We start from the raw sequence: 144,179 nt of genomic DNA on the forward strand, positions 1-144,179 counted from the left end.
AAACCACATTGCCCGTGACTGTCTGTTCTGGGAAAAGGGAAGGTTGATCAGTCCTTTTTCTCTTCCTATGTTGTTTTACTACAACTTTATGCCTTGGGCTATAGAAGACATCCAAGGGAGGAATCTCTTCTACCTGCAAAATGATTTGATCGGAGGGGTCCTTTGGTATTATTTCTACTTCCATTGAACTGGGTAGGCCGCTAGTTCCACTTGGAACCTGTTGTGAAGTGGTTTCCTGTGTATCTGCTGCTTTCGAAGTTTCGGTGTCCTTTGAACATTCCAGACTCCTGATAATAGAATCAAATTGCTGCCATTCCTGGTGCAGTTTTGGATCAATATGAGTATCCACATTTACTTCTATGTTGCTCTGTTTCTGCTCTTTAGTCTGGGTCTCCTCCTGCACTTTCTCCTGCTCTTTAGTCTGGGTTTCCTCCTGCGCTTTCTCTTGTTCTTTTGTTGTAACCGGAGGTTCCTTTGAATGTTGTTGTTCAGGCTTGCTTGGTTTTGTTGCTGGGGTTGTTGCTAACAGATCTAGAGGCAGAGTTTGCAACCTCTATTCTCTAAGTCTGTTGAATTCAACTAACCCTTCGTCCTGATATTTCATTCTGGCTAGTGATTTAACCTGAAATATTGACTTGGCTGAGGAGAACAGGTCATCGAACATATCTTCTTTATGATCAAACTTTGTCAATTTGGCCTGTTCAAGTGCATTATAGGCGACTTTGTTGGGATCAAATTGCCTATTAGGGAGAGTTGCTAGAGTTAATGATTTTTCTTTGTAGCTTCTTTCTCTGCATGTTTGAAATCATGCAACGCGTAGACACCACATCTCAAAGGAAAAGAGGGCCAGACCTGCTTCTTATTTTTCTTTAGAGTTTGTGTAACTCCTTCGGAGATAATCTGATAGGCTATTTCCCTTGCCAGCAGTTTATCAGGTATGTACAAAGGAAGGACATGAGGTTCGGCTTGGCTGCCGAAAATTCTTATATAAGTAAAATTTTCCTCCACGAACCATCTTCCTATTGATGTTAAATCAATCCCTGCTTGGTAGGAAATCTTGGGAGCAGGTTTATCAAAAATAGAGTAATGAATGGGTAACATAAAGCCATTGCAGACTTGGTATAAATGGTGCTTATAGGAAGTTTTCCACAATTTCTGATGGTATATGTGAATAGGCATGGGGTCTTGTGAAGTCCACCTCCAGCCGAGCAAAGGAAATTCAGAATTAAAACACAGGGTGTCTAGTATATAAGCACTGTAGTAGAATGGGGGAATTAACCTTTCAGTAACGCGGGTCTTGTTTCTAAAATCAAGAACAGCTGTTGCTAGCTTATCTGACAGTATAGTTTCCCAATCCATTATTTCACTGTTACACGCCGCTTCCATCAAAGGAACCATTTCTATAGTGAAATTAGCGGAATCGTGCAACCCCCACAATCTACACATCATTATCCCAGCATAACAATAAGGAGAACATAGGGAATCAACATAGTACTTACCGGAAGATTCATGCTTGTGTTTTGCCGGATTTTGTCTCCAATCCCAGATGGGTTTGGATTCAATTTCGTTCTCTTTTCGGAATTTCTCCAAAAACGGCTTGTTGTACTTTTTCTCTGGCACAGGCAAATGATACATTTGCCTCAAATCATTGGCCTGAAATGAACCGAAGATTCTCCCATCTCTGGTGCAGAAAGTTCTGTCTGTGATTGGGATTTCCTCAATTGCCCACCTCACTACATCCGTATATGGGAGAATTTGTTCCCTAGCTGCTATCTGATGAATGAAGGAGTCGGCTAAGTCCTTTAAAGTACCATCAGATTTCTGAGTCGCATCTGTCGTGGCTTGTACTGTTGTCACCTCAGGTTCTTCGGCCTCAATCAAATTATAGGTACTTTGCCAAGTAGTTTTTCCGAGACCCGAACATGTAGTATTAGATATCAATCCTTTCTTTTTATTTGCTGGATCAGCGACAGCTTGTCCTGTGGCTGGTGCAGTGGAAGCGATTGCAGTTTTCTTGGACTTCTTCCCCATTCTGCTTGAATTTTCTGCTTCGGAAGAATTCTGCACATGAGTGAAAATAAGCGTAACACAGAAAATTGGTAGTGAAAACCAAGTACGAACGAGATATATTGATCAATGCATGATGAAGGATTAACTTTAAGGTGGCCGCGGATACAATCTGTGAAAAGATTTTTTTAAACTTACTATTTCATTAAATGGCCGTTAAAACCTGCCAATCCTTTAAATGCCCATCATATCATTAATCGGCCGAATGATTTGTTTAAGCATGCCTTGAATGTTTTGGCGGTTGAGCGTAGGTAAATCACTGTTTGAAAGATAAGGCCTTTAATACGAATTAATCGTAATAACCCCGCTTTAACAATTCTTGAAGTTTGTGCTTTTGGCTTTATCGCAATCGGGCGTCGGGGGAAAACTTAAATCATTATATTGGTTCCTTTTGGAATCCCCGATCGCCGATAGCGATATCGCATCGCATCGGGGGTATTAACTGGGGCGCTTTAAAAAGCATGCATGGTATATCGCCGATCGCCGATAGCGATATCGCATCGCATCGGAGCGAAAGGAACTTTATCGCATCGCATCGCATCGGGTCGAAAGGCACTTTAATTGTGGGAACTTATGATTGCCGATATCCCATAAGCTATTGCATGTTATCGCGTCGGAGCAAACCGATGGTTTTGTAAGTTATGCCTCCTATGTCATTGCGATATGCGATCTTGCGATCACTTTATCGCAATGATAAAAGATTGATTATTTATATTATAAGACCAAAATTGGTTTGTCAAAAAGGTTTTTTATAATGTTTTCATTTTGTTTTCGGACCTTTTTGAATAATACAATGTTGATACCAATTAAAATAAAAAAGGACCCATTTCATATTATAGTTTTTTGAATAGAAATGATATGAAATGGGGGGTTGTTGTAGAGCACAACAATTGGCGATTCGCTGGAAGAAACAATTATCTCTGAAAAGTATGGAAATACTTAAAATTTTTCAAAATAGAGTTCTCATTAAAGGGGAAAATTCTAATATAACTAGGTATATATGCATTCTAAATAAGATGAATCTATCTTTGCTAATTTCCTCTTTTGTTTAAAATTAGATACATTCTAAGTTTTAAATTGGCCTTTATTGGTTTATAATGATAAAACAGAAAACCTTTCCAAATCAGCTTTTAGAATTGACTCCTTTGTCATAGGTAGAGCCTCTGCTGCCAGCAAACGTTCATAGTTTCGACAGGGATACCCTTTTAACCATGTTATTGTCCATTATCCCATTCATTTCAGAGTATGATTAACAGAATGAATTCAAAACATGCTTTTCACATTTTGCATTTCTTTTCTACTTTTCTATTGTTTTGTAAGATAAAAAGCCATTGTCCTGGTTTGGTGGCCAGCTGAGTGACAATGCCATTCACTGGTAGTAATCTAACTGAACAAGCTGGCTCATGATGAGACCCCTTGTCTTATAATTCTACGCCATTACCCTGTTTTGGTATGCAGTATTGGTAAGGTCGGTTAAACTATTTCCCTATGAACATGGTAAGAAGGCTTGTAATAAGACCTCTTATCTCTAATATCAGATATTTTAGAATTACACTCTGAGTAACCATAAACTTTGGTGAATGGGATGGACAATTTTCTCCTTAAGAGTAAATGGATGACAAGGTAAGAGTTAAAGATGCTGAAGTTGGATTAGTTTCTATTTTGATATTGATAACCTTTTTGTGACCAATCTAAAAACATAAAATGATTTACAATACTTCTAAACTTTGAGAAGGGTTCACAAAAATTGAAGTGTGGTTTTGGAATGCAATTATACCTAGTTTCCTAGAAATTGTCCCTTTTGTGTAAGACTTCTATTATTTTAAAAGTAAATATCATCACTACTTCTGTTGAGCAACTTTTAAGTACAACAAAGGTCAATGGAAGATACCTTACAACTTTATTTTCTAATGGTCCTACAAACTACAAAATTCTATTAAACTAAAAAAGGAGAAGGGGTTACCTCCTCAATTAAAGAATTTCTTTAAGATAAGGCCATTAACAGGGAGAGAATCTCTCATAAATCTTGTAATATGAAGGTCGAATGGCCTATCTTCTCACAGATCTGAAATGGCCCAAGCCACATCTTCTGGAACTTGGTGTGTTTTCCCTTGTCCTCATGGGCTTTGTCCCATTTCAGAACTAAATCACCGACTTGAAATTGTTTTGAACCGGATGAGATTGAATCAAAGGATGACTTGATGATTTGCTGATGTTTTGCATGAAAAACCTTGCCTTTTTCCCTTTCCTCTTCTAATTTTAGAATTTGGTCTTGTCTAAGTTGAATAGAAGAAGAAGGGCTTTCCTCAATAAACTGAACTAGGGCTAGGGAAGGAAGGACAAGATTTGTTGGTAACACTGCTTCTTTTCCATACACAAGGTTGAACGGAGAGGAACCTATGGAAGCTTTCTGTGTTATCCTATCAGCCCATAGTGCAAATATTAAGGATTTGTGCCATTTTTTATGATCCTGTTCGATGGTTCGCTTAATAATTTTAATCATATTTTTATTTGTAGATTCTGCTAAACCATTACCCTGGGGATAGTAATTAGCAGAATATTTTAATTTAAATCCTCTTTTAATAGTGAAATCAAACATAGCATTGCCTGAGAAGTAAGATGCATTATCAAAAACAAGAGCATTTGGGACACCAAACCTGGTAATGATGAATTGATCTATGAATTCAATAATTGCCTCAGAATTTGTTGTCTTCAAAGGAATTGCTTCAACCCACTTAGTAAAATAATCAGTAGCAGTAAGGATATACTTATGCTGTTTGGAAGAATGTGGAGTAATTTCCCCAATGATGCCCAATCCCCATTGCTCAAATGGCTGTTCAATGTTGACTGGTTGCAAAGGAAAAGCTGATTTTCTTTGTCTTCCACTAGAAGTTTGACAATTTCGGCATTTCCTTACATATTCATGAGCATCTCTAAACAGAGTGGGCCAATAATATCCAGCATGACTGATTTTGTGGGCTGTTGTATCAGCTCCAAAATCTCCTTCTGCTGGTCCATCATGTAATTCCTGCAAAACCTTTTGTGCTTCAAGTTTTTCTAGTCATCTTAATAAGATTGAATCATAATTTTGCCTAAAAAGCACATCATCAATAATTGTGAAATTTTTTGCTGTTAATCTAATGGCCCTTTTGTTTTTGTAAGACAGGTTAGGAGGTGCATATCCATTTTTCAAATAAAAGATTAAGTCAGCATATTGTGACTCAGAATCAGTAATACTTATCTGGTTGATTTCTTCGGTTTGATCTGTATCACCTGATTCTAGAATGTTGGATGCTCCTGCCAATAACCTGCAAAAACCTTGGCCTCTAACAATCTTTGCTGGTTTAATTTCTAAGTCATATTCTTGAAGTGCTGTAACCAAATTTGCCCTTTTTTCACCTAGTTCCCTTTGGATTAATAGTTGCCTTACTGCAGGGAAAGGAACTATAACTTTTGTGTGGGTTTTTAAAAGGAAGGGTCTGTAATGCTTGACAGCTTTATATACAGCAAAGGCTTGTTTTTCTACTTCGGAGTAATTCAATTCAGCACCCTAAAGATTTGAACTATAGAATGAAATGGGTGCTTCCAAATTGTGATCATTAAGCTGTGTGAGTACTGCTGCATAAGACAAGTTGGATGCGATAGTATACATTGTGAAATGATTAGAAAAAATAGGAGTATTTAAGGCTGGGGCATTGATTATTGATTGTTTGACTAAATCAAACGCTTCCTTTTCTGCTGATCCCCACTTAAAGACTGATTTTTTTTAATCATAGTTTGAAGTGGCAAAATGATTTGAGAAAAGTCTGGAACAAATCTTTTGACAAAATTGATTTGGCCTAAAAATGACTGCATGGATTTTTTATTATGAGGGAAAGGGATTTCAGAGATTTCTTTGATCCTGTCAGGATCAATATAAATGCCATCTTTAGACAAAATAAAGCCTAAGAGCTTTCCTTGGTCAAGAGTGAAGAAAGATTTTTTAGGGTTAAGAGAAATACCATATCTTTTGCAGCGTTGAAAGATTTGATTTAAATCATGCAAATGATTGGACATCTCCTTAGAAAATACAGTAATATCGTCTAGGTAGACGACTACTATCCTATTAATCAACCCTTTAAAAGCTATATCCATCGCTCTTTGGAACGTCGCTCCTGCATTAAAAGTCCGAAAGGCATTTTCTGATACGCATATGTTCCCCATTTTGTTCTGAATGTGGTTTTGAGTTGGTCATCATGATGGACCAAAACTTGGTTATATCCTGAGAAACCGTCTAGAAAGGACATTAACTCAGAGCCTGCTACTGATTGGAGTATCTGCTCCATAGTAGGTAATGGGAAATTATCTTTTAAGCTCGCCTTGTTCAAATTTCTGAAATCTATACAAATCCTAATGTCACCATTTTTCTTTCTGACTGGCACCATATTGGAGAGCCAGTTTGAGTGCCGAACGGGAAAAATAATCTTAGCTTTCAAGAGTTTATTAAGTTCAGATTTTATTTGACTCTCTAAGTTCGGATGTATTTTTCTCAACTTCTGCTGAATTGGTTTCTGTTCGGGGAGCATTGGAATGGTATGCTGGATGATGGATGTATCATATGTCTTTAAATCATCATATTTCCAAGCAAAAACCTGTTTATTTTTCCTTAACAGTCTAATGAATGCTTCCTTTTCTTCCAAGGAAAGTCCTAATCCTAAATTAATGTTTTGAGGAGCTTGCTCAGTGCCAAGGTTTATCAACTCAAACCTTAGGGTAGAGTTTTGGAGCTTTGCATTATTCACAGGTTTAAACCTGTCTTTAATATCATAAAGATCCTCAAGCTTCACCACAGGCTTAGGGATTGAATTCTCCTCGGGTTTACCTCCCATTTGATGGTCATGCTCGTTTTCCTCGATGATTTGATCATCATAGGACTTTTCGGAAGTTAATAACTGTAAAATATCTTCATCATGGTTGAATACTCTCCAATTAGTGACATTGTCAGGAATTGATGGCCTAAAAAGTTATTCTACTGAAAATCTATCTGGGTTGTAGTCTTCAAAAGGTAGGAGCTTGGAAGCAACATTGGCTAGCAGGTCAGCTGCCGAATTTTGAGACCTGGGAATAGAAGAAATATTGAATGCCAAAAAGTGGGAGGTGAGTTCCTGTATCAGCGATTGATAATGTTTGAGATGAGTGGAAAGACAATGAATTGTATTTTTCACCTGTTTGACAATGATTTCGGAATCTCCAAACACTTTCAAATATTGGACCTTGAGGCCAATAGGTTTATATAGTCCTTGGACTAAGGCTTCATACTCTGCTGTGTTATTTTTGCATTCAAATTCTAACCTACAGGACAACATTGTTTTTTCCCCTTGTGGGCTAATTAAAATACATCCTGCTCCTGAGCCCTCACTAGATTTGGACCCATTGAAATATAACGACCAAAATAAAGAAGTATTAACAATTTTATTTACAGTTTTCTCAGTATCATTGAAACATCTTGACCTATCTGTTTGTGAAAATTTTCAATCTGAGATGTAAAATGGTTTACTGAGAAAGGGGATGGCTGGGCAGCGAAGTTGCCAAAGAATGACTCTGATGAATAATTCCCCAAAATGTTGTTATTAAATGCTATTGGTTGGTTTTCTTGCTCAAATTCAGTAACTGTATGGGTCATATGCTTTTCTCGATCGATCCTTATTTGATTTGGCTTACCCTTATAGGGAAGCCACATATGTGACCAATCAGTAGAAATATACCCATGTAGTTTCTCAGACCAATCCCTACTCAAGATTAAACCATAAAATTCAGGTATATCGGCTATTAGGATACCAATCCTTTGTACTATTCTGGGATTAGCAGATAACCTGATAGTTACGGAATTGATCTCTCCCAAAACCTGTACTTTAGTCCTGTCCAACTGTACAATATGAATAGCAGACTTCTGGGGTTCAATGTTCAGTTTGGAACAAACTGAAGCTGGCATTATGTTAGAAGATGCCCCTGAGTCAATCAAGCAGTTGTGCAGGTTTCTATTGTAGATCTCATAGGTCAAAAGGAAAGGTGGAGTATGAGAATTTGATCTATCTCCTATTAGGACTGCATCAGTAGCTTCGACCATACCAGAAGGTGGTTGACCTGTATCGTTTGCAGCTTTAGCACTGGGAAGAGGTGAAGTAGGAACATCATTTAATTCTTTGAGAAGCAATTTTTGCTGATGTTTCAATTTACTAAGTTCAAACATGGTAATGTTTGCCTTGGTCTTTTTCATGTCATCAACAATATTGTAATCCATTGAATCAGACACTACCAGTGTCTTAGATGTTGATGGGATTGTTGAGGTTGAAGGTTGTTTTTGTGGAACTGTCACAGGTGGCTTCTTCGGGGGTACCTTTTCCTTTGTTATAGTAGCACCTGCACTTCTTTTCTTTGAAGTTGTCTGAACGGGTTCGGAGGTACCTCTACTCCTAGTAGTGACAGGAAATGCTTCTTCTTCATTTTCTGTATCGGAGTTAGGTAATATAAAATCCCACATTCCATGACATTCAACAACTTCCTCTTCTTCATCAGTTGGTGTAGTGTTTCTTCTTCTCCTTCTTCAAGATCTAAATCTGCATTTGATATAACATTTGGTGGTTTTGATTCAGTTTTCTTATAATTTCTAAAGGGTCTTTTGGTCGAGGTTTCGGCTACTTGTTTTTTGATTTCAACCATTTCATTTGACATAGTCTTAAGGACCTTTTCAAGACCTTCCATGTCATATGGATCTTTAGGGGTTTTCTTCTTTGAATCATCTTTAAATGAAACTTTTTTGGCTTTTCTGTCTTCCAGAGCAGCTTTCTTTTCTAGAGCATTAATGTGTTTCTCCATAGCAAGTGCTTCTCTCATGTTTTCAGCTAAATTAGGTTTTCCAGCCCTGTCTACAAAAATAGCTATATTAGCAGGTAGGGCAGTTATATACCATTCGCTTCGGATTTTCTCACTTGGTTTGGAGGCTGTTGGGATTTTATTCAAGAGTTTATTGAATCGGGCGTTAAATTCCTTAATTGGTTCCCTATGCTCTATCCTAAGATTGGAGAGATCATTTATTAGTGTAGCCAAAGACCTATCATCTCCATACTTAGTAAGAAACTGTTCTTGGCAAGTCATCCAACTGGTAATGGAACCAGAAGGTAAAGAAAAATACCAGGATCCTGCTGATCCTTGCAAAGTATAAGGGAAAATCCTAACAACAACATCTTGCTCTGTTACTCCCTTCAAGTTGACTGCCAACATGAAGTTATTAATATGTTCCTCAGCTTGCGTTCCATCATCTAGGTTAAACTTGGGTAGCCATTTTTCATGAGCATCAGGTAATGCATGCAATGGTGCAGGCATGTTGACTGCACCAAGCCTGGTCCATGGATCTGCCATTATAACAGCAGTAGTAGATGATACTACTGTTGAAATTCCAAATGTCTGGGAAGGAAAGGATGTTGCGGAGTGAGCAGGTTGGGATGCTAAAGTTCCTAATCCCTGATGAACAACAATATGTAATGGGGGAGTGGATGGTTGACTTCGCACAGGGGAAGGTGAGATGGAGGATGTGGATGAAAGCTCTTCACTGTCAGATCCCTCAGTGTATTTCTTCGCCTTTTTCCTTTTGGGTAAAGGGAACTCAGTGGGTTCAATACCGAGCTTTCCGCTCTGAAGTCTGGTGAGAGGGTGAGGTAAATTGAACTGCGAAGTCGCACTGCTTTGAGATACCTCAGATTTCTGTGGTGAAATCGAGAAGATCTGAAGTTTGTGGATAAGAGACTGGACTTCAGGGGATTCAAGACTTAATTGTTCTGGATTATGATGGGTTTGGGTAGTGGTAGTTGATTCCTCTTCTTCTTGTTTGGATATTGAAGAACCAACATGCAATTGGGAATTACGAGGTGATGCGGAGGGAGAATTACTCTTAGAATGGCCTGCAGACTTGGGTTTACTTGCCATTCACAGTTGATGCCCTCCTTCTAGCGCCAAAAATGTTGATGCCTCGAAAATCGTTGTATCAACATTGGGGGATAACCACCCGGTCCAGACCTTAATACAACTCCTTTTCTGTTTGGAATGGTGGCTCCGACTGGGGATAATGGGACCAGTTTCCTAGCAATGGATAAACGGAATGAATGAATGATTGATTGACTAATCTAATGATAGGCAAATAACTTAATCTATCGTTGAAATAAAAGAACTACTACAAATCCTGGGAACTATTGTATATTGAAGTGTAGCGCTTGATGATCTATGTTTATAAACAGGCATGTAGATGACTCTATTTAATAAACATGGACTTTTATTCATTCAAGGATTACTTTGCTTAAATCGTTAAACAAAGTGATTAGCGCAATATTGCTACACTTATATATCATCGATACATATATGATCAAAAGAAAAGCATCCCATAAACATCCAATAGTGGAGGGAATAAAGAAATGCTGTTAAAACACATACATATATTCGATAATAGCAAAGGTGATCAAATAACAATTCATATGAAAAGAATGAATTCAGACATAGATAATAGTACCATATGAGCTGCTAGTCACTCCCAATATCAATCGCTATTTGAGATTCTTCTTCCAATGCAGAAATACTTTCAAACAAAGACAGTAGTGCACATTTGCATAAAAGCTTCCTTGTCAAAATTAGAATAACTGGTCCAGTTTTATAAAAGAATATGGCTGAAGTACAGTAGTGCAACTTTAGTCTTTAAGTCAGGTACAAAACTTTACGACCCTTTCCAAAACAATGAAAGGGTCTATAAATACTTAATTAAGCTAACTATCTATGAAACTGAAATCCTACTTAATTGGTATCAAATGATCTTGAACATATTCTTCTCAGCAACCTGGCAGTCGGCGGCATGAATCATTAAGTAGGCTGTTTGCCTTTAAACCTGAGCTGACTTATCGCAAGCATCGGCTCCACTTCGGGCGGTCTGTTGAGACGAGAGTTAAGCTGGGCGGCATAGGTGGCATCCTGAATATCGGGGATAATATACCTGATTGCATCTGTAAGGCATTTGAGGGTGGCTCTTTGACTGTGTGGTTTTACCAAGAAGAACCAATAGGTGTCCCATGTTAAACTGTTAATTCCAGCAATTAATCTCCCCTTTTCCTCTAGATCTGGATAACATGACTGCTCCAATGTTTTCATCGCTGTCAATTTACCTAGAGTACATTGGGAAATCATGTTTGACAAGTAGAGAGTATTATTAACCAATTCAACCAAATTACTTGTAGTTGATTTGCACCTTGAAATTTCCCTCTCTGCTTTCATTAACTGGGACTGCCATTCTGTAAATAATATATCTTTATGCGACTCTAAAATTCTTGGTAAATTCGCCGCTTGTCCTTGATCAGTATCTTGCTAGTCAAGAAATTGAGCTATCGTTTCTTCAGCTTGATCTAATTCTGTTCTAGCCTTTTTTGTTTTTTCACTTATTGATGCCGTCAATTCGCATAGTGGTTCCGCTTGGGCGATTTGTTGACATAAAAGCTTAATCTGTGCTATTAACGCCTTATTTATCTGTAATGCCTCTACTCTGAATTCAGTTATCTGTGGAACGCCCTTTGTCTTCTCAAGCTGTGCTGATAGTTGAGCAATCTGCTCATCTTTTGTTTTCAGCATTTGTTCATTTGTTGCCCTCAGTTGTGCCAAGGCTTCAGACAACTCTTTCTGCTTTTGGCTTACACTGTGATCAATCCTTTGTTCCTCTGCCTGCAATTGTTGAGTTAATTGATTATTTATTTGCTGTTGCGTTAACAATTGCTGTTCTGCCTGCTCCGCTTTTTGCTGTGCTTCTGTTAGCTGTGCCTGCAATAAAAAGATTTCCTGGTCTTTTGTTTTTAATAAAAGACTCACCTCTGATGCTTTGTCTATTGTTGCTGCCGAATAGGCTCCAGCATATTGTGATAGTTTTGTTAGGTCATCAGAGGGGTAAAATTCCTCCTTCCAAACCACATTGCCCGTGACTGTCTGTTATGGGAAAAGGGAAGGTTGATCAGTCCTTTTTCTCTTCCTCTGTTGTTTTACTACAGCTTTATGCCTTGGGCTATAGAAGACATCCAAGGGAGGAATCTCTTCTACCTGCAAAATGATTTGATCGGAGGGGTCCTTTGGTATTATTTCTACTTCCAGTGAACTGGGTAGGCCGCTGGTTCCACTTGAAACCTATTGTGAAGTGGTTTCCTGTGTATCTGTTGCTTTCGAAGTTTCGGTGTCCTTTGAACATTCCAGACTCCTGATAATAGAATCAAATTGCTGCCATTCCTGGAGCAGTTTTGGATCAATATGAGTATCCACATTTACTTCTATGTTGCTCTGTTTCTGCTCTTTAGTCTGTGTCTCCTCCCGCACTTTCTCCTGCTCTTTAGTCTGGGTTTCCTCCTGCGCTTTCTATTGTTCTTTTGTTGTAACCGGAGGTTCCTTTGAATGTTGTTTTTCAGGCTCGCTTGGTTTTGTTGCTGGGGTTGTTGCTAACAGATCTAGAGGCAGAGTTTGCAACCTCTGTTCTCTAAGTCTGTTGAATTCAACTAACCCTTTATCCTGATATTTCATTCTGGCTAGTGATTTAACCTGAAATATTGACTCGGCTGAGGAGAATAGGTCATCGAACATATCTTCTTTATGATCAAACTTTGTCAATTTGGCCTGTTCAAGTGCATTATAGGCGACTTTGTTGGGATCAAATTGCCTATTAGGGAGAGTTGCTAGAGTTAATGATTTTTCTTTGTAGCTTCTTTCTCTGCATGTTTGAAATCATGCAACATGTAGACACCACATCTCAAAGGAAAAGAGGGCCAGACCTGCTTCTTATTTTTCTTTAGAGTTTGTGTAACTCCTTCGGAGATAATCTGATATGCTATTTACCTTGCCAGCAGTTTATCAGGTATGTACAAAGGAAGGACATGAGGTTCGGCTTGGCTGCCGAAAATTCTTATATAAGTAAACTTTTCCTCCATGAACCATCTTCCTATTGATGTTAAATCAATCCCTGCTTGGTAGGAAATCTTGGGAGCAGGTTTATCAAAAATAGAGTAATGAATGGGTAACATAAAGCCATTGCAGACTTGGTATAAATGGTGCTTATAGGAAGTTTTCCACAATTTCTGATGGTATATGTGAATAGGCATGGGGACTTGTGAAGTCCACCTCCAGCCGAGCACGGGAAATTCAGAATTAAAACACAGGGTGTCTAGTATATAAGCACTGTAGTAGAATGGGGGAATTAACCTTTCAGTAACGCGGGTCTTGTTTCTAAAATCAAGAATAGTTGTTGCTAGCTTATTTGACAGTATAGTTGCCCAATCCATTATTTCACTGTTACACCCGCTTCCATCAAAGGAACCATTTCTATAGTGAAATTAGCGGAATCGTGCAACCCCCACAATCTACACATCATTATCCCAGCATAACAATAAGGAGAACATAGGGAATCAACAGAGTACTTACTGGAAGATTCATGCTTGTGTTTTGCTGGATTTTGTCTCCAATCCCAGATGGGTTCGGATTCAATTTCGTTCTCTTTTCGGAATTTCTCCAAAAACGCCTTGTTGTACTTTTTCTCTGGCACAGGCAAATGATACATTTGCCTCAAATCATTGGCTTGAAATGAACCAAAGATTCTCCCATCTCTGGTGCAGAAAGTTCTGTCTGTGATTGGGATTTCCTCAATTGCCCACCTCACTACATCCGTATATGGGAGAATTTGTTCCCTAGCTGCTATCCGATGAAGGAAGGAGTCGGCTAAGTCCTTTAAAGTACCATCAGATTTCCGAGTCGCATCTGCCGTGGCTTGTACTATTGTCACCTCAGGTTCTTCGGCCTCAATCAAATTATAGGTACTTTGCCAAGTAGTTTTTCCGAGACCCGAACATGTAGTATCAGATATCAATCCTTTCTTTTTATTTGCTGGATCAGCGACGGCTTGTCCTGTGGCTGGTGCAGCGGAAGCGATTGCAGTTTTCTTGGACTTCTTCCCCATTCTGCTTGAATTTTCTGCTTCGGAAGAATTCTGCACATGAGTGAAAATAAGCATAACACATAAAATTGGTAGTGAAAACCAAATACGAGCGAGATATATTGATCAATGCATGATGAAGGATTAACTTTAAGGTGGCCGCAGATACAATATGTGAAAAGATTTTTTTAAACTTACTATTTCATTAAATGGCCATTAAAACCTGCCAATCCTTTAAATTCCCATCATATCATTAATCGGCCGAATGATTTTTTTAAGCGTGCCTTGAATGTTTTGGCGGTTGAGCGTAGGAAAATCACTGTTTGAAAGATAAGGCCTTTAATACGAATTAATCGTAATAACCCCGCTTTAACAATTCTTGAAGTTTGTGCTTTTGGCTTTATCGCAATCGGGCGTCGGGGGAAAACTTAAATCATTATATTGGTTCCTTTTGGAATCCCCGATCGCCGATAGCGATATCGCATCGGGGGTATTAACTAGGGCGCTTTAAAAAGCATGCATGGTATATCGCCGATCGCCGATAGCGATATCGCATCGCATCAGAGCGAAAGGAACTTTATTGCATCACATCACATTGGGTCGAAAGGCACTTTAATTGTGGGAACTTATGATTGCCGATATCCGATAAGCTATTGCATGTTATCGCGTCGGAGCAAACCGATGGTTTTTTAAGTTATGCCTCCTATGTCATTGCGATATGTGATCTTGCGATCGCTTTATCGCAATGATAAAAGATTGATTATTTATATTATAAGACCAAAATTGGTTTGTCAAAAAGGTTTTTTATAATGTTTTCATTTTGTTTTCGGACCTTTTTGAATAATACAATGTTGATACCAATTAAAATAAAAGGGGACCCATTTCATATTATAGTTTTTTGAATAGAAATGATATGAAATGGGGGGTTGTTGTAGAGCACAACACCACTGCAACTGCAAGTCTACTAGCTTTGCATACATGGTTCTCTCAGTCATTATAATTCCATACCTCTCCTTAATTATCAATTCGAAATATTTTAGGCTACTAATTCCATCAAGCTATCTCATAACCCTTATAAAGGTGTAGTCGTCGAACTGGATTCTCGAGTTCCGCTCTAGAACTCTCGAATCACGGATCTCCTAGATTCAATTAATGAACAACATCCCAAGTTCTTGAATGACATCACTAGAAGACCTCTCTCACATCTTCAACAAATGAGGGATCCTTCCCTAGATCCACAACTTCCAAACTAACTTGACAATCATTCATGCTGAGCATTTATCTACACTTGATTCCTTCTATAAATAGTTCAGACCATTAAACCAATTTGCTAACCTCTTTCACATTTTGGAAGTTTGTACTCATCAATTTTACAAACAAATTATAATACAAAATTTAAAAATAAATAGTTTCTCCAACCATCATTAATCATTTCAATAATTCACATATTTTAAACTAATCTGCCACATTGTGTTACACTTTTGAATCTACCAGTGAAAAAATTGAATTGGAAATATACTTCCTCGTCATTGGATGCAATTGTTGATCCGAACCCCAATTTATTAGCCATGTATGCCATCTCTTCCATGTTCTTGCACTTCCAGAATTCAAACTAATGAATTTTCCCTTTCCTAGTTCTATCGTGATCTATTAGGTATGTGTTCAAGGTTATTCGAAGCTGATGTAAGGAGACAATGACAAGCATCTGGCGTGTCTAATGGCTCTGCTATCAAAATATGGCCAGGTTTTTGCCTCTAAACTGACGCTGAATTTTGAGATATAAACTTAAATACTCAACGTAAATCACCTCTAAACTGACGCTAAAGTGCGAAAAAGTAACAAATGACCGATCCATCCATTCGGTAATTCAAAAACACAATACTTGTTTGCTTGGATGGATCAACTCGATACTGAACTACAATAAATTGACAGTAATCTGAAATGTTATTATATAGATTTGTCATCTCACCAATTCATTTTCATATGCATGGACTGGATCAACTTGAATTGATAGCGCTTGAACATGTCCAATGAAGATCACTTGCTTGCATTGAATACATCTAGAAAGGAAGATATTCAAATCTCATGATCTTCTCAACACAATCGAAGAATTCACCATTATCATAAGTTTTGATGCTCTGATCTTCCTTGAGCTTCTACAGGGATTCAACATATTCTCCACACAATTCTACGTAGTTCAATACAAGATTTCTTGTGGAGGTAAAGATTCAACAAAACTCATGCCAATGCTTGATCCTTTTTACTTTGTTACTTTGTCGGTTGCTCTTCTAAATTATGCTTATGATAGGTAGTGATTTCTTCAAGCGCTCATCATTGATGATGGATCTTTACATGGGTAGTTTGCTTAATAAACTCATCCACACAAAAAAAACACGAACAAAATTCACAGAAAACACCAACCTATCTACTCTAACTTATTCATACAACATATAGCTTTCACATCTCTCTCACAATATTAGGCCCTCCCTCAAGGGAGTTACCCCAAAGCCAATGGATCTTATACTGAGAAATAGACTACAAACCAAAACTTATATTTACATTAGATTAATTACACATTTAAACACATCAATCATTGGTTAAAAGTAGAAATTCTATCTTAACGACAAAATCACTTACTTGAGTAAATCTCTCAACCAAAAACAGAACTAGGAATCATCTAAACAACTACTAAAGAACATGAACAATCTCCTTTACTTAGAAACAAAGACAAGCAGTAATTATATTTTCCAAGTGTGAGGGTCTCTAGAGAGATGATCAAATATTGTCTTATAACATTTGGGTGTTACAAAAGTGCTAATCTAGATAGCGTTGTTCTACCAGGAATGCTCGATGAGCTATTTCGTCAGGTCAGGTGTTCCCTACGCATATCAAAATTCATTTGCAAGAATTTGTTAAAGCATTAGCTTACATGGCAAGAGCTTCTTTTGATCCAACCAAATGCCCTCGTATAGGCGTTTGCTGTGCCACTGAAAAAACACAAAAAATGCTAAAAAAATAGATTCTACAAATCAAGAATCAAAGAGCGATTAATGATGTGTGTTTTGGTATGTGATAAGACTTGAGAGTGACAATGACATCGCAAATTAAATTCATGAATAAGGTGATTTATGTGGGGACCACAGAGATGTAACGAACCTCCATATTCCATGCTAATTTTTTTTTTTTTCTACTTAATTATCGTCATTATCATACTGTGTTTCTTATTTGAATTGGGTGCCTATATGTGGAATTTCGACATATTTATTGTTCTTTATGATTCTGCACAATTCCTTTTGGACTATGGAACTCCTCACACAAACACATTTTTTTAATATCTACTTACTTGCATTGCATTCATAACACTTGGTCTATTCACTATGCTCAAGGATTCTCTTAATATAATTTCTATAAAGTATGTTAGGTCACTCCTTTCAACCTCCCTAATCCCATAACTTGGTCATGGTAAGGTTATCTTACCCCTACAACCAAAGTATTTTTTTTTTCAACTTATAATAATACACATAAATTGTGGTGTTGGCGACCGTGGTTATGAAATATTTGGCTCTAATTTTTAGGTATTAACACCTCCCTATGGTGGAGTTTGTGTAACTCATTTACCAACGATTACTCCATAGCCAACACACTATAACCCATCCAACCCATAATTCCACTCTCAAAATTTGTATCTGTGACTTATTATCCCGACCAATTTTATCGCATACCACAATTCCATGTACTCTATCGAAGTGGTATTGCATAGTTGATGGTATTAACATGTTATTTGTAGTAGTTTTTTACATAACCACACCCTATGATTTAATATCTAATACCGAAGTTTTTATCATAGAAATAATTTATTTGGACTACATTAGGATGGTATTTATGATCCTTAACTCTCTCCCCATTCCAACTGTACCTCACAACCTTCGTACCATAACCGAGTCAGTCATTACACACCATGTACGTTGTTGCCACATGGGACCATGTGATTTCAATAGCATAGAACTATGTGAGAATAAATGGTTTTGATGAACCAGAAAGCATCAAGGGTGGAGATCATTTCACTTACCCCTAACTACAGTCAACCCTTATCGTTTTTACAAAGCATTTCTTCTGTTATCGCCTCCTCTGTCTGGTGGTAATGCCACAACCCTGATAGTCTCATTTGGAGTTTGGACCTCATAAGTCACTTAGATGCTATGAACACCGACGCAATATGGAACCTACAACACTTATGGATATCATTCGTTCTATAAAACCTTCAACATTTATGAATTTCGGTTGTTCTACAAGTAAAATTTCTGTTTTACTTCATTAATTTAAGTTTTCTTGCTTTTAAATTTTTTTTGAGAAGGATTCCATTTGTGAATATCTAACTATGGTTTGGACTCTTCAGCTTCTTGGCACAATTTTTGGACCTCTTCTCTATGTATAAACCCCGCCCCAAAATCCGTCGGCATTTTTTCAGGGTTTTGTTGCACCAACCAGGAGTTTGAATTTCCCCTGGTTTAACTGGCACAACCCCTCTTCGACTACACGCTTAAAAAATCTGAGGAAGAAGGAATATATATATATATATATATATATATATATATATATATATATATATATATATATGATGTATCAAAGTTTCTATTTTTCCTTGATTTTCCTCAGAATTTGGTAGTTCTATGTCTTGAGGGTTTTAGACATATTTTTGTGTCACTGGGTAACCAACGCCCTGGTTTCATTTCCCTCGTCAGCACAGTTGAGTACTATTTCATTTTATTAGCTATAGTTTGCAATTTACTAACTCTATCATTCCTTTTGGTTTCCCTGTGGTTTGAGATAGATTCACTTTTCCATGACAGACCGAATTCTCAAGTTTTTTTATCAGGTGTGTTATGCTTCAGTCTTGCATAAACATTACCACTATGCCATTTTTCGATGCTTCTGGGTTGGTGGGGATCTTCACAATGTTATGATTTCTAGCTAAATTCATTAAGATTTATCACTTCCTTTAGATTAATTTATTCCATAGATACTTAGAGTTGATCCCCCTCTATCTAACTCTTCTCAATAACTATAGGAATTAATGGTGTGAATGGTTACAAATTCGAATTCAAGATCTCACAGGTATACCATTATACCCTCTGTTGGTCCCCAATTTTGATCATTTTTGTTTATCATAAACCCACTTCTTTACCATCATTTTCCACCTCATTCCACTTATTTATGCCTCTTTTTACCCTTATTTTTCATAATCAGGTACTTGGATTAAGTTTTTCAATTTTTAGAAATTTTAGTAAAAATTGGATTTTTAGTGTATTTTTGGATAGAACTGAAAATTCCCGTAATGGCTCCATTGAAGTCATACTTGCAGGACACCTGGGCACGAGCCGAGCATAGATATGGAAAGCTTGGGAACTAAGGATGGACGTGTACCTATTGGTTTGGTCAAACCGAGCTAAAACAAGCCCGATCAACTCTGGTCAAACATGACCGTTGTTCAAAAAATCCCTAGGAAATAGGCCAAATTTAGTATTTTTTGGGATTTTCGAAATGTTATGTAATTAAATGGATGGATTCAACCAAGATAGATGGGATTAGGATAGATATGACTGGTAGAGACATTTTAGTCAAGTTTGTTTATTATTTCTCTATTTAAGCCAAGACCATTGGAGGCTTGAAGGGAGAATTTATGTAATTTGATTTTGAGACTATTTGAAGACTGAAAGTTAATTGAAGAACCTGTTTCATTTCAATTTTCTATTCATGCTTGGTTGATTTACTGAAGTTGCTGTAGCTAAGATTTATTCAAGTATGCTAGGCAAGGGTGGAGGGCCCCCACACCAAGCTAAGTGCACTTCTTGGTTAAATCTTCATAGTTTTCATAAATTAGTTCTTGTTTCAAATGTATTTAGATGTGTGATGATTCCTAAATGAATATTGGTTTGATTCTAATCTACATATGAAGGGACACACAGGAATTTAAGTTAAATTTCCCTTCTATTTGATCTTGAACTAAAACTGAATTTCATTCTCCTTTTCTTATTTGAAGTTATTTCTACATTTCTGGTTTGGAGCAATGGTGATTATGATAGAGTAGAATTGTGAAGAAGGAAAACTTGGTCCTCCTTAGTTAGGAGCCTCTTCTTTTACATATTCTACATCATAAACCTTGTTAATTATTTTTTTTGGATTTCTCTTCATGGAAATAGTATTGTAGGGAAGGACAACCAGGTTCTCCTAAGTTAAGAGCCTCATCCCACATATTACATAAGTGAATTAGAAATTACTTAATTAGAGTTTATATTTGTAGTACACATTTCTTTTAATCTTTCTATTTTATCTTCTAAAATTGACTACCATTGGAATCCATAGACTTTGGACTTGCTTCTAAGCTTACAATCCCAGATTGATAATTAAATAGCTGTGTTTGTTTACATAGTAAATTGACCCAACATTTTTGGCGTCGTTGCCGGGGAAGCATACTTCAATATAGTCTTTTTTTTTTGCTAAAGCAAGTGTGGATCCTTCTATTTCAAAAGGCCTAAAAATAGTGTACAATTTTTACAAACGTCCACCCGATGCCAAGGAAAGAGAAAAGAAAGAAACACCCTTGACACAAAGGGCTAAACCTCCTAGCCTTACAACAAAAATCTCAAACCCAAGGAACAACCTGCGAACTTACCGCTACCCCAAACTCGGGAAGACCAGAACTATCTGAGCTGTCCAAAAGAAGCAAGAAGATCAACGAATGAGAGGAAATCGCTTAGCTCAAAAAGACCTGAAATTAAGCGGTACTACCCCACCACGAAGCACGAACATTAATGTGCGATAAATGGCGGTTTTAGAACCTACCCCCAGCCATGTGTTGTTGATTGATTAGAATCGCTGCAATATCTCCGAAACCGCTTTCCACATAAAAGCGATGCGAGCAACAGAAAACCGCCTGGGGGGTGGTTTTACAATCTGGCACCTCGAAATAAAAAAAACCAGCTGTCAGATAAAGATGGGTACTTATAGCGCCTATTGATCTCCCTCTCTTGAACTTGGTAAAGCCGGTCGAGATGATCTGGGAGAAGATGAGCCTAAACATGACTCTTTGCCTCACTGGTTTGTCCTGCTGTACTGAGTTAGAACCCCCAGTGTCAACCAATCGTGGAATTCCACCCAACTCGATATCTGAAAACCTCCCTGTCCTCCACAGCTTGGTCTTCACAGATAGCCTTTAGATGACTTGGAGGAATTTCTTGCCACTTTTTAGCCATTCCACCTTTGCACTATTCACCCCTTGATTGGCTAGTAAGTCGGCCAGTTTATTGGCCTTACGTCGAACGTGGTTGAAGCTTATGGTTCGGAAGCCCTTTAGATGCATCTGTATTCTTTGATAGACCTGGATAAGTTTCCAATGATTCGAGACTCTTTCCGGCCTGGAACCACCAATGATTCTTCTTGCTGCACTGATGGTTATCTCAGAGTCTGCTTCCACAATGACATTTGAGCGATGATTCTGTGATAGAAACTCTAGACCCTACTCCATAGCCATCACTTCTGCCATGTTATTAGTAGCTCTACCTAAATGGTAGTGGAAGATAAAAATAATATTGCCCTCATCATCCCTTAGAGCTCCTTCATAACCCGCATTTCTCGGATTGCCTTTAGAGGCACCATCAATGTTGTATTTTAGAAAGCCTTTCGGTGGCAGTTGCCAATAGTCTTTCTCAGTAACCATGGTTATATCCTTTCCGTTTCTACCTTGAGGAGTTATCCCTTGCATTCCCAGAAGCCTAAAAATTCTCTGCTCTTCATTAGTGGGGGGATTCGAGGGGATATTCTTAACCGCAGATCTGACAGTCTCTCTGATCTATTTCAAGATAAGTTAAAGAAGGTGATGTGCTGAAGACTTACCATTCTTGAAAATTATTCTATTTCTTTCTTTCCAAACGTTCCAGATAATAAAGCCGGGTGTGAAGGTCCAGACCAGAGTAAGGGATTTATTCTCCTTGAAATTTTTTCTCCAGTGGTTTAGGGTATTTGTGATACTACCTCTGTCCCTGTCAAACTATTGGACAATTGAAGAGAACGAATCCCACATCTAAGTTGTTATGAAACTAGCTCAAGAAAAGATAGAAAAGATAGATCAACGCCTTAGAATTCAGCCTCTTCGAGGGGGCAACCTCCTTTACATTACGTAAATGAACAATTCTTGGATGATTCAAATGACAAAACCTCCTTTCTATATATAGGAGTCTAAGGAGTCACAATATAACCCAGCCAACCTAACAATAATAATATAAAGCCACAAAAATAACAATAGAGGGATTCTATGGGGCACAGTAATAACAATATGGGGGCAATAGGGGCACAACAATATTAATAATGGGTATAACTACAATAGTAATGGGGTAATCACTAGTATTATAGGGACCCAACATGCCCCTCTCCTTCAAAAAAGTGTTGTCCTCAACGCTTGAGTAGTTCTGGATACTTCTGCATAAAATTCTCATCCTCCCATCTGGAATCTTTAGCGGATAAGTTCTTCCACTTGATAAGATACTCCGAAATTGATCGATTTCGTAGCTGTCGAGTTCTTGTTTCTGTGACTACTTCCAGTTCCAATATAATTTTTCCTTCCTCGTCAAGTTCTGCCAATATTGTTTGAACTGGGAGCTTGTCGCCTATAACATTCTTTAAACATGAAACATGGAAAACTGGGTGCAATCGAGAAGCAGGAAGCTCCAATTTGTATGCCATAGTACCAATCTTTTGCAACACCTTGTACGGACCATAATACTTTGGTGATAATTTATTATCCTTCTTAGCTTGCTTGAGGGACATTTCTTATATGGTTGTAGCCGTAGAAATACCCAATCACCTACATCAAAACTTCTTTCACTGCGATGTTGATCTGCCTGTTGTTTCATTCTATTCTGTGCCAACACAAGGTTATCCTTTAAGAGTTGGAGGACTTGTTGTTGATGTTCGATGTGATGTTCCACTGCCTGAACCTTAGAATTTTCTCTTAAATATGATGTGATGGATGGTGGTTGATACCCATAAAGTGCCATAAATGGGGTCATTTTTGTTGTTGTATGGAAGGAAGTGTTATACCACCATTCAGCCAGAGGCAACCATTTGACCCATTGTGTCTATTTATCAAATACAAAGCAACGAAGATATCCTTCCAAACATTTGTTTACTATCTCAGTTTGCCCATCAGATTGAGGATGATAAGATGAGCTATGAGCTAACTGAGTACCAAGACAAGAAAATAATTATGTCCAAAAATTTCCAATGAAAATGGGATCTCTGTCACTTACAATAATCTTTGGGTTTCCATGTAGCTTTTGAATTGTTTCCATAAATGCAGTAGAAACTGTACTGGCTCTAAATGGATGTGATAATGCACAAAAGTGTGCATACTTGGTAAGTCTGTCAACTACCACCATGATGACACTCTTTCCCCCAGACTTGGGTAAACCTGTGATAAAATCCATTGAAACCTCCTCCCAACGTTGGCTTGGAATGGATAAAGGTTGTAATAGACTTGGTGTCTTAATTGTTTCAACTTTATTTTGTTGGCAAACCAAACATTCCGCCACAAACTTTTGAATATCTGATTTAAGGCCATCCCAAAAAAATTACTTCTTAACCCTGTGGTAAGTTTTTAAAAATCCTGAGTGCCCTCCTAAGGGAGAAGTGTGCAATTCCATAAGAATCTTTTGTTTTAGCTGGGAATTCTTACAGAGGTATAAGCGATCTTTGTACCATAATTAATCATTTTGCCAGCTAAATGTATCAGATGTACTGGAATCTTGTTGTAAGTTTCGAATAAGTGCCCACACTTCTTCGTCATTCTTCCATTCCTCCCTTGCTTCGTTTATCCAATCTGGTTGGATAATAGAAATGGTGCACAACAATGCTTCCACATCCTCATCCTTTCTTGAGAGTGCATCTGCCACCACATTTTGCTTCCCTTTTTTGTAGATGATTTCAAAGTCATAACCCAACATCTTTGTGACCCACTTTTGTTGCTCTTCAAAGGATAATCTTTGTTCTAAAAAGTATTTAAGGCTATCATGATCCGTTTTTACCTTGAAGTGTCTTCCCATTAGGTAGGGTCGCCATTTCTTAAGTGCATGGAGTATTGCCAACATTTCCTTCTCATAAATAGCTTTGCTTAAAAACTTTCCCTTGATTGGACGACTTTCAAAAGCAATGGGTCTTTCATCTTGCATTAGAACAACACCAATTCCATTTCCTGAAGCATCACATTCCACAATAAAGGTTTTTGTGAAGTCCGGTGTAGCTAAGACCAGTGCTTGGCACATTGCCTCTTTAAGATGTTCAAAGGCCTTTGTTGCTTCCGGAGTCCATGAAAATGCATCTTTCTTCAATAATGTTGTTAGAGGTGCTGCTATTCTCCCATAATTCTTAACAAACTTGCGATAATACCCTGTCAACCCGAGAAATCCTCATAGATGCTTTATGGATGTGGGGATTTTCCATTCCTTAATGGCTTTAATTTTGCTAGGGTCTACCTTAACTCCTTCATGAGATACAATATGACCCAGATATTCCACCTCCTGGACTCCAAAGAAACATTTGGATCTTTTTGCATATAATTGTTTCTCCTCCAATAGTTGTAGCACCTTGTCAACATGTTCAACATGATCCTTCCAAGACTTGCTGTAGATTAGTATATCATCAAAAAATACTAACACAAATTTTCTAAGGAATGGTTTGAAAATTGAATTCATCAAACCTTGAAATGTTGAAGGTGCATTGGTAAGGCCAAAAGGCATGACCAAAAATTCATAATGACCCTCATGAGTTCTAAATGCTGTTTTTGGAATGTCTTCAGTCTTCATTCTGATTTGATGATATCTTGAACGAAGATCCAACTTGGTGAAGTAAATTGATCCATGCAATTTATCCAATAATTCATCAATGACAGGAATGGGGAACTTATCTTTAATAGTGAGCTTGTTGAGCTCCCTATAATCCGGACACATGCACCATGATCCATCCTTCTTGTGCACCAATACTACTGGAGCAGAGAAAGAACTTTGACTCGGTTGAATTATACCAGCCTCTAGCATTTCTGCAACCATACGTTCAATTTCACTCTTTTGGACATAGGGATATCTGTACGGCCTGATGTTTGGAGGAACACTTCTTGGAATCAGATGAATAGCATGATCATGATCACGCATAGGTGGGAGACCTTTGGGAGTCTCAAATACCTTGGAATGATTGTCCAGGACTTTTTGGAGATCTGGAGAAATAGATGATTCCGATGTGGAAACATCTAGCGAACATAATTGTGCAATTACACCTCTTTGCTCCTTTTTTAGAAGCTTTTTCATACCATTAGAGCTGATTATCTTTCCTGGTTTCCCTGCAATACCCCTTAATTCAACTTCCTTTCCTTCCATAGAAAATTTGATGAAAAGTTCTTGAAAATTAAAAGCTATTGTACCCAAGGATTGTAGCCATTGGACTCCTAGTACAACATCAGCACCTCCCATTGGAATGGAAAGCATTGGGCTAGTCAATACATATTCTCCCATGGATAGCTTGATATTATGGCACTTTCCAGAGAAATTTATTGTTCCTTCATTTGCAATCATCACTTGACACTTTGGTGCTGGATATAGGAAGCAATTCAATTATTTTGCTACCTTACAATGAATAAAATTGTGGGTGCTTCCTGAATCAATCAACACTATTACCTTTTTCTTCTTGATTTGTCCTTCTATCTTGATGGTTTGAGGAGTGGTAATTCCCGCCAATGCATTACAAGATATGGTCGGATTTATTTTTTCTTCATCTAGGCTTTGTTCCTGGAGTATATCCTCTTCTTTTGACCTTTCTTGCTCCTTTTCTTCTTCCTCTTCACAATCTATGTAGAATAATTTCTTCTCAACACACTTATGACCTTTAGTGTATTTTCTATCACAACTGTAACAAAGCCCTTTTGCTCTTTTTTCTTCCAGTTGTTGTGGTGTCAACCTTATAGGTTGTCGAAGACTAGGGGCAACAACACTTCCGTCTTTATAGTTGTGAGTGGTATGCTTCCTGGTTGCCATAATTTTTCTTTCCATTTTTCTTGCTAACCTGAATGCCTTCTCTAATGAATCAGGTTCCCAAAGGCGAACATCATGTTGGATATTATCCTTTGAAGACCCTATGAACACATCAATCCTATGCTCCTCTGGAATATCTTTTACCCTTATGTTCAATTTTTGGAACTCCTCAATGTGCTCCATTATTGAACCCTTTTGTTTAAGACTTATCAATTGGCTAAAAAAAGTGTTGCTTTTTGTATCCTCATAATGTGCTATCAATTCTTCCGTAAAAATTGCCCAAGTGATAAATTGTTTACGAGAGCAAAGCCATTGATACCATACAAACTGATTTGGTTCCAAATATAAAGTTGCCATACATACCTTTTGGGTGTTTTGAACATTATTCAGATCGAAGAATTGCTCCATCTGTAATATCCATGTGGCGGGATCCTTGCCATCAAACTTCCTCATATCGATTTTTGGAATATGGTGAGTCTTCGATCCAACATTAGAGTCTATGGAATCATGATTAACATTTCTTTTGTTCTCATCATGAGTTTCCTTTAGTACCCTTTCACCATTAGTGACCATTTCTTGTAGCAACTTATTCATATTTATCTTCAATTCTTCCATCTTATCATCCATGCCATCAATTTTAGCGTCCATGCCATTCACCTTAGCTTCCATTCCATCCATCTTAGCTTCTACACCTTTCTTCAAACAATCCATCTTAGCTTCTACACCTTTCTTTAAACCATCCATCTTAGCTTCTACATCTTTCCTTAAACCATCCGTCTTAGATTCTGTTGCTTTTTGTGCAAGTGACACTTGTTGCAGTTGTTCTTGTAATTTTGATATATCATATAGCATTTCTTCTTCTTCTTCATGAGTCATGCTAGAGCTTTTAGGTTCCTTACTAGCTGTTTGCATTTTCTTTCCTCGGGGCATTAGTTATCGATAATAATGCTCTACTAGCCCTTTGAATTCCTTCAAAATAAATTTTCAAACCACTCTTAAGCAAAAATTTAAAAGAATCTACACACCTTTTTTTCACTTTGTAGGAGCTCGATATTGCCTCTGATGTATCTCTGTATTTTCAGATCATCCAGTTCTGAAATTGTAATATGTGGTAGCCCTTTGTGTCCTATTTCCAATGCACCCAGTCTGATCCAATTTGGATTCTCCAAGGAAGAGTTATGCGAAATCTCCCACAGTGACCTGATTATAGACTAGTTCAGTAGAGCGAACTTGTACGACGTGCCATGAGTCACTGTTTCGTCCTTTGGCTCTGAAAAATATATACAAGAAACTACAGTTCGTCCTCTTTCTACACCTTACAAAATTTCAATCCAATTCTCAGGGAAAAAGTTATGATAATTTTCCCTAGGTCACTTGTTTGGAATGTAATTCAGGAGTCTGCAAAAAGACCAACTTCCTCAGATCATATCTCTGTAAATATGGCACAAAAATCTCTGAAATTCAGACCTGAGATTCAGCGCGATGTCTTCTCAAATGGGTTTTTTTTTAGCTTCTGAAACATCGCAGAAAAAAAGTTATAGCAAAAAATCCATGATGACCTGTTTGGAGCAGCGAAACCCTAGAATCCAAAGCTCTGATACCAAATGTTATGAAACCAGCTCAAGAAAAGATAGAAAAGATAGATCAACGCCTTAGAATTTAGCCTCTTCGAGGGGGCAACCTCCTTTACATTACATAAATGAACAATTCTTGGATGATTCAAATGACAAAACCTCCTTTCTATATATAGGAGTCTAAGGAGTCACAATATAACCCAGCCGACGTAATAATAATAATATAAAACCACAAAAATAACAATAGAGGGATTCTATGGGGCACAATAATAACAATATGGGGGCAATAGGGGCACAACAATATTAATAAGGGGTATAACTACAATAGTAATGGGGTAATCACTAGTATTATAGGGACCCAACACAAGTAGTGGCAGAGCATATATTGAGAATATGTTCTATTGTTTCCTCCTGCTCCTCACAGAGCTGGCATCTAGAGGGCCCCATTATTCCCCTTCTTCTAATATTATCCCAAGTCAATATTTTCTTGTGATGGACTAACCACATAAAAATCTTGATCTTCATCCATCCTTGTTGCCTCCAGAGATGCATCCAGGTCTTATGTATTTTGAATATAAGTAGAAAAAATCCACCAATGGGGATGATCAACCCTTGGATGAAGGGTCCTTGGGATCCCCACCCCTAGCCACATGTCATCGATGTGAAAAATTAAAGAAGGTAGGTATTGGGCTCATGGTGTAGAGAAGGAATTATCTAGAGGCAACAGGTATAATTATCACGTTAGTGTGGTGGAGCATGAACGTTTTGCTGTCTTGGGTGATGAGAAGGGATGCCAAGGAGGTTGATCACAGTTACAGTTATTATGCAAGCTTGCGGCAAGACTCAAACAAAAATTGTGGTGCAGAAAATCCTGTAGATTCACAAGCTCATGCAATTTACTAAAGCACATGACACGAATCTACTTCTACTTTCAACCATCGGAAGGCAATAGATCGACGAAAACAATGTAAACAAGAAGAAGATAAATCAATGGCACATAACACAATATGTATCCGGGGAAAGCCACTGCTCAAAAACCCACTATCTGTATTGCATATATCAAAAATATGAGTGAAGATACAAATCTTGTTCTCACTAGAACAATTCTGCACAAGTATGCTCAACTCTCTTAACTCACAAGCTAGCTATTGGCCAACACTTAGCCAATTCTACAGCTCTCCAAACCCCTAATCTCTTGCATAATTCCTAGGATGAATAACCTATATTTAAAGGGAATTCATGCTTCCAAAACTGTGGAATCCAAACATAGGTTCTTCTATGATTTCATGCATGACCTATATAACTTAGTAAATCATACAACTGATAGCACGTTGTCCCTGTACTCTAGTCTCAACCGGGTCTTTCTAAAAACTAACATGCATGAGTTTTTGATGAGGGAATCTTCAGTTAACTAGAGGGACACTTGTGGATGCACTAGTGCACCAACTGATTGTTAACTCTCTATTAGTTCCTCAAACAATTTGGAACTAATTTAACTGAACTTAACTCAGTAAACTGAGTGATATAATTTCCAACTCAATTTAAACTCATATTGCACCCCTAAAATTTAGGGAGAACATATACATGACTACAAAAAGACTTCCAACTCAAAATTCCTAAGCTAAATAAGTTAATTAAATTTAATTAACTCTTTACAAGTTGCTATGAGAATAGAATTCAATTTTAAATCTTAGTTTAATTCAAGGACGAATTAAACTAGAATTTCTTGTTTCCATTTCTCAACACTCCCTCTCAACAAGAAAGGGATTATCAGCTACCCCATTCCTAGCTCTGTGAAACTCAAATTTACATCTTGACAAAGCCTTTGTCAAAATGTCAACATCTTTCTCCTCCATGGGAATGTACTCTAACAACATAATCTGCCTCAATACACAATATCTAAGATGATGATATTGGATATCAATATGTTTGGACCAATTTTTAGAGAGTTTGATACAACTCTGATTATCACAGTAAATCACAGTTGGATCCATCTGCTAACCAAATAACCCAACCAGGATCTTCCTCATCTAGATGGCCTCACATACTACATGACTCACATCCATGTACTTTTCCTCTGTCAAACTGAGTGCAACCGATATCTATTTCCTGTTGTACCAAGAACCTGCCGCTGACCCAATACTGAAGATCCCTCCTAATGTGCTCTTCCGGTCGGATGGACTCCTTGCCTAATATGCATCAGTGAAGCCTTGAAGCTTCACTCCCTCTTTCTGTTTGTACCATAATCCATATTGAGAAGTACCCCTGAGGTATCTCAACACATGCTTTGTCACCTTCCAATATATCTTGATAGGCCTAACCATCACTTGACTAACTTGGTTAACTGCATAGCACATATCCGGTCGTGTGTTCATCAGGTACATGAGTGAACCCACAAGCAGTTTGTAAAGAGTAGCTTCCACTACTTCCCCTAAAGTAGCATCCTCTTCGTCCAGTTATCTGCTAGAGGAGTCTCCACGGGTTTGCTTCTCTCCATGTGGAATCTCCTGAGTATCTCGTTGGTGTACTTTCCCTGAGACCCAAACAACTCCCCATCTCCCTGTCATACCTCCATGCAAAGAAAGTAATGCATGAGCCCCATGTCCTTCATCACAAACTCTCTTGCAAGGTCCCCCTTGCAAGACTTGATCAGTTGATCATCATCTGTTAGTATGAGATCATCAACATAAAGTACAATGATCAATAACTTACCTTCCACCACTATGTGGTACAGGTTCGCATCTGCTTCACTCTTCGTGAAGCCCAACCTAGTGAAGCAACTATCTATCCCAATGTACCAAGCACAAAGTGCTTTCTTCAACCCATACAACGCTCTCTTGAGCCGACACACATGCGACTCATAGTCAAAGGTCTCAAAACCTTCAGGATTCTCTTTGTACACCTCTTCCTCAATCATGCGATTAAGGAAGGTTGTATTCATATCCATCTGATGTATCTTCCAACCCATGTATGCTGATTGTGCCAATATAGAACTCATCAACGAGTACCTTGCAACAGGAGAATAGGTCTCATCATAGTCAATCCCCTCTACCTGTGAAAATCCACGGGCCACAATTCTAGCCTTATGCTTCTCCACACTACCATCTATAGCTTCCTTTACCTTATAAATCCAACAAGAGCTCACCACTGACTTGTCCTTCGGTCTCGAGATGATCTGAACTTAAATAGGAACGCAACAACTTACATATATAATCATAAACACAAAGATGTAGCAGAAAACACTTCATTTCATTAAGAGAAAAATATTGAATGATGCTTACAAATAGAATGGAAATAAGATAGCTCAGGTGATGGCAACTTATCTCTAAGAAGAGATGTGGCGGCTACATGCCTCTGAACTATGTTGCAATGAGGCTTAAGGGCCTATTTATTATTGGAAAACATGAGAAAATCCTAAATAACCAAAACCCTAACCCAGGGGATGTAACACCAAGAGTTTGTGGGCCCCATTGGGGTTAATTGGGTAGCCAACTTCCTGGGGTCGTAACTTGGTCATATTATCTTTGTTTGGCGTGTACGATACCTTGTTAGAAAGGTATCACTGAATACTACAGGTTTTTACACAAGCCCTTACGTATGGTTGTGGGCCTACTGCGGACCCCAAAAAATGTTGTTTAGGGGGTCAAAACTGCTCTAGAAGTTCAGGACCTGAAAAACTGCTAAAAATAGTAAATGCTGAAATGAACAAGGAAACATATGAAACTGACTGGGGTGCCTAGGTGGAATAGGCGAGTGGCCACCAATATCCACTTGGATCATTCCTTCCCCCTTAGGAAGCAATGGTCCCCATTGCATACAAAGCCTCCATGAGGTGAGGAAATTTCTGTTGAACTTGGTCCCTGGTGAACCACTTGCCTTGGTGAAGGAGTTGGCTTGCTTTGACAACTTGATATAATTGTATCCTATATTGGCAAGTGTTCTTGATTTGTGTGTCCATGATCTGATCAGTTTTGGCTTGTTCCATGCAATTTGGGTTGATCTTTGTTGGTGTGAGATGTTCTGCAATATCAGATGTGTCCAATAATCATGGAAAGTATGACCGAAGGTGATCTACATTGAACACTAGGTGTAGACCAAGGAATAGCGGGATGCTGAGCTTGAAGTCATTATCACTAACAGCCCTGGTGATGGTGTATGGCCCATATCAGATTGGGCTAAGCTTGCAGTGGGGTCCAATAAGGCGCTCCTTCTGCAAAAGTAGCCAAACTTTGTCACCCACCTGGAACTTATGCAGCACTTGATGTTGATCATGGCATTGCTTTTATTTAGCATCGGCTCTATCAAATATATCATGAACTTGTTAGTGGATGTGTTGAATGCGCTCAATGAAGTCGTTATCCCTTTCAACTTCAGACTGAACGTGAGCCGAATCTACTTGAGTGGTTGCAAATGTTATGGCCACATAAATGGGGCATAATGGTTGAAATCCCAACCCTACCTGAAAGGGGCTATGGCCTGTTGAGCTGTGGAGAGCTCTGTTGTAGTTGTGTTGGACATAGAGGAGACTTATCACATGTGCGTGGATTCTTTGAGTTGTACATGTGCAAAATGTTTACAATCATCCTGTTGACAACCTTTGTTTGGCCATTAGTTTGGGGATGGAAAGTCGTGGACTTAGTAAGTTTTGCATCCAGTATTGACTAGAGACTTGACCAAAATGCACTCAGGAATATGTTGTCCTGATCTAAGACAATGAACTGTGGGATCCCAAAGTGTACCCACACTCGCTCAAAGAAGAGCTTAGCAATGGCCTCTATTGTGATACTCTTCTTGCAGGCCGTCATGATGGTCATCTTAGAGAATCTATTGATGACCACGAAAATGCAATCATTGTCATGCTTAGTAGAAGGAAGGCCCGACATGTAATCCATGCAGACAGATTCCCAAGGTCAGCTAGGAGTAGGTAGAGGAGTATACAAGCCTTTCTTCTTGATGGTTGGTTTGGCAATGGCGTAGTTGGTGTAGGATCTAATGTACTTCCCAACATCTTGATGAAGTTTCGGCCAATAAAAATACTTCTATAGTACCGCCACTATTTTCTATCCTCTGAAATGTCTAGCGACCCGACTGTTGTGTGACTCACAAATCATCTTGGCACACTCACTTGAAGGAACACATATGTGTCTCAGGTGGCATAACAATTCATCCTAAAGGTGAAAATTTGGAACTTTCTTCCCTTCCGGGAGTGTTTGGTATATGTTGTCGAATTCTAGATCGCTCTTGTAAATATGCGTCCACCTCGATGTCTCGTTCCCACAGGAGTCAAACCCAGTGATCAGGGCCATGACCGGTGGTCGACTGAGGCAATCAGTGATGTTATTGGTGCTTCCCTTCTTATACTTAATGTTCAAATGGAAGTGTTGCTGATAGGTGGACCATTTCCGATGGCGATCATTCTACAACTTCCCTTGTGTTTGTATGACCTGTAGAGGTCGGTGGTCTGTGTGGATGACCGTTTCCTTCCCCAAAATGTAATGCTTCCATTGACGGTAGGCCTACACAATAGAATACATAAGTGGGGTACTTTTAGACTGTGTCTGAAAGTGTCTCACTGTGTTAAGCCATTGGATTCCCATGCTGAGTAAGAACCACAACAATAGCATAGTTAGAGGCATCTATGTCAATCTCAAATGGTTGTTGCATGTTTGGTAATGTGAGCATTGGTGCATAACAGAGGCAATTCTTCAACACGGAGAAAGCTTTTTGTTGGATTTACGACCAAAAAACTTTTCTTTTGCTCTGCTCTTAGTGACTTGACTTAAAGGCCAAGTGATATGAGAGAACCCCAACATGAATCTACGATATAAATTGGCAAGACCTAAGAATATGCAAAGTTTTATTAGAGTGGTTGCGGCTGGCCAATCCCAAATGAATTGTATCATGGATGGGTCCACATGTACACCCTGCACATCAATGTTGTATCCCAAATATTGAACTTGGGTTAGGCCAAAGGTGCATTTCTCTAAGTTAGAACACAACTTGTGTTGTTGCAGGGTTTGAAGGACCTGTCGAATATGGTGGAGGTGCTCTTCCCAACTCTAGTTGAAGATCAAGATTTCATCTAAATACACCACCATGAATGCATTGGTGAAGGGTCACAAGATTTCGTCCATCAGTCTCATGAAGGTTGTAGTGGCCTTCATTAATTCGAACAACATGACCAACCATTCGAAAAATGCCTCCTTGGATTTGAAGGTAGTCTTCCACACATCGAAGGGTTAGTTAGGCACCTGGTGATAACCTGACTTCAATTCAATCTTGCTGAAATATTTGGCCCCTTTGAGCTACTACACAAGGTCATCAATTCATGGGATTGGGTACCTATTCCGGACAGTGATCTTGTTCAGCATTCGATAGTTAATGCAGAGCCTCCAAGTCCCATCCTTCTTTTGTATCAATACAATCAGGCTCCCTCAAGGTGATGAGCTTGGCTTGATGTGCCCTTTCTACAATAGTTCCTGAATCTACCTCTTGATCTCATCGTTCTCTAGAATAGATTTTCGATAGATCAATCCATTGGGTAGCGGCGCGCCTGGGGTCAAATCGATGGAGTGCTTGACCTAACAATGTATAGGTACCCCTGTGGGTGAGGTGAAAATATCCTTGTACTCCTCCATGACCTTGTCCATCTATTATTGTTGTGTAGAAGAGCCCTGCCTAGAAGCCATGGCCACAACATTCTTCTTGTGATGGGGGTGAATCATAAGGAAAACAAATTTCTTGGTCTGGGAAATGATCTTACTGCATTGCTTTGCAGTGATCAAAGAGATGGCGGTAAGTGGGGCTACCTCCTGTATCCTGTAAAACTTATTAGCCAAAGTAATAATCACAAAGCGAGGTCTAGACTCATATAAACCATGTTGTTTCCACAAGTATGGTTGTTCTAACAATACATAACAAACTTCAATAGGAGCAACATCACACAGTACCTCATCTGTGAAGGGCTTGATGCTGTAGGGAAGGCGACACTACTCGCTGACGTGAAGATCGCGTCCTTGGTGAAGCCACCTGATGGTGTACGACTGTGGAAGTGTTGTAGTCTATAAGCCTAATGGCTTCATGATCTCTACTGAAATGAGGTTCTTTTGGCTCCCGTTGTTGACAATGAATTGCGGCAGAGAACCCTTCACCCACATTCGTGAGTGGAAGAGGCGTTCCTCCTCTTATGGATCTTTAGGCTCAATCTTCTGGATCTTAGTGGTGGCCATAGTGGCACTGGGCTCTGCGTCAATGATATGCTTCCCTTTGTCAATTCACTTATCGAGTTATGATTCAGAGTTGGAACTTGCATCTGATTCGGAAGCCTTCAGCTTAACCACCAGTGGCTGCTTAGCTCGACACTGACTTGTATTGTGAGTGGAGCTCTTATGGAACTCACACCATTTTCCCATGTCCTTCTTCATATTCATGGTGTTGTTCTTTTCTTGCGGCTTCAGCAGGTTGCCCTGGGTAGCCCCACCATGGTTTGATCCTTTGTTCTATTGTTTGGGGGCACCTTTTCCTTGCCTTGGATTTTCAAATCCAAAGTCACGCTTCTTTTGTTTAAACTTCTGCCCAATCTTGACAGTGTACTGATACGTTGTGCCGAGAGAGGAAATGCCCAGGAACTCCATCTCATCCTAGATGTACTTGTGTAGACAGTCATGGTACTTAAGCACCAAATGTCGCTTAGTTTCCTTGATACCTAGCTTCGTGCGAAGGGTATGGAAATCATTTGTGAACTCTGACACATCTTGGTCCCTTCCCTGTCGTATCATGGTCCACTTGATGTATTTGTCTTCATAGCTTCCGATAGGGTAATATTGTTCCTTGATGGCATCTCGAAAAGAATTCCAAGTGGGTGCGGTTGATAACAACAAGGGTTCACTCTCGTCCTTTTTTTCACAGTAGGTTTCCCACTAGTCCTTGACGTGTGGGGAGACTTTGAGAAGTGAAAAAGTAATCTTTTCTAGATTGGAAAAGTCATGAACTGAAAAATATCCTTCCAACATATTTAACCATTTATCTACGGTGTCTGCATCTATCAGGCCTTCGAATATGGGAATATCAAAGTTAACTTGTACCTTAAAAGTAGTGGCACCTCCAAAGTGGATGTTGGATGAAGATGCATCGCCTGTGGGTAGTCATCGAAGGATATGGGAAACGTTATCCATCATTTTCTCCCTCTATCACTCGAGGGCTTCCTCGAGAAACATTTTGAAAGGATCTCCTGCCCCCTTGTCTTTCTTTTCTTCCACCATGGGAGGTCGTCGGCTTTTGTGAGGCAGATATTGCAATGGTTCAACTAGATCAAGCCCTAACTCCTTATACTCTGACCTCATTGGAGATATGCAAAGAAAAACAGAGAAAGAGAAGATCGCTTTGATACCACTGATCCGAACTTAAACAGGAATGCAACAACTTACAGATATAATCATAAATAAAGATATGCAGCAGAAAAACACTTCATTTCATTAATAGAAAAATATTGAGCGATGTTTACAAATAGAATGGAAATAAGATATCTTGGGCGATGATCTTTGAGAAGAGATGTGGCAGCTAAATGCCTTTGAAATATGTTACAATGAGGCTCAAGGGTCTATTTATTATTAGAAAACATGTGAAAACCTTAAACAACCAAAACCCTAACCCCAGAAGATGTAACACCAAGAGTTTGTTGGCCTCGTTGGGGTTAGTTGGGCAACCAACTTCCTGGGGTCGTAACTCGGTCATATTATCTCCATTTGGCATGCACGATACCTTGTTGGAAAGGTCTCACCAATTACTACAAGTTTCGGTGCAGGCCCCTCCCTATGTTTTTAGGCCTACCGTGTAGCCCAAAAAAACGTCATTTAGGGGGTCAAAACAACTCGGAAGTTCAGGACCGGAAAAACTGCTAAAAATAGTAAATGTTGAAATGAACAAGGAAACATAGGAAACTGACTGGGGGGGGCTAGGTGGAATAGGTGGGTGGCCACCAATATCCACCTAGATCACGGGACCACATCACAAACATTGTTATGAACTATGGAGTCATACTCCTTGACCATGGCATCAACCCAAACCGGCTGATGCAGTGCTTTCTTAAAGGAAGATGGCTTTGTCACAACACATTCGCCCATAAGAGCCATGTATCTAGTGTACCTCTAAGGTGACCTACTCTTCCTGCACTGAGAAGTGGATGCTCCCACATTCTCTCGTGCATAATCGAACAATCTGTCATCCTCTCTGGTGTGCTTTCTTCCCTCTTTGGAAGACTCTACCTAAGTGGATGTCTCCACTCCTGGATCCTCTGCATGTGGTTGCTCCACATCAATCTGAGGCTCCTCAACCTTAGGAGATAAAATATCCTCATCTTCATGTAGCTCAAGCTCCCTCTCAAGGAAAACTTGCATGGCCTTCTCCTCATCGAATCTGACATCCCTGCGAACCACTGTCATCCTGCTGGTCGCCAACTACACCCAATAGTTGTGAGGTGCATCAATGTACCCCACAAATATCCCCAACTTTGTTGTAGGCTCAAGCTTGTTTTATGCATCTTTGGTCACCTGGCAATATACTGATGACCCAAAAATCCTGAAGTGACCAACATCTGGCCTCTTACCAGAATAAACCTCCTCAGGTGTCTTCATTTAAGTATCCAATGTGGGATACGGTTCTGAACATACACCACTCTTTTGCATGCCTCAACCCACAAGTGTAGTGGTAGGCCCTGATCATGCAACATAGCCCTTGCTACCCCTACTATGCTTATGTTCTTCCTCTCGACGACCCCATTCTACTGAGGGTTATGGGGTGTCGTCAATTCCCGTTTAATCCCTTCCACTGCACAAAAGTTCTTAAACTCATTTGAGACATACTCACCACCATTATCACTCTATAGAGATTTAACCTATTTTCCCAACTCCTTCTCCCCCAATGCTTTAAACTCACAAAACTTTGTGAAAGTTTGATCCTTTTTTCTGCATGAAAAATATCGAGCATTTACGAGAATAGTCATCGTGGATGTTGTCATGAACGGTACACACATTTGAATGGACTCGCTCTAGAATAGCCTCTACTCGACTGTCTCTATCTTGAAAGGAAGACTTGGTGTATTTTCCCAAAGTACACCCCGTTCATGTATCAACTTGCTCAAGTGTACCTTTGGGAAGATTGGTAGAGATCTACTACAATATCTTCAAAGCCCCATGATGCAAGTGGCCCAATCACCTGTGCCACAACTTGCCAACGTCTCAGCTCTATATCCTTTCTGATTTAGTGCTTAAAGCAACACACTCCTCTACCTCCAACTTATAGAGATTCTTCACATGAATCCATATCTTCTTTACTTGACTAGTGGTTATGTGTCGAAGGAACACCTTTCCTTTCAAGAACATCACACCATAGCCTCTATCCTCAAGCATGGCAACGAATACCAAGTTCTTCTTTAGCCCGAGAACATACATAACATTCTTCAAGGTGAGTGGAGCCCCATTCTCCCTCTGAAAAGTAATCATGCCCAATCCAGTAACACGATACTTCCCTTCGTCACCCGTCTCGATATGCATATAGATATCTTTCTCCTCTAGGTCACTGAATAACTCTTTGTCACCAGTCATGTGGAATAAAGCTCCACTATCTAAGTAACATACACTTCCCATCATTGATGACACCATGCATGCAATGAGGGAAAATTCCAATTCGAATTGAGAGGCCAAAGCCTCACCCATCGCTCCTCCTAAGGACTTTTTCTTGGATTTCTTGGGTGGACAATTTGTAGCAAAATGGTCCAGCTCATGACAATGAAACCACCTAACTTTCGTCATGTCTTTCTTCTTACCTCCATGATAAGAATCCGATTTGTAATGGGAAGCTTTCCCTTTCCCCTTCTTCAACTTAATCTCTAAGGTATAGTTCTCTTCATCATTAGTCTTTAATGAAGAGCCATCCCTGGTGTTCCTGTTGATCTCCTCTTGCATCAAATCCGACCATTGTCATTCCCAATCCGACAGCTTCTCCTGACCATTGACAAAGTCCTGATAACTATGCCAACACATTGACATTCCTATGAGATAAAGACTCACCATATCATTCTCAGCAACCGTGATTCCAACACTTTCAAGTTCATCATGACATTGAGTGAATTTGGTTAAGTATTTTAGAATAGTCTCTCCTTTCTCCAATTTTATTTTTTGAAGTTTGTCCTTTAGTGCCAATTTCCATTGGTCACTGTTGTTTTGATACAAGTCTATCAATGTTTTCCACATAGCATACATAGTTTCGTTGCCATGGAGACTCGAGACAATGTGGTCTCAAACTCCCTCAAGGATTATCCACCTCGCCTTGGCCACATACTTCTTCCATTCAGGAAAATTCTGTGCATCCGATGTTGCTGGCTTAGGAATTTCTTGATCAACGAACTCCTTCAAGCCATTATCCTTTAGCACGACCTCCATTCTGTCCCTCCAAGCTATAAATTTTGAGCTTCCTTCCAAGGCATACTCCAGCCGCAAACTGTAGAACGCCATTTGCTGATCCTCAAGTATATATTGCAAATTCGAATTTCATGTGTAATCCCAAACTCAAAACTTCGAAATATCCTCTAGTATACTGTTCTCATATCCGATACCATGCAAAAATCCTGTAGATTCACAAGCTCATGCAATTTACTAAAGAACAGGACAAGAATCCACTTTTACTATCAACCAGCGGAAGTCAATAGATCGATGAAAACAATATGAACAAGAAGAAGATAAATTAATGGCACATAACACAAGATGTATATGGGGAAAGCCACTACTCAAAGCCCTGATATCTGTATTGTGTATATCATAAATACGAGTGAAGATACAAAGCTTCTTCTCACTAGAACAATTCCGCACAAGTATGCTCAAATCTATTAGCTCACAAGCTAGCTCTTGGCCAACACTTAGCCAATTTTGCAGCTCTCCAAGCCCCTAATCTCTTGCTTAATTCCTAACATGAATAGCCCATATTTAAAGGGAATTCATGCTTCCAAAACTGTGCAATCAAAACATAGGTTCTTCTCTGATTGCATGCATGATATATACAACTCAGTAAATCATACAACTGATAGTACATTGTCCCTGAACTCTAGTCTCAACTAGGTCTTTCTTAGAACTGACATGCATGAGTTTCTGATGAGGGAATATTCAATTAACTAGAGTGACACTTGTGGATGCACTAGTGCACCAACTGAATGTTAACTCTCTATTAGTTTGTCAAACAATTTGGAACTAATTTAATTAAACTTAACTCAGTAAACTGAGTGATCTAATTTGCAACTCAATTTAAATTCAAACTGCACCCCTAAAATTTAGGGAGAACATATACATGACTACAAAAAGACTTCCAACTCAAAATTCCTAAGCTAATTAAGTTAATTAAGCTTAATTAACTATTTACAAGTTGCTATGAGAATAGAATTCAAATATTAATTCTCACTTTAATTCAAGGACAAATTAAATTGGAATGTCTTGTTGCCATTTCTCCACATGCAGTGAGGGAATAAGGGAGGGCACTAACCTTTCTGTGTAGTATTTCTCTCAGGTTTTTTCTTGGGACCCTGATGCTCATTTGGTTTTCAAGATTGCCTTTCAAAGTGGAGACTTCCCTTCTTGGAAAGTGAACTTCAAATTCTGGGTATTCTCCTCCCCTTGTTGGTGATCTAGCCACATGCTTCAAGCGCAAGAGATTTGTTATATGTTTTAGTGGTCTTCATGGGCTTCAATAGAGTCTCTCTTTGTTGTCTCTAAAGTAGACAATCTATCAGAGGAAGAGCTTCTTCTCAGTCCCTCTCTAACTTATTATTGTGTTTCTAAGGTTGTGCCTTGGTCTAGAATTTCCAAAGGATCCTTAATGTATGCCACTGTTGTAGTATTGATTTTGGGTTGTAGTATAATTTCGAGCCTCGAGCCAGGTTTAACAATCTAGGATTTTGGTCAATTGTGGCTTCTTTATCTATCTGTGGCTTTAGTCCATCCTACTGAAGTTCTTGGGTTGGTAATCTATCTTGGTTGGGTTTCTGTCAGTGGTTTTTGGGAGCCCCTCTTACCCAAGACCTTCAACTAGTGTTGGGACACGGGGTCGTCTATTCAGTACCAGGTCTACATTCCTCCATGTTGAAAATAGAAACAAGAAATGTTAAAAATAGCATCTAGAAATTCTAATTTAATTTTTCCTTGAATTAAATTAGAAGTAGAATGTAATTTTATTCTCATAGCAACTTGTAACAGTTTACGAAGTTAAGTTGATTTAGTTGGCTCAGTAAATTCAAGTTGGAAGTCTATCTAGAGTCATGCAGAGTGATGCCTAAATTTTAGGGGCTTGCGTTCAGTTCTGATTGAGATGTAATTATTTAATTCAGTTTAATTGAGTTAAATTCAGTTAAACTAGTTCTAACTGTTGGAGGAACTAGTGAGTGGTCAAGTGAATTAAATTGGATTTAATACACATGTAGTGGTAAATCAGATCACTGATAATTTAATCATAAATAACTCACGAATTTGAGTTCTGAAAATGACCCAATTGAGATTGGAGGTTAGGGACAGTGTACTATCAGTTGTATGATTTTGTGAGTTGTACAAATGGTGCATTCAATCAATAGAAAGCTATGATGGATTGCATAGTTATGGTGATGGATTTTCCCAATTAAATATGGGCTAATTCCCTTAGGGATTGCGCAAGGAAGTAGGAGCTTGGAAGGATAGGAATTTGGCTAAGTATTGGCCAAAGGAAGTCCGTTAAGTAGAGGATAGAAAATACTTGTGCAGGTTGAGCTCAAGGTTGAGCAGAGCATTATTGTATTCATCCACGACTTGACTAGGAAGAAGAGAGATAGATTGTACTTGTGCAGGAAGTGTTCAGGTTGAAAAAGAATTATATTTTCTTCTTATATCTTCTGGTTAATGAAATATAGATAGTTGAGGTTTTTAGTAGTTGTTTTCCCTAGAGAAAATTGTGTTATGTGTGATTGATATTCTTCCCTTTCTACTTATTGTTTTCATTGATCAATTTTGGTTTTTGTTGAAGAGCAGAGTAGATTCTTGTCTTATATTTTAGCATATCACATAAGATGTTGAATCTATAAGTAAAAATCTACATGGTATCAAAGATGGAGACATTATAGAAGATGGGAATTCAAGTTTGTTGTGCAGGTGAAATCGAATTTGCAGTTCATATTTCAGAGTCAGCAGAATGTCATTCTACAGTTTGAGACTTGAGTATGCCCTAGAGGGTAGCTCGAATTACATTTATTGGAAGGACAGGATGGAGGAAGTGTTGGAAGACAATGGGCTGAAGGAATTCATAGATAATGATATTCCAAACCCTCCAGTGTTAGATGCTAAAGACGACTAAATGGAGAAAGTGTGTGGCAAAGGCAAGAAGGATTATCCTAGAAGGAGTTCGAGATCATATTGTCTCAAATCTCCATTGCAAGGAAAATCCATATGCAATGTGGAAGGCATTGACATACATGTTTCAAAATAGCAGTGACCACAGGAAGCTAGCATTAAAGGACAAACTCAGAAATATCAAGATGGAGAAGGGCGACTCTATTCCAAAGTACTTGACCAAGTTCACCTAATGTCATGATGAGCTTTGAAGTGTCAGGATTACTATTGACGAAGACGATCTAGTGAGCCTAGCACTTCTATGACTTCCCAAGAGCTAGCATAGTTACCGGGACTCAGTTAATGGGAGGGAGAAGCTACCCCAGTGGGAGCGGTTGTGGTCTAACTTGGTACAAGAAGAATATTAGCGGAACACCGGAGATCAGACCTCTTCCAAAGTGGAAGAGGAATTTTCATTAGTCAGCAAAGGAAATAAATCCAAGGGAAAGAAGTCCTAAGGAGAGGAGGGCGAAAAGAATAAGGACTTGTCGAACATCATGAATACATGAACTATACCATGAATTTCCCATAGAAGAAAGCAAGCAAGAAGGAGATTGCAATAGTAGCAGCATGTGAAGCTCTAGCTTCACAATTCGAACTTGATTTCACTCTCATTGCATGAATGGACATCACTTTAATGGGAAGCATGTGGTATCTTCACAACTATGCCTCATTCCATATGATGGGGAATAGAGATCTGTTTAGTGACTTTGAGGAGAAACACCTCAAGCAGAACATAGATTTTGGAGATTATGGGAGGTATAACGCGACTGATATCGGTAGAGTTACCTTTTAGAGGGAGTCTGGATCACCTCTCAGAATCACATATATGATGTATGTTCCAGGACTAAAGAAGAATCTTGTTTCTATCACGGTATTGGAAGATCGTGGTTACAATGTGATTTTTAGCAAAGGAAAGCTTTTCCTTAGACACATTGCCACAAGACATATGAAACAGATCAGTGTGCGTGTCAGGAACTTGTATGCTCTCAAGGTCGAATATGCATGCAAAGATTTGAGGAGAAAATCAAAGGTTAGAGACTTGGTGGCTGAGAGGGAGCATGCATTACCTCTCAACATATAGCCTCAGATGCAGCCCCAGAAGAAGCCTGAGCAAGTTATGGAGCATCCACAACTGGAGAAGTAGAGAGGAGGCCGAGTGGAGACATCCACTCAAGCAAAGACCTCTAGTATGGGGAAATTTCGATCCAAGTCGGTAGAGGGAGTACATGTAGCCATACCTCTAGGTGAGAGGTGGGGTGATGTGAAGTAATAGTCCCAAGAGTGCAGAAAATTGGGCAGGGTCCATTGAGATGTTTTGTCTCATGGATCATTACCTTGCTACGAGAGCCCATAGTACACAATAGCAGGATGGATCAATGGCAGTTGATGCATTCATATGTTAGAGTGACAAAGGAAAAGACTAGCAATAGTCAGATACTAGGGAGCGCAGAGCAGAGTTGGCAGCAGTGTAGATGGCACAATGCAGAACCAATAGCAGTGTAGAGTGTTTAATAGACAATGTAGTAGGTAGTAGCAATCAGAAAATCTAGTGACAAATGCATCATACTAATTCCATTTGGATGCTTTTTCAGTTTCAAAAGTTGTAGTAGAAACAAAACTAGAGAGAAGTGTTGCATGCATAACATTCCAAAGGTACTGAATTGGGATAGAGTTGAATTCCTTTCTTGTTGAGAGGGAATGTTGAAAATAGAAACAAAAAATGTTAAAAATAGCATCTACAATTTCTAATTTAATTTGTCCTTTAATTAAATTATAAGTAAATTGTAATTCTATTCTCATAGCAACTTGTAACAGTTAACTAAGTTAAGCTGACTTAGTTGGTTCAATAAATTTGAGTTGGAAGTCTATCTAGAGTCATGTAGAGTGATCCCTAAATTTTAGGGGCCCAGGTTAAGTTATGATTGAGTTGTAATTATTTATTTCAGTTTAACTAAGTTAAATTTAGTTAAACTAGTTCTAACTGTTGGAGGAACTAGTGAGTGGTAAAGTGAATTAAATTGGATTTAATTCACATGTAGTGATCAATCAAATAATTGATAATTTACTCATAAATAACTCATGCATGTCAGTTATGAAAAATACCTAGTTTAGATTAGAGTTTAGGGACAATGTACTATTAGTTTTATGATTTTGCAAGTTGTACAAATGGAGCATGCAATCAATAGAATTCCTATGATGGATTGCGTAGTTTTGGTGAGGGATTTTCCCAATTAAATATGGGCGAATTCCCTTAGGGACTACACAAGGAAGTAGGAGCTTGGAAGGCCAGGAATTTGGCTAAGTATTGGCCAAAGGTAGTCAGTCAGGCAGAGGATAGAAAATACTTGTGCAGGTTGAGCTCAAGATTGAATAGAGCATATTGTATTCATCTAAGGCTTGCCTAGGAAGTAGAGAGATAGATTGTACTTGTGCAAGAATTGTTTGGGTTGAATAAACATTGTATTTCATTCTTAGATATTTTGGTTAATGCATTATAGATAGTCAGGGTTTTTAGCAGTTTCTTTCCCCAAAGAAATATTGTGTTATGTGCGATTGATATTCTTCCTTTTCTGCTTATTGTTTTCATCGATCAATTTTGGTTTTCGTTGAAGAGAAGAGTGGAGTAGATTATTGTCTTGTGTTTTAGCATATCACATAAGTTGTTGAATCTACAAGTAAAAATCTACACTCCAGGATCTTGGGGCCCTTCTCTAGTTATTGGGTTGGCTCCTTGTTGTTGTGTCAGTTTGTCATGGGAAGTATGGTATAGGAGTTTTAGTGGTGGTTTCATGGGGGTGTCCACTTATGTCTTCACCCAGTTCTGAGAGTCTTTCTTGTTTGCAGGAATGTCACATGAACATGGGAGACCTCGGAAAGGGGGTGTTCAACATGCACATCTAGGGGAACATGGAGGGAGGGAATCCTCCTCCAGCGACGAGCACTCTAATAGTTTGGATAGGGAGGAGGAGCTTACACAGGTTCCAACTCTCTCTCCTAGTCATCTTGTCCATCCATCATCCTTGAACTTGATTGCTAATCAATTGAGGGGAATCCAAGCCAACCTAGAAACCCTCTGAGACCACATATATCAAGATAGAAATGAATTAATGGCATACATGAATGATATCCAATTTATTTAGTTTGAGATTCAGGAACAATTGGATAATATGCACAGAAGTCAGAGGAAAACTAACAAATGGATGCATGAGATAGAGGCTCGCCTGGAACACATTGACTTCCATATGCATAAGAGGAAGGGTCCTCTAGCAGTCTATACTATGCACCCTCTCCCCTCGCCACCCTGATATGCAGTTGACCGATTGTTTACTTATTTTGCTCATTTTTTGGCATATACGGATTTGCGTCCCTCGGGAAATAAACAACCAATTGCTAAATCTTATTTATTACATTCCAACTCTCCTTGCCAACAAATCCAGTTGGAGTAAGGTAGGAAGAGTTGTTGGAAATCAGTATATACTTTACTTTTTCCTAATAATATAATAATTGTTTGTTGATCAACAAAAAAATATAAGTAGAAAAACCACCTAAATGACTCAACCAAAATTGACATTATAGATCTATTCAAAGAATTTAAAAACCTTTAAATCACATCTTTGAACAAAAAATTACCAATTATGCATATTTTACTTAGCCTTTAATGATGTCTTAATCCATCTCGAACACATATATGGCCATGTTTAAGAGCCCATTCTACCTTGCAAAACCATACTTCCACTTGTGACTCTAATGGTGTTACATATAAATACTACTTTTTCAACTCCATAAGTTCATGTAGTTAGTGAGTATGGAATGGATGGAGTTGGAAAGACATAGTTGCTCAAAATAGCCTACAACACCTACAAATTTTTTGATTGATACCTGATATTGTGATCTAGTTTATAGTTGCCCAAAATTGTTTAGAGAATCAACTTAGATATAGAATGAAAAATTTCTATGTATATAGTTTCATGTATATCTAAATCAATTTTTTCCTCAACAATCTTGAGAAGCTATGACCAAATCAAAACATCAATAACTTTGTAGTTATTGTAGATTATTTTAAGCAACAAGATTTCTCCAACTCGACCACTCCATAGACAATAGTCACCTAATCTCGTTGAGCGTCTATGAGCTAGAGTTGCCACAAGTTGAAAAAGGATTACCGTCTTTTGTTGCTAGCTTGATGAGACAACCTTGTGAAAAATCATTGTGATGGTCTCAAGGGCGGCAATCAAATCTTGTCTATAACGTTTGGGAGCTATAAAAGAGGTAATCCAAATTCCAGTGTTGTACTAGGAACGATCGATGAACCCTGTTTTCGGGTCAAGCATTCTCTATGCATCTCAAAAGCCATAAATATCTATGAAAGTATTTGCTTATATGGTAGGAGATATTTTTGATCCAACCGAACGTCCCCATCATTTTTTTAGGTGGGCGCCAATCACACCACTTACAAAATGCAACAAACACTAACAAAAAATCTACAATAGGTGGGCACCAAATGCACCACTAACAAAAATGCAACAAACGGTAACAAAATATGTGCAATCAAGAATCAACAAGCAATGAATGATGTGTGTTTTGGCGTCTTTTATCGAGCAACAATTTTGTTTGGAAGACCAATTCCCGATGGAATTTGGATTTTTTTTTTTTTAAAGAAAGAATTCTAATTGTGGGAATGTTTGAATCATTTTTTATGGTGAAAATGGATTCAACACCATCAAAAATCCCTGGGCACCCAAAATCCAAAAAATTTGAGAACTCTAACCCAAATTTCCAATTTTTTTTGTCAAAATCATGTTGAAATTTCCATGGTTTTTTGAGCGAAAGCATCACCTCCTCAAACACAACTTTCTATCTTTAACAATGACATCTCAAATTAAAGTCATGAACCATGTAAATTATGTCCACAATGAGGAGTCAGTTCTACTCAATCTCATATTAATTTTAAGTTCTGTGAAATAATAAATCAAACCAACTCATTATAAAAGAGATTATTAAATGGAAATTTTAAAATCTAAAAGTAATACCACATCACTTTATTCAAGAGACTAGATGCCAATTTTTAAATGGTCGATTAATAAGTGGTCACATATCATTTTATTATTATTATTATAAAATTATAAGGAATAAAAATTAAAAGAAACATTTGCTGTAAAGCTGTTAAGATGAGCTTTAGATTATATTCATATGTTATGTAATTTTTCTCATTAAAAAAATTAACTAAGTTAAAAAATAATAATCTTTTAAATATAAAATTAATTCTAAATCATGCCTAAGCATTCCATCCATCGATCTCATTAATAGCTAGGCTATAATACCAATATACATGGATCAAGAAATGAAAGTTTCCCTCTCATCCTTTTTTAGGATCAGAATCCTATTTTGTTCATAAAAGGAGAAGGTAACTATGAATTGATGAAAGCAATAAAAGTACTAATGAAGGTATATCATTAGGGAAGTGATTTTGAGGACCATAATCTTATTTTGTTCATAAAAGAAGTAACTATGAATTGATGAAGGGAATACAAGTATTAATGAGGGTATATCATTAGGAAAAAAATATATTCAGTGATTTTTCAAAATTCCAATGGAGCAAAAAAGATTTAAAATCACAACTTTAAAAAAGTTTTTTTATTTTTATATTGCATTTGATATTCTCAACAAAGTAGACAACTTGTCTAGAGTGAAGTTTTCTAGTTTTGTTGCATTAAAAGAGAATAGTTTTTGTTAAAAATTCAAACTACCAAAATAAATGCAAAATTAACAATTCTGGATTGATGTAAAAAAATTAAAGCAACAAATTAGCAATATAAAGGTTTGTGAACAAAGTTCTAAGTAATTTTTATTTTTTTTAAATGAGTGACAAAAACTGGGATCCAAACATAATGGTACAGAAGAAAAAAAGTGCAGAAGTACCAAGCATAGATAAAAATGGTAATTCTTTTAGATTAAAAATTTTATCCCAAATATAATGGTACAGGAGAAAAAATAGTGCAAAAGTACAAAGCATAGATAAAAATGATAATTCTTTTCGGTTATAAATTTTATCTCCAGCTTAGATTAAAGGATGAATATATTCATTAGAAAACTAATTGGAAAGGACAATATTTATAAAAACTCGAAATATTTATTCGACCTCCACAAAAATATTTCCCAATATAAACTGGAAGCAGGTTCACTGTCGCCGATCTCAATAATGCCTTATCCATTCATTTTCAATCAGCGAACTGTAATCTTCCTCCTCCAATCATCCGGCACTAAATATTTGAAGGGATTGGACGGTTTGGCATTCTGTATTTTCATTGGAAGAAAAAGAGCACTTTGATCGGAGAAACCAATGGCTCCACCTCTGTCATCGAGGACTTCAGGACCAAAAATCTGTCTAGCCTCTTACTTATTCATTTAGACCTCTAATGTTATAATAGGTTGGAACCAGTTCTAGGACCTCCACCTCTACTAATCTAGCTTCTTCTCACTTGTATTTGAAATATGCAGCTTCTTTGTTCAGGTTGGCATTCAATCTGTAGATCTCTGCCTTAGAAATGGGTAAAGTTAAGATAATTGCTTCTGATAACAATCATATTTTTTTTAACAAAATGTTAATAAAAAAAAAGCTGTTGAGAAAACTTATACTTCTTCATAAATATCATAATTGTTTATAAGTTCCCAGCATAGATTTATTTTAAATATGGATTTAAAATAAGCTAAGAGGGATCCAATTTTTTCAAGTGCAATTTTGTTTATGAGCTTACAGTATTTAAATGTTTTGTATAGTTATTTATTTTTTTAATTATTTTGGTCCAAATGAACAAAATTTCAACCTTGATAATGAATGGACGGAGTTACACATCATATTGATGAAACAAGAACAGGGTTACACATCATTCTGGATTATAAAATAAGCAATTGGGCTCAATAACTGAGATGGTTTAGCCAATTCCTTGAAAATGAACTTGATTCCATACGAAAGAAACGGAATTTCTGCTTCCCATTAGAACCCCACCCGAGTTCACAATTACATCCGTAGGCATAGAATCCTAGTTACAAACGAGCTAGCTCTGGAACAATTTTCAACCTACAGGCTACGTCCATGGCTTGTTGTAGCAAAAGAATATTCAGCCTGTGAATTTCTACCAATCTAACCAGCAAAAGCCTTTTGGTGTGACTTCCTATAACCCTCACATTGATAGATAGAATTATCATTTAAGAACATTTTGGGGAATTTCCTTACTCCAATGATCCTCTCTAGGGTTTTTTCTCCCCTTATTTAATCTTTTCCACATCTCGGTGTTGAGCACGTATCAGGAACAATTTTCTCGTTACTGAACCAGGGTCGTTTCTAGAATTGGTTCTTATTCCAAATCCCCTGAACAATTGTTGGCTCCCTTCCCCATTACACTTTTCTTAGATCTTAAAAAATTCCTACCAGTTTCTGTCAGAGAATTCCCATTCCGATCAATGGGACTCGATCTCGTCCCTACACTGTGGGGATGGCTGCCCTAAAAGGAGAAAAAACGCATGTTTTTCCTCCCCAGATTTCTCCGAAGGGCTGAAAATAGAGGTCTAGTTCGCGGAATTTCGAGGAACAAATAAATCCTCCTTTAAAGCAAACCCACGATCGTAAATAAATTTCGAATCATTATTTGCCGACATTGCTTTAAAAGATGAATCCTAACTACCACTCGGCCAAAACAGGGAACACTGGCGCATAACCTATAATAAGGCTCCAACAGGCCTACCTCTTCTAAAATCTTTAAATCAAGTCCAGGCCCATAGAATTTCCGCCGGGTTCCAATCTAATGTCCTTGCCCAAAGTTATCTTGAACTTGAAGCTCTGTCTTTTCACTATTTTCCTCTTCCTTTTTAACGTGTGAATAGGTTCCAGGATTTGATCCAAAAGACTCCAAGTCTAGGCTCTTTGCCACAAATAGAACCCTAAATAGAAGTCTTGTATCTAGCAAACCCTCAAGAACGCTTTATCTGCTTTTCAAGTAGGACAGTATTGCTATCGTTTCTAGGGGTATGGATTAGGGCATATTTTCATCGGAATTTAGCATATAAAAAAATTGTACTCAAAAATTTGTTATACAGATTGTATAGCCTAAATTTTTTTAAGAAGTTTCAGATCATATCTGACCGAATAAGATTGTGATTAGAGATTTTAAAATTCAACCTAAAAATTAAGCTTGAAAAGTAGAAAAACCACCTAAATGATTCAAACCAAAATTGACATTCTAGATCTACTCAGAGAATTAAAAACCTTTAAATCACATCTTTCAACCAAAAATTACCAGATATGCAGCATTTTACTTAGCTTTTAACTACGCCTTAATCCATCTGGAACACATGGCCATGTTTGAGAGCCCATTTTACGCCGTAGGACCAAAGTTCCACTTGTGATTCCGTTGGTGTTACATCTGAATACTTCTTTGTTTACTGAAACTCCACAAGCTCGTGTGATTGGTGTGTGTGGAATGGAAGGAGTCGGGAAAACGTCGTTGCTCAAAACAGTCTACAACACCTACAAAGTTACTTTATACTTGATATTGTGATTTGGGTACAGTTTCTCAAAATTGTTTAGAGAATCAATTTAGAATGAAAATTTTCTATGTATACAGTTCATTTATATCTAAATTGATTTTGACCAAATCACAACGTCAAAAACATCAATAACTTTGTAGTTATTGTAGATTATCTTAAGCAACAACATTTTTCCAACTCGACCACTCCATATACACCAGTCACCCCAACTTGTTGAGTCGAGTTGCCACTGGTTGAAGAAGGATTGCCGCATTCTCTCGCTGGCTTGCTTGATGAAACAATCTGGTGAATTGTGAAGGTCTCCAAAAAGGCGATCAAATATTGTCTTATCACATTTGCGAGTTATAAAAGAGGTAATCCGGATACTTTTGCTCTACCAGGAACGATCGATGAACCGTTCAAAAGCCATTTGCAAGTATTTGTGAAAGCATTAACTTATATCGCAGGAGCTGCTCTTGATCAACCAGAATGCGCCCTCCTTTTTCAGGCGGACAACGGACAAAAATGCGAAATGCTAACAAAATATCTCAAATCAAGAATCATTGTGCGATGCATAGTCTTTTGGAATCTGATAAAAAGACTTTTCTCTCTTTTCACTGACATCTCGAATTAAAGTCATGAATCTGGTGAATTATATGCACGGTCCACAGCTTTATCTAATTTTTTTTGACTCGCCGACAGCGGGGTGGGTGCCACTTGGTTCTACTCAATAGAAGCCACAAACTGTTAATTTTAAATTCTTAGATATAATAAATCAAAGCAATTCATTATTAAAGAAATTAAATGTAAATTTTAAAATCTAAAATAATACGACATCACTTTATTAAGGAGACCACATCGCTTTATTAAAAAGACGATATGCCAATTGTAAAATGGTCGATTAATGAGTGGTCCATATTCTCTTTAAGTTATCATTGTAAAATTTCAAGGAATAAAAATCAATGAGAGCATTAGCTGTAAAGTTCCTAATCTAGGCCTAGATTATGTCCGAGTTTTTTTTTTCCGAAGGTGGTAAAACCTATCAACTCAGGTGTCAAACCAACAGTGAGGACAGCCATCTCTCGCTGCTATCCGCGAATGTTGGGTTTGACTCATCACTGTTAAATAGGAAAACCACGCCACCTGGCATAACCCTGCTGGTGGTCCGTAATCGGGAGCAGGCTCTCACTCCTGCCAGATGCCTCTGGGTCTTGGGCCGTTAACCTGTTTCCTTACGTCCGAGAAAGACGAGCTCTTAGCCAAGCAGAAGCAGTTTTACGGACAAGTGACAAGTGACAATTAATATGATAATGAAATTTAAGAGAAAACAAATATTTTTGGAAAATAGATTTTTCAATATTAACTTATAAGGCTATTTTTGATAAAAGTTTGCTTAATTTATTTTTGAAAAATATTATTTTCTATCGTATTTAATGCGTATTTTTTTTTAAATAGAAGTAATTTTAATTATTATATAAATTAAAAAAATTATAATAACTTTTTATTTTTAAAGTAAAAAATTTATTAATATTAATTTTAATTAAAATAATATAATAGAATTATAATTAATAAAAATTGATCTAAATATATTAGGTTAGATGTTAGACTTTTGTGATGTTATACTTTTGTGATCCATATTGATAATAGTATTGTTTTTCGAATTACTCACATTTTTGAGATTTTGATGGAGGTTGAAATGGTTCGAAAAGTCAACCAAATCTCAAGAATGTAATTAATACTAAAAACAATACTATTAAAAATATATCACTCAAAAGTTACTCCAACATAGATGGTAAGAAATTAAAAAATTTAAATTATGATTGAAAATAAGTACTTCAATACAATGTTATTTTTAATAAATATGTATCAAAATGTTTTTTAATATTATGATTTTTATGAGATAAAATTGCAAAAATTCTTAACAAAATTTATTAATTTATAATTTATTTTATTATAAAATTATTATAGTTAAAATATTAATATTTTAAATTTTAATTTTAACATATATATATAAAGTTTGTTTTATATATATATATATTTATATTTATATTTGATATTGATATTGAAACAAGACAAAAAATAAAGCAATGAGGAGAGGTTTTGACTCGACAATGGGGTGTAATTATGAAATGATAAGGAAAAAGGTTAGTTAGTGAAGGGGTGTCTTTATTTTAAAGTTGGGTTTAATTATTAAATTGGGATCATGTAAGGGGTGAACTAGTGAAGAGAGGCTTTCATTTGAGAATTGAGATTTAAAAATATTTTAATAAGAGATACCGGGAGAAGAAAATATTTGATAATGTATAATTAGGCTTGATTTGGAAATTGGGGAAAAACTTGACATGGTAATCAATTTGATCTAAAAATCAAAGTGAAACTCAAAAGAAAGTTCAAATAGTGAAGGAAGAGGGCCTAACAACGTTGAACTAAAGATTTAATATATGTGTCAACTTGAATTTGAACTTTTGATACTTGTATGTTAAGTTGAAAATTTGGGGCCAATTTTGAGCTTAGTGGGGCACTTAGTAACTAAATGAAGGAAACATGCATGATCTTGAGATTGGGAAATCAATTTAGTAATTAAGGAATTGAAGAGGCCTAAGATTGAAGTTAAGAGCAAACAAGAAATCATGACCTACTCACATCGAGGTTCGAGAAGGAAGGCCTTGATTTGACAATTGGGGTTGATCACAAAATTGGAATATAAGAATAGGTGAGTTAGAGACAGGAGGCCTCAGTTTGGTGATCATGGCTGATGATCAAATTGGGATTTTGAATTGGGGTTAAAAGGGGGGCTTCAACAAGGATTTTTTAAAGTTTGAGAGCAAGGCTAAAGATTCAAATATTAGATTGGTGCTAAGAGGTCATGTTTGAAGATTAGGAAATATCTCATATCATGACCCATCCACACAATTGTTAGAGGAGAAATCTCTTGACTTGGTAGTTGGGGCTAATGACAAAATTGGAAAGGGAAAAAGTTAATTGAGTAAAGAGAGGTCCAATGCAAAAACAAGTTCAAGGAAATTCTAGAATAATTAAAATAAGTTCAAAAATAATGTTTCAAAATTTGAGAGTGAGAGGTTAGAAAGAGGTCTGATTTAGAAATTGGGAAGAACTTCAATTACTAAAATGAATGAATGACTTGAATAGTAAATTGGGGTCGATTTATGACTTGGGAGAACTTTGAAAATAAAGTAGAAAAAGTTAAGTAGGGAGACTAGATTAAAACATTAAGCTTTAACTTTAAAAAGAAAAAATAAAATGAATTTGAACTTTAATAACTACGACCTCAACTAAGAAATAGGGTAATGATCTAAAATCAAAGTGAAGTTCAAAGGCAAGTTATAGAAGTGAAAGGGAAAAAGTCCAGAAGTGTACAAACTGGCTTAAAAAGTTAAAAGCTTGAATGAAAGAGTTTTCATACTACAAATAAAAAGGGGGTCCCAAAGTTTTTCTCAAACCTTCAGAGGGTTGTTGAGGGCTCAACATGTTGAATATGGTTGAACATGATTAACTATGCTACACAATCGTGTTTAACCATGGTTGACTATAGGTATATTGTATTGTAACAAACATCTTGGAAGTGAAGCTAAGAAATACTTAAACAAGAAAAACTTAAAAGATATAACTTATGCATTTTGATAAAATGATTAAGGTCATTAAGAAAAGTAGGGACCAAGGCTTATACAAACAAAAAGAAAGCATATTAATTCAAAACAAGATAAAAGAGGGTTCCTAAATTTAGAGAGTCATAGAGGACTCAACATTGTTAACCACGGTTGTATTAAAACATTGACTTCAACATTATGTTGCATTGCAATATTAGTAGGTTAACAATAATAATAATTTATTACTTTAGATCATCCAATTTAATTTTATGTGAATTTTGAATTATCTACATTCTTGTGTTTGAAATTTGGTTTATATATAAATGTTTAATGAGGCAAATTTTATGTTTTTATTGTCATTGAAACATGGACGCTATTAAATGCTATGGTTAATATTCGTTGAACATGGTTTTCCATGGTTGAATTTGATTATATGTAGTGGCCTAGAGTTGAGCATGGTAGAGTTTTTTGTGCATACTTGATTATAAATAACTTTGGTTAACAATGGTTGACCTCATTTAACTATGGAAAACCATGGTTATTCTCGGTTGATCATAATTAGCTATAGTTAACTATTGTTGACCATGATTGACTATGATTTGTCACATTATGACGTGCATATTGGTTATGGTTGATAAATATGTAACTTCAATTATGGTTCATAATGATTCTATATATTCATGATAGTTGACTTTAATAAACTATGGTTTACATTGATTTTTCTTTTATTGAATATAGTTGAATTTGTTTAAATTTGATTGGCTATGTAAAGTCAAAAATATGCCACAATATGATATGAAAAGATTGACTTGAAGAGAATATCTATTAGTGAAATTTTGAGGTATAAAATGAGTCTCCTAAGGAAAATAATAAAATAATAGTTAAAATAACAAAATAAGGGTTATAATTTTTTAGAGAAAAAGAAAGGGAACTACTTTTTATTGTATTTTCAGCTTATCTCGTTAGAGGTTTACTCAAATGTCAAGTGTAGGCACCCTTTGGATACAAAATTAAATTACACATCCAATGAGTACAGACTATGTATACTTCTAAGTAGACCCACATCGAAAAAAATTGAAAATACATTAAAAAACTTGTAGTAATATATATTTTTCATGTATTTTGAATACAAGTAGAAAATCCACCTAAATGACTCAACCAAAATTGATATTATAGATCTATTCAGAGAATTTAAAAACCTTTAAATCATTGAACCAAAAATTACCAGTTATGCGTCATTTTACTTAGCCTTTAACTACGCTTTAATGCATCTCGAACATATACATGGCCATGTTTGAGAGCCCATTCTACCTTGCAAGACTAGACTTGCACTTGTGTCTCCATTGATGTTACATCTAAACACTACTTTGTCAGTTGCATAAGTTCTTGTAGTTGGTGCGTATGGAGTGGACGAAGTTGGAAAGATATAGGTGCTCAAAATAGTCTACAACACCTACAAAGTTTTTGATTGATACCCGATATTGTGATCTAGTTTAGAATTGCCCAAAATTGTTTAGAGAATCAACTTAGATATAGGATGAAATTTTTTTATGTATATAGTTTCATCTATATCTAAATTGATTTTTCCCTCAAAAATTTTGAGAAGCTATGACCAAATCACAACATCAATAACTTTGTAGTTATTATAGATTATTTTAAGCAATAATAATTTTCCAACTCGACCACTCCATACACAATAGTTACCCAAACTTGTTGAGCGTATATGAGCTAGAGTTTCCACAAGTTGAAAAAGGATTACCATCTCCTATTGCTAGCCTGATAATGCAACCTCGTGAAAAATCGTTGCGATGGTCTCCAGAGAAGTAATCAAATCTTGTCTTAGAACATTTGGGAGTGACAAAAGAGGCAATCCAGATACCATTGTTGTACTAGGAATGATCGATGAACCATTTTATCAGATCAAACATTCTCTATGCATCTCAAAAGCCATAGATATTTGATAAAGTATTAGCTTATATGGAAGGAAATGATTTTGATACAACCGAATGCCCTCATCCTTTTTCAGGTGGGCACCAGTTGCACACTAGAAAAAATGCAGCAAACACTAACAAAATATCTACAACATGAGGGCACCAACCAAACCACTGAAAAAATGAAACAAATGGTAACAAAATATCTGCAATCAAGAATCAACAAGCGATGAATGATGTGTGTTTTGGCATCTTCTATTGAGTAGCAATTTTGTTTGGATGACCAATTCTAGATGGAATTTAGATTTTTTTTTTTTAAGAAAAAAAATGATTGTGGGAGTGTGTGAATCATTTTTTATGGTGGAAATGTATTCAACACCATCAAAAACCCTTGGACACCCAAATTCATAAAACATGAGAAATGTAACCCAGATTTCCAATTTTTTTGTCAAAATCATGTTGAAATTTCCCTAGTTTTCTGAGCGAAAACGTCACCTCCTCAGATTACGCAGTTTATGAATTTGATAAAAACAACTTTCTTTCTTTGAAAATGACATCTCGAATTAAAGTCATGAATCATGTGAATTATGCATATTCCACAATAGAGAGTCGATGCTAGTGGTTCTACTCAATCTCATACTTTTAAAAAATCAAAGTAACCTATTATTGAAGAAACAAACTATTAATTTTAAGTTTTAGAAAATAATAAATAAATCATTATTAAAGGGATTAAATGGATATTTTAGAATCTAGAAGTAATACCACATCACTTTATTCAAGAGACTAGATGCCAATTTTAAATATTCAATTTAACAAAAACTACATAGTAGCTAGTGTTTGCCACTTAGTTTAAATGTATCTAATTCAAAGTAAAAATAATAAATTCAAGTTAGTATTAAGGTTTAGAATTGGGTTAATTTAGATTCTACTTATTGGTAAATTGAGATATTTGGTTATTTGTAATTAAACATTGTCATGGTGGAGAATCAAATCCTACCCAACAACAATAATAACAAATTTCTAATTGGAATTTTTAAATAGTCAATTTAACAAAAGCTACATAGTAGCTAGTGTCTGCCACTTAGTTTAAATGTATATAAATCAAAGTAAAAATATTAAATTCAAGTTAATATTAAGGTTTAGAATCGGGTTAATTTAGATTCTACTTATTGGAAAATTGAGATATTTGGTTATTCGTAATTAAACATTGTCACGATGGAGAATCCAATCCTAACCAACAACAATAATAACAAATTTCTAATTGGTTGATCATACTAGCATGTTGGAAAGTCATATTTGCATATATACAAAACAACTGATATTGTTTTTAAAAAGATATTGGGATATCCCTTAAAAAAAGAGATATTCCACACCCATTTAATAGAAATTAAAGTTTTTTCATACTATGTATATTTCCTTTATTCAATTTCTTTTATTTCAACTTGTCTTTTGGTTAATCTTTGAATTAATGTGTAGATGTTTTTTTTTAATAACACTTTATTTATGAAATTTTTAAAAATTTAATTATAATGTATTTATTGTTTTTTTTCTAACCACTATGATGGTTGAAATTAATGTATTTAGTGTTTTTTTTAACCATGATGGTTTATTGATTGGAGATGGTCACATCTAAGTGTCAAAAATGTTAATATGAGTAATTTTATCCAACATATTAAATTTTTATATTTTTTATACAGGAAAATGACCTCCTCACTAGCTCAGAGGAGAAAAACATGATGACTGAAGCATTGACCAAGTTCACAGGCCCAGTTGTCAAGCTAACGCTGTCCAGGAACTAAGCTTCCTAGCAAGGCTAAGGGTGCGTTAGTTACTAGGGTAACTTTGTCTGTTACCTTGGGAAGAGCGTTAGTGAACTTAAATGAGTTTCTATGGCTCAAGGGAACAAGTTGGCCGAGAAATATCTCGATATTCTCTCCTATGTCAGCTCACAAAAGCTGGGAAACATCAGAACTCGACTTATTTGGAGGAATTAATAATTCCTAATGGAGTATACAAATGGGAAAGAGCACAAAGACATGGAAACATAATTGCTATTTTCCTAATGGAACTCATGAAGGACTTGGCAACCTTATTCTCACATGCTATATATGTAAGGCTAGGGCCATTGTGGAAGAGGTCGAACCAGTTGAAAGGATTTCCTATTTGATTGTTAAGCATAGTCTCTAACTAAGGCAAGAGAAGAGGTTAAGAAGGGAGAGAGAGAGAGGAGGTGGAGGGATAAGGGAAGGCTGATACAACCGATGGTTGTAATCACTCTTTTCTACATCAATATAGAACTGCAATTGTGTTGTCCACTCCATGATGTTGGTAGTATAATTTGTTTATATGTTCATGCAATGTCGTTATTATGAGTGGCTTAGATATATGCAACTAGATATATTTATATATTTATGCATTGTTTATCAAGGTTTTATGCTATGATATTACACTTGTATTATAGCTAGTTCAGGGGTCTTCTGCCTAGCTACATTGCGCTCTCCAACAACACCACACTAAGACTTAAGGTAATAAGTCCTTCTTCCTACTTTGATTCTCATTTTCTTAACATAGATACGCATGCATCTTTGTGATAGCTGCAGCTAATCTAACTATCTACCAAGGATCTCGGGAAGATCCTTGAGGGTTTCTACATCACCAAACACCAGTTCATTAATCCTTATAGCAAAATTGGCGATTTCGCTGGGGATTACACTTAGTTCCTGGTTTTTTCCTAGAAAGTTCCTAGATATCTCTTTCTTCCATGCCTCCTTATACTTATTCATTCCCTTTCTGACCACTCAGGACTATACAACACCCTTCTCTTAGTGCTCAGCCCTAGATCTGATCCCCGCAACCTTTTTTTTTAGCCTTTTTCCTCACTAATGTTGTTTGCTAGTGTAAAAAATGCTTTATAAAGCACTGTGGCCTCACACACAGTGTGTTAGTGCTGCAAGTAACTCTCTCTTCCCTCTATTACAGAGCGTTAGCTAGCCGCTTCTTGATGAACAGACTACTCCGTGACCTCATGGGTTGGGAAATTTGCTTGTAGACTGATCAGGGTCTGCAACTGTGCTTGTTTAATTGAGCTGTCTCCTGAACAATTTTTTTTTTTTTAAGAAAATAGCTTTACTTCTTAAATTTTTTGTTTTCATAATTAAAAAAATACAAAAATTTTACTGTTTTCTGCTTAGTTGGTTAGATCTGCATTATTTGGTTTCACAAGTTGTTAGTGAGCATTGTTAGTTCTATCGATTATGCTAGTGTTTTACTGAGCAAGATGCATGGTGTATATATTGACGTATGAATGACTCTCCCTTTGTCAAAGCAAATCCTTCATCGAAAGTGCAATTTACAAGCATTGTTTTTGCATGATTTAAGTCAAAGTCCCATATAACTTCATACATCAACACCCCTACTGAAGACTCTAATGAAGTACATTTAAAATATACATAATAAAATCAATCAGAAACTCTTTTTATAGTAAACACACATTAGTTTAGGCTAGGATCTTCGGTTAGGTAGTTGTGAATTAACTGCCCAAGATCATACACCAAAAGTAGTGTCATTAACGAGAGAAATCCTTCTACACTCATACTATCTAGGACCACTCCAGTAAAAGCAGAGCTAAATACAAGACAACATTGGATTGTAAATGAAGGTAGCCCATATTTGCTTACATATCCTTTGGGTATTCTGCGTATTTGGGATCCCTTCAGGAATATCGGAGCTGAGTCGGGGACTCAGGTATCCTGCCCACACAATGTACTATTTGCGACTATGTACCTCTCTTGTAGTGTATATGATTTGAGGTATCCTTAGTGGCCATAATTTTAGGGATGAAGACAAGGTGATTGGGGCGGGTTGCCCTGGTACCTAACACAAACGAACCTACTCTATCTTCAGTTTTTGGGAGGGTGCTCGTCTTCACGAGATTACTTGGCCCCTTAATCTGAGGTTCGGGCGAAGCTCAAGAGTAATCGTAGCTGAACATTTGTCCAAATCTCTCTTTTATCCATTGTGATATTAGGTTTCATCTCCAACAAACGGTGGTTATCAGACAGGGTCATACCCTCTTCTTGTTGATTGATTTCTTTAGTGTATTTTTTATTTTTTAAGTGCCAGATTGTTATCACCGAGACTTTAATAAATATCACTATAAAATCTATTGATAAAATTTATCAACCACTGTGGCTACATCTGGCCCTCGTCATCAAGCTAGATGGTTGTTAGGTCTTCCCCCACTCATTGTGGAGGATCCGTCGAGCCCCATTGAACCAGATTACCTATCTTCTGGCAATCAGTCTCCGTGACCTAACAATGAATTAGTTTGGACATCCCACGATTCAAGATTACCAAAATATTTCTTTACTAAAGGTTTCATTCCTCCATAAAATCCTTTGATCACGAATCCGTTGGGACCACTCTTGATTCCAGTTGCATTTGTACCTCCTATGTCTTATGTTGGACCAACACCACCCATCCCATCGACAACTAACGGGTCATGGGTTTTTGTGGACACTTTTGGTCCACAACCACCTCTCCATTCGATAGCCAGTACCACACCTCTGATGGAAGGCCCTACTATCCCACCTATCCTAGGTTCAAACCCCATCATGACACCAAACTCAAGCAAAACCCAATATATACCAGTTTTTCCCCATTTTTGTGAGCTCCCGGCCCTTCGACGAGTGCTACATATAGCACTCCTTATAACATTTCATATAGCACGGTTAGCATGGGTCCCTTCAACAAACCCTTTGGTTGGAATCCATTGTTTATTTCTAACCCCCAGTTTCAGATGCCTGGGGGCAATGTTCCCAATATGCACATACCGGCCAGGAACGTTACAGTTCCCCCTTTGTTTACAGGACAACATGGACAGTCGTTGATTGACATGAACCCTCCTTATGTCAGTCAAGGACATATAGTTAATTACGGGGTGAGTGGGATCCCTCAACAAGTTCCCACTCAATCCATATGGGCACCCCACTCTCAACCTCAAATGACTCAAGGGGGCATTCCTTATCCTAGGGGCACTTACAACCCCCAGTCTAACAATCTGTATGGACAACCACAGTCCACGACTGTACCCCAAGGAAATTACTATCCCACACATCCTGTGTATAATATTGGGAACAACATGATCGGAGGACCGCAAGGATACTCAAGTCATATGTCATCGCCTTGGTCCGATTTGGGGGCATTAAACACCTTTCCTTTCTTGGCAATGCTTGATATCCTGACTTGTACAAACTCACCAATGCTACCATCTATCAAAACTTACTTTGGCCTCCAATCCTGCACAAATTCCGACAGACATCCCGAAGTTTGAAGGGAAACAAGGGGACGATCTAGGTACGCACATCACCACCTATCATTTATGGTGCTTTTCCAACTCCATGGTGGATAATAGTATCCAGCTACGACTCTTTCCCCGCGCCCTTACTATTAATTCAGCCAAGTGGTACATTGAGTTACCACACACGTTACTCAATACCTTTGGCGTTCTAGTGATGGAATTCTAAAATCATTTTCATCTACCTATCCACTATGAAATTGGGACAGAACTCCTTAGTTTAATACATTAGGACACTGCTACCCACATCTCTGATCACATCCATGAATGGAGACATATGCGACGACTAGTAAAATCTCCTCTCCTAGACTATCTATTAGTGGATTGGTTATGCAAGTCTCTACTCCCACAAATCGCTAAAGACATCGCCTTAGGTGGTGTGTTCATGGATGACCAATCCATTCATCATGCCTAGCACTTATATTTGATATATTCGAAGTTTTGCACTTTATACAATGTCATTCCTAATGCCCCTCGCAACTCCAATGCTCCCGCTACTCAGTAACCCGAGGCACACGCTGATGGTAATATCGGTGCTACCTCTGGGGCTACTATGAAACAACCCAGTGGTCACATTGCCCAGTTGTCAGTTGACCCCTATACCAAATTGACTGCTCTTCCTATCTTTGCGATAAACTCTATGCTGTCTACAAAAAAACCCGACGGTAAGAACAAGAAGAATAAGAAAAAGACCGCTCCTTCTGAAGAGTAGTCAATCAAGCAGTACAACCCAAAGCAGAAGGATGTTGCACCCTCTAATGATGGAAAGGAAAAACCCGCCAAATTTACTTCAAAAATCTATGCAAAATACCACATGACATATCATTTTCCGTGTCTCCAGGAATGCACAGATTTCATCGCTAAAAAGGACATTGGCAAGACCCATGTGGTCCTAAACAATCCTTTCCCTCCTCAGTAACAAAAATACCTTATTGCAAACCAACCATTACCCTCGCAAGGGGGAAACGCTGGTTAGCATCATCCTTTAACTGGTGAAGGACCATCTACCTTTTACACCTTTGAAACGGTAGATCTTCAAACCAGAGCTAAAACTTATGGAGCTCCAGTTGCTAATGTTGAGGAAGCCTCCTCAAATAAAAACCCACCGCCACCTAACGATCTTAATATCGAAAGGCCAGTTGTTGATCTTGTGATTTGCCTCCCAAAAGGGGCACTTCGTCACACAACACATAATACATCTGCACGTGCTGCCCAGAACTATAGTATTGTAGAAGATTTGGCGCAAGCACCATCAGCTATGTTGGCGCTCGAAGTATTGTAAACCTGTCCAGCACAAAGGAAAGCTCTGCTTTTGGCAATTGGTGGGGTTGACCCTCAGGATTCCATGCTTGCAATTTTCAACATGGACAAATGTAAACCTCCCCTTTCACACCAGCTTGCATTTCAAGTGAAAATATTTTTGAAAGGGAAAGGAGTACATAGAACTGTCATTGACGAAGGTGCTTTAACCTGTGTCATGTCAGCTTCACATTGGCTCGCCTTAGGTTCTCCAGTGCTCTCTCTGCCATAAGTCCATTCCAAAAGGTTACCTTTCTGAGTACCCCATCACTTTAAGTGGGAAAATGGTAACGGTGGACACTAAAGTCAAAGATCGTAAACTCGACTATAATCTACTTTTGGGCCGTAGTTGGATTTATTCCATGAATTCCATTTTTTCTTCAGTCTTCCACCTCATTCTCTTTCCATTGGATGGGAGAATTGTCACAGAGGACCAGCAGTCCTTCTGCACCCTAGATTAATCCCTATTACCTATCAGCTCCGTACCCTTAGTGGGTGGTGTTCTTGACTCTTACGTCAGTATCGATACCGGTCTATTGAAGGGATCTTCCCCGATGGGTAGTTTTCCACTCCTGCCACTTGTGGTTCCACAAACAGTCTCTATGGTCTCATATATTCCTCATGAACTGACCGATCCTTGGATCCTCCCATCCCCTTCAGACATTGACTCTTATGGAGAACAAATGCTACTGTCACTAGTTGAATTAGCCTACCAAGCCATTCAATCTACATCCAAATCTCGGTCACTTTGGTCATGACCAATGGTACGCCTTCTCTCCCACAAATTCTCCTTCTAACGATATCCTCAATCAAGTCCTACCTTCGGACAAACGTATTCGAGAGATCATGTGTTTAGAAGAGAGACCTTGGGAGGATTCTCACTATCATGCTTCGATATTTAATTTGGACACAATTCCCATTAAAATATTGTCTTATGACTCATCTGAAATCATTCCCTTGCCTTATACGGCTATCCAAACTTTGGATTTGGAAGGGAACATGGGAAATATTTAAAAGAAACTTCCCATCGATATTTCAGTCAAGAAAGGCATTGTGGAAAATATATAGATTGGAACCAATCGCAATCCTAAGCAAATTGCAAGCTTCACCTACCCTTTTAAGGACTTCTGCGATGTTTTCCCTTGGTCTTATGAGGAAATGCATGGTGTAGAACCTTCTATTGTCATGCATGAGATAAAGAAGTACCGAGCATTCTTTTTATGGTATTTTTCTTGCTCGTTAATCCAAAAAAACCTCTAGTCTCCTTCTCCGGGCTTGTTAAACAACCGCGAAGAATTCTGAGCATTCTTTTTATGGTATTTTTCTTTCTTGTTAATCTAAAAAAACTTGAGTCTACTTCTTTGGGTTTGTTAAACTACTACAAAGAAGATATGAACATGTTATTTTTGAGGACTTTTTCTTTCTCTTGAACTAAAAAATCCTTGATTCGCTACTTCAGGCTCGTTAAAACTTCATGAATAAGATCTGAGAAACTCTTTATCTCTATTTTTCTAGCTCATTAAACTGAAAAAGATAGTTTGAGCATTCTTTTTAGGGACTTTTTCTTGCTCATAAAATAAAAAAAACCCCAAGTTACTTCCTCAGGCTCATTAAAAACTTATGAAGAAGCTATGAGCATTATTTTTAGGAACTTTTCTCACTCGTTAAATCCAAAAACCTCAAGTTTTTGTCATCGGTCACGTTAAATTTCTATGACAACGATATGAGCGCTTTCCTTCTTGGACTCTTTCTTGCTCTTAAATTGAAAAAACCCCGAGTTTTTCCCTTATCTAGGCTCATCAAATCTACGAAGAAGGAATGAGTAGTTCTTTTATCTCTTTTTCCTCGCTCATTAAACTAAAAAAGATACCTTGAGTTTTCTTCATTTGACTCATTAAAATTCAATGAAGGTTCATTGAGTTTTTCATCACGTGACTCATTAAAATTTCATGACGAATATGAAGTTTACTCTATCTCCTCGTACTTAGGCAAACATCTATTGAGCATAGGTTTCTCTTTATCTGGACTCAGTAGATTAGGTTATGTAAAAGGAACCTTTTCAGGTATACTATTAAACCTTTTTCACACTCAGTTAACAACTATGACAAAAGGACCACCCTAGAGTCATTCTTTATGATCTTTTCAGAATCTCGAAATATGAAAAGACCACCGAGTTGTCCCATCTTGACTCATTAAATTAAACAAATGAGGAATGGAGTCGCTCTTTACGATCTTTTCAAACTCTTGAAACATGAAAAGCCCAATGAGTTTGCCTGTTTGGACTCATTAAACTAGTCAGATAGGGCATAGAGTCGCTCTTTTACGATCTTTTCAGACTCTTAGAACATGGAAAGACCAATGAGTTTACCCATTTGGACTCATTATACTAATCATATGGGGAAAGTGGACAATACAATTGCTTTGCGGTCAGTATTTTGAAAAGATTTTTTTGGCAGCAGTCGCTCCCTTGAACATGACACTCCCTCAGATAAGCCTTCCTTGTGATGACCTCTCAATATGAACCTTACCATCCTATGAATTTAGCCTATATACCCCAATGTTCTTGCATCTCTGTATCCTAACACTCTTTGATGTTCATGAGTCTAGTGCTGCATAGTTAAAACCGTTGTATCATGCCTTCTATTGTTCAAGGGAAAAACTTTATCTTCTGTTTCCCCCATCAAACCATCAAGCCTATCCTTTTATCATGCCCTTTGTCGCTTTGACCCAATGCTCAAAAGATTCCTCAAAAAACAATTATTCTTGTCCCGTTTCGTGTCCACTGATGTAGGACACATTATTGCCTACCTTTCGACGGGTCTCTTCCTATCGACTTCAACACTCTATCTAGGAAGAAGACCTAGAAACACTTCAATGCCTTGGTACTTGTAGACAATAGTAGTAGGTCACCTTGTGTTTAGTCAAGGGTTTTCATTATTGGCTCCTGGTTAAACAATTCTACGAGTGTTCGACAATAAAAACATTATTCACACTCACTAGATTGTATTGTGCATCTTAGAGACCATCACCATTATCGGTGGTCATCCTCGCCTCTGTTAACTGTCTCCATTATTGACTGGTAATCAGATGATTCCATGCATGTTCGACTTCAATGCCTTTATTCACATGTATCAATCTATGGTTTTACGATGAAGCGGAGATCAAGACCTTGGGTAAAGGATTACATTACTCAGCCTTGTTTCCTCTACCAAGTTGCGTTTATTGTTCTTTGGAGACAGCTCATTAGAATGATCCTATTATGACACAGGTTCCACATTGTGTTTATTGGCGGCCAGCATCGTCATATCTCTTTATTGAGAAAATCACTATGACATAGCTACTGAGCATGGGAATGCCTGACTCAGGACATTATTTTAGTTGTTTTATATATATTTGTTGTATCAGGTTTCTCGTACCACCTGAAGCTCCGGTCCTCTCTCTCTTTTTCCAAATAAAAGGACAGTTATATAAATTATTTCGTCCATCGTTGCAGCCTCTGATATCACACTATACAGTAAAATGAACTCCTCACCATCTCAGAGGAGAAAGACATGATGATTGAAGGACTGACCAAGTTCATAGACCCAATTGTCAAGCTAACGTTGTCTAGGAACTAACAACCTACTTTAGAAAGCTTCCTGGCAAGGCTAAGGGTGTGTTAGTTCCTAGGGTAACTCTATCTGTTACCTCGAGAAGAGCGTTAGTGAACCTAAATGAGTTTCTATGGGTCAAGGGAATAAGTTGACCGATAAATATCCTGAGATTCTCTCCTATGTCAGCTCACAAAAGCAGGGAAACATCAGAACTTGACCTGTTTGGAGGAATTACTAATTCCTAATGGAGTCTACAAATGGGAAAGAGCACAAAGACATGGAAACATCACTGCTTTTTCCTAGTCGATGCAGTCATTTTTAGGCCAAATCAATTTTGTTAAAAGATTTGTTCCTGATTTTTCTCAAATTATTTTACCACTTCAAACAATGATCAAGAAGAATTCAGTCTTCAAGTGGGGATCAGCAGAAAAGCAAGCTTTTGATGTAATCAAACAATCAATAATCAATGCCCCAGCCTTGAATACTCCAAATTTTTCTAATCATTTCACATTGTATACAATTGCATCCGACGTATCTTATGCTGCAGTACTCACGCAACTAAATGAACACAATTTGGAAGCACCCATTTCGTTCTTCAGCTCAAATCTTCAGGGTGCTGAATTAAATTACTCTGATGTAGAAAAAAAAGCCTTTGCTGTGTTTAAAGCAGTCAAACATTATAGACCCTTCCTTTTGAAAACCCATACAAAAGTGATAGTTCCTTTCCCGGCAGTTAGGCAACTATTAATCCAAAAAGAGCTGGGTGAAAAAAGGGCAAATTGGGTCACAGCGCTTCAAGAGTATGACTTAGAAATTAGGCCAGCAAAGATTGTTAGAGGTCAAGGTTTTTGCAGGATATTGGCAGGAGCATCCAACATTCCAGAATCCAGTGATACACAACAAACTCAAGAAATCAATCAGATAAGTGTTACTGATTCTGGATCTCAATATGCAGATTTAACATTTTATTTAAAGAACGGTTATGCACCTCCAAATTTGTCTTACAAAAACAAAAGGGCCATTAGGTTAAAAGCGAAGAATTTTACAATCATTGATGACGTGCTTTTTAGGCAGAATTATGATTCTATCTTGTTAAGATGCCTTGAGAAACCTGAAGCCCAAAAGGTTTTGCAGGAGTTACATGATGGACCAGCAGGAGGACATTTCAGAGCTGACACAACAGCTCACAAAATTATTCATGCTGGTTACTATTGGCCTACTTTGTTTAAAGATGCCCACGAGTATGTAAGGAAATGTCTCAATTGTCAAACTGCTAGTGGAAGACAACGTAAATCAGCTTTCCCTCTGCAACCAATCAACATTGAACAACCATTTGAGCAATGGGGATTGGATATCATAGGGGAAATAACTCCATCGTCTTCAAAACAGCATAAGTATATCCTTACTGCTACCGATTATTTTACGAAGTGGGTTGAGACAATCCCTTTAAAGACAGTGAATTTTGAAGCAATCATTGAATTCATAGATCAATTCATTATTACCAGGTTTGGTGTCCCAAATGCTCTTGTTTTTGATAATGCATCTTACTTTTCAGGCAATGCTATGTTTGATTTCGCTATTAAAAGAGGATTTAAGTTAAAATATTCTGCTAATTACTATCCCCAAGGAAATGGTTTAGCGGAGTCCACTAATAAGAATCTGATTAAAATCATTAAGCGAACTATCGAACAAAATCAGAAAAATTGGCACAAATCCCTAGTGTTTGCATTATGGGCTGATAGGATAACACAGAAAGCTTCTATTGGAACTTCTCCGTTTAATCTTGTGTATGGAAAAGAAGCAGTACTGCCCACAAATCTTGTGCTTCCTTCTTTAGCCCTAGTTCAGTTCATTGAGGAAAATCCTTCCTCTTCTATTCAGCTTAGACATGACCAAATTCTAAAATTAGAAGAGGAAAGAGAAAAAGCCAAGGTTATCCATGCCAAACATCAGCAAGTCATCAAAGCAGCTTTTGATTCAGTCTCATCCGGTTCAAAACAATTCCAAGTCGGTGATTTAGTTCTGAAATGGGACAAAGCCCATGAGGACAAGGGTAAACACTCCAAGTTCCAGAAGTTGTGGCTTGGACCATTTCAGATCTGTGAAAAGATAGGCCATTCAACCTTTATATTGCAAGATTTATCAGGTTTGAGAGATTCTCTCCCTGTTAATGGCCTTATCTTGAAGAAATTCTTTAACTGAGGAGGTAACCCCTTCTCCTTTCATTTCAGTAGGATTTTATAGTTTGTAGGATTTTTAGAAAATAAGGTTGTGAGATATCTTCCATTGACCTTTTGCTGTGTTTGAAAAGTTGTCCCACAGAACTAGTATGAACATTTGCTTTTAAATAATAGATTTTTTAACCAAAAGGGATAATTTCTGGGAAATTAGATATCATTATATTCTGAAATCACAATTCAAGTTTTGTCAACTCCTCTCAAAGCATAGAAATATTGTAAATCATTTTTTGTTTTCAAATTGGTCTCAAAAGGTTATCAATATCAAGATAGAAATCAATCCAATTTCAGCATCTTCAACTCTTACCCTGTCATCCATTTACTCTTAAGGAGAAGATTGTTCATCCCATTCACTAAAGTTTGTGATTTTTCAGAGTGTAATTCTAAAATATAAGATATTAAAGATAAGAGGTCTTATTACAAGCCTGCTTACGATGTTCATAGAGAAATAGTTTATCTGACATTACCAATACTGCAAACCAAAACAGGGTAATGGCGTGAAATTACAAGACAAGGGGTCTCATCACGAGCCAGCTTGTTCAATTAGACTACTATCAGTGAATGGCATTGTCAATACCTGGCCACCAAACCAGGACAATGGCTTTTTATCTTATCAACAACAGAAAAGGAAATGAATTACAAAATATGAAAACATATTTTGAATTCATTCTGTTAATCACACTCTTAATTGGATGGGACAATGGACAATCACATGGTTAAAAGGTATCCCTGTCGAAACTATAGATGTTTGCTGGCAGCAGAGGCTCTACCTATGACAGATGAGTTTACTATAAAAGCTGATTTGGAAAGGTATTCTATTTTATCGTTATAAACCAATAAAGGGCCTATTTTAAACTTAGAATGTATTTATTTTCTTAAAAAAGAGGAAGTCAACAAAAAAGTTTCAGTTTATTCAGAATGCATAAATATCTAGTTATATTAGAATTTTCCCCTTTGATTGAAACTCTATTTAAAAAAAAGCTTAAGTATTTCTATCATTTCCAGAGATAACTGGTTCTTCCAGCGAATCGCCAATTGTTGTGCTCTACAACAACCCCCCATTTCATATCATTTTTATTGATAAATATTAACATATGAAATGGGTCCCTTTAAATATTAATTGGCATCAATACTTTTATTGTTCAAAAAGGTCCGATAATCAAATCAACTCATTTTATAAAACCTTTTAAAAAAAAAAAAAAAAAAGGTCATTTAAAGAAATAAGGCAAATCTTTGTCATTGCGATAAAGCGATCGCAAGATCGCATATCGCAATGACATAAGAAATATAATAAACGGCACATTGATTTCCGCCGATGCGATACGGCAATCGGCGATCGGCAAAACTCCATGCACATATTAAAAGCGCCCCATGCCATTAGCCCCGATGCGATGCGAAATCGGCAGTCGGATATCGACGGTAATCCTCACTTAAGTCTTAATATGTTCAAAGCTTTTCCCCCGATGCGATGCAATCGGCAGTCGGCAACCGGCAATATCCAATGCACATCATTAAGGCACACAAGTCATACCCCGATGCGATCCGATATCGCTATTGGCGATTGGCGATACACTATATGTTCACTTTATAATCCTCATCCCCCGACGCGATGCGATAAAGCGCAGTTTTCAATAAAAATCCGTTAAGTGATGGGATATCACAATTCATTCATATTTAAAGCTGGATCGGTTAAGCAGCCATTTACCTGCACTCAACCGCCAAAACGCCCACTGCACGCTTAAGTGAATCATTCAGCCGAATAACGATATAATGGGCATTTAAGGGATGACAGGTTTTAAACGGCCAATTAATGAGATCATAATTCTTAAAAATCTTTCCATAGATTGTGTCCGCGCCCATTTTCTGAAGCTAAATCCCTTATTACGCACCTATGCTTACGTTCTCATCACTTGCAAGTTTTTATTGCTATCTCTGTATTACGCACATTTGTCTCTCTGTGCAGAATCCATCCCAAAGAGAAAACTCAAACAAGATGGGGAAGAAATCAAAGAAAACCGCAGGCGCCTCCACTACATCAGCAGCAGGTCAAGCTCTGGTGGACAAGAAAAAGGGCTTAATTTCCGATACTACATGAACGGGCCTCACCAGAGTCACTTGGCAATGGACTTACAATTTGATTGAAGCCGAACAACCAGAAAAGACAGTAATAGAAGCTACTGCGGATCCTACTCGCAAGTCTGATTGCACTCTCAAAGATTTAGCCGACTCTTTCCTTCACAGAATAGCGGCTAGGGAGCAAATTCTCCCATACACAGATGTAGTGCGGTGGGCGATTCAAGAGATCCCAATTTTGGACAGAACTTTCAGCACTAGAGATGGGAGAATCTTCGGATCGTTCAGGCCGGATGATCTAAGACAAATGTATCATTTGCCCGAGCCAGAGAATATATATAATAAAGCATTCCTGGAGAAGTTTGCAAATGAAAATGAAGTTGAATCCGAGCCCATCCGGGATTGGAGACAAAATCCAGCCAAACAAAAGCACGAATCTTCGGGTAAGTACTCAGTCGACTCTCTGGCTTCTCCTTATTGCTATGCGGGGATAATGATGTGTAGATTATGGGGATTGCATGACTCTGCTAATTTTACCATAGAGATGGTTCCTCTAATGGAGGCAGCTGTGAACGGTATAATTATGGATTGGGCCACCATCCTTTCTGACAAATTAGCACAAGCTGTCCGTGACTTTAGACATCAGACTATCGTCACAGAAAGGAAAATTCCCCCATTTTATTACAGTGCATATATCTTAGATACACTATGTTTCAATTCTGAATTCCCCGTGCTCGGCTGGAGGTGGATGCCACAAGATCCCACGACCATCCACATATACCATCAGAAACTATGGAAGACCTCTTACAAACACCATCTGTACCAAGTCTGCAACGGCTTTATGGTGCCTATTCACTATTCTATTTTTGACAAACCCATTCCCAAGATTTCCTATCAAGCTTCGTTTGATATAACAGTGGTAGCAAGTTGGTTCGGGGAGGAGAGATTTACCCACATAAGAGTTTTCGGTAGCCAAGCCGACCCACATGTTCTCCCTTTGTATATACCAGATAAGTTGCTAGCTAGAGAAATCGCCTATCAGATTATGGCTGAGAGTGTTACACAAACTCTCAAGAAAGAAAAGAAGAGGGGCTGGCCCTCTTTTCCCTTCAGGTGTGGTGTCTATACTCTGCATGATCTCAAACATGCAGAAAAGGAAGCCACAAAGCTTCAATCTTTAACTCTGGCGACTATCCCAAACAAGCCATATGATCCAAGCAAAGTTGCCTACAATGCGCTAGAGCAGGCCAAATTAACAAAATTCGAGCACAAAGAAGATTGGTTTGACGACCTATTCGTTGCAGCTGAAACAATAGGTCAAGCTAAAGAACTTGCTCGATTGAAATATAATGATGAAGGGCTGACTGAGTTCAATAAGCTTAGAGAACAGAGGTTGCAAACTCTGCCTCTAGATTTACTAGCAACAACCCCAGCGACTTCATCAAGCGGGCCTGTTCGACAACAATCAAAGGAACCTCCGGTGGTAACAAAGGACCATAAAAAGGAACATGAGGAAAGGCAAAGAAAAGAAAAAGAAGAACGGCAAAAGAGAGCACACGAAGAGAAACAGAGGAAAGATAAAGAGGAACAACAGAGGAAATAACAAGAGGAAAAGCAAAAGAAAGAACAAGAGGAACAGCTGAAGAAAGAGCAGGAAAAAGAACGGGAAGAGTCCCAAGCCGAAAAGGAGAAACAAACCACCACCGATGTCAATGTAGACACTACCATAGACCCCAAACTATTCCAGGAATGGCAGCAGTTTCATTCCATCATCAGTGGATTGGAATGTTCAAAAGATGGGGACACTTCCAAGACAAATGACACACAGGACATCACTTCACCTCAGGTTCTAAGTGGAACCAGCGGCCCACCCATTTCTAAGGATGTTGAAGTAATACCAAAGGACCCCTCCGACCAAATTGTTCTTCAGGTAGAAGATATTCCTCCCCTGGATGTTTTCTACAGCCCGAGGCATAGAGCAGTTGTAAAGCGATCAAGGAAAAGACGAAGGACTGATCAACCTTCAATCTTTCCAGAGCAAACAGTCACGGGTAATGTAGTATGGAAGGAGGAATAGGACCCCTCCGATGACCTAACAAAGCTGTCACAGTATGCAGGAGTCTATTCCGCAGCAACAATCGATAAGGCATCGGAGGTAAGTCTTCTACTGAAGACTAAGGACCAAGAAATTTTTGCAATATAGGCAGAATTGACCGAGACAAAGCAGAAGGCAGCGCAAGCAGAGGAGTAGTTGCTGGCACAACAGAAAATGAATGATCAATTAACCCAGCAGTTGCAGGAAGAAAGGAAAAGGATTGACCAAAATGCAATTCAGAAACAAAAGGAATTGTCGGAAGCATTGTCACAATTGAGAGCAGAAAATGAACAAATGATGAAAACGAAAGATGAGAAAATCGCTCAATTGTCATCGCAGCTTGAAATAATCAAAGGCGCTCCACAGGTGGATGAGTTCAGAAAGGAAGCATCACTAATAAACAATGCACTGATATCACAAATTAGGCTCCTTTGTCGACAACTCACCGAGGCAGAGCCATTGTGTGAGTTAACTACATTCATTAATCAACAGGTAGAGAAGGCCAGGAATGAGTTAGACCAGGCTGACGAGATCATAAGTGGATATCTTGACTGGCAAGATTCTGATCAAGGGAGAGAAGCAAATTTGCCCAAGATTTCAGAAACATATAAAGACATACTTTTTACAGAATGGCACACACAGGTGATGAAAGCAGAAAGGGAAGCTTCAAGGTGTAAATCAACCTCCAGCAACCTAGTTGGTCTGGTTAACAACACTCTCTACTTGGCAAATATGATCTCCCAATGTACGCCAGGAAAGATAACGACAACAAACATGTTGGAGCAAACGTGTTATCCTGACTTGGAGGAAAAAGGGAGATTAATCGCTGGGGTTAACAGTTTGACCTTTGATGCATATTGGCTTTTCCTGATTAAGCCCCACACACAGAGAGCCGCCCTTAAGTGTTTGACAGATGCTATCGGGTGTATAATTCCCGACATTCAGGATGCCACCTATGCTGCCCAGCTCAGTTCGCTTCTCAACAAACCACCTGAAGTAGAGCCAATGCTTGCGACAAGTCAGCTCAGGTTTAAAGGCAAGCAGCCTACCTGATAAATTATGTCACCGATTGCCAGATCGCTCCAGGAAATAGGATCAATATTTATTGATGCCAATTATGTAGGATTTCTGTTTATTAGATATTTAGATTAGTTTAGTATTTATAGACCCTTTCATTGTTTTGGAAAGGGTCGTAAAGTTTTGTAACAGACTTAATAGACTGAAGTTTGCACTATTGTGCTTCAGTCAATATTCTTTTATGAAACTGGGCCAATTGTTCTTAATTTAACAAGGAAGCTTCTTTATGCAATTGTGCACTATTGTCGTTGTTGAGGATGTTTTTGCGTTGAAGAAGCACTTGGGCCTCTCACCCTGAAGAAGCACTTGGGCCTTTTTTCTTTTTTAGAAGAAGCACTTGGGCCTCTCACCCTGACATCACACTATTGGTGAAGACACTTGGTTGCCATAACTGAATCCTATGGATAGAAGCTCCCTTGGGAACTACAGGCTCTATTGAAAGCGAGATCAAGAGCTAGTCACTGTTACACCCATTGATGAGGATCCAATATAAAATCCAGACGCTGAAGCATTAGAGACATGATGTTAATCAAAGCATTCTTATAACTGGCAAATAGATATTCCTTGTAAACGAACCTAGTACAACTAGAGACCCAAGCAAATTGATTCAATTACATGGCAGACATGATAGAACGTTCTTACCTTTCTACCTTACTGATAACCTTTGGGGACCCACTAAAAACCCACATTATTTTCATAAAAAATCTCAAGAATGCCCCTAAATGAATAGGAACAATCTGTAAGGGACTGATAAAAAAATAGCCTAATCTTATGAAAAGAAGTCCTGCTTTGGCTTCATTTATTCAAAAATCGTAAGCATTCCCAGGACCAATCTCCTTGAGACATTAAATCAAATGCTAGGCATGAAAGTTGAAATCCTAATCAAGGAGTTAGTAACAATGGGATTGATTCTTCTCGCCAATTTTAACACTCTGTACTTGACCAAATCATAGTTTGTAGAGATAGTCCTTATAAAGGGAGTTATCTTCAAGGTTTGAAATCTGAGTCTTAATAGTGACAAAGAAGCGAAGATCATCTTCAATCTCTGTGTATTTTGTGAACACGTAAAGAGTCTTCTTGACGATAGAAGAACAGACGTAGAAGGCATTATCTCTGTGGTCCTACCCAACCTACAAATTGAATCATACTATCAATTTAAGATGCTCATGTAGGCATGTCCACTTGCTCCCTTTCTTGTTGATCATGATATAGGTTTGACCCATTCTCAAACTTATGTAATTGAGGATATATATCATATAACACAACTGTGAATAATATTGAATGATATGCCACACTACTCTTCTTCACCATTGGCACTATCTAAGCTCCATGGTCTCTAATGATAAAATTTTTATCCTTCTCCAACAAAGGAAATGTTTGCCTTGTCCTCATAAAATCCAAGCCCAAAATCATCACATAATCCTCCAACAGTATAACTCTCAAATATATCCTACCAAACATATGAGCACACTCCCATCAGTGCATCCTTGAGAATACGAAATGTTGACCTTATATTAGAGTTCATTACTTTCTAGGCTGTTAGAGCCTAGATTGACCTCAGGTTGAATTGAAGCAATTCTAGGGTAACGACAAACCACACTTAACCTAGTAGCTAGCCCTACCAGGTCGAGAGAGGGCTCTCTCCTTGTCAATCTCAGTTGAGATGATTGAATCTAATATGGATTTTAGGCTAGGTATAGTAGCTCTATGGATTTTGGTTGATTTTGAAGGTTTTGTTGCTGGATCAAATGGAGCAGGTAGCTTTGGGTTTAGGAAATCAAGTCAGAATTGCAGGGAGTTCTGTGGGTCGAGGTAGGTAAGTGTTTTGGCACTCAGAATTGAGTGAGATGGTAGGTCTAAGACTAGTGAGGAGTTGAGGAGGGCATGCAGAGATCATGAGTCCTCTTCAAACATTTGAAAACATCAAAAACTAAATGTATTCCCAAGGCAGAGAACTGTTACCAATGTATTCTACCTATCTATCTTCATTTCATTTAGTTTAGAATAATGAATTAGATTTTGGCACACATAACACATGAGAAAAACTAATGACAGAAGGATAAAAAATGCACAAACACATTACCACAAGAATCCCACAAAAATAGCTGCAAATTCTGGTTTGTTTCCTTGCCAAACTACTGTAGAGATGTACAATGTAGCTCAAAGCATCCACAAGAGTCCAACCTTTACAAATGACTAAGAAAGTACATAATATAGGCACCAAAAAACTTTTGCTAGCCATCAGGGGTCGAATCCATGAGAAGAGGGGTGGTTTCAACCATATCTAAACTAAGAACAGGAATATAGGCAGTGGAATAACTTGCTTCTAAAACCAAGGAAACTGATTCATTCAACCTCAAACCACCTCAAAATGATGAATCTACCCCCAAGAGTCATTTTGAAATTACATTTACATGCCATAACATCATTTACATTCATAGATTCATCCAAAAGGAGAGAAAAATTTAAATGATAGAAAAACTAGGCGAAATTTTGATTTTTGGGCAAAACTAGCAAAATCCATCCTATGCGCAGCGCCCCTGATCCTATGCGCAACACTTTTTCCAAGCCTGTTTTGGGGGCCTTCCCCTTAACCAAATTAAGTTAAATATGGATTGTTGGAAAGGTATACCTATCTAGTTTATGGAACAACTTTAATTTATGAATTTGGAGGTCATTTGCCCCCTCAAAAATGGAATCTCCCAAGACTGCTTCTTGTGTGTCAAAAAAGTGGCAGAGAGGTCATTTTTTTATGGTTTTTTGGCCTTTAGGTGACCAAGATCTGCTCCAAATTTGATGAAACTTTTTGGGTTTGCTTATTTTTTATGATGAATCCAAAAATGCAAACCATTGTCCCAAAAAGTGCCCCGGTCAAAAGCATGGGATTTCCTATGTTTCAAAATTCAAAATTTGAAAATTACAAAATTCTACCAAAATTTTCCTAAAATTGGCACAAGGCACCCTCATGCACTACTTTGATGAGCTAATGAAGCATCAGCTAGGATTTCCAACTTGTTTTTCTCCTTTTTTCTTCTCAAAGCCTTCCTCAATCTTGCCTTAAGCTCGCTCATCCTTATATTGCATATTTTGTTTCGGGTCATATAGTGATAGGCCATGTGTTGAAGCATCTTCTTTTCTTTATTAGCCTTCTCAAGCAGCTTCTCAAGGTGTATGTTAACCCTTTCTAGCTAATTTTCCCGATCATTCTCAATCTCTTGTTCAATGGAGGTCATCTTGACCTTTCCCTGTTGAAAATGCAACAAGACGATGGAGCTTAGTGAAAAGAAGTCGCCTTCACTAAGTGGGCCCGTAGGCTATTTTTGGCACAAAGTCTATTTTTAGACTATGTCTATTTTTAGACATATGGATCATGGTCTATGAGTTGCAGGATGCTATTTGTGGATGATTGGTCATGTTGGTAAAAATAGATGGACTTCTATTTTTAGACATATGGGCAGAGTCTATTTTTAGACTGCCAGGCTAAAAATAGAACAATCGAATATTATTAGCTCTTAATAATATTTGGACTATAAACATTATCTTATCCTCTTGGAGCACTTCAGTTCGAGCTACAGATGTGGCACATGCAACTGCCAGAAGGGAATACACTTTTCTTATGGGTCAGTTGAGCTATTGCATGATGGACTTCAGTTAGAACTCAAGTGGTTGAGTTTGGTGGAGTTGATTGAGGAGTTGATGGAGTTGTGTTCAGTTTGACTTGGTTGATCTAGTTGTATTTAGTCTAACTGCAAAATACACTAGTGATGAGTGATGTGAATTAATTATTAATTAATTCAATAATTATTAACTCATAAAGAAACTAAAGAATACATCAGTTAACTCAGTGCATGGACAGTTTAGTGGAGACAGGTGTTAGAGGTGGAGACTACTATCAGTTGTGACTATCGTTGTGCATGAGATTTGCATAATCAGTGATTGAGATTGCCAATGAGGATTGCGCAGTACAAGCCAAGGAAAACAAGCCTGGATCATTCTTATTCTCACAATGGATTGCGCAGTAGAGGCAGGCAGATAGCGGAGGAGATTTGAACCTGTGACTTGATTCAAATATGAGCTAGTTTGTGTGTAGCAGGTGGAGATAGTACTGAGTACTTGTGAGGAGTATTGTACTATGTATTGTTACATGTTCTCTATCATTATAATATATAGATAGTTGGGGGTTTTCAGCTGTATGCTTTCCCCAGTACATACTGTGTTGATATGTGCGATTGATGTTTCAATGTGTGCATGCGATTGTTTCTTAATTCTGTAAAATTGATGATCAACGTAGAGGAGGTTATGTATTATGCATTCATTCTGCAAATAGTGTATAATCGGGATAATCTCTGTGAATAAGTGTTATATTATGCAAAATTTCTACATGGTATCAGAGTAGAGTTGATCATCAGATCTATTATTCAGAAAGTGTTTACATTTTATTTCTTCAGGCAGAGTCTGTAATCGGGCCAGGTAGCCTCTGGATTCATCCTTCTTTTGGAAGGTGAGATATCCGGTGAATGCCCATACAGTCAATCTCTGTATGAGAAATACTTTGTTCTCACGAATTTTAGATCAGAAGCGGTTGAGTTTTGAGCTAGTGGAATTCGAATTTGCGCAGTGTTTTCTTGGTGTCAAAGTTGAAATGTCTTTCAACGGTTTGTGATTGGAGTATGCTCTTGAAGGCAGCTCGAATTATATTGCATGGAAAGATAGGATGGAGGTGGTATTAGATGACAATGGGTTGAAGGAGTTCATAGAGGCTGAGGTCCCAAAGCCTACTGCTCACATTGAGGCTTGGCAAAAGAAGACAACAATGTGCTGAAGGATTCTGTTGGAGGGCGTGAAGGATCACATTGTATCTAGCGTGCATGGAAAGGCTTCTCCATACTTGATGTGGAAAGCATTGACAGATTTATTCCAAAGCAAGAGCGACCAGAGGAAGTTGGTGCTCAAGGATAAACTCATAAACATTAAGTGTGAGAAAGGAGACAGTATGCCCAAGTATCTCACGAAGTTCACTCAATGCCGGGATGAGCTGGGAAGTGCAGGGGTGACTGTAGATGATGAGGACATGGTGAGATTGACTCTCCTTGGTCTTTCGAAGAGTTGGCATTCCTATCAGGACTCTATCAATGGTCGGGAGAAACTGCTAGGATGGGAGAGACTTTGGTCAGATCTTGTGCAAGAGGAGATCAGGCAGAATACCAGGGACGGATCTTCATCAAAGGCATATGATGAAGAAAATTAGCTTTGGCTGCCAAAGCAAAGAAGGGGAAGAACAAGAAAGCTTCTCATTCCGGTGTGAAAGGCAAGAAGCAGGACATGTCCAAGGTGAAGTGCTTTCACTGTCACCAGCACGGACATTATGCCACAAATTTTCTGCAGAAGAAGAAAAATAAACAAGCTACTGGATCTGCAGTGGGAGAGGCATTAGCCTTACAGTTTGAGCTAGATTTTTCACTGATCTCATGCTTGGTATCAAGTGTGAAGGGATCGGTATGGTTCTTGGACAGTGGTGCATCTTTTCACATGACAGGAGATTGAGATTTGTTTTCTGATCTGGATGAGAAAGATCTTGGAGTGCACATCGAGATGGGCGATGATGGTAGATACAGTGCGACCGGTATCGGTACCATTTCCTTTGAGAGGGAGTCTGGTAAATGCTTCGTATTGAAGGAAGTGATGCATGTTCTAGGATTGAAGAAGAATCTTATCTCTGTGGCGATGTTAGAAGACAAGGGATATGATATTGTTTTCAGTGAGGGAAAGGCTTTCCTGCGCAACAAGACAACTGGAGAAACACAGAAGATAGGGGTTTGAGTCAGGAACCTTTATCAATTGCATGTAGATGGCTGCGCAACAATGGCATGCAAGGCAGAAGGATTGGTGAGCTGAGATGATGGCGAGCTGTGGCACAGGAGGTTGGGCCACCTTCACCATGGAGCCTTGAAGATACTGTAGCAGATTTCTACTGGGCTTCCTAAAGGCACTCTTGCGCAGTCAGATCAATGCAAGGGGTGTACTTTGGGAAAATTTGTGAAAGCCACCTTTCACGAGAAGGATAGTCACACCACGACGATCCTTGAGCGAATTCACACAGACGTGTGTGGACCTTTCTTAATAGCTTCAACTGTAAATCACAGGTACTATGTGATCTTTGTTGATGATTTCTCTCGAAAGTGCTGGATCTTCTTCATGCAGAAGAAGAGCGAGACATACTCAAAGTTCTGTGAGTTCAAAGCACTAGTCGAGAAGGAATCGAGGAAGAAGGTGAAGGCTCTCAGGAGCGACAATGGTGGTGAATTCATCTCTGGCGAGTTCAAGGACTTATGCAGCGCAGAAGGGATTTGAAGAGAGCTCATAGCTCCCCATAACCGACAGCAGAACGGGGTTGCTAAGTGAAAGAACAGAACGATTGTGGGTGCTACACGGATGATGTTGCATGATCAGAGCCTAACCCTTCACTTGTGGGTGGAGGCATGCAATATTGCAGTATATGTGCAAAACCATTGTCCTCACAAGATACTTGGCATGAGTACAATCGAGGAGGCTTATTCTGGTAAGAGGCTTGATATTTCCCATTTGAGGATTTTTGGTCCTAACGTTTACATGCATGTGACGAAGGATGCCAGAAAGAAGTTGGAGCCAACCATAGAGGATGGGATATTTGTGGGGTACAATGATACGCCCCACAACTATCATGTGTATTTGCCAGACAGTCGCAAGACTGTTGTGCGACGGGATATAAAATTTCAGGAGGAGAAAGCCATGAAGTGTTCGCTTGAGAGGGAGCCACACTTGCATGCAGATGAGGAGCTATTAGTTCCTAAGGATGAGCTTTAGGATGTGGATCAACCACAAGATGAAGTTCATGGAGTGGAAGAGACCACTCATGCAGTGCCAACCATCAGAGGGCAAAAGCACATTACAGAAGCTGAGCGACTGGCTCAAGATGTAGAGAAGGTTGTAGGACCACCTACAGCGCAGCGCAGATAGAGACAGTCACCTGATCAGTACACTGGATACATGGCTTTTGTGAGCAAATGTGTCGTGACTGAGCCATCCTCTTTCAAGGAAGTTGTGGAGGATCCCGCATGGGTAGATGCCATGGTGGAAGAGTATGATTCGATTGTCAGAAAAAGTGCATGGGAGATTGTCCCAAGACCGGAGGGGAAATCAGTGGTGGGTTCGAGATGGATCTACAAAGTGAAGCAGGCAGTTGACGGGAGGTTGGAGAAGTATAAGGGAAGATTTGTTGCCCGAGGCTTTTCACAGATAGAGGGGATCGATTATGAGGAGACCTTTGCACCTGTCGCAAGGTATTCTTCCATACAGACAATTCTTGCTCTCTTAGCGCAGATGGGGTGGCACATTCATCAGATGGATATGAAGACTGCGTTCCTCAATGGAGTCATTGAGGAGGAGGTGTACATAGAGCAACCCGAAGGTTTCGAGATCTTCAGCAGCAAGTCGCATGTGTGTAGGCTCAAGAGAGCGTTGTATGGGTTGAAACAAGCACCACGTGCTTGGTACACACGAATAGAGAGTTATTTCACCGGACTTGGATTTTCCAAGAGTGAGGCGGATCCTAACCTATACCAGATTGTGGTGGAGGGTAAGTTGCTTATCATTGTACTTTATATAGATGATTTGATTTTGAAAAGAGATGAACTGTTGATACTTTCATGCAAGGATGATCTTGCTAGAGAGTTTGAGATGAAGGACTTGGGCCTCCTTCATTATTTCTTGGGATTGGAAATTTGGCAGCGTAGTGATGGACTATTTGTTTCTCAGGGTAAGTATGCACAGGAGATACTGGAAAAGTTCAACATGCATGGCTGCAAGCCTGTTGATACTCCTCTTCCTGGAGGTTGGAGGAAGGAGGATGCTACTTCAGCGGAGGTAGTGGATGCCACTGTTTATCGACAGTTGGTGGGGTCGCTTATGTATCTAGTCAATACACGACCTGATATATACTATGCTGTTAACCAGCTTTCACAAGTTATGATTAAGCCAACCAAGCTCTTCTGGAAGGCAGGAAAGCATGTATTGCGTTATCTCAGAGGCACATTGGGATATGGATTGTGGTACAGACAGGAGGATGATGTGAAGCTATGTGGCTTCACGGATGCAGATTGGGCAGGGAGTCCAACGGACAGAAAGAGCACATATGGAGGGATCTTCAGTATCAGGTCAACAACAGTTTCTTGGTACAGTAGGAAGCAGAGATCCGTGGCACTCAGTTCAGCAGAGGCCGAGTATATGGTAGCAAGTTTGGCTGCATGCGAGGCTATATGGATGAGGAAGATCCTGGTCAGGTTGTATGGGCCACACTTGGAGCCTACAGTGATTTATTGTGATAACCAGAGTTGCATTAAACTCTCGGCTAATCTAGTATTTCATGATAGATCCAAGCACATTGACATCAGGTACCATCATATCAGAGATTGTGTGCAGCGGAGAATCATGTTACTTTCATACATTCCAACTGAGGATCAGGATGTTGATATCTTGACGAAGGCGCTCACCAGGAGAAAATTCGAATACCACAGAGGCAGGATAGGGGTTGCAGATAATCCATATCTTGTTGAGAGGGAGTGTTGAAAATGCAACAAGATGATGGATCTTAGTGAAAAGAAGTCGCCTTCACTAAGTGGGCCTGCAGGCTATTTTTGGCGCAAAGTCTATTTTTACACATATGGATCATGGTCTATGAGTTGTAGGATGCTATTTGTGGATGATTGGTCATGTTGGTAAAAATAGATGGACTTCTATTTTTAGACATATGGGCGGAGTCTATTTTTTGACTGCCAGGCTAAAAATAGAACAGTTGAATATTATTAGCTCTTAACAATATTTGGACGATAAACATTATCTTATCCTCTTGGAGCACTTCAGTTTGAGCTATGAATGTGGCACATGCAACTGCCAGAAGGAAATACGCTTTTCTTATGGGTCAGTTGAGCTATTGCATGATGGACTTCATTTAGAACTCAAGTGGTTGAGTTTGGTGGAGTTGATTGAGGAGTAGATGGAGTTGTGTTTAGTTTGACTTGGTTGAACTAGTTGTATTTAGTCTAACTGCAGAATACACTAGTGATGAGTGATGTGAATTAATTATTAATTAATTCACTAATTATTAACTCATCAAGCAACTAAATAATACATCAGTTAACTCAGTGCATGGACAGTTCAGTGGAGACAGGTGTTATAGGTGGATACTACTATCAGTTGTGAATATAGATGTGCATGAGATTTGCACAATCAATGATTGAGATTTCCAATGAGGATTGCGAAGAACAAGTCAAGGAAACTGAGCTTGGATCATTCCTATTCTCACATTGGATTGTGCAGTAGAGGCAGGCAGACAGCGAAGGAGATTTGAACCTGTGAGTTGATTCAGATCTGAGCTAGTTTGTGTGTAGCAGGTGGAGATAGTACTGAGTACTTGTGAGGAGTATTGTACTATGTATTGTTACATTTTCTCTATCATTATAATATACAAATAGTTGGGGGATTTCAGCTGTATGCTTTCCCTAGTACATACTATGTTGATATGTGTCATTGATGTTTCAATGTGCGTATGCGATTGTTTCTTAATTCTGCAAAATTGATGATCAACGTAGAGGAGGTTATGTATTATGCATGCATTCTAACAATAGTGTATAATCGGGATAATCTCTGTGAATAAGTGTTATATTATTAAAAATTTCTACATCGCCTTCTTTACCTTTTGCCTCTCTTCTCTAATCATTTGCAACTCCATGATAACCTGCTTGTCAATTAATTGCTTGTTTTCCTGCTCAAGGTAATTGATGATCCGTTTTTCCCTTTCGAAATTGATTGAAAAGGCATGAATGTCAGTCTCTTGTTTCCTGTGCTGCCCAACTTGTACCTGTTTTTCTAAAGAAGAAGGAAAAGCCCCTTCCACTCCTTGTGGAGATAGCCTTTGCCTGTGGCCTATAGATGAAGGCCAGATCCCTTCCACTCCTTGTGGAGATAATACTCACCTAGCAGCTGCAAAAATTCTCCTAGTGCCTCTCTCATAAGTGACAAACATTATCACTCCAACAATTTGAGCTTCTTTGACTTGTTCATGTCCTAAAGGTTCCCCTTCCTCCTGATGCACTGATGAGAATATCTGAGGGCCTTTGAACACCTCATGAGAAATGAAGGTTTCCCATGGTATATTCAGTAGATTCAACTAATGTAAAACAATGATCTTGATCATAGAAGTGGTAGATGCTATTCAGTTGTTGGGGATATGGATTTTTCTTAACATAGTTTGCCATCTTCTCAATATTCCGGAACATGAAGTAAGGAATATCCATCATTCTCACTCTAGGAAAATGCATCAATAATCTAATGTGGTAGGCATACAACCTTGAAAACCTACCTTCACAAGTAAAATATTTAATGATTATTTTCATGAGTGGAGCAAACCTGTCCTCTAGCAATTTGAAGGGAAACACTCTTTTTAGTTTGCCAAGACATGTAGCCTTGATATAAGGCTCATAAAACTCCCTGTCAATGTACTATCCTTTGTTCCATTTTTCACCTACATTTGGAATGCCTGTAGCCTTTGAAATGATAGTAGGTGAAAGAGTGAAGGTAAATCTAGCAATTTTTACTTCATTATTGTCCAGGTGTGTCACAAATAGCCTTGCAAATTCATGATGGAATTTGACCCTCTCCACCATTTCACAGAAACCATAACAAGATTGATATTTGAAACATGAGATGGCAAGTGGACAAGAAAGTAACTCTCTCAGACTAATGGGCTCCTCCCTGGTTATCTTTCCCCCTTTGTGAGGTCTCTTCTGCTGCAAATGTATTTCCCTAGAGCTGTCACTGAGAGTCTCCACCTTAGTTTCATAATCACTGTCCATTGGTTTTAGTGATTGTAAATGCTGGTAAGGAATGAAGGAGTAGTGTGGGTGACTGATGAGTATGAAGATATTTCAAAAAGAAGGAAAATGAGTGAGGAGAAATGGGGATATGAATGGGATTAAGGGAGTGAAGGGTTTGGGGATTTAGGGAATAATGGGAGTGAGTAGGGTTTGTATATAGGATATAGGGTTTCATGGATTATGTATGTAAGTAGGGTTTGGGAGTGTTATGAGAGATAGGGTTTAAATGGGGGTAAGGTTTTAGTGTATGGGAATTTGGGTGGTAGTAGCATAAATGAATTAAAGACTTTGGTGAATAGTGCAACCATAGTGAACAACTATGATAAACAGTGAAAACAAGGGTTTGATTTTCATGGATAAAAGACCAACAAGAAGAACACTTTACAGCAAGGAGGAAGAACGCACTTACTTGTAAAGGAGGTGAATTTGGCAATCTGAAGTGATTTGAGGCGATTTGAGGTGATTTAGCAGCAATTCTGAGTGTGCAGTGCCCATCAATAGGTGCGCAACTCCAATCCAATGCACAACGCCAGTGTTATTTAACACTGGAAAAAGCTCCCAGGTGCGCAGCGCTCATCCAATGTGCAACACTTGTTGATAGGTGCGCAATGCCTACAATTTTCTTGAAAAATACCCAGACTTGCTTCCCTTTGCCCAATGACAACTAAAAATCACTTTTTGGGCTCTCTAATGTAATTCTACTTCAAAAATGAGGTGACATAAACATAGATGACCTTTATAGCTTTACAACCCTTTGATTTTTAATTTGTCAAAACCCAATTTATAATGTTTTATGTGCTTTCTTGAAATTCTTTGTTTCACTGATATTTGACCTTTTGGCTTTCGACAGGTGGACTTGATGCTAATTTCTTTGTCTTTTTGCAGTGGCAGGATTTGGCAATGTCACCAGGTGACTAGGAGCAGCATATAAAAATTTATTACATATAGAAACCATAAAATTACATTAAATTACATGGAAATAAAATAATAAAATACAAATGCTCTGATTTAAAGAATTTTATTAAGCTTACAAAAAACGAAATTATGATTCTTTAACTTTGTTAACCCACCTCATGTGTTTGCTGACATTTATTACTCTTTTGAATGACCATGGTGAAAAACCCTAAGACCTAGTGAGACTGAAACCCTAAGACCCAAGACCTATTTAAACTTGAACCACTGACCTGAAAAGTATGAACAGAGGTCAGCAGATATATTTCATGAGGGGAAAAGCTAAATTGATCCCTACCATAGTTGATCCATGACCTAATGGAATGCAACTCATCAGAATGGGACACCTAATATGAAATGTAAAAAGAGTGATTTTGATCACTGATGGCAGTGTGAAGACACTGACACTAACATAGGCAAACATCATTCCCTTCAATATGTTCTTAGGTTGGTTATGGGAACTCAGACCATTGCTGTTGGTAGAGGCTAGAATAAATGAAAACTCCAAAACAAGCCTACAATATTGACACTAGCAATCCTGGATCAAATCTTGTAGGAGAAACTTCTACGACAATGGATTTTTCTTATTACTCAAAAGTTATTTTCAACTTGAAAGCAACATAAGGAAAACCCTACTTGAACTACATGATTGACAATGCAAGTCCAGTTGGTGAGACAATGGGGCCCATGAATGAATTCAATTGCGATAATAAACATGATTCTAAACAAATTAATTCAAACAAGAATAACTACCAGATCTTCTAATAGTACCAGAAGAAGGTGTAAACTGACAATAGTTTTCCAAGTACAAATACAATCATGGTATTTTAAGGGTAAAGACAAGTTATCAAAACAACAATCACTGATAATTTTGAAGACATACAACAAAATGAGTCTGTAATTTTTTATTTTTCAAGGATACTAACATAGTAGAAGTTTCTTATTACTCAAATGTTCTTTTCAACTTGAAAGCAACATAAGGCAAACACTACTTGAACTACAGGATCCTCCAACAATACAACTCTCAAATACATCCTACCAAACACATGAGCCCACTCCCATCGGTGCATCCTTGAGAATAGCAAATGTTGACCTCATCTTAGATTTCATTACTTTGTAGGAAAACAACCGATCCCTTCAATATGTTCTCAAGTTGGTTATGGTAACTCAGACCATTGATGTTGGTAGAGGCTAGAATAAATGAAAACACCAAGACAATCCTGCAATATTGACACTAGAAATCCTGGATCAAATCTTGCAGGAGAAACTTCTACTATAATGGAAGTTTCTTATTACTCGAAAGTTGTTTTAAACTTGAAAGAAACATAACGCAAACCCTACATGAACTACATGATTTAAAATGCAAGTCCACTTGGTGAGACAGTGGGGGCCATGAATGAATACAATTACAATAACAAACAAGAGTCTAAACAAATTAATTCAAACAATAGTAACTTCTAGATCTTCTCATAGTACTAGAAGAAGGTGGAAACCAACAATAGTTTTCCAAGCACAAATATAGTCATGGTATTTTAAGTGTAAAGAAAAGTTATCAAAACAACATCGCTGATAATTTTGAAGACATGCAACAAAATAATTATGTATATTTGATTTTTCAAGGATACTAACATAGTAGAAGTTTCTTATTACTCAAAAGTTCTTTTAAACTTGAAAGCAACATAAGGAAAACCCTACTTGAACTACATGATTGACAATGCAAGTCCACTTAGTGAGACAGTGTGGGGCCATGAATGAATTCAATTACGATAACAAACATGAGTATAAACAAATTACAAACAACAATAACTACCAAATCTTCTCATAGTACTAGAAGAAGGTGGAAACCGACAATAGTTTTACAAGTACAAATACAGTGATGGTATTTTAAGTGTAAAAACAAGTTATCAAAATAAAAATCACTAATAATTTTGAAGACATACAACAAAATGATTCTACAGATTTGATTTTTCAAGGATACTAACATACATGTTGATAATTTCCTGTAATAAAGAAGAATTAATTTTTCCATGTATGAAAGCATAATTTACAAATATTCTTAACTAAATTCATGTAATAATTCTGCAGGTTGTTGAATCTATGGCAAGAGTTAGTTATGTTGCTCGTACAAGGAGAAGTGGTAGGAGAGTGAAAAGGGGTGCCCATCTGTGATGCCCATCATCAGATGAGGATAGGACATTTCATGTCAATGTCAACAATGCTCCAAGGAACGTTGTTGAGGATGACCATGCAACTGAAGTTGATGTTCTCACACCATCACCCACAGAACCACCATCAACAACAGTCCAAGGGGAAGTTCAACAAAAAATATCAGCGCTATAAGAGGACGAAAAAAAGAAGAAATGTTAGTTACAATTGACGACATAGAGTTTAATGGATACTCAGTTCGAGCATTTGCAAAAAAACATGGTATTCCTCCCTCATCAATACATTATTGGATAAATGGAATGACTCATACAAAACATAGACGGCTTCTTATAGTTATGACTGACGAGGAGGAGGCCAAGGTGGTTGAGTGGTGTAAAGAGATGGCCCAATTGGGACATGGGCTAGAGTTGATACAACTCAAATCCAAAGTTGCTAAAATCTGTCAAGGGAGGCCAAACCCATTCAAGGACGGGTTTCCTAGTAAATCATGGTGGTTTGGGTTTAAAAAAGGCATCCAGACCTTGTATTACGTACTGTTGAGGGCCTTGATAGGGACAGAGCATTAAATTTGCACCCTGCAGTTGTGCAGAAGTTCTATGGCACTCTTTCTAGTGCTTACGATAAACATTCTTATGGAGCAGACCATATATGGAACTGTGATCAAACAAGTTTACAGGCAAGGAGGAATTGTGGCATGCGAGTAATTTCCAAGAGAGGGAGCTGAAACGTGCCAAAGGTTTTTCCTAAGAGTAGGGAGTGGATAGCTATTTTATGTTGTGTCGATGCATTTGGTACTTCAATCCCAGGATTTTATCTATTCAAAGGTAAAAATAAACTAAAAAACTATATACAAAACTGTGAACCAGGTGCATGCATGGCTACACATCCCCATGCATGGATGACTAAAGGATTGCTCTTAAGTAGGTTTTTTCACTTTGCTAGTACTAGGTGGCATCTCACCTAATAACAGACACCTATTGATATTAGATGGGCATGGGAGCCACATGGTTGTACAAATAATTTAGGCATCGACTTGTTGACATTGCTCGCTCATACCACTCACAGACTGTAAATCCTTGATGTTAGTGTGTTTGGCCCTTTCAAGAGCTATTTCAGGTTAGAGCGTGTTGCATGGATGGCAAAGAATCTATGGGTTGAGGTGAAAAGGTTCGAGCTAGCAGAGCTTGCAAGTAAAGATTTTAAAAGGGCTTTGACACCATCAAATATCAAGGCTAGCTTTAGGAGGACAGGAATTTGGTCACTAAATTATGATGCTCTTATGCATGATACTGGTTGTAGCCATGCATTTCATGTGGATGGTCGGGAAGAAGGGCATGTCCAAACATGCGTTGAAGTGAAAGAAGTAGATGACCAAGATGATGTGGTTGCAATTGGTAATATGATTTACGTCTCTCAAGGACACTTATATGATGAAGATGATGAAACTGTATGTGAAACACAGTATAATCATGAACAAATTCGCAGTAACATGGAGATCGTTCCACCAAATCAAGAACATGAAAATCCTGTTGTTGATATTGTTAATGACATTGTTGAATATGATGTTGACTATGACCAATGGAAATTTCCAAGCCAAGTAACCCCATCGTCATGGCTAGAAGAAGCCATGATTAATATGAATGAATATAGTGTCTCAACAACCAATGAACAAAGCATGAACATGCCCTCACAACCAGCAGAATTGAATAGTGAAATTGTTCATTTTTTTGTGGAGAACATATCAATGGAAGAAGATAAAGCACATAATGAGGCATCAAATGAATATAATGAAACAATTGTCTCAGATGCTGAAAGGGAAGTACCAAGCAATGACATACAGATGGGATGGGTGGAGAAGATACTTGGTCGGTTCCTAGAGCTACCAGTAGAGAGAGTATCAATGAAAAAAAGCAAGGTACACTAGGTAGTATTCGTTTGGGCCAAAGTTCACAGTTACTCACCCCAGAAGACTATATAAGCCTATTAGTTGAGTCTGAAAAAAGGAATTTTGAAATGCAGGAATTAAAACAGAAAAAGAAGGATCTAGTCAAGGAGAAGAAGGTAGTAAGGATGGTTGCAGCACAACGTCGAGCAGATGAAAGGCTTGAAAGAGATAAAGCAAGGAAATTTAAGGACCAACAAAAACAAATGGCAAGACAGGAAAAAGAATCAAGAAAGACACAACAAATTCTTGAAAAGGAACAAGGGATGATCAATATGGTTGACAATGATGCAATCATAGCTGCTGAAACCAAGATTATTTCAAACTTATTGGACAATATTACAGATAATACACCATTATTCCAATACCTCATAAACATTCAAGTGCCTCACTATCAAACTGAGGTTTCCCCACTTTTCGTATTCCTACTAGAGGAGGTGTCAATTTTATGTATGCTCATTACACACCTCCACTTTATGTAGGGGTTAGTAGTGAAAATGTGAGGTATGGGTACTCAGTTCCTCTATGGTTGGAAGGTGAAAATTAGACTCAATCATATGGCAACAATCAACCATTTCCTAATCAACCCTTTTTAGGTAGGCCAACCTACCTGGCTGAAGAAGGTAACTCGGGGAGTTTTTGCACTCAAGATTCTTAAGGCCATAAAGAATAAGGGTGTCATATGTTTTTTGTTGTAACCACATTATGATGTGGATTTTGGATGGATTGTATCTTTTTCTCGTCACAGGGATATTTTGGCTTACAACCTTGGTTGTTTTATTTCATACTGTTTGCGACATTGTAACCAAAATCCATTTTAGAAGGAACATCTATAGTCTATTATAATGTAGAAATCTTACTTGAGATTGCAAATGGGATTTTCTGTTATGTTTCTACAAACCAAATGCTTTACAAAACATTTATAACTGAGTTGTAAATATGATGACAAAGGAGTGAATAATGAAATATTGAACAAGTCACTTATTTTAATATGAAAATTCCATAAAAAAGTGAACCAAATTTCTATGAGCATTAGTTTACCTTTTTAAATCATTGCACTTCTAATTAAAACACAATAAAAATGGGCGATGCACTTTGGGCATTGAATTTCCCTTATAGACCAACATTCAATACATCAACAAATATGGAGACAGTGCAATAAAGAAGCTCCTCAAGATGGCAATTTACAAAAGGACAACTTAGATCCATTTGATATAAACTCAATAAGACAACAGACTAAATCTGACCAGAACCAAAACCATTTCCAAAATGACATAAAATCCATATTTCTCCACAAACCAGATTCCACAAAGGAATGAAACAACAATACACAAGTGAAACCTCTAAATGTGAAATCTCTGCATATTATCGCAAAATCACACCTTATAACAATGTATTATGCCTAGCGTTACAATTACCTATAACATCATTCCCAACCATAAATACATAATGACAACATTTTTAGTTTACATTTCATCAGATTGTAGCAATACTTCATGATGAAACAACACATAAAATTTAGCCAAAATATTATTGTGAGACAACACATGCTGGAAGACTGGTGACTGTTATGATTGCTGGAAGTTTGTTATAACATTTAATCATGCATAGATTATGGAAATACATTATGATTGCGCAAGATGATAATGCCATTAAAAGATACATGCATGAATTTCTCTTGCTATCTATGTAAGAAAGTTATGTATAGTTAAAACTATTAATTCGATACAAGCTTCCCTAATATACTGCATACATATGTATGGGAAACTAACAATTGCATAGTCCTTAGAGAGGACATATGTAAATAGAATAAAAGTTGAAAACTAAGAAAAACAATAGTAACGATAGAGATTATACAAGGAAAGAACAGAATAATAAGCCACAAAGAATGGCATAAGCCACAATTAGTAGCATAACTCAACAAATCTTATACAAAGGAATACTAGGGTCAGAGTTATAGTAAGCCATAGTCAACATGCTAAGTTTGTTGCATATTATTTAACATCAATGTCCAACATACAACATTCTATTTTTAAATCCACATACATGATTGCAGTATCATATCCATTATTCTACTCCTTTCTACTATGCAAATTAGTAACTATACACATCACTTTCTGAATGTTCATCTACACCTCAATTTGAATCCGAACATGTGAATCTAAACTCTTCATAAAAGAGGAAAGGAAGGAAGGAAAGAGACTATGAACATGGCCACCTCACCGGAAACCTGTGAGTGTGAACTAAAAAGGAGAGACTGTGACCGTGACCTCCATTAATAAGGAGATTGAACCTAAATTTGAAACTGTGAACTCTAAAGAAGGAAGGCTCACCTGTCCAAATCCAAGGAGGAATTTACGAAATTGAGATACTTCCGAGGAATCAAGTGGCATTTTCTTGGACTAAACTTGAATTTGAATCTAAATTGTGAACCCTTAAAAGAAGGTGACTTCCCAAATTGAAGGAGATTGGACCTAGAGAAGAAAAGAAACCAGCCATGTATTCAAACCCGTGAACTCATAAAAGTAGGAACTCTCTTGAAAGAGGAAATAATGACTAGTCTTTAATGAATGACTTGAAGAACAAAAAATCAAAATAAATAAATCTAAACGCCGAAGGGAAAATATTAAAATAGAGGGATTCTACACCTGTGAGACAAACATTACTATCAATCCACACAACCAAAAAAACAAGTAGAAATCTATCCTTACCTATGGGAAAAATGGGGTAAATTAACTGTATAAACCTTGGAGAAAGAACACAAAAAAAATAAAGGGAGGTAGAATAAACATATGGCTAAGCATGGGCACCAACCCGTGAGCTCATCTAGGAAAATAGCTTGAAACCCTAGCAGAGATAGCGTTGGCAGTAGAACCTACAAAATCCTCCAATGTAATAGGAGACTGATCGAACGAGAAACCCAGTGGAGAGCTGTTACCCCGAACCTACGACATAAATCCTAAGTTGTTCAATTAAGTCATGACAATCATAAAAGTAGGAACTCTCTTGAAAGAGGAAACAATGACCAGTCTTTTAGGCGGAATCAACAAAAATCATAAGAATATGAAAAAAATACATACAAAATGCGATAAGAGCTAATTTCCTAGTAGAATCAAGTGTTCAAAAACACAATGTGCAACAAGAGCCAAAAGAACCAAAATACCAACAACAAGTTCAAGTGTTGAAAAGCATAGTGGTTAGTAGGAAAATCCTAACGGATAAATGCGGAAACCATGTCCAAACGTCCTCCAGACCTCGCCAGACCTGCAATCGAAACTTGTAAAACATGAAAAAATTAGCAGATGGAAAAAATATACAAACAAAATTCGAAAAAAACCCATAAAAAGCCATGTATTTATAAATTTACCTTCGACCTCAAATTGGTTAGAATTTTGTACTGGCTCCTTCCCAAACAACATGTTGCGAGAATGAAATAATGACCAAGGTATCTGTAAACCCTTGGTGGTGCAGAATGAACAACAAAAATGACATATGTAAACCCCCGACCCCACAGAGCATTTAACAACAACAACAGAGTTAATCCCCCTCGAAACAAGTAAAGCAACAAAACCCTAAACCCTGAACAGCATTGGTAGGCGCAATCAAAGAACCACAACATAAACCCTAGTCCATTTATGAACCACTGCAAGCAACCTCGTCAGGTGAGCAGGTCAAGAATGGAAGACAAGGCATAATCAAAGAACCACAACATAAACCCTAGTCTGTTTACAAACCACTGCAAGCAACCTTGTCGGGTGAGCAGGTCAAGAATGGCAGACAAGGTGCATAGGTATTGGAGTTGTCCTATGCCATCATCGGTAGAGTGCATCATCCACACACCAGACCCAAACAAAACAACACAAGGCAGAGTAGACATCGGAGAAAATAACCGGAATGAAACCCTAAACGATGAGCAGTGTGGTAAGTTAAATGTGCCCACCCACCACAACACGTGGCAAGCTCCACTAGGCAGGTGTCGTACACCGGGGGTAGGTGTCCACGTGCCAAAAGATGAGGTGGAGGGGAGGGCGCATAGGTAATGGTGTCCCTCCCCTAGTGAGGAAACAAGGCATCGAGAAACACTTCTTTAGTTCATATATGGAAAACTAGTACATCTAGTCCATATTAAGGTGGCATCAAGTCCAACCAATGAAAAAAACATGTAAGATAGATAGCCAGATATGTAAAACATCCAGAGTGTAGCCCCTCATGACCACATATCCACAAATGAACCACAATATTGAGCTCAAAAATCAGAGAACATAAATTAACAACAACAGAAAGTCCATCATAAAGCCAAAAATAGAAAAGGAAGTAGTGCCTAGACACAAAGAAAGTTTACCAAAAAAAACTCTCCAGTGAAGTGACATTAGCATGTGCATATGTGGTGAAGTCGACAGTAGTCCTCGTCAAGGAAAGGGAAGGAATTAAACATCGATGTAACATCGATCCACCTCCAAAGTGATATGCATACCATCATGTGGTGCCATGATACCCGTCTTGGACATGGTATGAGCAATGGAATTGTGTTCCCTATGAATTTTTTGAATGGAGACCTCTAGAAAAGTGCCCATGAGATGATTGATGTTCCGCAGCCATCCCTATAGGTGTGGGTGAGAAATAGCGGAAATTACCAGCACATGGTTGATGATGGATTGAGAGTCCCCAAAGATCTTCAGATTTGGAATATTCAGAAAGTTTGTGAACCATAGTAGCCCCCATAGGGCAATTGCTTCAGCTTTCAAGTTGGTTCCTCTAGCACCTCCCTAATGTATCTTATATTGTTGGTTTTGTTCAATTCAGATCCAAACCTTACATCCACAATTACCCCTCTATTTAGTGCCATCAAAGAATTCCATTGGGTAGGATAAGATCGAGCTTGTTGTTCTGTGTGAGACTTGAAGTGGCCCAAAATTGGATAGCAAGAGTGGTCTAGTCCAAGTTAAAATCTTGTTGATAATCTGGTCCAGTTAAGTGATTTTCCTTCAAATATGATGAAATTTCTTGTTCTCCAGATTTCCCAAAATGTCACAAGTGGAATGGCCCTCCAAAGTTTAGTTTTTATGCTTCACCATATCAAGCAAGATTCAATCAACTCATGATCAATACAAGAGAAAGAGAGTAAAAAATAGATCTTATGCCAAATTTGAAAAACAACTGGGCAGTGTAATGAAATATATGAATTGCTCTCTTCCTCCAGCCTACATAAAACACATATACCTAGTCCATGCATGTTACTCTTCCTTAGAGTGTCTCAGGTGAGTGTCTTGTTCTTCCATGCCAACCAGGTGTATAAAATGATCTTGATTGGAATCTTTACCTTCCAAAATCTTGTGAACCAACATAGATGGTGTGTGTTATGAACGCAACTACAAATGTAAAGATAGGTGTCCGAGACAGAGATAGATACTCTCTTCATTTTCTCGCCCCACCCCAACTGATCTTCGTGCTCAGCCTTGCAGATACTAGAATTCTGCAGCTCATTCAAATTTTTCTCCCAAGCTCCGACCACCTCCCCCAATAGTCCAATTTCCATTGCCCTCTTCCATACAGGAATAATGCCCGACCATGTTCTGATTGCCTGATCAAGGTAGAAGTATCCTCTAGTGTTTAAGCTGCAAGCGAGCTGATATGAGAAATACCTCTCAATCACAGTTCCAGGAATGTGGTCCCTGCCAATGATAATCTCCTTCCCTGTGCCAAAAATCCAGCATGTCCTCTTAAGAAACTAGTATTTGACATTGTTTAAGATGACCTAGATGGTGGATCCAATCGGTTTCCCAACAAGTCCCTCCCTCATCCAATGAATGGCCTTGATTCCCAGGTGATATTTGGATCAAATGATATCTCCCCATATGCATTTACCAAATAATCCCCGCCATAAATATTTAGTCAGAAGGGCCCAACCAAACAATTTAATATTTAGTATACCCCATCCCCCAAGGCCCTTTGGTTTGGTGATCTTATCCATCTTGGTAAGGTTGAATTTATAGGCTTTTCCGGTACCTGCCCAAATAAACTTAGCCTTGATCTTGTTAATTTTTGAAATAATAGAAGCAGGGAAGTAATATAGATGTGCCCAATATACCGCTAATTGTTGCAGGACCCACTGAGTGAGGATGACTCTACCTCCAAGAATTAAACATCTGTGTTTCCATCTATTTATCTCTTTTTGGAATTTGTCAACAATCCATAACCAGTCCTTTACTCTGTATTTATTTGGCTTGATATTGAAACCCAAATGCTTCAGTCCAGCGCTAATCGGTTTAGCCTCCACACCAAAAAGGTTTTTAACGTGCTCGATATCCTCCATTTGTCCCTCCCCATATAGTATCACTGATCTATCCTTATTCATAAGAAGCCCCAAAGCCCTACCGAGCTTGTTGAAAAGTTATGTAAGGTTGCCCACACCATCCTCATTATCATACCAAAAACCAGAATGTCATCAACAAGAAATTGTGTGAGATTCTAACACCTACTAGGAACTCGCCCCTCGTACACACACTTTTAATTTTATGTCTGAGACCATCTAGATCAAGATAAATAGTAGTGGGGAAAGTGAACAGTCTTGCCTCAATCCTCTGCCAGCTCAAAAATATCTTGTGGGAAAACCATTTATAATTACTGCATATCTGACATTAGTAACACAAACCATTACCCATTCAATGTTGCGTACCTGTAAACCAATTTTGTGTAGAACAATGCGAAAGAATGTCCAATCGACACTGTCATATGCTCTTTGGAGGTCCACCTTCATAACAACAACATCCATTTTCTTTGTGTGAATGGTATGCAAACATTCCTGCGTCGTTGCAACTGCATCATGAATCTATTTATCCTGTAGGAATCCATATTTCTCCAGTGTAATGTATGTGGACAATGTGTTCTTAATTCTAAGAGCTATGATATTGGAAATCAATTTTTATATTAGATTACATAAAGAGATGAGCCTCTAGCCGTTGAAAGTCCTTGAATCGCTCCTTTTTGGGATAAGAGCAATGTATGTAGATTTTATTTCAGTGGTGATGTGACCTCCTAGTCTGGACTTTTCTACCATCCTCAACAATTCTAGTCCCATTAAATCAAAGAAATGCAGAAAGAGCTCAATTGTCTAGCCATTTGGGCCTGGGCATTTTTCCTTGGTGAAAGATTTTAGGACGATGTAGACCTCCTCCGAATTTACGGCTTTGTGTAATTCTTCGTTTTTGTCTGAATCAAACATGGTTTGATATGAGTCAGACCCTCAAATCTGGTCCTCGATAGTACATGCATCTCTATTTTTGTAAGCATCCTCAAAGAAAATGGTCATTTCCTGTTGTATCTTGGGTAGTTTTTGTACCATGCAGCCATTTGAATCCTTGATGCCCCAAATGGTATTAACCTATCTTCTATAGTTTTCATATCTATGGAAGAATCTGGTGTTTTTTCACCCCCCTTAATCCATAATGGCCTACTCTTCAATCTCCAAGTGGCTTCCTATACATGTAAGGTCTTTTCTTCTTCACCTCAAGTTCTTTGATGTTATAACTGAAATCTATGGAAGGGTTCCCCTTATCGAGTGCTTGACCCAATCTTCCCAGCTCCTCTTTGATGTCTGCAAGCTCTTTGATCATCTTTTTTTTCCTCGTTCTCATTTATTTACCACCGGTTTTAATGCGAGGAACTTCCCAAAGATCACATGCATAGGGGAATCCTCTGTATCCATGTATTGTGTCCAAAAATCCCTAATCAATATATTAAAATCAGTGTCTTCTAGCCAGATACAATTACATTTGAAAGGCATTCCCATCCTTGTCCCTTCGCCAAGTTAAGGTGATGGGTCAATGATTGGAAATGAAAGTTTTTAAGACCTCCGATTGTAGCATGCCCATCCTCTCCAATAGATCTTCATGTACCTGAAATTTGTCAAATCTCTTTGCAATGTGTTGAGTTCCAGCCCTACCATTGTCCTAGGTGGGAACCAATTTTTGTGGCCAGACATCCACAAGGTTATAATCACAGATAATTAGTCTATTAGCTAGGGAATCCATTCTACAAGTTGAGCCCCAACATTCATCCTGTCCAATGGTGGCATTTAGATTGCCCGCCATAATAAGAGAGCCAATTTTGAGGATATAAGCCTCCTCCAATCTATCCCAAAAGTTAATCCAGTCCCGATATGGGGCATATAGATTGAGAATGTGAATATGTCCCACAAGCCCCCTTATTTTGTTCATAAAAAGAGAAGGTAACTATGAGTTGATGAAGGCAATAAAAGTACTAGTGAGGCTACATTATTAGGGAAAAATCCATTATTTTTAGAGAATATTTAGTGATTTTTTGAAATTTTAATGGAAACAAAATTAAAATCTAAAATCACAATTTAAAAAAAAAATATTTGATATTTGATATCCTCACCAAAGTACACAACTCTTTTAAAATGAAGTTTTTCTAATTTTGTTCTATTAGCTAAAATTCAAACTTCAAAAAAAGAAGAAGAAGAATTAACAATTCTAGATTGATGTAAAAAATTTAGAGCAACAAATTAGCAATATGAAGTTTTATGGACAGGTTCTCAGTAAATTTTTTTTTGATGAGTAACAAAAACTGGGATCCAAACATCATGGTACAAGAGGGAAAAAGTGCAAAAAGTACGGAGCATAGATAAAAATTGTAATTCTTTTAAATTATAAATTTTATCTACAGCTTAGATTAAAGGATGAATATAATCATTAGAAAACTAATTCAAAAAGACAGTATTTATAAAAACTTGCATTGTGAATAACTGATTCTAAGCTTTTTGAAAATTGTAACCTTATTCAACCACCACAAAAATATTCCCCAATATAAACTGGAAGCAGGTTGACTGTCCCCGATTTCAATCATGTCTTATCCATTCATTTTCAATCAGCTTACTGTAATCTTCCTCCTCCAATCAGCCGGCATCAAATTTTTGAAGGGATTGGACGGTTTAAGATTCTATTTGTTCATTGGATTCTAGCCGAGCTCTGATTTGGTCCACCCCTGTCATCGAGGACTTCAGGACCAAAAATCTGTATAGCCTCTTACCTATTCATTTTGACCTCTAATGTTATATTAGGTTGAACTAGTTCTAGGAGCCACACCTCTCCTAATCTAGCTTCTTCTAAATTGAAACATGCAGCTTCCTTGTCCAGGTTGGCATTCAACCCCTAGACCTCTGCCTTAGAAATGGGTAAAGTTAAGATAATTGCATCGATAACAATCATCTCTTCTTTAACAAAATGTTGATAAAAAAAGCCTTCGAGAAAACCTATTCTTCCTCATAAACACCATAACTGAACTGGTTTGGCCTAATTCCTTGAAGATGAAATTGGTCTAGATATGAATCCATAACGAAAGATGTTAGAAACTTAGAAGATAAACGAAATTTCTGCTTCGCTTTAGAACCCCAACAGAGTTCGCAATTACATCAGTAGGCATAGAATTCTAGTTACAGAGGAATGCAGATAATGAATGATGCATCCCAAACCGGCTGAAACGCAACGCTGAAGTTTATCTAGGCATGAATATCTGACTATGTATATGTGTTTCATTATATTCTCTTAATATAATCTATCTGGTTTTTTCTCTCTGAAAAAAAAATAAAATTCTAGTTACAAACGAGCTAGCTCCAGAACATTTTTCAACCTACAGAATACGTCCATGGTTTCTTGTATCAAAAGAATATTCAGCCTCTGAATTTCTAGTAATCTAACGAGCAAAAGCCTTCTGGGGTGACTTCCTCTAACCCTCACATTGATAGTTAGAATTATCATTTAAGAACATTTTGGAGAATTTCTCTGCTCCAAGGATCCCAATCTCTTCCGCATCTCGGTGTTGAGCACGTCTGAGGAACAATTTTCTCGTTAATGAACCCAGGGTCGTTTTTAGAATTCGTTCTTATTCCAAATCTCCTGGACAATTGGTAGCTTCCTTCCTCATTACACTTTTCTTACCTCTTAAAAAAGGCGTGGTCTACCCAACTTTCAAATTTGTTCATATGGCTAAAAATGGTTTGGAATTTTTCAAAATAAAAAATAAAAGAATTTTACAGTAAGAATATTTGAATTAAATTTTTAAGGGTGAAAATAGATTCAGCACCATCAAAAATTTCGGGGTAGCATTATCAAAAACACATAAATTTCGGGGCAGCGCATAGAGCACCCAAAATCTTGATGTTTAACAACTATAACTTGGATTTACACATATTTCTGCCAAATTTTATTAATATCTCACTAGAATTTCCATAATTTTCCGGACAAATTTAAAAGCTTCAATATCTCACCCATATTTCCATAATTTTCCTGGCAAATTTAAAAACAAAATAGACTATTGCCCTAAAAAATAACTACCAATTTCCGTCGGAGAAATTCCATTCCTACTAATGAGACTCGATCTCGTCCCTACACTATGGGAATGACTGCCCGAAAAGGAGAAAAAACGAATGTTTTTCCTCCCTAGATTCCTCAAGTAGGGCTGAAAATAGAGGTCTAGATCATGGTATTTCGAGTAATAATTAAATCCACCTTTAAAGCAAATCACGAACGTAAGGAAATTTCGAATCATTATGCCGACATTGACAGATCCTTCTTGCTTTAAAAGATGAATCCCTAACTACCACTAGGCCAAAATATGGAACACGGCGGCGTAACCTATAATAGGGCTCCAACAGGCCTGAATAAAGTGATTTAGACTCCAACCGGAGGCCTACCTGTTCTAAAATCTTTAAATCTAAGACCAGGCCCTTCCAATCTAACTTTCTTGCCCAAAGTTATTTTGAACTTGGAGCTTTGTCTTTTCACTATTTTCCTCTTCCTTTTTAACTTGTGATTAGGTTCCAGAATTTGATCCTATTTATCCTTTTGGAACACCAGAAAAAGACTCCAAAGTCTAGGCTCTTTGCCACAAATAGAACCATAAATAGAAGTCTGGTATCTAACAAACCCTCAAGAACGCTTTATGTGCTTTTCAAGTAGGACAGTATTGCTATCGCTTCTAGGGGTATGGATTAGGGCATATTTTCATTTGAATTTAGCATATAAAAAATTTGGACTCTGAACAATTTGTTATTCAGATTGTTATCATAGATAGGTTCAAAAGTTTAAAACATTTCAGATCATGTCTGAGCTAATAAGATTGTGATTTGAGATTTTAAATTTCAACCTAAAAATTAAGCTTGAAAATGACTAAACCAAAATTGACATTCTAGATCTATTCAGAGAATTAAAAACCTTTAAATCACATCTCTGAACCAAAAATTACCAAATATGCATCGTTTTACTTAGCCTTTGACTACGCCTTAATCCATCTTGAACACATTCTACGTCGTAGGACCAAAGTTCCACTTGTGACTTCTTTGGTGTTACATCTGAACACCTTTTTGTTCACGGAAACTCCACACGTTCCTTTGATTGGTGTGTGTGGAATGGACGGAGTTGGAAAAACGTAGTTGCTCAAAACAGTGTACAACATCTACAATGTTATGCATGTATGGCAGATATGTATTAAATTTCATCTATATCTAAATTGATTTTGCCCTCAACAATTTTGAGAGACTGTGACCAAATCACAGCATCAAATACATCATTAACTTTGTAGTTATTGTAAAATATATTAAGTAACCGGAATTTTCCAACTCGACCATTCTATATATACCAGTCACCCGAACTTGCTGAGCCTGTGCGAGCTAGAGTTGCCACTGGTTGAAGAAGGATTGCCGTCTCAATTGTGAGAGTCTCCAGAGAGACGATCAAATCTTGTCTAATAACATTTGGGAGTTATAACAGAGGTAATCCGGATACCTTTGCTCTACCAGGAACGATCGATGAACCGTTTATCAGGCGTTCTCTGCACATCTCGAAAGCCATTTGCAGGTATTTGCCAAAGCATCAACTTGTATCGCAAGAGCTGTTCTTGATCAACTTGAATACCCCCTACTTTTTCAAGTGGACAGCACTGACAAATGAGAACAAAATATCTGCAAATGCGAATAAATGAGCGATGCATGAGTGTTTTGGAATCTGATAGACACTTTTCTTTCTTTACAGTGACTTCTCGAATTAAAGTCAAGAATCTGGTGAATTATATGCGCGGTCCACGGCTTAATGTAATTTTTTAACCCACCGACAGAGCGGAGTCGGTGCCACTTTGTTGTACTCAATCCTTAATTAAAAAAAATCAAACCAACGAGTATAAAAATCACAAACTGTTGATTTTAAATTCCAGAGATAATAAATCTATCGAATCACTAGTTTAACTATTACTTTTGCTTATGGAAATTTCAGTTATAGTTTGAGAAAATCTGGCAAAGATCTTTGTAAATCCAAGTTATAGTTGTTAAATTTTAATTTTTCAGGTGTTTTAGACTGAATCTATTTCCACCATCAAAGACACGATTCAAACATTTGTCGACAAGATTTTCTGAATTTTTTTGCCCTGATTCGAGCCACTTTTGGCCATCACGCAATTCTTCCACCTATGTAAATTTTAAAATTTAAAAGTAATACTATATTATTTTATTAAACAAAGGTTATATAGGAGTAGTATATGTTGTTTAGTTTAAATATAGTTTAATAAAACAAAAAATATCAAAGATAGAGATTTTATTACAAAAATAAAATAACTAATAAAACATTATATTGTGGAATGTCATCACTAGAAATTAAGAAATATGATTAACTGATATTGTTTATATTAAAATATATATATCAATATGTCTGTATTTTATTTTTATTAATATATATAAATGTTTATAATTAATTCGATTAAAATATGTTTTTAATATAATAATAAGTTATTTTAAATTGAAAATATTGTAAGAAAATTATAATTCAAGAAAATAGAAATAAAAAAGAAAGAAAAAGAAAAAATAAAAAAGTTAAATAAAAAAGAAATAAAACTAAAAACAAAAAATTAGTAACTAATAGAAATGGAAGTTACTAAATAACTCATAATAAGGTATCAACCAATGAGGTTACAAATAAATAAATTTTAATAATAATAATAAATATTAAAAATTGAATTCCTAATGGTAAACTATCAATAAGGGTAATGATTTTTTGGTCAAAGACAAACTAATACCAGTCAACATAAAACTAATTAATATGAAAATAAAATAAAAAAAAAAACCAAAAAAAATGTAATTTTCCAATATTTACTTATAAAAATATTAGTTAATTTATTTAAAAATTATCTATCCTATTTAATGCATATTTTTAAAATTAAAAATAACTAAGAAGTTAAAAAGTTAATAATTTTTTAAATAAAAAATAATTTTAATCATTATATAAATTTTAAAATAAAAAAATCTTATAATAACTTTCTATTTTTAAATTGAAAAATATATTGATATTACTTTTAATTAAAATAATCTAATTTAATTATTAGCTGTAAATTTCTAGAAAAAAAATCACTCAAAATTTACTCCAATATGGATAGTAGGAAATTAAAATTTGCTCCCACATGGATGGTAGGAAATTTAAGAATCTAGATTATGCTATCATGTATTCCTTGAAAAGGAGTTTTTCAATTCAATGCTATTTTTAATAAATATATATCAAAATGTTTTTGTATTTTAATTCAATGCTATTTTTAATAAATATATATTAAAATGTTTTTATTATTATAATTTTTATAAATATATATTAAAATGTTTTTGTTATTATAATTTTTTTGGGATACCATTGCAAAAATTTTGAACTAAATTTATTAACTCATAAATTATTTTATTATAAAAATATTAGAATACAAAATATATTTATTGTTATTGAGACAAGAAAAAAAATAAAGTAATGATTTAGCAATGGGTGCAATTATGAAACAATAAGGGAAAAATTGGATTATTTGAAGGGGTGCCTTTATTTTAAAGTCTGGCCGAGCCATCAAATTGGGACCAAGTAAGGGTTGAGCTAGTGAAGAGAGGATTCAATTGGATAATTGGGTTTTGAATTGGGATTTAAAAATATTTTAATAAGAGATAAAATAAGTTTGAATATTGGGAGAAGAAAACATTTAATAATAGGTTGTTTGGATGCATAATTAAGCTTGATTTGGAAATTGGGGAAGAATTTGACATATCAATCAATTTGATCTAAAAATCAAAGTGAAACTCAAAAGAAAGGTCAAAAGGAGAGGGAAGAGAGCCTAACAACATTGAACTAAATATTAAAATACACATCAACTTGAATTTAAAATTTTAATACTTCATATGTTAAGTTAAAATTGGGGCCAATTTTGAGCTTAGGAAGGCACTTAGAAACTAAATGAAGGAAAGAGGCATGATCTTGGGATCTTAGTAATCAACGAATTGAAGAGGCTTAATGACTTACTCACACCAAGGTTCAAGAAGGAAGGCCTTGATTTGGCAATTAGGGTTTATCATTAAAATTGGGCTATAAGAATAGGTGAGTTAGAGATAGGGTGCCTTAATTTGGTGATCAAGGTTGATGATCAAAATGGGATTTTGAATTGGGGTTAAAAAGGGGATTTTAGAAAGGTTTTTTTTTTTTTTTAGTTTGAGAGAAAGGCTAAAGATTCAAATATTAGATTGGTGCTAAAATACGTTTGAGGATTAGAACATATCTCATATCATGACCCATCCACACAAATGTTAGAGGAGGAATTTTTTGACTTGGTGGTTGGGGCTAATCACAAAAATTGAAAAGGAAAAAGTTAATCAAGAAAGAGAGGGTCCAATGGAAAAACAAGTTCAAGGTATTTCTAGAATAATTTAAATAAGTTTAAAAATAGTGTTTCAAAATGTTGAAAAATGCAGCAAGAAATTCTCAATTTGATTTTTCCTTGATTAAATTGAGAAAATTTGAATTTCCACATCAGTAGACAACTTGGATGTAGTTAAATTGTGTGACATGGCTTGTGTCACCCAGTTTACTCAGTAAATTTGAGTTGGAGGAGTTAGAGTTCAGTTAAGCATGTTTGATTACTAATTTGTAGCAATCAAAGCCAGTTATCTCAATTTGTTTTCAATTAAACTAGTTCCAACTGTTGGAGGAACTAGTGGAAGGTCAATTGTGCAATGGGACTTTAGTAAAACTTAGTGATCATTTAGTTAACTGATCAATCAGTTAAAAATAGCTAGTGCTTTCAGAGAATTCAAATTCCCAAATTGTGGTGGACATTCCAAGGAAGACTAACATGAGCTATAGACTACTCTTGAGTGTATAGGTGTTGCATTCAATTAGATGCTCAACCTTGGGAATTGCACAATCCAAATTGGAGAAATTCCTAAGTAATAGGGGACTAATTTCTTAAGGAATTGTGCAAGGAAATTGGGGCTCAAGCAGAGGAAAAATTTGACTAAGTCTAGGTTAGATCTTCTCAGTGAGAAGAGATATAGGTTATTCACATGCAGGTTGTGCTCAGTTGAGCAAAAAAATTGTAATGCATATCTATTCATCAGATTAATGCAAGCATGCATTAGGGTTTTTAGCAGATTTCTTTCCCCGGGAAAAATAATATGTGCATATGTGTTATTTCTTATTGCATTTTAAAAAGTTTTGTTCTAAAATGTGAATTGACTTCCACAGAGTAGTAGAGTAGGTTTGTGTCTTGTTATTTTGATTAAAAAATCATGAGAAGTTGCAAATATACACCATAATTACTACATGGTATTAGAGTTGGATTCACACTAGAGTAGAAATTTTGAAGTCACTTCTCAGGAGGTTCAATTTTGGATTTTTGTGCAGAAGGATCTCTTTAGAGTTGAGAAGATGGCCTTCAATGGACTGAGGCTAGAGTATGCCTTGGAAGGAAACTCTAATTTCATCGCATGGAGACGGTATTGGATGACAATGGATTGCTAGAATACATCAAGAAAGATGTTGTAAAACCACCAGAATCTGATGCTCAGAACCTTGCCCAGTGGAATAAAGATGTAGCCAAGGTGAGGAGAATAATATTGGAGGGAGTATGTGATCACACTGTTTCAAATCTCTATGGAAAATAAAATCCATTTCCAATGTGGAAAGAACTAACAAAATTTTTCGAGAATAGTAGTCACCACAGGAAGCTGACAATCAAGGACATATTTCAAAGTATCAAGATGCAAAAAGAATGACACTATTTCACAATATCTGAGGAGGTTCACAAAATGTCGTGATAAACTTGGTGGGGTTGGTATTAATGTTCCAGAAGATGACATGGTAAACCTATCCCTTCTAGGCCTTCCCAAGAGTTGGCATAACTACCACGATTCAGTGAACGAGGGGGAGAAACTACCAAGTTGGGAATGCTTATGGTCTGATTTGGTACATGAGGAAATAAGGTAGAATACTAGAGATGGGACTTCATCTAAGGGTGAAGATGAAGAAAGATTTGCATTAGTTGGAAAGGGAATGAAGGGAAAAGGGAAATCTCAATCCAAACTAGAATCTAGCTGAGGGGGCGAGAAGAAATATTTGTTCAAAATTAAATGCTTCCATTATCATGAATTCAGGCATTATGCCACGAAGTGTCCACACAAAAATTAAAGCAAGAAGACCTCAGGAGGAGTAACAGGTGAAGCCTTGGCTTCATAGTTCGCGCTTGAATTTACCCTTATCACATGCATGGCTAGCACAATGAAGGGGAGCGAGTGGTACTTGAACTCAGGTGCCTCGTTCAACATGATAGGGTGTAGAGAGTTGTTCAGTGACTTGGAATTGAAAGATATGCAGATGCACATTGAGCTAGGAAATGATGAAAGGTACAACATAATTGTGACTGGTACAATCACCTTTCAGAGGCAGTTAGGCTCCCCTCTCAAGCTCAAGGATGTCATGCACATTCCAGGCCTAAAGAGAAAAGTCATCTCTATTGCAGTTTTGGAAGACCGTGGTTATGATGTGATCTTCAGCAAAGGAAAACAATTCTTCAGACACATAGCCATGGGATAGGTGAAGTAGATCGAGATTCGTGTGAAGAACTTATATAAGCTAGATGTGGAATATTATGTTGCATTAAGCACAAAAGGGGGGAAGATGTACAGAAGCGATGTTAGTGAACTTTGGCATATAATACTTGTCCATTTGCATCATGGCGACTTGAAGATTATGAAAAAAATAACCAAAGACCTACACAAAGGAGCACTTGAGCACCATGATGTATGTAAAGGATGTACTTTGGGGAAGTACACAAAATCCACATTCCATGATCGGGACAACAAAGCACATGAAATCCTAGAAAGGATTCACTCTAATGTCTGTGGATCTTTCTCGACAACCTCCACTTCCAGACAAAAATATTTTGTCATTTTTATTGATGAATTCTCATGGAAGTGCTAGATCTTCTTCATGTGGAAGAAAGAAGAGACATTCTCCAAGTGTTGAAAATAGCAACAAGAGATGTTAAAAATAACATCAAGAAAAAAATCCTAATTTAATTTGTCCTTGAATTAAATTGGGAATTGTAATTCCACATCTCATGACAACTTGTAATAGTTAACTAAGTTAATTTGACTTAGTTGGCTCAGTCAATTCGAGTTGAGGGTATAACTAGAGTCATGTAGAGTGTCACCTACAATTAGGAGCACTAGTTGATTTTATTTTGAGTTGTAATTATTTAATTCAGTCTAACTAAGTTAAAGTGAGTTAAACTAGTTCCAACTAATGGAAAAGTTAGTGGGGGGTCCAGTAGTGGGGTGCAACCTGTAGTAGTGGGTTGTAATCTACAGTAGTGGGGTGTAACTTATTGTAGTGGGGTGTGACTTGCAGTAGTGGGGTGTAACCTACAATAATGGGGTGTAACCTGCAGTGATCAATAAACTGAAGATTCACTCATAATTAACTCATGCATGTCAGATCAAAGAAAGACCCAATTGAGATTGGAGTTTAGGGACATTGTACTATCAGTTGTAAAACCATATAAATTAAACAAATGGTGCATGCAATCATAAGAAGGCCTAAAATAAATCATTCCTTAATTAGAAAACTCACTAATTTTAGCCATTCAAATTTCCTTTAAAAGGAGGAATTAAGGCACAACTTTAATCATTGTTTTGGTGAGCACGAGTTGGTGAGACCAAGAAATAGGAAGCACAAGTTTTTGCATGGAGCTTGTGAGTGCAAGTAAGTAGGAGCTTGGAAGGCTAGGAATTTGGCTAAGTATTGGACAAAGACAGTCAGTCAGGCAGAGGATAGAAAATACTTATGCAGGTTGAGCTCAAGGTTGATCAAAGCATTTTGTATTCATATAAGGATTTCCTAGGAAGCAATGAGATAGATAGAGATAGTGCATAAGTTTCTCAGGCTTGAGAAAAGCATTGTAATCTTCTCATATTTTCTTATTAATGTAATATATAGATAACAAAGGTTTTTAGTTGTGGCCTTCCCTAGAAAATTATTGTGTTATGTGTGATTGATTTCTTTCTCTTATATGCTTCGTGATTTCATCGATAATTTATTGTTTCTGATGATGAGTAAAGTAGATTCAAGTCATTTGTTTTAGCATATTACAATCTGCAATTTAAATCTACAAGTAATTTCTACATGGTATCAGAGCTAGTTGAAATTTTCTACATGGTATCAAAGCTAGATTTGTAGAAATTTCTAGATGGTATCGGAGTTGAAATCACAATAAAAGAGAAGAATTCAAATTTGTCCTTGCAAATTGATGGAGATCTAGTTTAGGGCAGATCTAGAAGACCCTATGTGCAGACTTCTTAATGGAGCAAGAATGTTGCTAGTGGGAAAATCAGTGAGCCAATGTTTAGTGACACAAAAAGGAGTTGTGATCATTAAAATTAACAAAATGAGGAGCAGAGAGATTTCCCACAGTGAGATCGACACTCAGAGGGAGTCTAGTTTTAGAGGGAGCAATCTTATAGAAGTTAGTACTTTAGGATCTGGGGAGATCATACTCATTATTGCAGTAGTTATAGCATTAGTACGAAAGAAACAACAATATAAGTAGATCAAATTTGGCTCATGTATGCAAATCCTTAAGAAGAAAGGTAAAGGTTAGAGACTTGGTGGTTGAGAGGGAGCATGAATTACCTCTCAACATGCGGCCTCATAAGAAACCTCAGTAAGTTGTGGAGTAGCCACAATTGGAGAAGCATAGAGGAGACTGATTGGAGCCATCTACTCAAGTAGACACCTCCAGTAGGGGGAAATTTCAAGACAAACGGGCAAAGGGAGCACATACAGCCATACCTCCAGGTGTGAGGTGGGGATGTGAAGTAATAGTCCTAAGAGTGTAGAAATTTGGGTAGGACCCATTGAGATGTTTTTTGTCTCATGGATCATTACCTTGCTACGGGGCCCCACAATATTCAGGAGTAGTAGGATCAATGTCAGATACTGAGGAGTGTTGAGAAGTGTTGAGAACAAAGCAAGAGGCTCAATAGTAGAGTTAATAGTAACACAATTTTCCTAGTAGACAGTTACAAACACAATTAATTAAGCTTATTTTGTTTGGATTCCTTTTTTAGGTTGCAGATGTTGCAGTAGAAATAAGAATAGTGACAAGTGTTGCATGGAGAGCATTCCAAAAGTACTGGATCAGAATAGAGTTGAATTCCTTTCTTGTTGAGAGGGAGTGTTGAAAATAACAACAAGAAATGTTAAAAATAACATCAAGAAAAAAAATCCTAATTTAATTTGTCCTTGAATTAAATTGTAATTCCACATCTCATGACAACTTGTAATAGTTAAATAAGCTAATTTGACTTAGTTGGCTCAGTTAATTTGAGTTTATGGTCTAACTAGAGTCATGTAGATTGTAACCTACAATTAGGAGCACTTGTTGAGTTTATTCTGAGTTGTAATTATTTAATTCAGTCTAACTGAGTTAAAGTCAGTTAAACTAGTTTCAAATAATGGAGGAATTAGTGGGACGTCTAGTAGTGTGGTGTTGCCTGCAGTAGTGCAGTGTAACTTGTAGTAGTGGGGTGTAACTTACTATAGTGAGTAGGGAAAATTTTAAAAACCCCCCCTAAATTTTTAAATATAATAAATGGTTACTCAATTATAAAATCTTGTAAGATCTTGGCGAGTCTTTCACTAAATAATAAAACTTTGTAAAGTCCTAGTGAATCTTAGCATAGGCTACATGCTGGTTTAATTCCCCCATTTAAATAGGCTATATTCCAGGTGAATACCATGGGTCAATACCATGTGCCATTTTGGTGAATACCATGGGTCAATACCATGTGCCATTTTTATTTTTGTTAATTCTAATATTAGGGTTAATAATGGTTTTTTGCATGGTATTAATAACAATCTAGTCCATGGTATTTGTCCCATAGTATTTTGGCCATAGGTTTCACCTAAATATAACCCATTTTTTGAGTGTTCGTAAATATAAGGTGACTTATGGAGTAAATATAAAAAAATGTTTTATTTGTTTACCGTACCTCTAGTTTATTTATATTTTTATTAATTTACCATACCTGTTTTACAAATATGGTATTTGACCCATAGGATTCACTTAAATAAAACCTCTTTCTTGAGCCTTCATAAATAGAACGAGGGTTATGGACTAAATATAAAAAGAGGTTTTATTTATTTACGATACGTCTAGTTTATTTATATTTTTATTTATTTACCATACCTTTTGAGTAAGTATAAAAAGACGTTTTATTTATTTACCATACCTCGACTTTACTTATATTTTTATTTGTTTACACCCTTACATGTATATAAGGTGACTTATGGAGTAAATATGAAAAATGTTTTATTTATTTACCATACCTCTCATTTATTTATATTTTTATTAATTTACCATACCTCTTTTATAAATATGGTATTTGGCCCATAGGATTCACTTAAATAAAACCTATTCTTGAAAATGGGTGAATGGAAGGTTGGGCTAAATTTACCTTTTTTACCCTCTCCCTTAAAATAAGGTGGACTATTTGAGGTGATTTGTAAAAATGTACTATGATACAAAATATTCACCCACTAAAAATTTAAAACCCCTTAATTTCGCCAGAGGGCGAACATTCGCCCCTAAAATTATCCTTGGTAGTGAGGTTTAACTTATTGTAGTGGGATTTGACCTATAGCAGTGGGGTGTACTTACTGTAGTGGGGTTTAACCTGCAACGATCAGTAAACTGAAGATTCACTCATAATTAAGTCATGCATGTCAGATTAGAGAAAGACCTAGTTTAGATTAGAGTTCAAGGTTAGTGTAGTATTAGTTGTAAAATCATCTATATTAAAATATGGTGCATGCAATTAGAAGAAGGCCTAAAATAAATCATTCCTTAATTAGAAAACTCACTAATTTTAGCCATTTGGATCACCTTTAAAAGGAGGAATGAAGGCACAATTTTAATCATTGTTTTGATGAGAACGAGTTGGTGAGACCAAGCAATAGGAAGCACAAGTTTGTGCATGGAGCTTGCGAGTGCAAGGAAGTAGGAGCATAGAAGGCTAGGAATTTGGCTAAGTATTGTCCAAAGGTAGTCAATCATGCAGAAGATAGAAAATACTTGTGCAGGTTGAGCAGAACATTATGTATTCATCCAAGGCTTGCCTAGGAAGCAATGAGATAGATAAAGATAGTGCAAAAGTTACTTGAGCTTGAGCAAAGCATTGTAATCTTCTCATAATTTTTTATTAATGTAATATACATATAGCAGTGGTTGTTAACTGTGGCTTTTCGCTAAAAATTATTGTGTTATGTGTGATTGAGTTCTTTCTCTTATATGCTTTGTGATTTCATCGATCATTTATTATTTCCATTGATGAGTAGAGTAGATTCAATTCAATTGATTTAGCATATTACAATTTGTAGTTTAAATTTACAAGGAATTTATACATGGTATCTAAGCTAGATTTATAGAAATTTCTACATGGTATCAAAGCTAGATTTGTAGATATTTTCTACACCAACTTTGTAGAATTCAAGGCATTGTCTAAGAAAGAAACTGATAAGAAGGTGAAGGCTCTTAGGAGAGATAATGTAGGTGAGTATGTTTCAAATGAATTCAAAAATTTCTATGTGAAAGAAGGCATTGGAAGAGAGCTAAAAGAACCCCACAACCCACAGGAGAATGGGGTGGTTGAGAGAAAGAACCGTAGCATTGTAGGAGCAGTGAGTGCGATGTTGCATGACCAAGGCCTACCTATGCATTTGTGGGCTGAAGCATGCAACACAACAATATTTTTCTAGAACTAGAGTCCTCATTGGATTTTTGGCATGATTATACCGAAGGAGGCTTTCTTGTGGAGGAAGACAGATGTGTCACACTTCAAGATTATTGGAGCCTCTATTTACTGCGATGTCTCCAAGGAATCAAGGAAGAATATTGAGCCAACTATAGAATTGGAGTTATTTGTAGGTTACATAGAAACTCCACACAACTACCATGTGTACTTTCCATCCCTCAAAATGATAGGTGTGCAAAGGGATGTAAAATTTGCGGAGGAGAAAGCAATGCAGTGCTCTCTTGAGAGGAAGCTTCAGATCCCACCAGAAGAGGAGATTATAGCTCCAAAGGAGGAGTCTCAGGTAGTTGTGGAGAAACCACAAATTGAGGAGCAGAGAGTGGAGATAACCACTCAAGCAGAACCATCGAGAGAAGGTAGAAAAAGAACCAGGGAAGCCAAAAGACTTGTGTAGGATGTGAGGTAGAATGTGGGTGCTCTTCAAATCAATGCAGGTAGATAAGGTCAACTGATCGGTATAATGGCTACATGGATCTAATAACTGATCTTGTAGAGACTAAGACATCCTATTTCAAGGAATAAGTAGAGACACCTATATGGGTTGATGCAATGGTGGAGGAATATGAACCCATTATAAAGAACAATGTCTGGGAAGTGATCCCAAGACCAACAGGTAAAAAATTGTGGGTTCGAGATGGATCCTCAAGGTAAAGCAGGTAACAAATGGAAGCATTGAGAAGTATAAGGCTAAATATGTTGCCAAGGGGTACTCTCAAGTTGATGAAATTTACTATGAGGATACATTTTCTCTTGTAGCAAGGTACTCATCCATTAGATCAATTATTGCATTGGCTACGTAGATGGGGTGGAAGATCCACAAGATGGATGTAAAAAAACCATTTATAAAATGATTTCCTCTAATGATAAAGCAAATAGTAGGTTTTAAAGCTTTTGATCAAGAGTCTCATGTGTGAAGACTCACGAGAGTCTGGTATGGTCTCAAACAAGCACTCCATGCTTGGTACACTAGGATCGATAGCTATCTCACTGATTTGGGCTTCACCGAAAGTGAAGTGGTTGCAAACCTCTATCACATATTTGTAGAAGGTAAATTGCTTACTATTGTCTTAGATGTTGATGATTTCATTTTAATTAGTGATGACCAACTGATTAGATTTTACGAGGAGGACCTTGTCAAGGAATTTGAAATGAAGGACATGGGTCTCATGCACTACTTCCTTGGGTTGGAAGTATGGAAAGGTGATGAGGAACTATTAGTATCTAAAGCCAAGTATGCAAATGTGATACTATAGAGATTTCACATGGAGAGTTGCAAACCCATCGAGACATCTCTAGCGACCAATTGGACGAAGGAGGATGCCACTTCAGGTGAGGAAGTGGATGCTACCATTTATCTGTATCTAGTGGGTTCAATCATTTATCTTGTGAACACACAACCAGATATGTGCTATGTAGTCAAACAACTTAGCCAATCTATGGTTAAGCCAACCAAATTATTTTGGAAGGAACCTAAGCATGTTCTATGGTACCTCGAAGGCACTACCCAGTTTGGAATATAGTACAAACAGACAAAGGAAGTGAAGCTATGTGGCTTCACATATGTAGATAAAGCAGGGAGTCCATCAGACTAGAAGAGTACATCAAGTGGAATTTTCAGTGTTGGGTTTGCAACAGTTTCCTGGTAAAATAGGACACAAAGATCTGTGGCACCCAACTCAACAAAAGCATAATACATGGTTGCAAGTCAAGCAACATGTGACATGATTTGGATGAGAAAGATACTCGTTGGATTGTTTGGTCAGATGTTGGATACAACTATGATCTACTAAGATAATAAGAGTGTTGGGATCGGGATCCCCCAAGGGTAGTTTTGGGGCTAAAATCCCATGTTTAAGTCAATTTTTGTAATATTATTGTAAAGACTTTTCATTTTGTGGTCGCAGAACGCAAAGGTGTTATGTGTCATAAAGGGTAGTTTGCATTTAGTTTTGTAAAAGTAACGTCAACTGTAAGAGAATTACCCATGGTCCGCGGACCATGGGATTGTATAAAAAGAGCTAAGCTCTAAGTAGCTGGGGAGACAATGATGGATGATGTAATAGAATCATACTTTAGAGCAGGAAGTCTAAGTCTTGGATTGTAATGTAGGTAAAGGCTTTGCGGCTGAGTGCGCAAAGGCCTAGGGTAGAAGTCTGTAGCTAAGTGCGTGTACCTCTGCAGCTGTGTGAGCAGGGCAGAAAGATTTTGTAACCACTTGGAAGATATTAGTAAAGAGAGATATTCTTCAATTTCGGTGTCTTTGTTCTGTTGATGCATTTGGATATGTTATGTATGAATGTTCTTTATTATGTTTATATGGTGCGTGAATGAATGCAATTACAATGAATAACTGAACCCATATATGAATATCTGATTACACGGTGATAAATTTAAGTATTCAAAAAGACAAGAAAATCACTTAGGGTAATTGAGGAATCTGCACGGCGCGCTGCCATAACATTGTGAAAGTACCTGAGCCCCAAGTTAGGGCTACAAAAAGGTAGATCATATACTTTCACGAAGGTATTAAAATCCGAAATAGAGGGTTTGTCTTACAAGCCCTAGAATGATATCGCCTGCACGAAGGTAGGGATAGAGGGAATTAAACGACAGCACGGCCGTCTCAGGGTGCGGAAACTTGGTTCCAGCATCCCCCCATACTGTTTATGGTGAGACTTCAGTCCACACTACGCAGGGTAATGACGAAAGGGCCAGTAGTGTAGGGATTTGTTTGGCTAATTAACACTAAACCTGGGTCAGGCCCCCTCAAGCCAACAAATGGTTCCGTTTCCTAAACCGAAATCTGCATAAGAGATCTGTGATGTCGTATCATTAGAATCCAACTAAGAAGGAGATTGGAGATTGGTTGGATAGAAAAATCCATGAATTTGTGGCACAAGAGAACGGAAACCCGCGACTAACAAAGGAATAGTGGTTGAACAGATACCTATATACAGAGATCCACGAGATCTTTTTCTGCTCCTTCCCTATCAAACTATATGAGTGGATCGCGAAGCTAGCAGATAGCCAAGGAAGGTGGAAACTTAATGGTCCTATTGTGTGGAGCCAGGAGCTAATGTGAAGGTTGGAAGCATTGGAGGATAAGATCGCCCGCACTACTAATAATTGGCTAGATCGCGTCATAGGAGGATTTGTGACTGAATTCGCAGTCAACACCTCAGTCAGCTATAGTGAGGTGAAGCGACGCTTTTTCAAAGGAGCACGAGGTAAGTATGTAAAATCTTTGAATACTTGGATTAAAATTTTGTTGTGCAAAAAATGAGTTATGAAACTACCTTGATGTTCAGAACTACACGAAGCGAAAAAAATTATAGGAACGAAGGGAAAAGGGGTCCGGAGTATAGCCCTTTGATTTCACATCTGCAAAATGACAAAGAAGGAATAGTGAAGGTTTCTCCGCGAAGTGATATTCAGTTAATAAGACAAGGATTTCCACGAATATAGCCTTTGACCACACCACCTCCAACTTCACCACCCTCACCTCCAACTTTGCCCTTACCACCTCCACCTCCACCGTTGTTTAGTATGGCAAATAAAGTGAAGTTGCCTTTGTTCAAAGGTTTGGAAAATGAGGATTCGGACCAATTCTGGTTTGTTGTGAGGGCTGTATGGGAAGCTCAAGCTGTTACAGATGATCATATATGAAAGGAAACACTGGTTAGTGCTCTGCAATATCGCGCGCTAACCTGGTATATTAAGTACTCTAACGATAACCTGAATGCTGGAGTAGCAGACATCTAGGCAACACTAAATAGGGAATTTAGTAGGCCTAAATCTGAGGCGTAGTCGATTATGGGATTCAAAGAGATTGTGATGCAACTAGGCGAGATGCCTTGGGAACTAGATCAAAGGTTGAAATGCACAATCCGTGAAGCCAACATGAATTTGACCGATGGACATCATCGCGAGTGGTTTGTGGCTTTGCTACTACCACACTTAAGGAGTGCATTGTCGCAACAGAAGATAACAACTCAGGAAGAGGCCTTGTAGATTTCTATAAGACTAATGAGACTCTGATGTAAGATCCTAATCTAGGAGTCTAGTAGTCCATGTGTAGATGAAGAATCTATGCCTTGAGATGCAAAGTTTGAAGTAGGACAAGATGGTTTGACCAGAGGTATGCGAGGAATTATGGTGCCTAAAATGCAAGAGTTAGGGTCATGACAAAGTCCATTGCCCAATCTTTGGAAAGTGCATTGCAGGAGGAGGACTAATGCCTTTAAGGCTAGAAGTTCAAGTAGGACCTAGCACGGGGCCTGCATTATGGTGCGCTATCTACCAGGTAGCCAGAAAACATGCCACAGATAACTGTCACTTGCTACAGAAGTATGTACAAGCACAACAACAACTGTTCTACAACTTTTGTAGGTTGGTAGGACATGATGAGCGTACTTGCAGGAGTTATGAATTGATGATGGATAAGACTCTTGCCTATAGGGTTTAGGCCAAAATGCGGCCCCTTGACCAGAATGAAGGGATGCCATGGATAGGATTTCGGGGGTGCGGATGAGGTTGAGGCGGAGGAGGACCTATCAGAGGTCAAGGATAGTTGATTTTCTACAATTGCGGAGGACCAGGACACTATGCCGGTAATTTCACTAATCCAACGTGTTCGTCATTCAAGTATACATGACAAAGGGGCACTACCACATCTACTGACTCAGAACCTGTAGATGATGAGGTCTGAGCTATGCAAAGAAGATCTAAATGTAAATATAGTGCTCAGAAGTGGAATCGCGATAGGAGATGACAAAGGAAAACAACCAGAAGACAGTGTGTGGGTCCACAAAGCTACGACAAAGGAGGCTGACCTCGATTTGGAGTGCGCACGTGAAACCTTCATGAAAGCTAAGAAGAGCTTCGCTGAGGCCTCCACCTCCGGAAGCAAGGATAAGCCTAAGCTGGAGATGGGCCCCTTTATCCTCACAACTTTCTTGGAAAGCTGTATGAAGTTACTGCACGACAATAAGGCTGTGAAATGGTTACAAGAACTCATCAATAGATGCATTGGAACCATGTCAGGTGAGCCGCGCGTAGTATGAAAGATTGGCAAGCATAAAACAAGGACAAGATGGGAGATGAGACTGACCGCACAAATAAGAGAGTATGAAATGGATTAGGTCATTTTGGACTTGGGGTCAGATGTGAATGTCTTACCAAAATAGACTTGGGAATGAATGGGGAAACCTACACTACAATGGTCTTTGATTCAACTAAGGATAGAAAATCAACAGAAAATCATCCCCATGGGACGGTTGCAGGGGGTGACCGTGGATACTGAGGGAGAAAGCGCATTGGCTGACTTTGAAGTAATAGAGATAGTAGATGAGAGAAATCCCTATCTTGCACTCCTGGGAATTGACTGGGCTACTGATATGAATGGGGTAATCAATCTGAAGAGGAAAAAGATGATCTTTGAGAAGAAATCACTGCGCGTAATAGTACCCGTTGATCTCGTTGAAGGATTGCGCTATACTGAACCTGTCCGCAATTATGAGAGTGATGACGACCTAGACTGTATCTATAAGATAATAGCACGAGATCAAGATTTGGAATCCCACAGTGGAGGGACAGATTACATGGGATCACGAGAGTTCCTGCACTTTGGACTCTGACGAAGAAATAAAACGCTGGTAGAATCATTTACATGAAGTAACTACACTGAATTGAAACATGATGACCTGGTCATTGTGCTGTGTGTCGTTAGAGGTAATAAATCTGCCTATTTATGATGGTTTGAATAAGGTGGATATCTTTTTGGATGCATTTGAAAGGGAGGTAGCAGAAAAGCAGCACTTCCATGCCTTGGACTGGGCACTGCATGCTACACTCGCCAGATGGTGGGGTACGCACAAAGGAAGCTTTGACGATTGGCGCGAATGCAGGAGGATGATGAGAGCATGATTTGGGAAGCCTATGCTGCGACTGACAGACAAGTAAGATGGACATAATGATCCGCGTGAACATCTAGCCAAATGGACCCAGGCTTATGGAGAAAAGCCCCAACCTGAGTGGGTGCACCTACTCTGTCATACCTTGGATGTTATCCCAATGAATTGGTATATAGAAATAGAGCTCTGCCATGGGATAGGAGAATAGGATATCCTGCACGAAGGATTCATGATGACCTTTAGTTTTGAGGACGGGTTTGACAGTATTGATGAAGAACTACAAGAGGTGAAAGCATCTATGTTTAGGATACTGTAGGATCCTTTAGACCTGATTCAGCTTGAATGGGCTACTCAGCTGAGTTGCATGCTCAAATGTTATAATGTAACTACTGAAGAAGAGGACGAGGATCCACGGAGGATTAACATTCCAGAAATAGAAGGTCATCGTGAGGTTCAAGGGTCGCAGATTGAAAATCCTGATATAACCACGCTGCTAAAAACGAAACGAGTAAACATTGGTACTTAGGTAGAACCCAAATTCATGAAGATTGGAGACTACTGGGATGACATGACAGTGGATAAGGTCACTGAATTTCTTTGCAAATATCAGGACTTATTCCCTACCAAGTTTACAGATCTAAAAGGAATAATAGGGGACCTAGGAATGATGAAGATCATGTTAAAGCCTGACGTGAAGCCAGTTAAGCAAAGGCCTTACCGTCTCAATCTGAAATATAAGGAGAAGGTTTGCTTAGAGCTAGACAAGATGCTCGTGGTAGGCATCATTGAGCCTATGGAAGAATCTGATTAGGTAAGCCCAATGGTGGTGCAAGAGAAGAAGCAGAAGGATGAGATAAGGATATGCGTGGATCTCAGAAAATTGAATGGCGCTTGTGTGAATGATCCTTTCCCAACTCCGTTCATGGATGAAGTGTTGGACAATGTAGTTAGCCAAGAAGCATATTCCTTCACTGATGGGTTCTCTGGGTACTACCAAATCAAAATCACACTAGAGGGTAGGAGCAAGACCACCTTCATGACTGAGTGGGGTTGTTTTGAATACACTATAATGCTGTTTGGATTGAGGAATGCGCCTGCAATATTTTCGCGCGTGGTGGTTGCGACATTCAAGGAATTTATTCATAAGTTCCTGGAGGTATATTTTGATGACTGGACTATATTTGGGATGGTGAAGCACCATGTAACAAGCTTGCATCTGATGCTTGATAATTGGCAAAGATACTAGGTCGTGCTCAATCTCAAGAAGTGACTATTTTGCATTCCTTTTGGGAACCTATTGGGGCATGTGGTTTGTAGACAAGGACTGATGGTAGACCCCGCGAAGATCGTGGTGATATTGAACTTGGAAGTGCCGAGGAGTGTGAAACAATTGCTTGCTACTCAGGGACATACATGATATTACAAAATTTTTATCAAAAGCTATGCCCAGATCACTATGCCTATGGAAAAATTGTTAAAGAAGGATGTCACGTTTTGCTTGAATGATGTTTGTAAGAAGAGCTTGGATATATTGAAAGAAAATATGGTTACCGCATTGATTCTAGTCTTCCCGGACTGGAAGAAATAGTTTCATGTACATGCCGATGCGTCATGTATAGCGCTGGGGTTAGTACTAACACAGGCTAGCAGAGAAGGCTTGGACCATCCTATCACGTTCGAAAGACACAGATTATTCAAGGTGGAGAAGAACTATTCTACCACTGAGTGCGAGGGGCTAGCTATGGTGTATGCGCTCCAGAAGTATAGGCACTACTTACTAGGAGGCCATTTTAATATGTATACAGATCACTCCACACTAAAGTGCTTGGTCAATAAGCCTATGTTGGGGGGGAGAATCTATATATGCCTCTTATTATTCTAGGAGTATGATTTTGAAGTTGTTATGAAGCCTGGATGATTGAATGTGGGACCAGACCATCTGTCGGACATCGAAATAGGGGAGGAACCTACTAACTTGGAAGACGAATTTCTTGACGCACAACTATATGCAGTATGCATCATGGATGGTGATTTTGAGGATATAATACACTTCCTCACAATAGGAACTACACCAGAAGGATACTCTATCCAGCAAGAGAAGGAATTAGTGGTGCGCACGACAGATTTTTGTGTTATTGTTGGGCATCGGTACAAAATGGGTACTGTCATGCGGAAAGAGTCAATTTTGCGGACAAAACCGACCTCCCTAGAAGCTAAGGCTTTCTAGTGACAAACAAGACAATTAAACACTACCTTTCCCTAAATATGCATTTAGAATACAAGTAATCAGGTGTTTATAACATACCTTTAGTCCAACGCTTTGTAATAGTTCAGCCTCGCCGATCCGGATGAGCTCCTCCTTCTCTTCGAAACCTGCATTCACTAACAAACAAAAGATTACATAGCACCTGAATAACTCATAAAATAAAACATATTCATCATACAGACCAATGAGTATATGAAACAAATCATGTATAACAACCTGTTGAGAAAAATGAGTTTAATTGTATTAAACGGAAACAAAAGAAACCATTACAACCTGTGCCTTGGTGTTGTGCAGGTCCCTCCCAGGGTCCAGCAAGAGTTCTCCTTTACTTTGATCAGCTCACCCACTTCCAAATGAAGCTAAGAAAGGATGGGAATCTCTCCTCTCAAGCTCTATAAGGGAGTCCTAATTCCAGCAGCATCTACCCTTAGGAATGTTCAGCTTTCAACCTCCCCTCCCTCTGGCCCAATGCCTGTATTTATAGTGCTTTAGAGGAAGTTAATCAGGTCCACCATCAATGGGATAAGCCCCTCTTTGAATGGGATAGCTCCCCTCTTGATGGGATAAGTTCCTCTTTCATAGGGATACATGAACCATCTGGAGGCGCTCAATACACGTCAAAGAAACTTCTAAAATGCTCTAGAATCGACCACAAGTAACATTTTTGAAGTAAAACTCGCGCCTTTTGACCTTTACAGGGGTACGCACCCACCCCTTTACAGACAGAGCGTACAAGTACGCATGGAATGTGAACTTGAGGTGCATACACGCAGGTAAGGCTAAGAGAAATTGTGTACCCAGAGTTATATAGATTTTTAAAGACTTTCTCTCTTTCTTGGAGTTTGACATGAAGAGCAGAGGTATAAGACTTGCCAAGGAGGATAGTATGACAGTTGATGGAGCCATACTAACTGCAAATAGTCATGGTGACAAATTTTAGTGTAACAGATTGCCCCCTAAAGTGCGAAGCCTGTAGTAGATTAGGGTTTCATATCATCTAGGAAGGGTGAAGTACTTTATCATTTCAAGGATTATCTTGTGGAGAGCCCAGTCGGAACCTGCAAATATTCAACACAAAATACATATATAAGATCATATCATCGCTGAGGTAGGCATTCCCATACTCAGATTGAAAACTTTAACTAACAAACTAACTACTGCTCTCATATAGGAATGATTTCGCAATACATCATAATCATAGACTCTTATAGACACAGTATGGACGTAGCCATCTGTTTATGATTAGTCTACTGTACAATGAATACAAAACTCCTCGCAGCCTGGATGGTGGAAACTAGATCCAGGGTCTTCATTTCTACTTCCCGAAAAGGTACGATTCTATCCATGCGAATAAATGAGTTGATGTCGAACATGTTAGAAAACCACTTGATTACCAGTCGATGATGTAAACTGTTAACAAGTGTGAGAGAGACCACCAGTGATGTCAATGGTTCTCAAAGTACCCAGTACAATCCATGAGATGTGAATGAATGAGTTGATGTCAAACATTTCACGGAATCCTTCGATCAAAAGTCAATGATGTAAACCGTCGTCAAAGGCGAGAAACCTGCCATTGATGCATGCAGATTTCAAGGTACTGACGATTTCTAGGTCATCTTTCTAGATAATGTGCTGATGTCGATAGAAAGCGACCCATTGCAGGCAAGCCCACAATACGAAATCATAGATCAAGTTGAAGAAATGTAGTTGTAAGGACTGACTCAGGGATGGTCGAGATGGATGACAGGTATTTTGCAGATGAATGGTTTATTTGCAGTGACCTCTTGAACACATAACGACACGACAGATGGCTTGGTGACAATTGACCCAAAGTTAATACCCAGAACCGGTTGAAGATTTTCAAAGTGGTTTAATCAACTGTTAGGCAAAGGATTTCCCAACCCAGGTGAATGAAAAGTGTCATGTTCAAGAGTGGTGATAAGGTTTCTTTTGAGACAAAGGATAACAAATAGGCTCATTTTCCTCTCTTTTCCCCCACCATTTCTGGCAAGTACCTCTTTATTTTTTACAAGCTTGAGGAGGATAACATATGCTTGATTATAAGCTCATCCTTCGGATGAGTCCAACTTAGTTTAGATTCGAACCCTAAGAAGGAGTGGTCCGTTCTTGTTTGTAATCGAACAGGTCCTTTACTGTGAAATTTTAACGAGTCCAGTATAGGAGAAACTCAGCGTTTTTCAATTTTAGAAAGTCTGAAAAACTTAAGAAGACTCCAGGGTTGACCTTTTTCGTAAATTTGTGTCTCCCAAGCCCGAAAAAGTATAAAATAATACTTGAGAGAACCGCTTGATCTTTATGACCAAGGAGTACTTTCATGATTAGTGTCTTTGACCTGAAAAGTAAAAAGCGATCAAGGACACATCGTTTTATTTCCAATATCGAATTTGAAACGACAAAAATCCGGCAATCTTTTCATGTTTTTACGGTCAGAAAAGGGCTATAAGAGGACCGTCTTTTAATTCCGTTTTAACGAGTGTAAAAGAAACGCTCGGCAACCTTTTCATGTTTTAGGAGTCAGAAAAGGGCTTAAAGATGACTCTAAGGTTTCACTTTTTCGTAAGTTTTAACGAGTTCGAAAAAATGATAAAAATGTACTCATGGTTTTCATTTTTCGTAAGTTTTAATGAGTTCGAAAAAATGATAAAAATGTACTCATATGGCCGACTTTCAATTTAATTTACGAGCAGGAAAAGACGGAAAGAACTCAGCATTTTCATTTGTTTTACGAGAATGAAAGATAGCAAAATAATCTCGGGATTTTCATGAGTTTAACGAGTCTTGAAAATAACTGAAATTGACTCGAGATAAGTTTCATTTTTACAAAAGCTTGAAACAGAGAAAAACTATGCTTCAAAGTAGTTTCATTTTTACACAAGCTTGAAACAGAGAGAAAACTGTGCTTGATTGTTTCATTTTTACACAAGCTTGAAACAGAGAGAAAATTGTGCTTGATGCCCCCTAAGCATAACTGTTAGAGAACATGCCCCCCTAGATTCATTTCATTCAACTAAGTATAAGCTGGATGGAATGAAGGTTCATGAACGAGATCATTTGAAAGATTTGACCTAAAACTGTAAGAAAATTATGCAAAAAACTGAAAAAACTAACCTAAATATACAACTTAACATTTGAGATCTAGTCAAACTCTCGACTCAAGTAGAGGAGGATTTGTTTCATTTTTTAACGAGCTTGACACAGGAGAAGAACTATGCTCGGATGCGGTTTCATGTTTACGCAAGCTTGAAATGAAAAACTATGCTTGTTATAAGTTCACATGCCCCCAACATAATGATGCAAAACGAGGTACATGCCCCCCAAGCTTCATTGCATTCAATGAGGTGGATGGAATGAAGCTTTACTTTCAAGATCTTGGAAAGACTTGTGGGAGTTGTTTCATTTTTTAGTGAGGTTGACACAAGAAAAGAACTATCCTCAAAACCCTTGTTTCATTTTTTAAACGAGCATGACACAAGATAAGGAACTATGTTCATGACTACTCTCTACAATCTACCTAACAAAAAACTTTACTCTAAAAACCTTGATTCATTTTTTAACGAGCTTGACACAAGACAAGGAACTATGCTCATGACTCCTTGTTTCTTTTTTTAACGAGCTTGACACAAGACAAGGAAATATGCTCTAAAATCCTTGTTTCATTTTTTAATGAGCTTGACACAAGACAAGGAACTATGCTCATGACTACTCTCTACAATCTACCTATATAACCTACAATCTACCTAACACCTATTTCATTTTTTAACGAGGTTGACACAGGAAAAGAACTGTCCTCATACTCACTGATTCATTTTTTAACGAGGTCGACACAGTAAAAGGAACTTTCCTCGTACAACTGATTCATTTTTTAACGATGTTGACATAGGAAAAGAACTGTCCTCATACTCACTGATTCATTTTTTAACGAGGTTGACACAGTAAAAGGAACTTTCCTCATGGCACTGATCATGGCTTCCAACTGGAAGAAAGACATGTCAATGGACACACCTTGATCATGGCTTCCAAGAGGTCTTCATCAGAAGGAAGAATACTTCTCTGGAAGGAACACCAAGAAAAATTTTAAGGATGGAAAATTTTCTTGAAGTTTAAAACATTGGCGAATCTCACTAATCCCTAATATGCAAATTATAAATGTTTATTGATATATTTGTAAAATTATTCAAATTTATAATTATTTTATATATATTCTCTATATAATGTTGGCGATTTTTAAGGTAAAATAATTTTATATTCTAAAATTTGGGCGAATCATCTTTTATAAAATTGGAAATTGGCGAATCTTTTTTGTGGAAAAATCATGGAAAATTAGCCCACTGGGCGAACATTAGCCCCTAAAATTTTCCATGAGGAACACATGTCAAGGGACTCAAAAGGGATAAGAACACCGTGTTCAAGTAATCCCATAGAGTTTTCCATGTCAATTACCAGATCTAAATCAAAGGAAGATGAGCAAATAGTGAGAGGCTCACTTACATCGGTAACTGAAAACATGGGACCAGTTGCCACATAATTAACCCGTGGCAGGGTAGATACCACTTTAGAATCAAGAACATTTAGGGGTGTCATATTATTGGTAGTTGAGACAAGACTAGGGAAGGAAAGCTAGTCAACAGTCACAATACTGCCATTGTGAGGGAAAGACATCACACGAAAGAGTGTCGATACGATAGCTTTCATTGCATAAACATAGTCTCGCCCAAGGAGTAAATTGAAATCCAAGGGACCTTGAACTACCATAAGATCAATACAGACAGTTTTACCTTCCAAGGTAATAGAAAACTTAGGAAGGATCCCTAAAGGTTCACTAATGGTTCTGTTAAAAGCTTTCAGATTTTGCGTAATAGGCACAAGCTGAGGGGAACCCAAAGCTTTCCAAACAGTTGAGGATAAAATACTAACAGAAGCACCTTCATCTACCTGAGTACGATGTATGTCCCTACCACCAGCCTTGACAATGATTTGGAAAGGGATGGAGGAAGGAAGACGAGGTTCTGTCAGTCTATTCCAATCAAAGGAAAATACCTCAGTACTTGGAGGGGGTTCTGTAGAAACAGGTGAAATGCCCCCCGGCATAGAAGAATCTGATGTAACAAGAAGAACCTCAGCGGTATGATGTTCACTCTCTAAAGGGAAAGTGGGATCGATCGAATGTGAAATTTAATCGACCACTTGATCAACTAACGGATCATCAACCTGAGTGACATGAGTTTCACTCTCCAATGGAAGAGTGTGATCGACTGTACTTGAAATTAGATCAATCACTCCGTCAGTTGACGGTAGGTTGGGAGAAAGTTTACGGTAACCAGTTGGAAATTCTTGCTGTGGAATAGTAAGGTTTTCCAACAATTTTGAGGCTTCATCCATGTGAGGGAAAATGTGAGTTTGATGACTCCCTTTGCATAACTTACAAGGAAACCTAACTTTACCCTTTTTCCCAGGAACCTGACTATCACTGGTTGATGGATCAATGGAAAGTTGATGAGATTTTTCTGACCATACTTCCAAGACCTTCGGAATACCAGGACAATTGACAAGGAAGTGGTCACCCTTACAAAGGCTGCAAGGGTATTTGGGTTTACGATGCATGTCGAAATTTTTCTCAACACAACTAACACTTACAACCATGGTTGGTTGGTTGACTTCTTTCTTATCTTGCTTCTTCTTCTTCCCTTTCTTCTTCTTCTTAGACTCCTGGTTACTAGCATCAAGGCTTTTACCAAGCGAAGAGGAAGAAATGGAGGAAGAAAAATTAGGCGAAGAAGGTAAAGGGTCAATAGAAGGTTGGTGATGTTGAGATGGTGAACTCTGTTGAGGTGAAGCATTCGGTTGAGGTAGAATAATCAGAGTATTTTGGGCCAACGAAGTTGAAAATAACCATATCAGTAAACCTATTGTAAATCCAGGTAATGACAAAGTAGCCATATAAGGAGGACCAACATTTCCAAAGTAAGGAAAAGTACTAGGATTCTCGTTAGGAGGGGTTCCTAGGTTGGTAAATTCCGAAACATTTGCCATTATATTCAACCTCAGTGAATTTTATTAACAATTTAAAACTAAAATTAACAACTCATAATTCACACCTAACAATTAAAATTCACAATTCACACCTATGGTCTCTAAAAGTAAAAACAAACAAATTAACACGCACTATCAAATCTAGGAGTCAAACCACACACAAACAGTAACTTTCCGGACCGAAAACACTAGTTGGTGATGAAATCCAACATCGCAAAATTCAGTATAGAAATGGCGGGTGGAACAGTTACCCCGAAAACCTGCTTAATGAATAGACTGGACCAAGTTCCTCCACTTTAACCGTCTCGAGTGAAGTGAACCCCCCAGAAAATCCAAGTGAGTCTAGCCGACGTCTGCTCCAGGTACAGTGGGATCTTCCCTCCACCGTCACCTTGGGTAGAACCCTAAAGATAATGGTCACTAAGGTTACCAACAACAACAAATATACCTAGGGGAACAGTCTACGATCCGATAGCACGCAAGGGCAGAGTAACAAGCTCAATCCCCTTGCCGGCTCCTTGACAATAATCCAAGGTTTACCGACAAGTGACCCCAGGCTCCTCAACAATAATCCGAGGTTTACCGTTTGTAGTACGTGCGTATCTGGCGTCGTTCCCAATGAAGGAGGATTGATCCCCTCACTGGTTCGGACACGATCTCGTGCTTCTGCTTTAAGAGGAGCTTTCCCAGAGTACAAATGTAACAGTTGGATTTATCCTACCACAAGATAAGCTACTTGTTTGGTTTTGCTGTCTTGGAGAGTTAATTACTCTCCTACTCCAAGACACTAGCCTGATCTATGTTGGTGTATCAGAGCCCTAGAAATGTAAAAATATTACTAGATGAATTTTAATTAAGTGCTGTGTTATTAAGGCTGTTATTACTCAAATAGATAAATGGATATGAAACCAATGGTGTTATGACCCGACTCAACTGAATGCAATCAAATATGATAATGTAATCTTTTCAATTCGATGAATCCTAACTAAAGTAAGGAGAGAGTTTCCATTCACTTCCAACAATGCAAAAAAAATTGATCACTAAGAGAAAATATAACAAATTCTCTAATGCAGTAATTTCATCAAGAAAAACTAATGCAAATCAATTCCAAAACAGTTTTTTTATTTTTATTTTTGTGTAAATTCAAATCAAAGAAAACTGATCTAAATCTATGATTGATTTTTCAGAATGTAAACTATGCAATTGTAATCTATGCACAATTCACTTGAAAAGTATGCAAATGTAATCTATGCACATTTTTCATTCATATTCTGAAAATGAGAATTCTAATTATGCAAACGTGATCTATGCAAGAGAATTCTCAAACACAAGACGATTCTAATGTAATCTAAGAACCAATAAAGTGCAAGTCGAGAAAATTGGGTGAGAGTTCCAAAGATCAAAAAATAAAAACACTCAAAGGCGTTTAACACTCATACACAATTTAGACCCCCTGGCGAATGAGGGGGAAATTTTTTTGCAAAAACAAAAGCAAAAATATGCAAAATTGTGAAAGGACTGAGAGAAACCTCCAAGTAATGACCAAAGGAAAATAAATCAAGAATTTCTCAAAAAGAGACTCAAAACACCCAATTGATAAAAGCTTAGAGCAGGAATGCTAATGAAACAAGCTTAGATGAAGACTTCTGACAGGTAACCAGTGGATCTGGGCAGCAAAAACAAATTAAAAACAAAATCTAAGAGGCAAAAGAGGAAAAATTGAAATTTTCTCAACTTTTGACAGGGTACGTAGGCAGCCTGTTTGCACAGGTGCATGTACGCTCTGTGTACAAAGCTTCAGTGCGTACAAGTATGCACTGTGCTTAACGCAGAGGCTGCGTACTTCTAGCAAAACCAAGAAAAGTAAAATCTAACTTACCGCTAAGCTATTCCACCCAAATTCACAGCCAATCAGCCAAAAACCATAAAGAAAACGACTTTTCTCAAATCAAAGTATCAATCAAAAGAGAAATCAATAAAATCCATGGATTCCCCAGCGGAGTCGCCATTTTGTCATGCGGAAAGAGTCAATTTTGCGGACAAAACCGACCTCCCTAGAAGCTAAGGCTTTCTAGTGACAAACAAGACAATTAAACACTACCTTTCCCTAAATATGCATTTAGAATATAAGTAATCAGGTGTTTATAACATACCTTTAGTCCAACGCTTTGTAGTAGTTCAGCCTCGCTGATCCGGATGAGCTCCTCCTTCTCTTCGAAACCTGCATTCACTATCAAACAAAAGATTACATAGCACCTGAATAACTCATAAAATAAAACATATTCATCATACAGACCAAGGAGTATATGAAACAAATCATGTATAACAACCTGTTGAGAAAAATGAGTTTAATTGTATTAAGTGGAAACAAAAGAAACCATTACAACCTGTGCCTTGGTGTTGTGCAGGTCCCTCCCAGGGTCCAGCAAGAGTTCTCCTTTACTTTGATCAGCTCACCCACTTCCAAATGAAGCTAAGAAAGGATGGGAATCTCTCCTCTCAAGCTCTATAAGGGAGTCCTAATTCCAGCAGCATCTACCCTTAGGAATGTTCAGCTTTCAACCTCCCCTCCCTCTGGCCCAATGCCTGTATTTATAGTGATTTAGAGGAAGTTAATCAGGTCCACCATCAATGGGATAAGCCCCTCTTTGAATGGGATAGCTCCCCTCTTGATGGGATAAGTTCCTCTTTCATAGGGATACATGAACCATCTGGAGGCGCTCAATACACGTCAAACAAACTTCTAGAATGCTCTAGAATTGACCACAAGTAACTTTTTTGAAGTAAAACTTGCGCCTTTTGACCTTTACAGGGATACGCACCCACCCCTTTACAGACAGAGCGTACAAGTACGCATGGAATGTGAACTTGAGGTGCGTACACGCAGGTAAGGCTAAGAGAAACTGCGTACCCAGAGTTATATAGATTTTTAAAGACTTTCTCTCTTTCTTGGAGTTTGACATGAAGAGTAGAGGTATAAGACTTGCCAAGGAGGATAGTATGACAGTTGATGGAGCCATACTAACTGCAAATAGTCATGGTGACAAATTTTAGTGTAACAGATTGCCCCCTAAAGTGCGAAGCCTGTAGTAGATTAGGGTTTCATATCATCTAGGAAGGGTGAAGTACTTTATCATTTCAAGGATTATCTTGTGGAGAGCCCAGTCGGAACCTGCAAATATTCAACACAAAATACATATATAAGATCATATCATCGCTGAGGTATGCATTCCCATACTCAGATTGAAAAATTTAACTAACAAACTAACTACTGCTCTGATTTAGGAATGATTTCACAATACATCATAATCATAGACTCTTGTAGACATAGTATGGACGCAGCCATCTGTTTATGATTAGTCTACTGTACAATGAATACAAAACTCCTCGCAGCCTGGATGGTGGAAACTAGATCCAGGGTCTTCATTTCTACTTCCCGAAAAGGTACGATTCTATCCATGCGAATAAATGAGTTGATGTCGAACATGGTAGAAACCACTTGATTACCAGTCGATGATGTAAACTGTTAACAAGTGTGAGAGAGACCACCAGTGATGTCAGGTGCACATGAATCGTGAATTATTTCAATATCTAGTAGTGACTCCACCATTTGAACAATTGTCAAAGGAGACACAAGCACTAGTGAATCACATCATGTCGACACGCGCAGGAGCTATGGACACAAAAGGAGTGGTCGTTGAGGAGAATGTGCAAGAGATTTATATGGGGGTCAGAGTAGCTCCCCCAGAAGTGGTCGAAGTACTGGCGGAGGTTCTTAAATCTCTCAGAATGCCAAGACCGAAGCCAACCCCAACCAAGGAGACTATGAAAGACAAGAAGGAAAAGCAGCCGACCATACCAGTGCGTGCGTCACCAAGACAAAACCCACCAAATCCCACCACCCAGAAGAAAGGAAAAACTATAAACCTAGAAGCAGAGGAGGTGGATATCGAAGACATCCCCATGGATGACGAGGATGTGGGAGTGGAAATAGAGGAGCTTGAAGCCCAGGGTGCGGACCCTATTACACGGTTGCCGAAGTATGTCCCTCTATGCAAGCCTAAGTCCAAGGTCCCAAAGGACATTGATGAAAGTAAGACTCTCGTACAAACCCCTTTGCTACCAGATGAAATCACTTTTGACGGTCCGCATTTGGCATGGGTGTCGATTTTGAAGCTCAAAGGCTAGGACTTGGTGGACCATGAGAAGTTCCCACACGTGGCGACTAAACAATTGATGCACCACATCATACACAAAAATATCGGGATGACTGCACTAGAGCCACGGAAGTGGCTCAGAGGAGTAGAGAAGGCAGGATTACTCAACCTGCTTTGGGTACTACACTATAACCGCACCCTCATGACAGTTTTAGTCATCAAGCCGCTGTTGTGATTTGTGCATGATGGGTTTCTATGGCTAGAGGAGCCGATACCCGTCACCGATATGTTGATTCACCACATAAAGCGCCTACCGTATACAAATGAAAATACAACTATGATCTTTGGCAGCAAGGGTGGCAAGCTGGCACTCACAGAATAAATGAAAGAAAAGTTCAAGTTCATGAAGAAGCCATGTAAGTACGCTATCTCTAGCATCTGCGACCCCGCTGTGAAGGTGGAAAAACAAATCCTTACAAGGAAGGTGATGCAGAAGTGCCGTGCAAATGAGGTACTGATGCTTTTCATCATGTTTTTACATGAGTGCGTGGAAGGAGTCTAGTTTAATTGGTTAGACTACCTTCGCGGAGAGTTCCTGGCAAACTACCGCGAAGTAGAAGAGAAAATAAAGATGTTCCACTACGCATGGCTCTTGCTATCCATCGTGCTCGTAGCATGGGAGTTAACAAAAGAGAGCCAATTCCCCTCGATCATGCCAGACCTTCCTAAAGAAGTGAAGTACGCTTCACTGTGGGCGACCAAGGACATGGAGCACATTTGGAACAACAAGATCTTTTGGATCTTGATGGAAATGAATATCATGATGTCCATGAATTTTAAGCCACGATTGTCACCCACGGTATATGCTACATGACAGAGCTATGCTGAATTTAAAGTTGATTTCCATTAGAATTCAATTAGGGTGCAGAAGGACCCTATGCAGAAGTGGTACGATTTGCTGTACCTAGCCACAATTGATGCCATTGATGTGGTGTTGGATAAATAGTCGGCAGAGTGGCACACCTCGACGGACTTGGTGGTGGGTGGAAGGAAGTCCTCTGCATAAAAGAAGAAGGAAGAGGCCAAGCTGAAGATGGCATAACTGGTCGAAAAGAGGAAAAAGGAGGCTGTTGAGAAGGCCCAGGCAGAACAGGCAGGAAAGGAGGTAAAAAAACAGAGAGGTGGCGCACGGTTGCCTTCACCTGAAACTGAAGAGGAGGACACAGAGTAAGATGACATGGACCCTCAAGAGACATCCAACCGCATTAATCATCCGAGAGAGCTGGAGAAGGGAGGGTCCAGAAAGAAATCCAAGGCAACCAAGATCTTGCTAGACCCTATCACACTAACGAAGGGTGACTTATATGACATCGATGACACAATTTGAGATGTCATGATGGAGGCCCTGCAGCAGTTCGAAAAGAAGCATCAGATCATCCTAAGGGCCATCTATACAGGACTACAGGGGTTATGGACCTGTGCGTCGCAAGTTGGTATAGTGTCTACCAGCTTGGCTATCGGTACATTGGAGGTTGTCGATATGCTACGCATGAAGGCCTCCAGTGCACTAGTGCTACCAGATGGAGCACTAACAACAGAAAATGAGGCTTACAAGCCCACTGTTAGTGCCTTGAAGGGAGTGGGATTGAACTTGGCAGTGCTCTCACGTGAAGCATTCCACCTCTTGTAGGATGGAGTCATTACATAGTTGAGGGCTCGTGAGCACTACGCCCTCCAGGTGATCAATGAACAGAAAATAAACGATGAGCAGATGGCCTTACAGAGGAATGTTGCCATTGCTGCCGAGGTCAAGGCGACCATCCCGAGCAAGAAGATCATGTAGGTCGTGGAGAAGGCTTGCAGAATGGTCCTTGAATTGGCCATTTTGGAGAAGGAGCCAGTCGAGGTCTGCATCCATAAATTGACCACTAGGGGTGCGCAACACTTAGACATAGATGGCATGGGTTCAGTTGGAGATGAAACTGTAGATTACAGAGCTCTAGTTGAGGGCTCAACCTTCAACACCATTAGAGGTAAAGGAATAGTGGGCAACCGTTGTCATAGAAGCAATTGCGACAGTGGAGAATGCAGTAGCAGACTGCACATAGTTATTCAAACAATCATTTGAGGTCCTAATCGGCTTGCAGGAGGACCCAAACATACAGAGGCTAGAGAGAGAAGCACGCGAACTCCAACAGTGCTACGATCAAGTTAAGGGCACAATGCGAACTCCAACGAGGCTACGATGAAGTTAAGGGCACAACTTGAACTTTCGCACTGACACAGAGGTTAGCCAAGCTGCAAGAAGCCAAGTAGCTAAAGGAACATGTGGACACAGTACTGCACAAGGAAGTAGTGTTGAAGGTGCAACTAAAGCCCTGGTTGGAGGAAGCTTATGCAGTCATAGGAAAAATTGAAGACAAGCTTGTGACTCTGCAAGCAACAAAACAACAGCTTCAGGCTAACATCCTAAGGGCAGTAGCCGAGAAGACTATCGAAGATGCGAAGTAAGCAGTAGTTCAGTGCACAGCCGAAGTTGCAGTCATCAGGGTCGAGTTGGACAACCTTCATGTAAAGATCTCTGCGCCTACCGAATGACATAAGGGCAAGTCACGATTTTTTTGTTGGGGGTTTGTTGGGAGTGGGATCCCCCAAGGGCTATTTTAGGTCTAAAAGCCCATGTTTAAGTTAATTTTTGTAATATTATTGTAAAGACTCCGCATTTTATGGTTGCGGAGTGCGAAGGTGTTATGTGTCATAAAGGGTAGTTTTCCCTTAGTTTTGTAAAGGTAAAGTTGGTTGTAAGAGAACTACCCATGGTCCACGGACCATGGGATTGTATAAAGACAGATAAGCTCTAAGTAGTTGGTAGACAATGATGGATGATGTAACAAAATCATAGCTTTAGAGCAAGAAGTCTAAGTCTTGGGTTGTAGTGTAGGTAAAGGCTCTATAGCTGAGTGCATAGAGGCCTAGGGTAGAAGCCCGTAGCCGAGTGCACGTACCCTTGCAGATGTGTGCGTAGGGCAGACAAAGTTTTTAACCACTTGGAAGATATTAATAAACAGAGATAGTCTACAATTTTTGTGTTTTTTTTGTATTGATGCATTTGGATATGTTATGTATGAATGTTCTTTATTATTCATATATGGTGCGTGGATGAATGAAATTACATTTAATAACTGAATGCATATACGAATTTTTGATTATACGGTGACGACTTTAAGTATTCAGCAAGATAAGAAAATTACTTAGGGTAATTGAGGAATCTGCACGGTGTGCAACCATAATAGCGCGAAAGTACCTGAGCCCCAGTTTAGTGTTGCATGAAGGTCAATCGTATACTTTCGCAAAGGTAATAAAAGCTGAAATAGAGGGTTTGTCTTACAAGCCCTAGAACGGGATCACCTACACAAAGGCAGAGATAGAGGTAATTAAACAACATCACGACCATCTTAGGGCGTAGAAACTTGGTTCCAGCATCCCCCCATACTGCTTCGGGTGAGACTTCAGTCCGCGTTCCGCGGGCCGATGCTGAAAGGGTTAGTAGTATAGGGATTTTTTTGGCTAATTAACGCTAAACCTGCGTCAGGCCCCCTCAAGCCAACAAAGAGTTACATCAAGCTCTTTGAGAATCTTGTTTTTCATGATCGACCCAACCATATAGATATCCGGTATCACCATTTGTGAGATTGTGTACAGAGGTGGATAATGTTTCTTTAGTACATTCTGACAGAGGAACAAGATGCTAACATTTTGATAAAGGCCCTGTCAAGAGGGAATTTTGAGTTCCATAGGTTCAGGATAAGGGTGGTTGATAATCTCTTTCTTGTTGATAGGGAGTGTTGAAAAATGCAACAAGAAATATTCAATTTGATTTTTGCCTTCATTAAATTGAGAAAATTCGAATTTCCACATGAGCAGACAACTTGGATGTAGTTAAATTGTGTGATATGGCTTGTGTCACCTAGTTTACTCAGTAAATTCGAGTTGGAGGAGTTAGATTTCAATTAAGCATGTGTGATTTCTAATTTTTAGAAATCAAAGTCAATTATCTCGGGTTGTTTTCAGTTGAAATAGTTCAAACTATTGGAGGAACTAGTGGAAGGTCAGTTGTGTAGTGGAACTTCAGACAAACTCAATGATCATCCAGTTAACTAATCAATCAACCCAAAATAGGTAGTGCATGCAGAGAATTCAGGTTCTCGAGCTGTGGTGGAGATTCCAAGGTAGTGTAACATTAGTGTTAGACTAGTCTTGAGTGTACAGGTGTTGCATGTAGTTAGATGACCAACCTTGGGGAATATGAAATCCATTTTATAGAAATTCCTAAATAATAGGGGCATAATTTCTCAAGGAATTACACAAGGAAATAGGTGTCTTAAGAAGAGGAATTGTACAAGTCTGGGTTAGAGCTTCTCAGTGAGAAAAGAGATAGGTCATTCACTTGCAAGTTGTGCTCAATTGAGAAAATAAATTATAATACATCTCTATTCTTTAGATTAATGAAATCACACATTGGGGTTTTTAGCATATTGCTCTCCCCGGGAGAAATATTGTGTGCATGTGTGTTATTTCTTATTGCATGTCTGATTTTTTTTTTCTAAATTGTGAATTAACTTTCGCAGAGAAGTAGAGTAGGTTTGTGTCTTGTGTTTTTAATTAAAGATTCATGAGAAGTTGCAAATCTACACCATAATTTCTACACTAAGTTTGAGAGAAAGAGATTGATAGGAGGCCCAGTTTGGAAATTGGGAAGAAGTTCAATTACTAAAACAAATGAATTACTTGAATAATAATTTGGGGTCAATTTATGACTTGGGGAGAACTTTGAGAAGAAAGTAGAAAAAGTTAAGTAGGGAGGCTAGATCAAAACATTAAGCTTTAACTTTAAAATGAACCAAAAATTGATTTTGAACTTTAATAACTATGACCTCAACAAGGAAATAGGGGGCCATTATTTAAATTGAGGATGAACTTAGCAATTGAGAGAGAAAAAAGTGACGAATTTGACAATTGGGAATAATCTAAAATCAAAGTGAAGTTCAAAGGTAGGTTATAAAGGTGAAAGGGAAAATTTCCCAGAGTATTCAAAATTTGAATTAAAAAAAATTAAAATCTTGAATTGAAGCATTTTTTACACTAAAAAGAAAAAGGGGTTCCCAAATTTTTTTCTCAAAACTTTAGAGGGTTGTTGAGGGCTCAACATGTTGAATATGGTTCAACATGATTAAGTATGCTACACAATCATGTTTAATCAAGGTCGACTATGGGTATATTGCATTGTAACAAACATCTTGGAAGAGAAGCTAAGAAATACTTAAACAAGAAAAATTTGAAAGATCGAACTTATCCATTTTGAGAAAATGATTAAGGTCATTAAGGAAAGGAGGGACCAAGGCCTATGAAAACCAAAATAATGAATATTTATTGAAAAAAGATAAAATAGGATCCCTAAGTTTTGCTTACAGCTTATGGAGTCATAGAGGACTCAACAATGTTGACCATGGTTGTATTAAAACATTGAATTCAACATTATGTTGCGTTGCAATATTAGTAGGTTAACAATAATAATAATTTATTACTTTAATTCATCCAATTTAATTTTATGGGAATTTTGAACTATCTACATTCTTGTGTTTGAAATTTGGTTTATATATAAATGTTTAATGAGGTAAATTTGATGTTTTTACTATCATTGAAACATGTGTATTAAATACTATGATGTAGTGTCAATACATTTGTTTAATTATGTTTGAACATTTTTCTATGGTTGAATTTGGTTGAACATGATATTCCATGGTTGAATTTGATTATATATAGTGGACAATAGTTGAGTATAGTTGAGTTTTTTTGGCATGTTTGATGATAAATGACTTTGGCTAACCTTGTTTAACTATGGACAACCATGGTTATTCTTGGTTGATCATAATTAGCTATGGTTAACTATTGCTGACCATATTAAATATGCATAACCATGATTGACTATGGTTGTGTCACATTATGATGTGCATATTGGCTATGGTTGATAATGTTTATATTATATTCACAATAGTTGACTTATATAAACTATGGTTTACACTCATTTTGTTTGATTGATTATTGCTGACTTTGGTTAAATTTTATTGGCCATGTAAAGTAAAAAATATACCACAATATGATATTAAAAGGTTGACTAGAACAAAATATCCATTAGGGGAGTTTTGAAGTATAAAATGGACCTCCTAAGGAAAATAATAAAATAATAGTTATAACATTAAAATAAAGTTATGAATTTTTAAAGAAAAAGAAAGGAAACTACTTTTTTATTGTATTTTCGGCTTATCTCCTTAGAGGTTTACTCAAATTTCAAGTGTAGACACCCATTAAATACAAAATTAAACCCAACGAGTACACACTCTACATGATTTTAATTAGATCCATCAAAAAAATGAAAATACATGAAAAAAGATGTTGAATATATATATTTTTCATGTTTTTTTTGTAGGGTCTACTCGAAAGTACACAAAGTGGGTACTTGTTGAATGTGGAATTAAATTTTGCATCCAACATATGCCTAGAAATGACATTTGAGGAAACCTACATGAAGATAATCTAAAAATATGATTAAAAAATGTAGTTTGTTTTTTCTCTTTTTGCTAAAATATTTACCCCTAGGGACGACATAATCACCTTGGATCATATTAGTTCTTATAACGTTAATTTTTTAGTACATTTTTTGTTTTGAAGCTCATTTATACTTCAAGCCTCCCCTAATGAGACTACAACTTTATGGATGGGTAGGGTGATTACAATATTAAGTCAAGTTTTCACAATAAGAGGTAGAATAAAATATTATGTCACACATGAAAATATGAGATTGAATTCATGTGTCAGCGCGCCTAAATGGCCCTATGTAGTTAGTAGAAGTTTTCGCTACTAAAAGGTCCCAATTAGACTTTGCATTATTTGGAATAGGCATGGGGGATCCACTGGTGAAGCACTACCATACTAGGTACATTCATATTGGGGGATATACATTGAGGAAAAAATGACATAATATATTGAGTATATAATAGGGGCTAAATGGTTTTTATATTGGCGAGTAGAAAAAATGAAGCTCAAAGTTAATGAAAAAATATAAAGGCATAGAAATTTTTTTAATGAAAACATAGATACCTACAATATCTAGTGAAACTAGGATTTTTTTAATTTGGGAAGGTGTATTGGGTTTGTATTGGTAGGGGGTTAAATAATGTGATTTTAGAGGTATTTTCCAATATGTAGTCAAATTAAGGGTATTGTTTAGTATGCCACTAACACACATGATATGTTAGAGGTTCATTGAGTGAATCCCTCATGGGAATAGGCATCCCATTTAAATTCTAGCCTGACAACCTTTATTGGTTTAGATTTATTATTTATCGTAGCTTAGTATACCATTTACTTTTTTATTTTAAATGAAATAAATGAAATGAAGCAACTTTAATATGAAAAAATACAAAATATTGCCTAGGCTAATTTAAAAGAATGAGATAGATAAACATAGAACCAAATATATAACCACCTTTACCCTTAGCAAGAACGTTACCATGTAAAAAAATGTAGAAACCTAAATAACTAGACACATCCCACAAATGTTGTAATTGAAAAACAATATATAGTACTATTGTTGTAGGGTATAAAGAAATAACAGGAGATAAAATAAGATGAGAATTATAGTTTACTTTGGAAAATAATAATATTACACAATTACATAACTCAATGAAGTAGTAGAAAAAGTTCTACAGAAGAATACTTTTGAATTGAAATGTATCCTAATAACTTGCCCATAAATGACTTACGATTATTTTTATACAAAAATCCACAAAATAGTAGAAGAAAAAAATACCTTTCTCTATCACATTCATCTTATTTATACAATGAGAATAATGGGATATGAGCTATTTTGGTCCATCTTGGTGGCTATTCCTTGCCCTTTTTGTTGGGTTCCCTCATTAAACCATCCTTTTATTCCATATGAGGATTCAATTCCACTTGTTTGTTATGATATCTTACTTGGCTATTTGAATCTCCTATTCTAAGATAATTCTCTGCTTGTCTCAAGGAAGTTCGTTCTATTTCTTTTCTCCATTTTCTTACATAGGTGGTATATGCTTCAAAATTTTAATTGAGTGCATTCCCCTAAAGAAAATTATGTTTCCTTAAGGAAGCTTTATATGATGCAATAACCTGCCTTATTTTCTTCTTGAATTTTTTCCAAGTTAGGGAACAGGTCTTGTTCAATGTTGTCCTTAGTCGGGGTTTTAATAAACTTTTAGATAATTTCTTCATTAACTTTAGGTAGAGATCAAATATATTTCATTCTACAACTAATGCAATGATCCAAGTCCTTAGATACTCGTGTTTTTGTGAAGAAATGATCTCACCATCATCTCAATAGTGAGAATTTCTTTTGAGTCTATGTGATTCATTCTTATCACCTATCTCCTTTTCTTATGTATGATCCAAAGACATAAAAATCAAAAGTACACACCATCTAAAACAATGGAAACACATACCAAAAATCCAATATATATAATAATAGGAGAAACTCCTCCAAATATCTAAATAAATTCATCCCAAAATAACCATTATAGCGAAAATTCCAAACTGATGTGTTTGAAACTCATTTCAAGGTCATTTAGGAACCCTAAATTCCTTATATCTCATATTTCAAAGTGTAGTGAAACAAGACCCGAAATTTGAACCAAATGTTACTCGGTATTTCTCATCTATATTATCTGAGTTCCACCATCTGAAATCTTCCATAAAAAAGTTATAACAAAAATTCCAATATGACCTATTTGACCATTTACAACAATTCCAATGTAGATTACAACTCCAATATATAATAATAGGAGAAACTCCACCAAATATCCAGATACATTTATCCTAGGAAAAAAAATATAGAAAACTTTCCAAATTGACCTATTTGAAGTTTATTTCAAGAGCATTCATGAACCCTAACTTCCTTAGAGCATATATTTGAAATTAAAGTGAACCAAGATCTAAATTTTTTAATCATATTTTAATTTATATGTCCCCTCAACATTTTCCAAGTTTCATGGATAGGACCCTAGTAGAAAAAAATTTATAGTGAAAATACCAAACTTTCCTATTTGAAATTGATTTTAAGGCATTCAGGAACCCTAATGTTTTTAGAAAATATATGAAAAAATATATAAAACCAAACTATAAAATTTTCACTAGATTTTTCATGAGAATTATCCTTACTATTCTCCAAGTTTCAACATTTAAGACATCCCAAAAGAGAATTTATAGGGAAAATTCCAAACTAATTTATATGAAACTAATTTCATGAGCATTTGAGAACCCTAAATTCCCCAGAGCATATCTTTGAAAGTGTAACAAACCAAGCTATGAAATTTGGTTAAGGTGTTCCTCAATATTTCTCCTCAATAGGATCCAAGTTTCATCATTTGAAACCTCCCAGAAGAGGATTTATAGTGAAAATTCCAAGATGACTTGTTTGAAGCAGCAAAATCCTATATTCGTATGCTTTGATACCAAATTTTATGATCAAAATACATGGAAATCAGAAGTAAACACCATCTACAATAATGTGAGCGTGGAGAAAAAAATCCAATATAGATAATAATGGGATAAGATCCTCAAAATACCCACAATAGCTTTAAACATCCAAATCACATGTCCTCCATAATGAATACATGATCTCTATATATACCTATCCACTCATTGTACATGTGGTACCTTCACTATTAGGATAACCCTAGTATTACATATGCATTCATATATTACATGTACATTTAAACCTATATATACCCTCCCTTGGGACATACCATATACATTTGACCCAATATAGGCCCCCCTTGCGGCCATTACAGCTTATCAAATGTGATTAATTCCAAGTTAACAATTTCATCGACTGGTGTTGTGATAGGGCTATCACTTTGAGTAGGAAATTTGACAATCTAGGAGTGGAAGGGGCTTGATTTGAAGTTAAGAAAAAAATGAAAATTAGGAAGGAAAATTGAGTAATTAATGTGAACAAAAATTTGATGGATAAAGCATTAATTAATGTCATAAAAGGAAGTGAAATATGTTGAAAAATTAGTCACGTTGCGCAACACTGATGGTTGACTATTGTTATGAAATTGATGATTGAATATAGTATTTCACATTGTTATTTTGTGTTGTCATTAGACCATTTGGTATAGTATTGGGTGACATAGTAGTGGTAATTGATACAACAAAATAGTGATCATGTGGCACAGTGGATATAAAAAAGATGATAACCATGTAGTGAAGGTAAACACACCTGATAATAACTACTCTAATGTACCTTATCATCATGAAGACCAATGGATGTAAATTCCAAAGGCATAGTTTGTACTCTTTCCTATCTTAGTTAGCTTGTTGGAAATGAAATGAAGAACAACCCAAATATCTCAGATCCTCATGGTTGTTCTCAAATCCTTCTTGCTAAGAGAAGGTGATGTAAATTGTATAAAACTTGCTACTTGATTCAAGTAGAGGGTTCAATATCACGATCGAAAGATTATGTATCTCCAATTAATATAAAGCATTTATTTTCTTCATATTAAATGATTTATGAGTTTGGTTTTTTTACTTAAGGTTTCACCCAATGCCTCATCTAGGGAGGTAGGGCCACCTCCTTGAATGAGTGTTGTGGAATTGTAGCATATATCTAATTTCTGGATTGATTCATCTTCAAATTCGTCCATGTTTGATTGTTATTTATTTTTTATTGTAAAATTAAAATTAATACTTTATTTCATCACATATAACTTCCATTTTTGTTGCTTATATATTTCGGTTGTTTAATGTTGTATCGAATTTCAAACAGAGTCATATCAACTATATACAAGCTTTTCCTCTTGTTATTTGTAAGATTGAGAGTGGTAAGTATTTCTTGATATAACCACTATTTAGACTTAATTATCAGTAGTGTGTGTTCCTCTTTTATAATTCAATTGAAGTTTCCTTTATGCAATAACATATTTACCGATAAAATGAGATTACCTAGTACCCGTTTTTTTGAGGTAGCAAAAAACACTCAATTTTGAAAAGTGGTGATTGAGAATACACCTTTTGTTAACATATTTTTGGCACTTTAAATTTTCATATGTATCAAGTATGAACATTTTTTTTTTAATGTTAGTGATTTTCATGCTGATTTTGAAAAATGTTGATGCAACATCAACACATTTTTTTAAAGGGTTTATTTTTGACATTTAAATTTTTTTATGTATCAAGTATGAACATTTGTTTTTGTTAGTGATTTTCATCTTGATTTTGAAAAGTGCTGATGTAACATCAACCCTTTTCATTTAGTGGACTTATTTTTTACATTTTACATTTTCTAATGTATTAAGTGTGGATATTTTGTTTTAAATATTGGTGATTTGCATGTTGGTAAGAAAAAATGACAAAAAAATCAAATATTAAAAAAAAATAAAAAAATAAAAATTAACTTGTAAAAATGAAAAAATAAAAAAATTAATACAATAATAATAATAATAATAATAATGGAAAATATTTTTAAAAAACATATAATTTAAGGGGAAAAAAATTAATAAAAAAAATAAAATCTAAAACAATTTATTGTTTAAGTTAAAAATAAAAAATAACAAAAAAAAATATTAAATTAAGAAAATAGAAACAAGAAATTAAAAAAAACCATATATATATATATATATATATATATATATATATATATATATATGGTCGGCCCCTGGCCACCTTGGGTTGGTTGGGCCGTGAGATGCGCTGGGAGGGTTTTTTTTTTTATTTTAATTTTTTTTTTTAACTTAAAAAATAAATTTGTTTTTGATTTGTTTTTGGGTTAATTTACACCTTTTTTTCTTAAATTATGTGTACTTTTGAAATATATATATATATATATATATATATTACAAGTTATTTACTTATCTTTATTTTTTTTACATTTTATAGTTTTTTGTCATATTTTTAATTATTTTATTTAATTTTTCCATTGTTGGTTATTATTTTTTAATTTTTTGTGTTATTTTTCTTTCCAATATTTGTTTTCTTGTGTGTGTGTGTGTGTATATAGGGTTCGTGTCAATGCTCGTCTAGCAACCCGATCTCATTATGTGGAATTTGATAATTAATTTTAAAATTTTCGTTATAATGAATCAAGTCTTCCCCCACAATGTGTCTATTTCATGGTTGGTCTTTAAGTTTTCATTACAATGGGTCAATTTCACCTACACTGCGTGTCAATTTGATGGTTGATTTTTAAATTTTTGTTGTGATGTATCAAGTTGTCTTAGGGTAAGATTTTGAAATCATTATGCATTTAACATTTAAAAATAAATTTATCTTTGTATAAAAACTCTTTCATTTAGGTGTTCATTTTTCATTTTTTTTGTCATAAAATTTTTCCATAATGTGATGCTTGAAATATTTTGAGAACTGAAGATTTTTTGGCAATCATAATCTTTGGTTTTAATTCCATGGTTGAAAATTTGTAAAAATTTTAATGTTTTTCTAGGTCATGATATTTTATTATGGTTGAAAACAGAGATAAGTATTTTTTTTAGCATCATGCCTGAAAAATTGTTGGAATTTTAAGGTTTTTCAAAGATGTGATATTTTAAATTTAATTTCATGCCTAAAAATCATTGGAATTTTAAGGCTTTTCATAGATGTGATATTTTATATTTAATGTCATGCTTGAAAATCGTTTGAAATTTAAACTTTTTCAGAGTCACGATATTTTATTTTTAACGTCATTATTAAACAGTGTTGAAAATTTACCCTAAAAAAAGGCGTTATTCCAACATCAACACTTTTCATTTTTAGGGTGTTTTTGGCACAAAAAAAATTGGTTTTTACTGCCATTTTTAAAAAATGTTGAAAATGTACCCTGAAAAAAAGGGTTATTTCAACATCAAAACTTTTCATTTTCACCCTGTTTTTTCATGTTTTTTTGGGTTTTTGGGCTAGAGTACCTGTTTGAAGTTAATGGTTCCCGTTTGATCAGTAACTATGTCTAATATTATTAGATTTATTTCATATAACTTTTGTTCCATTTATTTAGGGTACTAACAACATCTTACTTCTAGGATGGTTGAAATTAGACTAGTTTGCTACTATTTCTTTAAATCCAATTGGGGGTAAAAACACCTTTCTTCTAAGTCCAACTGAAGTAGTTTACTTTGCTCATATTTAGATCTATATTTTATTATCTTTTTGCACTTAGTATCAATGAATATTTCAAAGATACCTTAAATTCCTTTCCTTCTAGCCAGTATTCATATTGTAACTTCAATACTAGAACAATGGATAAACATATTGTTTCGGAAAAAATAGTGTACAACAATTTGCAAGTATAATACAAATCCTCAGTTTGATAAAGTAAATAAATAGTCTTTCCAATTATATTTTGAGAAAATTAAAAGGGTAATTATGGAAGCCATCGTTTTAGTGTCATTTCCAGGGAAATACCAATAGTCTAATTTTTTTCTTTATGGTCTCTACTCTTTAGTACACATTTTTGAGTATTTGTTTTTACGTGTTTTAGTTGGGTTTTTTATTTCCTATTTGTGTATGAGTTTTTTTAAGCTAGGAAGTTTTTAAAAATATCAAGAAAAGGAATAGAGACCTGAAACTTTGATTTCATAGCTTTGTGAAAAACCCCCGTAGACTAATATTGCAGGGAAATCAACTCAAGGAGAAGGATCCAGCCAACCTAGTTACTTTCTGCCAACAACCAACTCTCTA

The sequence above is a fragment of the Pinus tabuliformis genome, chromosome 9 (genome assembly GCF_031772625.1).
Source record: "Pinus tabuliformis cultivar Carrire ecotype Pingquan chromosome 9, CPIR1, whole genome shotgun sequence".
NCBI lineage: Eukaryota > Viridiplantae > Streptophyta > Pinopsida > Pinales > Pinaceae > Pinus > Pinus tabuliformis.